Below are 106,567 nucleotides of genomic sequence, written 5' to 3' on the forward strand. Positions count from 1 at the left end.
ACTCTAAACTACAAAATGAGTCCTATAGCACTTGCACTGTATCCCATTTTCCAACACTCATAAAAAATGTTCCTCTATAGGTTAGCTCATTCTTTCACTCCATCTGTATTCACAGTGACCCTGACTATCACTGTAATTATTTTCAAGACATTTTACTGTACAGTTTTGGAGAACATTTGAAACAAAATCACCCTAAACTACAAAATGAGTCCTATAGCACTTGCACTGTATCCCATTTTCCAACACTCATAAAAAATGTTCCTCTATAGGTTAGCTCATTCTTTCACTCCATCTGTATTCAGAGTGACCCTGACTTTCACTGTAGGTATTTTCAAGACATATTACTGTATAGTTTTGGAGAAAAACAATAACAAAATCACCCTAAACAACAAAATGCATCCTGTTATTTGCACTGTTTCCCATTTTCCAACACTCATAAAAAATGTTCCTCTATAGGTTAGCTCATTCTTTCAATTGGTCTGTATTCAGAGTGACCCTGACTATCACTGTAGTTATTTTCAAGACATTTTACTGTATAGTTTTTGAGGAAATTTGAAACAAAATCACCCTAAACTACAAAATGAGTCCCATAGCACTTGCACTGTATCCCATTTTCCAACACTCATGAAAAGTGTTCCTTTATTAGCTCATTCTTTCGATTTGTATTTGTAGAGAGTGACCCTTACTATAATTGTATTCAGTACTGATTACACAATTAAAGGCCCACTCACCACAAAAGGTGCATTCTAACTGTATTTATTAATGAAAAACAATTTTTTTTTTTTTTTGGTAGAAAAAAAAATTGACATTTGGATTTGACCCTGTACTAATATTTACACAATTAACTTTTTTTAATAAAACACACACACACACACACACACACACACACACACACACACACACACACACACACACACACACACACACACACACACACACACACACACACACACAAATAGGAATAAATGCAAGTTTCAAATACAGCAGTGTTGTTTCAATGAAATATTCAAATAACTTACAATTAAATTAACATAAAATAATAATAATATAATAATAATAATAATAATAATAATAAAGCTTTCTTTTTATTGCACTCTCTTGGTGTTCCATCTAATGTAGCATTTCTTAAAATCTGTTTATACAATTCTGAATACAGATGGAGTGAAAGAATAAGCTCACCTATAGAGGAAAAATTTGGACAAGTGTTGGACATTGGTATACAGTGCAAGTGCTATAAGACTTATTTTGTTGTTTAGGGTGATTTTGTTATTGTTTTTCTGCAAAACTTTACAGTAAAATGTCTTGAAAATTTTGTTGTTTAGGGTGATTTTGTTATTGTTTTTCTCCAAAACTATACAGTAATATGTCTTGAAAATAACTACACTGATAGTCAGGGTCACTCTGAATACAGATGGAGTGAAAGAATGAGCTAACCTATAGAGGAACATTTTTTATGAGTGTTGGAAAATGGGATACAGTACAAATAACAGGATGCATTTTGTTGTTTGGGGTGATTTTGTTATTGTTTTTCTCCAAAACTATACAGTAAAATGTCTTGAAAATACCTACAGTGAAAGTCAGGGTCACTCTGAATACAGATGGAGTGAAAGAATGAGCTAACCTATAGAGGAACATTTTTTATGAGTGTTGGAAAATGGGATACAGTGCAAGTGCTATAGGACTCATTTTGTTGTTTAGGGTGATTTTGATTCTAATTTTCTCCAAAACTATACAGTAAAATGTCTTGAAAATAACTACAGTGATAGTCAGGGTCACTGTGAATACAGATGGGGTGAAAGAATGAGCTAACCTATAGAGGAACATTTTTTATGAGTGTTGGGAAATGGGATACAGTGCAAGTGCTATAGGACTCATTTTGTTGTTTAGGGTGATTTTGATTCTAATTTTCTCCAAAACTATACAGTAAAATGTCTTGAAAATAATTACAGTGATAGTCAGGGTCACTCTGAATACAGATCAATTGAAAGAATGAGCTAACCTATAAAGGAATATTTTTTATGAGTGTTGGAAAATGGGATACAGTGCAAGTGCTATAGGACTCATTTTGTAGTTTAGAGTGATTTTGTTTCTAATTTTCTCAAAGTATACAGTAAAATGTCTTGAAAATAACTACAGTGATAGTCAGGGTCACTCTGAGTACAGATGGAGTGAAAGAATGAGCTAACCTATAAAGGAATATTTTTTATGAGTGTTGGAAAATGGGAAACAGTGCAAATAACAGGATGCATTTTGTTGTTTAGGGTGATTTTGTTATTGTTTTTCTCCAAAACTATACAGTAATATGTCTTGAAAATACCTACAGTGAAAGTCAGGGTCACTCTGAATACAGATGGAGTGAAAGAATGAGCTAACCTATAGAGGAACATTTTTTATGAGTGTTGGAAAATGGGATACAGTGCAAGTGCTATAGGACTCATTTTGTTGTTTAGGGTGATTTTGATTCTAATTTTCTCCAAAACTATACAGTAAAATGTCTTGAAAATAACTACAGTGATAGTCAGGGTCACTCCGAATACAGATCAATTGAAAGAATGAGCTAACCTATAAAGGAATATTTTTTATGAGTGTTGGAAAATGGGATACAGTACAAGTGCTATAGGACTCATTTTGTAGTTTAGGGTGATTTTGTTTCTAATTTTCTCCAAAACTATACAGTAAAATGTCTTGAAAATAACTACACTGATAGTCAGGGTCACTCTGAATACAGATCAATTGAAAGAATGAGCTAACCTATAAAGGAATATTTTTTGAGTATTTAAATATATGGAAATAATCCAAGTGCTAGGACACATGTTGTTTTGTATGAGCTAACCTATATAAGGAAATTATACAAGTGCAAGTATGTTTGGGATGATTTTGCTTTTAATTTTCACTGAAACTGTACAGTAAAATGACTTGAAATTAAAACATTGATAGCCAGGATCAAAGTAAAAGTATTTACAAACATTATATATTTGTACACACACACACACACACACACACACACGCACACACACACACACACACACACAAACATTAAAATAAAAAAAATAAAAAAACATTTATATTAACATTAATAAATTATTTTTAATAATGTACAAATACAAACGTTTATACATAAAAGGATTTATACACGTTTATACAGTTTTCTTCTTCTATATAGTCAGTGAGAGAGAGAGAGCCCACACACACACACACACACACACACACACACAAACATCAAAATAAAAAAACGGAATAAAACACATTAATAGTATTATTTTTTTTACATTAATAAATAATTAAGAATAATTAATATACAATGCAAACGTTTATGGACTAATGTAAAGTATTTATAAACATACGAATATAAAGTATATAGGAAACGCCGGTTTGACAGCTTCTTCACATGCATTTTGCCTGCTCTCAGTACCCGTACCGTAAGTGCACGATTACACGCGCAATAAAAAAAAAAGTGCGGCTGGTTTGACCGTGTATTTTTGAAGCGCGGCTGGCTTGACCGCAGGGGAAAACCAAACTTCTGTCAAATTTTACTTATAATAAACACTTGCTGCTGTCAAAAGAACAAACTCTTATTTAGCGTATAAAGTGAATAATATCATGTTAAGCGTTTTCTCCCCTCCCCATAGAAGTCCATTTTAAAGAAACTGCTTAACGTGGTTTACCGTCCGTACCTTAACAACGACCGGGAAAAAACAAACTTCTGTCAAATTTTACTTATAATAAACCATTTATGCTGTCAAATGAACAAGCTCTTATTCGGCATATGATCGTGCCCCATAGAAGTCCATAATGAAACAGCTTAACGTGATATTCTTCACTTTATATGCTGAATGAGATCTCATTCTTTTGACAGCAGAAAGTGTTTATTATAAGTAAAATTTGACTGAAGTTTGGTTTTATCCGGTCGTTGTTAAGGTACGTTAAACCTCATTAAGCTGTTTCTTTACGGGCTCGTTCAGTAGTTAATGTTTGTTACAAGTAAGCTTTGACAGAAATTTTGGGCTTCCTGGTCGTTTTTTACGTACGTTAAGCCACGTTAAGCGTTTTTCACGTTAAGCGTTTTAGAACGTCCCTATGGTTTGTTAGGATAGGATAATACATTTGGCTGAGAAAAAATGGATTCTAGGGTGCAAAAATCTAAATAATAAGAAAAATCGCTTTAAAAAAGTTGTCCAAATTAGGTTCTTAACTACGGTGACGCATTGCTGCCACACACTTATTTTTTTTCCCACTCAGCTATGTCGTTATAACGAGATCTTTTCTCGTAAAAACGACATCTTTTCTCGTTAAAACGAGATTTATGAATGAGACTTATTATGAATTCTATTTATTTATTTCTGCTCGTATTTCGATTTGCTGTTAAATCAATCAAAAAGTCAATTATTCAGAATTAATAGTTTTGATTATCTTAAATAAGATTTTGTAATAAAAATAATAATAATAATAATAAGCATAATAACAATTTGAGTAGCCTATTATTATTATTATTTCATTTTGTTTGAGAAATGGAAAAACGAAAAGCTTGATTCTTCGTATTTTTGTTCGTGGGTAAAACACATGAGCTTATTGCTTGAATATTAATTTAACATGCCTGTGCGGCCTTGATACTTAGTATGATTATATACAAATTACACATTATTTATTATGTATTATTAAATTTTATCTTTAGCTGAATCAGTGTTGCGCTTTATAAATGAGACTTGCAAAGAAAAGTTGTTGTGACTAATTTGCAGAGCGGTACATCAGACGAACATTTATTCTGCATGATGGGACAGACCGTAAAGACAGGCTGAGTTGAAAAGTGGCTTTTCCGGGCCGCTCACGCACAAATATTAAAGCATATAAGCACTCTTTTCATGAAATAAGATCTGGCTGTATTTATTTATTTTCATTTTTTAAACAGAACGAAATCATCATCATCATAACACGATCAAACCGTGTGTCATTTTTCTTTTATTTATTTCTGATACTATTTAAATTTTCTGTAAAATCAAACTTTCATCCAAATAATATTCCAAGCTCAGAGTCAGAAATAACAGTTTTGATCTGATCATCTTAAATCCTCTGGGTCTGAGGGCAGATTAGTATGGAGATTAATCCTAATGAACATGCTGCTACAATTGAAACAATTACATTAAAGTTATTTAAACAGTGTATTTCTATATAACTCCAGCAGCGTGCATCCTCCTTTAGGTCAGGACTGGCGAAGGCAGCGCGGACAAACGCTTAGCTCCCTTAGGCCGCGATCACACCGAACGCGTTTTAGCAGTTGGAGGCGCCTCTTTTGAATGGTTTTCTGTTGGCAGTGAGCGTTCTGCGCGCCGCTTATGCGCACCGGGCGCCTCGCGTTTTCGCCGCCTGCTGCGCCTCGCGTTTTTGCAGAAGCGCTCTGAGCGCCTGAAGTTGAAAAAAAATCAACTCTGAGCGGAAAAACGCCCAACGTCATTCGCGTTCTTTTCCATTGTCCAATCGAATGAATGGAGAGGCGGGCCTTCTGTTGTGGTGATGAAAGTTTACCGTTGCTTAAAAAGTCCGGAGACTGCAAGAAATAGAGGAGAAACCTTTGGTGTCTGTCGTGGGTAACCCGGAGCTGTATTATTTAGGGTTTCTGCTAATATGACAGTTTACTTAACAGCAAAAAAACTAAGATTTTAGAGCGCTCGCGCTATAATCCTTTGATTTGACTGACAGGACAGCTGTTTTGGTCGTTGCTTAGCAACATAAAAAAAAACGCAGCACACTGCTCTTTTATTAAAAGTCACCAAACAAGGCAGTGCTGTGCGCCTCGCGTTTTTAGAACGAAAAGACGCGTTCGGTGTGATCAGGGCCTTAGGCCGCGATCACACCGAACGCGTTTTAGCAGTTGGAGGCGCCTCTTTTGAATGGTTTTCTGTTGGCAGTGAGCGTTCTGCGCGCCGCTTATGCGCACCGGGCGCCTCGCGTTTTCGCCGCCTGCTGCGCCTCGCATTTTTGCAGAAGCGCTCTGAGCGCCTGAAGTTGAAAAAAAATCAACTCTGAGCGGAAAAACGCCCAACGTCATTCGCGTTCTTTTCCATTGACCAATCGAATGAATGGAGAGGCGGGCCTTCTGTTGTGGTGATGAAAGTTTACCGTTGCTTAAAAAGTCCGGAGACTGCAAGAAATAGAGGAGAAACCTTTGGTGTCTATCGTGGGTAACCCGGAGCTGTATTATTTAGGCTTTCTGATAATATGACAGTTTACTTAACAGCAAAAAACTAAGATTTTAGAGCGCTCGCGCTATAATCCTTTGATTTGACTGACAGGACAGCTGTTTTGGTCGTTGCTTAGCAACATTAAAAAACCGCAGCACACTGCTCTTTTATTAAAAGTCACCAAACAAGACAGTGCTGTGCGCCTCGCGTTTTTAGAACTAAAAGACGCGTTCGGTGTGATCGGGGCCTTACATGTCTATAACAGGAACATCAGATCGTATGACATAATATGTCGTTATTACGAGAAAAATATGTCGTTTTAACGAGAAAATTATGTCGTTTTAACGAGAAAAGATCTCGTTTTAACGAGAAAAGATGTCGTTTTAACGAGAAAAGATCTCGTTTTTACGAGAAAAGATGTCGTTTTAACGAGAAAAGATGTCGTTTTTACGAGAAAAGATCTCGTTATAACGACATAGCTGAGTGGGGAAAAAAATAAGTGTGTGGCAGCAATGCGTCACCGTACTTAACAATGCATATTACTAATCAAATATTAAATTTTGATATATTTACAGCAGGAAATTAATAAAGATCTTCATGGGTCATTTGTTACAAATATCCCTGTGCTACTTATGACTGTTTTTTGGTCTAGGGTCACAAATATAATTAATCCCATTTTAATAATGTGTTAAATTGAGTCATAATTTTTATGTTCAGCTTTTAACTGTTCATTCAGATGCATTTTTTGTCCTTCCAACCAAATGTTTCTCATTCAACCGAAATCAGCAAAATGTGCTGTACATTTATAATATATACAATTAGCCGTCAAATGGCATTCATTAATTAAAGAGCGAGCAGCTGGCACTGGTAGAAGGAGAGTACTGTAGGAGGGTCTGGCATGAGATGGACTGCACATTGTGGTCAGAGAGCGTGCCAAATGCCATTCCTGTGCCTCTGCAACAGGGGTTGAAGGTTAAGAAACATTGTGGTTCAGAAGACAGATGTCCATGAGGCCTGGGTGGATATTATCATTCTGCTTGAGAGCTGAAATCACCATTTGTTCAGCAATTTTCATAAGCAACAGCTCTGTATGGAGTTATAATGACCTGCTTTACTGTATTCTTAAATAGTATCAAGCGTGTACCATATGGTGATCTCAATAGGTGATCCACTCTTTTAAATGTGTGGGCTTGCTGCTGCCTACATTGGTGGATTGCATACTGTCCACCTTAATGCTCTCTCTATGAGGCTCGTGGTACTTGGCAGCAGCATCCACTGTATAATGACTGACTGTGGTTTTCATGTTGTCCTTAGAGACTTCGATTTAAGCATTAGATTTACTCTATGTGGAGGACTGGGGGTTACCTTTGCTTATGCTATCTGAAGTGTATGTAGTTAATGTTATCAATAGTTTCATAGTCTGTTATGTATCTTACAGATCTCACTGACAAAACGGTTGTGAAGAATCCACAAGAACAAGGTAGGCTCATGCTAGTCAATTTCTTAGCTGTTCTAGATAGAAAATAAAACCATACAGAATTAGATAGACAGACAGATAAATAGATTGTTAAAAAGAAATGACAGATAAATTTTCAACGGGTCGGGCAATATTTTTTTAAAAACAGTTTTCGATACAAACATTAATGCCTTGATTGCAAAACAAAGCAAAACTGCTTCTCCATATGACAAGACACCTCAGATTCCTGCATCTCCAGCTGTCTGACAGGCGTTGTGATGACACAGGAGGGGACATGTTTCCATTTTTCCAAATGATCCAGACATCTCGCAGTCTCCTCAGAGGAGCATCTATCCTCCATCACTGTCAGTCATTGGTCTCCTGGGGGTATATGGTTTACTGCCACAGACCTTTTCCACTTGAGTCATTAGGGTGCCTTGTAAATGAACTTAGACTTATGGATGAAACTTGCTGAATGACTCATTCCAGCCCAAATGTGATCTTGAGTTACACATTGCTAAAACAGGACACATTCCCGTCCTCGACGTCCGGAAGCTTTACGATGTAATTAATCAAATGTTGATTCCACAAGGGTCAATAGAGTTTCGGGAGAGACGGATGTCGATTTCTCAGCTAAGTGAAAAAACAAGTGGTGTTGAAGGCAGGGCCCAGTGTGGATGCGCTGGATAAATCCATCAGGGGCGCTGACAACCAGCCGTCAGTGGCTGCACATCTGCGCCCATCTGCCCTAGGCTCATGTCTTTTATTGCTTTTCATTGCTTTCTTCAGTTCAGTGCAACTGAGTTGCACATCCCTTGGAAACTGAGGTGATTATTGCACTGCAAAACGTTAGATTAATCATTAAATTAAAGGTGCTTTAGATTGTGCCTGTTGAGTGGACATGATAACAATAAGCTTCTCTGTGAGGTGTCAGAGAGTTTTGTCACTGAGTATTATGTTTAATGATCATATGCATTTTTTTTGGTCAAACCTAAACATTTGGTTTTTCTGTGACGTAGTTTGTTAAAGACTGATGATGCAAATTCAGCTGCTTTAAACATATTACCATGGCAAAGTAGGTTTAGATGAAGGTTAATCAAAATTGTGAGAAGCATCAGTTTTAATGCTTCTTTAAATGATCACTGTAGACCTTCAAAAGTTGTCTCAACAAGGCTGCATTTATTTGATCAAAAATAGTAAAAAATTAAACAAACAAGAACAAACTAAAAATATATTTATACATTTATTTATTTATTTTAAAATGTAATTTCAGCAGCCATCACTCTAGTTGTCAGTGTCATGTGATCCTTCAGAAATCATTCTAATATGCTGATTTGATTTTTTTTTTAATCTTTTGTAACATTATAAATGTCTTTACTGTCTGTTTTTCTGAATTTAATGTATCCTTAAAAAATACACATCATGCATGTACTGGGCCAGTATAAAAAAAAATTGTCCATTTTTACAGTATAAGCAAATGCACTTAGAATCTTTAAAGCAAATAAAGCAAATCTTACAATTCACAGTTGTGACCCTGGACTACAAAAACAGTCTTAAGTAGCACTGGCATATTTAAAGCATTGTATGGGTCAAATTTATAGATATTTCTTTTATGCCAAAAATCATTAAGATATTAAGTAAAGATCATAATCCATGAAGATATTTTGTACGTTTCCTACTGTAAATATATCAAAATATATAACATTTTTGATTAGTAATATGCATTGCTACAAATTTCATTTTGACCGCTTTAAAGGCGATTTTCTCTGTATTTTTATGCACCTTCAGATTCCAGATTTTCAAATAGATGTATCTCGGCCAAAATATTGTCCTATTGTCTATATTTATTCAGATTTCAGACGATGTATAAATCTTTAAAAAATATATATATATTTTTTCATTTGACCTTGGTTTTGTGGTCTAGGGTCACAGTTGTCTCTTATACAAAACTTGAATGACATCTGTCAACTTAAAATTAAAAATTAACTTCATCTTTCAGAAATCTTTCTAAAATGCTGATTTGATCTTTTCAAAAGAACAGTATGTTTTTCAATAAAAATCTTTTGTAGCATTATAAATGTCTTTACTGTCACTTTTGCTGAATTTAATACATCCTTAATGAATAAAAACAATAATTTCTTTAAAAAATTACTCACCTCAAACTTAATTCATTTATTTTTTTGTGGTGAAGCCACATAATATCAGCAGGGCATGTGTAGATCTACTGGGCCAGCATTAAAAAAAATGATTTATCCATATTTATAAGCAAATGCACTTAACATCTTTAGTGCAAATAATCATACAATTCACAATTGTCTCTTGTTCAAAACCTGAATGACATCTGTCAACTTAAAATTGAAAAATTGACATCATGCTTTAGAAATCATTCTAATGTGCTGATTTGATTTAAAAAAAAAAAAAAAAAAGAACAGCATTTTTTCAATACAAATCTTTTGTAACATTATAAATTGTACATTTATAAATATACACTTTTGCGGAATTGAATGCACCCTTAATAAATTAAAGCTTTCATTTCTTTAAAAAATTACTCACCCCAAACTTTAATTATAATTTTTTTTGATATTTTTGATATTATTTATTTTTATTTTTTGTGGTGAAGCCACATAATATCAGCAGGGCATGTATAAATCTACTGGGCCAGCATAAAAATGCTTTGTCCATATTTATAAGCAAATGCACTTAGAATCTTTAGAGCAAGTAATTTTACAATTGACAATTGTCTCTTGTTCAAAAGCTTAATGACATCTGCTTAAAAAAACTGACATGATCCTTTAGAAAGCATTCTAATATGCTGATTTGATTTTTTTCAAAAGAACAGTATTTTTTCAATAAATCTTTTGTAACATTATAAATGTCTTTACTGTCACTTTTGCAGAATTTAATGCATCTTCAATGAATAAAATCATTAAAATACTCACCACCAAACTTACATTATTATTTTTATATTACTTTTATTTATTTTTTTCTGGTGAAACCACATAATATCACCAGGCCATGTATAAATCTACAAGGGCCAGCATAAAAAATTTAAATATAACAAAAAAGAGAGGTTTATCCATATTTATAAGCAAATGCACATAGAATCTTTAGAGCGAATAATCTTACGATTCATAGTTGTCTCTTGTTCAAAACCTGAATGACATCTGTCAACTTAAGATGACAAATGAACATCATTTGATTGTTTTTTGGCAGACAGGTGATAGAAAAGCTCATGTTTACTGCAGCGACAGACCAGGTGATGTGTCAAAAGCACAACATGCATCATCTATCACCTGTCTGCAACCTCACCATCAATATTCGACCTGATGCCTCATGGCAGCGCGTACCTTCAACTCATCACTCAAAAGCAAGCGTTTCCCCAGCTGTTCCAGAGACTGTGCACGTTAGTGTGAAGATGCAGATGTTTGACCACACCTGGCAGCTGTCCCTCTTCTCCCTTGTACACGGTGCTTCCCTCCTGTCCGAGCACATGCGGCTCTACCCGGCTCCCCTGCAACTCATGCGGATATGGGGAATCCTGGTGACTGAGATGAGCTATGTGTTTCTCCCCAGAGTCTCCTGTCCCTCGAGGAGCCACGCTGCCTTCCCATTTTCTCACAGTCGCTTCCTCCCCTGTCAACCTGGGAATGTGCTGGCAACCGCCAAGCCAAGGAGACAAGGAAAACGTTTCCCTCGTGACAGATATAACAACTCAAGGAAACCATTACTGTTCCTGTTTATCATACACTTGCCGTTACCTGGCACAAAGGACGGTGCTGCAAGTCAGATGCACAAGAAAACAAATCAATCATGCTTCTGCCGAGAGTGATTCATAGCATGTAGAACAGGATGAATTACGAAGGGATGCACCTGATTATCAGATGTTAAAACGCTTATCAATAGTTTCGAGAGCGCTCATGTGAGGTGTTTGGGCTTTTCAGAACCCACGTTTAATTGAATGTGGCATACGATCCCCAATCCACGCCGCATTATCTTAACCCGAATGTGGAAAGAAATGTTATTGCTCAGGGACTTTTAATCTCCCACAACCCTCTGTTCATTTCAGAGCAGTTCCCACCTGGTTTCCATGGCATCTGTCCAACTCACAGCAGGAAAGGAAGCAGATCTCGGCAGTGCTGAGTTCGCCCTCTTCTGGACGGAAGTGAGGGCTCCAATAAGCCTTGGTCTAATTAGCCATGCTGTCAAAACATTTCTGCACAAGTCCTTTTAGCAAACTCTGCTGCATGCTCACGCTGAACTATTCAGAGGGGAGATTTGTTAATTTGGGCTTATGTAACACCGCAGCTCACTGCCATTACGGGAAAAACAAATGAAAAGGTCAAATGATAGTAAATTCAACATGAAAGGAACCTCTTAACACAGTTTGGACAATACCCCACATTCACCTTTGCTTAGAAAAAGACCCTTTAAACTCGGATCACATCCACAACACATTTTATCCAATGATTTTGATTCAAGTACAGAGCTGCATGTCTCCAAATATTCAAAACTCAATGCAGTTTTCACCCTTCCTCTAAAACACTTTGAAATAACAGAGTTAAACATATAAAGCAAGCACCTTTATTTGTTTGAACAGATACATAGATTTATATTGTACACATTTTTTGCTATTTCGTGTTCATATACATGTACTAACCGTGGTTAAAAAAGGCAACTGTTAATGGAAACAATGGCAAGTATACAATACATTTAGCAAACATATCAAAATCAGTTTTTACAACATTTTTAGCAACCAATTCTTTCTATTGGTCTGCCATAGTGCAAACTGTGTGGTTTGAAGACAGAGTGTTAGCGTGATATTAACATTCATTCTTACAGTTCCGACGTCTCTGTCTCGAACACATTTCAATGTGTAGACCGCATTCACAGCGCCTCTGCTTCAAGTCTTTCTGTCCCCTAATGCCGACCTCAATAATACTTCAAGTGTGTAGGGCTGTTTGACAGATGAGTAGTGGATGAAAGCTACGATTAACAATTCGATCGGTGTGTTTATTGCAGTGTATGTGGAAGGTAGCGTCAGATAACTGTATTCAAGCTCTGTTCAATGTTCAAGAGTCCCTCTCTGTTTCTCTTGGATACTCTTCTTACAACAAGCTCACCACTTACAGCTGTTACAGCAAAGATCTAAATGATTGTATTTTGGAGTGGTTGTGTAATAATGTTGTCGGCGTATCCTAATGAGAGTATTCTGACAAGGTGAAAACATGAAATAAAGCAGAGAATGTCGTCCATTTCAATAGTGTCCATTCACAAATCCAGTCCCCAGTTCCTTTAGTACATCCGTGTAACACTGGACACCTGTGGCAGAGATACTGATTTAGAGGAAAATGACAATAAACATAGTCAAATGAAGCAGTGCCCAGAGAGTGAGTGAACGTCCTTCTATTGCACAGTGTCTTGCGGAAAGCACTGATAATGGATAGTGGATGGTGTGATCAGATGTCCGGGTCTATGAGACGGATCGAGTCCTGTCTGGGCGCTGGTTCACGAGCAGCCACAGCGGTCTACTACCATTGAGGGGATCTTGCCATAGATGATCTGCTCTTTGCCGTTGAAGTAAAGCATGTTGATGGGGGACATCTTGGTGGGGGTGCAGCAGGGCCCGGCGGTGCCTCGCGGATTGGCCTTGTTAACCAGATGGGTGTGGGGATATTTCTGCAGGTGCATGTAGTCGCATTCTCCTGAACAGTAATTCGCCTTATAGCGCTTTGGAGCAATAATCCAGTCCCAGCCAAAGTCCTCGAAGTCCACAGTGAGAGGGTACCTGCAGCATCTAGACTCTGAAGAATTCTCGTCACAATCCAAGCCAGAGTCCCTCCGGATTCTCTTTGGGCCCTCTGAGATTTTCACCTCCATGAAGGGGAGCTGCAAGTGAAAGAAACCAAAGAGCCAGTGTTTCAGTTTACTTTTGGTACTTTACTATCTGACGCCGCTTTCCATCTCCTGGTCTGACCATGAAGTAGCTTTGTCCAACCATTAATGAATGATGGTTATGATTAGAGAACGGAATGTATTTAATGATTCTGGTTCCAGTTCCACTTAATGATTCTCATTGCTTAATGGTGCCATTAACGATTTTTTTTCATTCATATTGGAGTTACTGCCACCAGCAAATCATAAGATCATTTCTGATATCAGCAGAACATATACTGCAAGTGCTGCAAGTTCTAATTTGTTTTATTAGTGTAAACAAAATGTCCTGCTCATTTCTAGTTAAATAAAGTTAAATAAAGTTTTTGACTCACTAAAACATCAGGGACTACACTAATCACTAAATGTGTAGGTTATTGGGCGTTCTAACACATGCACTTAAGATATGCAAGATATATGCATTTTACATTCTTGCTTCTGGCACTATTTTCTGGGAGACAAAAATAATATGTCAAAGGTGTCATTCACAACAATTACTGCTGGCAAAGCTCTGTCTAAAAGCGGTTATATTTTACGTAAAAACGCGTATTTGTTAACCACAACAGTTCAACTCACCAGTCCATCCTCTCCAGGCTCAGCTGAGGTGACGGCTAAGTCGTTTCCCTTCGCGTCATACGCGTTTATCTCAATGCCCCAGTTGGTCTCCGGTTGTCTTAACCACACCGTGAGCACCTGTTTTACGTCTATACTCTGCCAAGACGTCACTCCTGCGTTCACATCGATCTTCAGGGATCGTATTCGTATGTGCCTGCCTCCGTCCGTAACGGGCATCAGCCGTGATATCTGTAAGAAGACGGTGGTCGCTTCTTCCGCCGGTCTCAAATGAACCCAGAGCTGCGCTCTTACGATCCGGTTCGCTTGGATCTTCGGACTGAAGGAGAAAAAACAACACTTCGGTTTCCGATCTACTTGAACGATGGGGTCAGCTGAAAAAAGAAAAGAGAGAGAGAGAGGGATTATACGGAATCTATTGATTTTTAGTGACAGCTTCAATATTAAAGCGGTTCATGACGCACTGATATGAAATAATAAATTAAGCTCTAAAGAAATAACGTTGACTACGCCCACAAAATAAAATGCATTATAGACATACATTTAAAGGCAAATGTATACAAAAAAGACGCAGAAGGAAACATTTATACATTAAAGAAAGTAATGGATAGGCTACATATGTCTATAAGATAATACACATTTTTATATCTAAAAAAAAAAAAAAAAGATGATGTGACCCAGTTTCAGCGCACAGTTTGTAAATGTCACGTGTGGTAAAGGTGAAAACATTTTCTTCTGACCGACGCTGGTGCGCTTTGCTGCGCTTCGGTGTTCAGCGCGCGTAAAATCGGTTTAGCAAGGCTGATAAAGGATTAACAAAAAGCCCTAAAAGCAGTAAACGAAAACTATCTTTGCATTAACTGTGCATTTAATGCACAATAGGCTTTTTTTTTTGAGTGCAAATGATTCAGACGTAAGGACTGCGTAAAGGGTCTCTCCAAATATCAACCCTATTTTAGTCCATTATAAAGAGAAATAGACGATCCTTACGCTCTGTGGCCATGGTCATGATGGTCTCTGTGGTGGCATGTTCATCATCCTCTTCCACAGCTCCATCCTTGCTGTCATCCCCCAGAACGTCGTACTGATCCAGAAGTTGTTGCAAAGGCGGTGCTTTGGGTAGCAGCTGCTTGACCACGTCCCGGCTGATGTTTGGAGCCTGTTTGAGTCGGAGTTTGCTAAGAATTTGGGACTTAATGGCATGCAGTCTCATCAGCTTGCTGTGTTGTCTGAACTCACAAGTGGAACACTGCTCGCTTTCCTCCGTGGCTGTGGAAGGCTGCTGGTGCGCCGTTATATCTCCATGACCCACTGAACCACATGCAATTAATACGCTTAGAGAAATTAAAACCTGTGTCAAATGCATGTTCCAAAGCGTGCTAAAGGATGTTTGCGATGTTTGAGCTGATTTGCTATAGAAATGAACCTCACCACGCACCGGACAAGTAGATGTCATGCTTAAATTCGGCAAGGCTTTTTATACTGCAACTTTGGCCACTCTATTGTGTCGTAAGATTCAATGATTGGCTGAGCTGGCAACAATAAACCTAATGGACAGAGCTGGACTTCTTTCGCAGTTCTTAAAGAGCCATGACACATCTTAGAGGACTCGTGGAGGAATCAGCCGAACTTGAATACAAATTATGCGCATGGATATGAAAAATACGCACATTTATTAAAACATTTCCATGCGTGCGTTTAGGCTACTCACTATCCAAACGCATAATGTAAAGGCTACATGTGACATTCATGCACATTTATGCATATAAAATCGTAATCAACAGACTATTTATTTTTTATCTTAATAGTACATTGTCATACAAGGGACCTTGATTGACATGAGCAGCATCGTAGGTAAAAGGGTGCTTTAGCAGCTTTGAAATGTGGGTTAATTTATTATTTATATAGTGAGCATCTTGCTACAATAACTCATCTCAAGCCCTGTCTTTGGTGGCATTCATTTTCCCTATGTCATATTTTTATGTGGTAGTATTTTACAAAGAGGTGTTTGGATAAAATTCTCGTAGGCTAGCTTCTGTCCATGCAACGGAATGTAATTTCAGGACGTATATAAAGTTTTAAGAGTAAGATATTGAATAATTACAAATCATATTATTTGTTCAACACTCCCTAATAGCCGCAGCTTCTTCAGTTTTTTTTTAGGCCTGTGGGTAAGATACATAACGCCATCTTGTGGTACATCTTTTGTAACGCAGTTGAGGTATATGTCTGCTTTTTTGCACAGGTTATTAGTAAATGATACATATACACTACCAATCAGAAGTTTTTGAACAGTTAGATTTTTAGTTTTTTTTTTAAAGAATTCTCTTCTGATCACCAAGCCTGCATTTATCTGATCTAAAATATAGCAAATGCAGTAATATTGTTTTTACTATTTAAAATAAATGCTTTTTATTTGAATATATTTTAAAATGTACTTTATTCCTGTGATCAAACTAAATTTTCAGCATCATTCCTCCAGTCTTCAGTGTCACATGATCCTTAAGAAATCATTCTTAATAGGCTAATTAGCTATACAAAATAGCAATAAACATAATAGAAATTATAGAAGTTAATAGGCTTTTTTATTTAGAAAGGATGCTTTAAATTGATCAAAAGTGATTATAAAGACATGTATAATGTTACAAAAGATTTCTATTTCAGATAAATGCTGTTCTTCTGAATTTTCTATTCATCAGAGTAACCTGAGAAATCTACTCAGCTGTTTTTAACATAATAATAATAATAATAATAATAATAATAATAAATGTTTTTGAGCAGTAAATCAGAATATTAGAATGATTTCTGAAGGATCAAGTGACTGGAGTAATGATGCTAAAAAAATTAGCTTTGAAATCACAGGAATAAATTACATTTTAAAATATATTCAAATAGAAAATAGTCATTTTAAATAGTAAAAATATTTCAAAATTGTTACTGTTTTTGCTGTACTTTGGATCAAATAAATGCAGGCTTGGTGAGCAGAAGAGACTTCTTTTAAAATCATTAAAAACCTTACCGTTCAAAAACTTTTGACTGGTAGTGTATAAGGATAATAAACCCGGAAAAATATATAAAGAAAAAAATAATATACAACTTCTACATTAGAAATTATAATTGTGTTAGATAGTGGCAAGAAAATAAGTCATGACTGAAATTACCCTTATTACGGCACTCTATAATAATCGATTCTGATTGCCCAATCGATTATCGCTAAACTGTAGAACTGTTGTGCGCTGCAACCGATTTCCCTCACACTACTCAGCATTTTTCATTCTTACATAATAATATAATTTCAACTCGAATCAATATTTCATGTCCATTTATTTATTTGGCAAGTAGCCGTATAAGCAGGATAATGTGCAGTCATCCGGTCATTACTGCAAAATAAACACTTTTAAGGCCACACAAGAGTTTGCTTGCAGTCTAGAAACATTTTGCAATAATGAGCTGATGACAGGGCATTATCCCTTACTTAATTTCACTTATATCTTCCGTTCAATCTAATAATGTGAAGATAAAAAAGGAAGAATTGAAGATTCGAAGCGGAAGTTCTAATGGATTTAGGATAAAGCCTAACATAATATAAAATGATCTAGCCTGAAATTTTTTTGTTTGCTTGATGGTTTTCAATGTAGTGCAATTCTTAGAGTGTGAAGTGTTTTTTTTTTTTCAAAGGCACCCCTAGGGGGAGGTAAATGTTGTGTTTCCTAAAATCATTGGTTCATTGTGGTAATTATGAAAGGTAAATTTGTAATATAATCTTAAATAATGACAAAAAGCCTAGTGGACTGTATGCACCTTTTTCTTCATGTAAGAGTGGGCGCATGCCATTTGTAAATTTTATGGGTCAAACTTTCAGTCTCATCTGCATCCAGCTATTTTAAGCTGTACAAAACGGCTGGTTTTGCTGCTTGATGTCTTATCATATTTTTTTTTAAGTATTATCCTAATTATGAACACACTGGTTTGTAGTGCTAACAGTTTTAACCATTTACTGCACGTTGTTATTCTTCTCGTTATTTCCCTATAGTGGGGCTAATGAACCGAAGTCTCACCTATAGGCTCAGTCACTATGCAAGCGAACGCACCTTCGCAATTTACTAGTGTCTTTGTAAATTCTGTTTTAACAGTGGTTTTCACTGTAGGTCGTGGAAAAATATAATTTCCCAAATTCAATGCATTTTTGTTGGCAAGCATAAAAACTAATATGCGTTTATTTTCTCATATTTCACTAAAAAGGTTTCTGGTGGGAGATAGATTACACCTCTCTAGGATGTCCTATCGTAAAAATTTGGGAACCCCTCTGTCATAAACATTAGTCTATGAAAACAGTCATTCCACTAGGTGGCGACATTGCATTTAAAAACACATTGAGGCGCAACCTGTGTTTGCGTGTGTTGCAGTAACCTATTTTACCCAGTTTACAAACAAATGTTTAGAAAAGGATTGCATGAACTAAGTGTGCTGTTGAATAAACAGGAGGAATTTCCCAGCTGCAGATTCAGTCATATAGATGGCCATGTTTGAATGGACAGAGAGAAATGCAAAAACAACAGGATTAATGCGCTGTCGAGCTGCATCGCTGTCCTGTCATTGGAATGAAACTGAAATGTTATCATCATTATATGTGGACTCCGGACGCACATGCTGAATTCTGACCCGACTTACCCTACAAGAGCAAGTTCATCACCATGCTTTCTCATTCTCCTGTGGAGTAACCGAGACTGGTGTAGACAAGGAAGCTTCTGCCTGATAATACTGTGGATTAATGTCAGGTTTCTTTTTAAATAAAGCATTCCGATTTGGATTAAATGATTTCTTCGATTTTTATATCCATAATATTGACGCTCACAGCCTGCAGCACGAATAGGTATGTACCCAGACTGATTATATCACTGGAGCCTGCACTTTTAACATTACATTATAAAACAGATCATCGTGCATTTTATAAAATCAGGAATAACATTTGGCCTTGACCTTGAGTTTTTCTTGACACAAATACGACCACGGAATTTACTCGAAAAACGACAGAACTGGATTTTTTTTTTTAATCTCGTTCTCCCCGGATATAACATTGCATTGCAACCATGATATAATCTATCATGATGTTATTACACTGTTGATCACTTCTGATTTCCAGACAGTGACTGTCGGCTGTCTTTGGCTGCTGTGCATGATGTATACAACGGGTTTGCGTATTAGGCGAAGAGAATATATTGCCGAGAGTAATAATATTGTTGTAAAAATATTAACAGAGCTTGTAGGTTTAGAATCCACGCTATCAACACATTTATAATCTTAAATGAGAAATTATCGATGTTTGTATCTGTGCAGCGGAAGGAGTGAACCACCGGCTTTCGTTGTAAGGAAAAGTCTGGTAGTTATTAGATCCTCAGGAGCAGCGTTTTATGAGGCAACAAGACACAAATATTGTAATAGCGATGTCCGAATCGTGAACGAATCGTTCTTTTGAGTCGAATCATTTGAATTATTAGGTTGAACCAACAATCGTTCTTAAAACCGAAACGATGCGTTAGAAAATCGAACTGAATCCGTCTGAGCGGTTCTCGAGTCACACTGAATCCGATTCGGAGTCAGCCGAGAACTGGTGGAAGAGCATTTTAGTGTGAACCAAATGAGCTTTTGTCACTGATGAGGCTAAAAGCAGATTTAAATTGTGCAGAAATCTGACAAATAAAACGTACTGTAAAATGTTATGTACACGCTTTGTTTTTAAATGATTTGATTAACACCAGGGTTTATACAAGGTGCTTAAAGTGTTTTAAGTACTTGCCTGGAAAACCCCTGAAAATAGCAATATTCATGAAGAGATACATGAAGAGTGCTTTAATTATTGAAAGACAATGTATCTATGAAGTGTTGATGTTTTTCAACAAGCATATTTTTTTTCACGCAAAATTGACGCAAGTAAAAAAAATGCCTTTTTATTACTTTTTTAGTTAATATCACAAAACTATCCAACTAAACCAGTAGTAGTACTGACAGTGTCGTGTAAACATGGCTGAAAACGCAAAAAGAGGAACAGATGAATCAGATCAATTGAGTGAGTCATTTACGCTGGAATCGCTCTGGTTGATTTAAAGTTGTGACTTTGATCTTTCATTTTAAGCGATTCACTAGCAAAAACTAGATCAAATTAAAAGAGCCATTCATTTTTGAATTTCAACATTGCTTGTCATTTTAAAAAGCATCTATAGTGATGAGTGAAACAGATCTTTTTTAAACTCTGAATCATTTAAACCATGAAATTATTCATTGTTTCGAAGCGGTCCAATCAGATTGCGTATCGCTAATCATTTGATTCAGATCAGGACTTCAAATCGCATATTGTGAATCATTTGATTTAGATAGGGACTTCAAGTCGCCTATTGCGAATGAGTTGATTTAGATTGGGACTTTGCTTATCGTGTACCATCATTTCAGATCAGGACTCGAAACACGGATCGCAAATAATTCAATTCAATGGAATGATTCACGATCCGTGCTTCGAGTCCTGATCTGAAATGATGGTGCACAAGTCATTATTCAGATCGGGAATTTGTTGCAGGCTTGCAAATCATTTGTCTTAGATCCGGATTTCGTAGTAGTTTCGCAAATCTTTATTTTTTATTTTTTAACAGTGGAAAACGTCAAACCATAAGTGAGATCTCTGATTAAAGTCCTTGAAAATCAAAAAAGTAGTGCTTTAAAGGGTTACTCCACCCCAAAATTAATATTTTGTCATTAATCACTTACCCTCGTGTCGTTCTAAACCCGTAAAAGCTTTGTTCATCTTCAGAACACAATTTAGGATATTTTGGATGAAAACCGGGAGGCTTGTTACTGCCCCATTGACTGCCAGATAAATACCACTGTCAAGACCCAAAAATGTATGAAAGGCATTGTCAAAATAGTCCATCTGTGGTTCAATCTGAATTTTATGAAGTGACGAGAATACTTTTTGTACGCAAAGAAAATAAAAATAACTAATTCATTCAACAATTTGTCTCATCTGCATCACTATAGCCCCATTTTGGAGAAAATCCGAGAATATATCATTGATGGCAGATGGACTATTTTGACAATGCCTTTCATACTTTTTTGGGTCTTGACAGTGGTATTTACCTGGCAGTCAGTGGGACAGTGACAAGCCTCACGGTTTTCATCCAAAATAAATTGTGTTCCGAAGACGAATAAAGCTTTTACGGGTTTAGAACGACACAAGGGTAAGTGATTAATGACAAAATATTCATTTTGGGGTGGAGTAAGTCCTTGAAAATCCTAGAATTTCATATCCGTATGAACCCTGTAACACATATTTTCTGCGAGTAGATTTGTAGTATCGTTTAACGTAAATACAAACTATTTAGCATTCAATTATAATCTGAATCTGCACTGGGATTAAAAAAATAATACACATATAAATAGAAAACCTATAATGAACAGCATTTTGTACCTACATTTGACTTGAATGGAACACTGTCATAGCGTGTCAAGTGCCACGTCGTGACTTTCCGGTCTGTGTAATTACATAATTACGTGTTTGCGTGTTACGTTTCTTTCTTTTCTTTCTTTTTTTTTTTAACTGATTATTTAAAACAAATTGTTTGATGAGCCAGACTTGCAATCCCTAATAAATCCCATAGTCGACTTATAGCCTCCTACTGGCTTTAGCCAATTAAAGCACATGCAGTTATTTTTTTCTTTGTACTGCCTCATAAGGAAATCCTCATTCCTGTGAAGATGTAGTGATTACGGTGTCATGGACAAGGGTGCCAAGACACTGAAAAATAGTCATCATGAAAATATATATTTAGCCAGGCAAAGACAAGCAATAACTCACAATAACCATGCGTCTTCTTCACACAGGGCAAGTGTGAGGTGGCCATGAGAATGCTATACATCATGGCTGACCAACTGGAGTGTCTCAGCTACACTTTGTACAGAAATACGTCCTCGTGTTAGCTTATCCGTACATCACGAAACCCTATAAACTGCCAACCGAGGGAATATAACCTTGGTTATTACACCATCTTTGCATCTCTTCCCCTCACTGCTTTCAAACCAATGCTACATTATTTATATCATGGGATGCATGAAATCCAAGCACTGCGACCCCACTCAGAACTCCAGCTCGTCGGAGAAAGTGGATGGCAAGCCAGGAAAGCAAGGAGAGAAAGCGGTTCTAGTTTTCTCAGAGATCGGCTCCATGGAGGACCCAGTACGGGTCAATCCGGTGCTGCTGGACTATGCCCAGAGACTCTCAGAGGAAATTGTAGCCCGGGCAGTACAACAATGGGCTGAGGTGGACAGCCGGTACAGTGACATCCCCTACATTGAGTGTGATGTGCCATAACGTTTCAGCTGGACGGAATAAGATTGATTTGGTCCACCTCACACCTCTCCTGTATGTCAAGGAGAACTTTCAGGCCAGTGGAAGATCATGTCATTTTGGGAAGCTGTTCTTTTGCTCTGTGAAAACCTCTTTTTATACCCACAAGGATTCACATGAAATATTCAGCCATTTTTTTGTTTTTACACATCAAAAGTCAAATTTAGGGGCCTGTTTTCTTAACAGAGAGCCATGGAGCTGTTAAACCACAAGACTGCATCTTTTTATGTCTCTTGTTTACCCTCAAAGCCCAGTCGTTTAATTAGAGAGTCTGCAATTGTCCAAAGGCCACAATCATCCTGACCATGTTTAGTACTAACTTCATCTTTTTGCCTTTAGTATTTTCATGTTTACGAAACTCAGCACATCAGACAGTACAGTATTTCTATTTTCCATTCATCCATCCATCGGTCTTGGTCACATTAGTGAAATTTCATTGGCAAAAATAATGTCGTAATGACTTTCAAACTAAAAATCCTTGTTGGTCAACACTGAGAATTCAAGTCAAGGGGACTAACTCAAACCCATTACAAAATCTGTAAGGGAATCTTTCTCCCATGTGCAAAATTCAAAAGGCAAAATGGATTTTGCCTGTGAAAATTTATTGAAAAATGGTAAATGTGATCACACATTTAGAGAATGTCGACTCAGAGGTCACAGATTCTATTTAAGGGGCTAGTGCTGGCTTCTAGAGGTCAATAAGTGTACATTACTTCACTGCAAACCTTTTGTTGACATGACAGCTCTGTCGACTGTAATTCCTGGTACAAACAACCTTGTGGTCACTATGGCCAGATGTTGTTTTATCATGATACATGGATTCTCAAAGAGATAGTTCAGCCAAAAATTAAATTTCTGTCATTATTACTAACCCTCATGTGGTTTCAAATCTGTAAGACCTTCGTTCGTCTTTGTGTGTGTGTTTTTTGTGCACAAAAACTTTTCTCATAGATTCACAAAATTACCGTTGAACCACTGATGTCACATGGACTATTATGTCGATGTTCTTGGTATCTTTCTAAACTTTGACTGTGGTAGGACCCTTGCTTCTCTGTGGTGGGACAGAGAGCTGAGCTCTCATATTTCATCAAAAATATCTATATATGAATTAGGGTCTTACGAGTTTGGAACAGCATGAGGGTGGGTAATTAACAACATAATTTTAATTTTTGGCTGAACTAACCCTTTTTTTTATAGATTACAAAAGATCTTAATGATCCTGCATTCTCATGATGCATTCAAAAGAAAAGGATTCTCAAAGGTTGTGTATTAAGCCATTAAACAATTGTGTTAATCGAAGATTTTCTTCAGTGCAGCTCAATTATGCAATTCTAAAAGGCCAAGATGTTATAAAAACAAACTTAGTGCTGCCAGACTGCCGAACCCCTTACTAGGAGACTAAATTCAGACCGGACCAAAAATGCCAATGTCCTTAATGATTGTTAATACAAGCACAATTATTCTTCTGGTAGTGTTTTAACAGCTGCTCACCAATGCTTTTTATTGATGTGATATTGGCACTTCTGGGTGTTGTGCCATGCTGTCAGGTAGCCATATTCCCTTTAATGATCTCCAGATCGATAAAGTGCAGCAGTTTGGTTCCGGAAGTAAAATCACATTGGTTTTCTCCATAAAGAGATTGATTTTTAGTGATAATGTATGAACCTTTTAAGACAGACATACCACATACTTTGAGGTGGTTAAGCAATGATATATGCTTCATCACGAGTCATCACAGCAACAACACTTATGTTATATTTCATTTTTATCTTTTATTTTGGTATTGTATCATTATCAAATTCAGTCATAAAATATTTCACAGTTAGGTTCACTGTGTTATACCTTTGCCTTATTATTCAGATTGTCAATATGTGTTTTTGCTTCAAATCAAAAGTTGATAAAGCTGTTTGTTTTGGTTCATGGCTTCAAACTCTTTACTGAAGAATTTCAATTTCAAATCCCTATGGAGAAAACAAATGAGAAAATTACTTCCGTGACAAAGCCACTGAAGATGTGGGTAGTCACTGTTACGGCCTTTTGCAAAGACAATTAAGCAAGAACTGCACTTTGACCGTTATACTTTTGCGTGGAAAGTCATAAATGCAGAATGAAATCTTAAGATATGAAAGAAGGACTTAAAGTTGTATTTAAGAGGCCTTTCAGCACATATGTTCTCAGAGTAGAACTTCAGAATATCTCAGTATCTAAAAGAACAATCAGTACAGGCTTCATTGGTGTTTGTTAATCTCATTAGATTTCATTCTGATACAAGGCCAAATAGAACTAGATTATATTTTGTTGCTGAAAATGTGTAACCACCTACAACAAAAAAAAGTGCTTCACAACCAGCATCATCCAGCCAAAACCAGGATCTCCAGTCATCTCATAAATGTTTGACAAGGTGCTGATGATTCTGACCAAAATTGTTGTATTTCAGTGTATATTTCAGACAGAAGTGATTTACCTGTAACCTGTGCAATCTCAGTTCTGTAACCTAAAGAAAAGGGAAAAACTGCTACGCCAATAAATAAACCATGGCCTTTGTCGATACCTCAACTGTTGCCTTTTCTCAGTTCCTTCTGTTTCATATTTATCACAACATCGAAAATGCACTTAAAGGATTAGTTCACGCCAGAAATAAAATTTCCTGATAATTTACTCAGACCCTTGTCATCCGAGATGCTCATGTCTTTCTTTCTTTAGCCGAAAAGTAATTAAGGTTTTTGGGGAAAACAGTTTTTTTCTCCATATAGTGGACTTCAATGGGGAAAAAGTCCAAATTGCAGTTTCAGTGCAGCTTCAAAGGGCTCTACACAATCCCAGATGAGGAATAAGGGTCTTATCTAGCTAAACAATTGGTCATTTTCGAAAAAAAAAGGTACATAATTATATGCTTCAACCACAAATGCTCGTAGTCACGTTGGAAAGTTCACGCATGACGTAGGTGGAAGTATCGATCCAGTATCGAAGTTGGAGGAGAAAATGAGGTGAGTTTTTCACCGTACCCTAACCTTTTTTAACTGAAGTACACAGAAGAAGAGCTAACTGTGCGTTCACACCACCACCAGTGAGAGCGTCAAAGTGGCCGGAAGTCATTCATTTTCAATGTGAGCTGGCGGCGAGCTCCAGCGAAAAGCGGCGTGGCGTGTTTTGGACGGTGTGGGGGTCGGGGAGAGTTGAAGCAGGTCAACTTTATGGTAATGAGCTATGGCGTGGCTCGGCGGGAGCCAATCGGAATGTAGAAGTTCACCGCTTGAGAGGTTTCCAAAGAACGCAGTCCTGTAAACTTTGGTTCCCGCCACATTAGTTCCCAAGGAAAATGGAGGAGAAGTTAATTATTGCTGTGGCGGGTTTCCCCATAATCTCATGCACCCATACCAATCTCCGACGTCTTCTCTGCAGGTAGAGCAATGCCACACCAAACGCAACAAATTGATCTTCCATCATGATGTGAATTTAAAAAGGCGCGCAGCACTATTTATAGGCAACATTTTCCTGCTAGAATGCTTGTTTTTCTCAAAACAACACCGTTTTGACCAATTGCAACCAAGACGGTTTGCAATGTAGGCCGCACACAAATTCATGTTAATGTTAATTAAAGACCAAGGCTAGTAAATGTCTCCTATTATGTTGAAATTAGACTAGCACTTAACCATGAACACAAAAGCCACACCACAGAAATGGCTTTTAATTGGTTTATTTTATTAGCAAACATGTAACTACAATTACATTCAATTTCTTATTTTCACATTTAAAATATTTAATGAGGTTAACTTACACCCTACTTGTGGTCAGTCTGCACAAGATCGACATGCTTGTTTGCTTTGCGGCCGCTTTAAATACAAGACCAAGCATTCGGCCAGAGCGAATTTTGACGCTCTCGCCGGCGGCGGTGTGAATGCACAGTAGCCATGCGTGATCTTTCCAATGTGATTACATAATGCAGACGAGCATTTGTGGTTGAAAACTACATCAATTTTTTTTTTTTTAATGAAAATGACCAATCGTTTCGCTAGGTAAGACACTTATTCCTTGGCTAGGATCGTGTAGTCCCCATTGAAGCTGCATTGAAACTGCAATTTGGACATTCAACTCGTTGATCCCCATTGAAGTCCACCATATGGAAAAAAATTCTGGACTGTTTTCCTTAAAAACCTTAATTTCTTTTCGACTGAAAACAGACAGACATCTTGGATGACGCAGGGGTGAGTAAATTATCAGAATTTTAATTCAGGACTCAACTAATCCTTTAAAATGAACTCATTCAATGTAGGTCTATGAGAACTTTAATGTTGTTTTATTACCCACCAAGTGAAAACCATAAGGCTGATTGCTTCAAAAAGTAATAGCGATACTCCCTGCAAAATATTATGATTTGAGGTACCATTAATATCTGTTCTGTAGAACAATATGGAACAACTCGAGTGCCAGACTTTACTACTGCAGTTGGGTGCTTGTTTAAATCCCTAACCCTAAGTATCAGCAATGCTTTAACAAAAAACACTAGTAAGTAGATTAACTGGTCTGCTATTTCATGCTGACTGTGAATTAGCTAATTACTTCAATGAATGCAGAAGATTGTTTAACACTTGTTTTTATTGAGATGCACTGTGGGCACATTGACATTTTAGGCCAAACCTACTATCAAAACCAAAAACAGAGATACAAAACAATCATTTTATGTTTTGTTTTTGCATAAATATAGGTCACACACTATTTATGAACATCCACATAGTTAAATGAACAAAGAGAACCGAATAATTTGAATTCAAAGCATTGCGGTTGTCTTAAAATCATTCAGGTTTATTCTGTCAGGCTTGGTACTCACTAGATTAGGTCAGTGGATCTGCTTGTGTAATAAACAGTGTGGTTAATGGCAGTCATATTATGCATCACATGACAATACTTTAATCCCACTAAACTGAATTGTGTCAGGGTTAATCATGGATTGCAGCATGTGCAAAAAGTGTGTCTGCCATTCTCTTTCCACAGGATTTACACAAATAATTACACAGTATGGATGAAAAAAGTATGCAAGCCCACAAAATTCACCCTAACAGCACTGCTGTAAATTTGTAATGTCATATAGTTCACCCAAAAAAGAAAATTCTGTCATTATTTTCTCAATTTAGTGTAATTTGAACCTGTTTGCTGTCATTTAATTCTGCAGAACTCAAAAGTGTAATATTTATAGAACCTCTTTTAAGTTTAACACAAAAAATAAGCAAATGTAAGTAAATGACAATTTTTATTTATGGATGAACTTTCCCTTTAAAATATGACTAGGCTGCTCTTAATTGTTAGCTTACTCTTAATGCCATTTCCCAGTGGAATGGCACAAAGAAAACTCCCCAAACCTCTGCATTTCCTTAAGAAACAAGCATTGTTCATCAGCAAATCTGTCTCAGTCTCAGAAGAACGTTTGCTTGAGCTGTAAGCAGCAGGATTATTTTTGCATTCGTCAGCTATGCTGACAGAAATAACAATGCAGATTTCTTTGATAAATTTCAGAAGTTTGTGAAAGCAACTTACAGGATTTTAAAGGGGATTTTTTTTATAGTTTAAGATCTCTTTCACCCAGGGAGCTGAAACATTCTTCTATAGCCTGCTCCGAGACCCCAGACAGGGTAGAAGGTTTCCACTTTGGACTCTGGTCTTTATCGATTAACACTGCAAGTAGAGAGGGAAAAATCTGTCAGTTATGGACTGACCTTTCTCTGGGGTTGTTTTGGGAAAAATTACGTGAATGGAGCTGGCTAAGAATACTGCATGATTGCAGAGGCACTTTTATTTTAGGTAAAACCCTACCAGTAACAGACATTATTAGATTATATAATTCTTAACATTAACAATTAATGTACAGACGTGTAATTTAACCTTTACTCATGTTTGTTTGTTTTTTTCATATGCATTCATTCAGAATTTTAAGAATGACTTTAAAATTTCAGTTCCTGAAGGAAGTAAACAGGATGTGGAATTGTCATTTAAATTTAAAATGGAAGTCCAAAGAAACCCATATTCTCAAATGTACAGTAGTTTTAACACAAATATGAATTATCAATAAACATACTGTCATGAACACCTCATATTGGACACTTCCAGAAACATTTCATCAATGTTTTTTTTAAGAAGTCTCTTCTGCTCACCAAGCATGCATTCATTTGAACCAAAGTACATGGATTATAGAAAATGATAGAAATGAATACTTTTATTTAGCAAGGATGCTTTAAATTGATCAAAATTGCTGATCAAGACAATTATGATGTTACAAAACATTTCTATTTCAGATAAATGCTATTCTTCTGAACTTTCTATTAATCAAAGAAACCTGAAGAAATTCTACTTAGCTGTTTTTTAACATAATAAATAATAATAATAATAATGTTTTTTGAGCAGCAAATCAAAACATTAGCATGATTTCGGAAGGATCATGTGACTAAAGTAATGATGCTAAAAATACAGCTTTGAAATCACAGGAATAAATTACATTTTAAAATATATTCAAATAGAAAACTGTTATCAAATGTAGTAAAACGATTTCACAATTTTACTGTTTTTGCTGTACTTTGGATCAAATAAATGCAGGTTTGGTGAGCAGAAGAAACTTTAAATAACATTAAACATCTTACTGTTCAAAAACTTAGTAGATGTAGTGTATGTGTGTAAATGTTACATTTTGTAAATTACAAACATTATTTCATGGATTATTGTGGCAGAACACTAGACTTCCTAGATTTACAAAATTTTGAATGTCTTTGAATTTAAATTCACAAAGAGAAAATGACTCTTCAAGGTTACATATTTAAATTTAATTCAACATCCTATGATTGTGGCCAGTTCCTTAACCCTTATGTGTTGTTAGGGACGTTTTCGTCCACTGAGGGGTGCTGTTGAGTCTTAATTTGGCCACAACTTTTTCTCTGTTAAAGCAAATGGAATGATTTTTGGTGACTAATCTTATTTTGATACATATTTTGGGAAAATGCTTTGAAATTTTTCAAAAACTCAACAGTACACTGTGGGCAAATTTACTACCCTTTCGTTATGTTTCGTGGCTGAAAACAGCCACTACTTTAAACTGCTGTAAAAATGTATCAGATAAATATTTTTTCAATTTTTTTGGCATAAATCTATTAATCAACCTCAGTCCTGCTCAAAAATACTAAATGTTTAAAAAAAATTCAGGATTTTAAGTCTTTAATTGCCAAATTCCTAAATGATGTCACTGATTTGGGGGGAAAAAAAACACAAAATTACTAATTTTAAATATAAAAGGTAATTGTGGCCTGGATTTTTTTTTACCTTTTTAACAGTCTTGGACATGTGAAAGATTAGTAAGAAGATTGGCTTTCATGCATTGTTAGTTTTGGCGCAGCATCAGATTTTCTTTTTTTCTCCCTCATTTATTGTTTTGTGGCTGTTTTTGCCCCATTGACTTCCATTATAACCACTTTTTTTGATTGCAAAGCCATGACACCATATAATGCTGAATTCTTGATTGTTTGTGGTTTTCCCTGTTGGGAAGGGGTCAAATTTGTAAATTGTACTGTTGATTATCAGTTGGCCCCATTAACCCTTTAGATAGGCCTTTGCAAAAAAAAGCTTAGTTTTACATAGAGTTCTATGGAGTATAACGACATATTATAGTGTGCGTGTATGTATGTGTGTGTGAGCGTGTGTGAGTGTGTGAAAGTGAGTGAAAGTGAGTGAAAGTGTGTGAAAGTGTGAGAGAGACCTTTGTGCACCTTGATACCCCTGAGAAAATCTAAATAAGCACCTCAGCTCTCAGAACGACATGGAGTAAACAAAAATAAAGAAAGTATATTTATGTATTTGTTTACCATATGGTTCTGAGAGCTGAGGTGCTTTTTTTGATTTTCTGAGATGTATCAAGGTGCACAGAGGTCTCTCTCACACTCACAGACACTCACACACACTCTCATACACTCGCACACACTTTCACACACTCACACACGCTCACACACACATACATACACGCACACTATAATATGTCGTTATACTCCATAGAACTCTATGTAAAACTAAGCTTTTTTTTGCAAAGGCCTATCTAAAGGGTTAATGGGGCCAACTGATAATCAACAGTACAATTTACAAATTTGACCCCTTCCCAACAGGGAAAACCACAAACAATCAAGAATTCAGCATTATATGGTGTCATGGCTTTGCAATCAAAAAATGTGGTTATAATGGAAGTCAATGGGGCAAAAACAGCCACAAACAATAAATGAGGGAGAAAAAATGAAAATCTGATGCTGCGCCAAAACTAACAATGCATGAAAGCCAATGTTCTCACTAATCTTTCACATGTCCAAGACTGTTAAAAAGGTAAAAAAAAAATCCAGGCCACAATTACCTTTTATATTGAAAATTAGTAATTTTGTGTTTTTTTTTTCCCAAAATCAGTGACATCATTTAGGAATTTGGCAATTAAAGAGTTAAAATCCTGAATTTTTTTTAAACATTTAGTATTTTTGAGCAGGACTGAGATTGATTAATAGATTTATGCAAAAAAATTTGAAAAAAATATTTATCTGATACATTTTTACAGCAGTTTAAAGTAGTGGCTGTTTTCAGCCACGAAACATAACGAAAGGTTGTAAATTGAAACAATGCACAAGGGTTAATTCAAATTTCAAACCATGACTTAAAAGTAATATATATTTTTATATATGTTTATCAATAGGAACTAATATGTGAATTTTTGAAGAAAAGATGAAAATTTTCATCTTACCCGCTCTGACTCCCTCATAAAAATCATGGCCTCTCTGCAAAGCAAGAGTGAAAACTCATGACACGAATAACACAAATACTTTCCTAAATGAACAACTGTCATGTGAAAAATGTGCCAACACGGCTCTGAGATTTCTGATTTGATTTAGGTAATGAAATGATAAAGCACTGCACTTATAGAAAATTGCATTACATACCATACAAGCCTGACAGAGTCTATACTCCATCACCAACACCTCCTGCAAACTCATTCTCGCTCCCTCCTGAATCTGCCTGAAAGTTAACTTCAGTGAGGTTGGGGACATTTTGGCCAGAGTCTGCAAAATCCAATACAAAAACTCAAATTTAATAATGCATAATTAAATAATTGCATTTTAAATATCTGACTGTATCAACAAAGTATCAGATTTTTATTTCACAACATGAAAGCCAACAGAGAGCATTCAGATTTTTTTTTAATCAACAAAAACTGCAAAAATGTGTTGTTTTGGGTAAACAAAATCATTTAAATTTTTTCTGTAAACTGTTGATTATCAATAAATTACTTAAAAAAAACAATAATAAAATAAAATAATAAATAAGTAAAACTGAGTGAGCTGGGGAAGACATAAAACAGTCCACACATATCCAAAAAGTATGAACCAGGAGGTTACACAAGGGCAATGGCCAAGTGTACTGTTGATAAAAAGAGGCCCCACATGAGCAGAGAACCAGTCCATAAACAGCCTTGTGTTTGGAGCGAACCTTACATGACCTGTTTGGTCATAAAACCTCACATTCAATTCAAATGGCATGTTCTGTTTATATCAGTGTCACTTTGTATAATACAGTATAATGAGGTACTGTGGATATTTATATTCTAACTTTGTTTAGATCATGAAAGGACAATAAGAGGAAACAGAATTTCACTCGAATAATAGTCCACACATACACTGAGCAACAGCAAGTGTAAATATTCAACAATAAAACGTCACTGTGTGAAACATCAATTTCCTTTCTACAGCTCACTCTAAACAAAGTGATGCATGGCAAAGTAGTGCTATGGCAGGAACAACAGAATGGCTTTGAAATACTAATGAGGTATAATATGATTCAGGGCACATTACGCAATAGAAGAGAGGGTTTGCATGCAGCAGAGAGCACGCAGACCTCAAATGAGAAGCCATATGCGCTCATTCTGTTTATCTCGCCAAATATCCCAGAAACCATCACAGGTTTTACGCAGCTGCAGGAGCAGGACATGGAAACACACTCCTGTATGAAAAACAATAAACCAAACCTTGCTACGACTTTCTCTATTGCCATGTCATTTTATGAGGTTCATAAAAACATCACTTGCATGTGGGAGTTAGAATGAATAAACATCTCGCCTTATCGCAGGGACAAAGTATGAGATATAATTTTACTTTTTTTATATAAACAATGCAAAATGACATTTGAAATACAACCTGTTTTATATTAATTTGAAATATACAGTGGTTCAGAATCTGCAAAATGTTAGTTATTTTACCAAAATTAGAGGGTTCATACAAAATGCATGTTATTTTTTATTTAGTACTGACCTGAGTAAGACTTTTCACATAAAAGATGTTACATATAGTCCACCAGAGAAAATAATAGTTCAAAAGTTTGCATACACTTGATACTTAATACTGTGTTGTTACCTGTACAATCCACAGCTGTTTTTTTTTGTTTAGTGTTTTGTTTTTGACAACCATCTTAGATTTAGTCTTAGTCTTAGTCTTTTGGACTAAAATGCTTATTAGCTTTAGTCACATTTTAGTCACTTCTATATGTGATAGTTTTAGTCCAATTTTAGTCGACGAAAAGTCATAAAGGTTTTAGTCTAGTTTTAGTCAAAAAAAAGGGGGGAAAGTAGTCTTTTAACAAATTAATGTAGGTCAGTAAGTATTTTGCTGTTGGGTAGTGTCACTTATAAGTTGTGAAAATAGCAGATCTATAGTTCAACACAATGTGGGCTTCCGGATCGACTATTTTCACCAATAATTACAATAATGAAGGAATGGTTTTAGACATAAGACATATATTTGAAATAATGTGCAAACTGCCGCCATCATGGTTAATCGTCTGTCTGTCTGAGTGACAACAATGTGACATGTTGAGCACGTTGTGCGCTGCACGCCAGGTGGTGGGCGTAACCAAACAAGGATAGAATGCTAAAACGGCTTGCCATAGCCTACTATTATGGCAAAGAGTATTTAATGCTAAAATGGCTTGCCATAGCGGCAGATACTTCTTAGGTTTTAATTGGCATGCACAATAAGCAGAAATGTCGTGCATTTTAAATCTGACGGACCACCCACTAACATTTTCGTCTATTCTCGTCTCGCCAACGAAAACTCACACACGTCTCGTCATGTTTTAGTCATCAAAGAGCCATTTTTATCTCGTCATCGTCTCGTTATCGTCATGAAAAAAAGTTGCGTCAACGAAATGATTTCGTCATCGTTGACGAAAACAACACTGGTTTAGTGATAGTTGTTCATAAGTCCCTTGTTTGTCCTGAACAGTTAAACTGCCTACTTTTTTCCAGAAAAATCCTTCACATCCCACAAATTCTTTGGTTTTTCAGCATTTTTGTGTATTTGAACCTTTTCCAACAATGACTTTATGATTTTGAGATCCATCTGTTAACACTGAGGACAACTGAAGGACTCATACGCAACTATTACAGAAGGTTCAAATGCTCACTGAAGCTCCAGAAAAAAACCTGATGCATTACGAGTCAGGGGTGTAAACTTTTGAACAGAACAGTGATGTGTATATTTTTCTTATTTTGCCTAAATATCATGTTTTTTCATTTAGTACTGCCCTTCAGAAGCTACAGAAGATGCTTACATGTTTTCCTAAAGACAAAATAAGTGAAATTTACCCTGATCTTCAGTTTTAAAAGTTTTCACCCCCGGCTATTAAGTATTAAGTCCCTCAGTTGTCCTCAGTGTGAAAAGATGGATCTCATAATCATACAGTCATTGTTGGAAAGGGTTCAAATACACAAAAATGCTGAAAAACCACAGAATTTGTGGGAACAGCATGCAGTTTAACTGTTCAGGACAAACAAGGAACTCATGTACAACTATCGCAAAACAAAAAAAAAACAAAAAAAACAAAACAAAACAAAAAACAGCTGTGGATCATTTAGGTAACAACACAGTATTAAGAATCAAGGGGATGTAAACTTTTGAACAGGCATATTTTTATAAATTCAACAATTATTTTCTACTATATGTAAACGTCTTTCATGAGAAATATCTTATTAAGGTAAGTACTAAATAAAAAATAACATGCATTTTGTATGATCCCTCTTATTTTGGTCAAATAATTAGCATTTTTCAGATTCTGCAAGGTGTATGTAAACTTTTGACTTCAACTGTATACTGTCTAGTCACCATCCCTGAACCCACCTCAGTCTGTTTGAGTGCAAATGCAGAGCCATCTTTCTTAAGGTTCGCCATGATCTCCTCCACACTTCCAGCTGAAAACAGCCTGAAACAGTAGAACAATGACAAATCATACAGGGCCAGTCTTGCAAACGCAAACACAAACACGTATGCAAACCCCATCTGTGAAAGTTTTTCTCCATCACGCTCAAGCAGTCAAGCCAAATTAGTCATAAGATTTAATCCTGGGACAGCAGATTAGTGCAGCATCAACTGACGTTATGTAAGGCTCATATGCAATGCAGAGTCAAATGCCACAAAAACAGGTTAACAAGGGGTGTATATGCCCATGGCAATTTGTTCCACTAAACACTAAAGCCACCCGGAAGGAAAGACGTAAAGACAACATTCAACAAACTCTGGTCAGGGTGGAAACTGAGTTTTGGAGCATATCCAGTGTTTATCAGTCTAATCATTTCAGGCCTTTGATCAACAAACCCAACTTTTTCCCTGCGCATGGAATTATGGGGCTTTCAGAGTGCTATAAATTGCCTGGAAGTACCCACGTTTTACCAGCACCTGAAGGATGGTGTCTAAAGCTTATCCAGTGAAACAGACACAAACCCAGAAGTGTAACTAATCGGTTTTAAAAGTGTGAAGAGTATGATATAAGGCCAGCACTGCTTCTGCAGATGATTTAGACTCACAGTTAGCACACTGTCACCATCACAGTATGCAAACAGTGCAGATACACAATTACTGTGTCGCTGCCATTCATACTTAAATGTTACAGGTTAAAGGGGTCATTGGATGCAAGATTCTCTTTCACATGCTGTTTAAACATAAATGTTGTGTTGGCAGTGTGTGTACACATCCACCCTATAATGAAAAAAAATCCACCCAGTTTTTTTTTTCCAATCTCTATAAATCATAACCTTTCTCAAATCAAGCCATTCCTCAGATTCTTGTGTGATGTCACATTGACTAAGGCCCCTCCCACAATTGTTGATTGACACGACTGTCTTACCTTAGATCCTAAGCTGTAAACCTTCCACCATTGTTTCGACGACAGAGCAGGAGTAGACAAGAATGTCTCTGATTGAGTGATTGAGGTGTTTTGTTTTTGGATGTAATAATGAACATAGCAGTTGTCATTTACTCCCGACATCTGAGCTACTGAAGACGCAGAGAATTACTTTTGTTTTTGAAGGGAATGCGCCCCACCAGCTACCTAAATGCGTCCATGTTTGCGCGAATGATTTGTGATTTAGCTTCACCTACAGAAGAAGTGAGTATAAGGATTTATGAGTCTTTGCATATCACCTTTCCTAATAATGTGCTAGTTAGCAAGTTCCACGACTAAATGCAGCTAAAGTTTACAATCTCTCAGAGAACGGATAAGAGGGGTGGGGTGAGCAGAGCTCATTAGCATTTAAAGGGCAATGCACCAAAATGGCTCGCTGTGAACAGAGCTGTTTTTGACAAGGTAAAAAGGGTGTTGTTTTACACTACCATTAACAGGGATGTGATTTTTCCGGATTAATCCAGAATTCCGGATTTTTCGACCTGAAAATGTGACCTATGTCATGTATTTGCGACCATTCGCAAATGGCAGATGGAGAAGTATGATTGGTCAGATCACCTGTCAATCAAGCTCCCTGCTGCACAGTGTAAGTTACCTCAGTTGCTCTCGCGCTACAGTGGTATCGTGACAAGAACATCGCCGGATCGGATGATCTGGGTATGTATTATTGCTTGTGTCTATATATAACCTATAAGTTACTAATTTGACTTTGTTGTCGATTGATTAGATGATCGATTTTGAGTGATTTTCCACTATGGCAGGATGTTTAAGCTGCATTAATATTAACTTACTTGTATTTGCTAGCTATTAGGGATGCTCATTTCGGTTAATTTTCCCAACCGACAACCGCAAATCATTATCCGATTATTAACCGTTAACTGATAAGATGGTAAGTTAACACTTTTCAATAAGGTTCATTCAGCGCTGCCGCTCCCACCACGCGCATCACGCACTGTGCGTAGGGTACCGAGTGCTGAGGGGGCACCAAAAAATAGTCTAATGAAAAATCAATAATTATATTTTAATTATTAATTTAAATAATTAGCTCACTGAATCTGATGGCCGCAAATAGATTCTCCCGGAATCTAGAGTGAGGGAGTGAGTGCGAGACCGCGTAGCGCGTGCGTGACAGAGGGAGAGAGAGCAAGAGACCGCGCGTGTGTGCCTCATGAAGCACATGTAAGACAAACTCTACATTATCCCGCTTATTACATGGCTACCTACAAAATAAATCAATAATTTGACACAAAATATTAATTTTAAAAGGAGTTTATTGATTTAAAAACGATTTGATCGCGGGGGGGGGGGGGGGGGGTGTATTCTTAGTATATTTTCCTGCTTTTTTGTCCTTAGCCAATCACATGCCTGCATTAAGAAATTTTAACCAAAGTATGTTATAGACTTTTCAAAAACAGGCATCCGATGACCCCTTTAAATACAATGCTGATTTATACAAAGCTCTTGTTCGAAAGTTGGTGGTCATCAAATTTTTTTTTTTATCAAAGATGCATTAAATTGATTAAAAGTAATGGTAAAGACATTTATAATGCTACAAAAAGTTTATATTTAAAATATATTTTTTTTAACTGTTAATTTATTTAAGTGGGGGTGGTATACCGGTAGACAAGATTAACAAGTAGAAATTTGTCGAAATCCAAAGTGATTTTGGACTATTGTTTCTATCGTGGTTTCACGTTCACGTGGCATTGCTGTGCTACTAAAAGTCACAAAAACGTATAGTTTGCACACATTTTTAAGCATTGCGGTTTAAAAACAAGTGATTTAAGCCGTTTAAATGCAATCAGAAGCGAAAGAGAACTCATTTCACTATATGCATGCGCTGTCTGAGAGACTTTTTGTGAGTGCTGTCAGAGTGGTGCATACACAAACTTGTTATTTGTGCCACTTTATAGATCTTGAACAGCTAAATACACACTTGTATCTCAAAATAACCATCTTTGTAAGTATCCTTACAGTATACTGCATCTGGGTAGCTCTTAAAGTGACAGCAGTCTAATATTCCTGCTGTATGTCATTCATGTTAATCAAACAACAAAAGAGAGAAAATCTCTTATGGCTTTTGATTAAACCACTTAACTTTAATAAGAAGAAATATATATTTAGTTTAGACAGTGAAGAATATGCAGTGTTTTTATACATTTGATTGCTTTATACAATGTATGTAGCATTTCTTATTTATTAGTTGTACTGTAGTTTTTTTGTCCAATTGCATGTAATTAGATTCGTATTCTTATTTATTCGCAGACTGTTTGCTTGTCTTTAGTGAGCTTAAGTTTTTTTTTTTTTTAATTTAGGCAAGTATTAGTTTTTTGTGATATTGACACTGGCGACAAGAATTATTACATTTCTATGGTATAAAAAATGTTGATATCATAAAGACCTTATTTAAAGCAAAAATAACTATATTATGATATATATCGTAGGGCTGGGAGATTCTTTCGATTTTTTCGATTAATTCGAATTTACGTTTTAAGACGATTTAATTTTTTATTAAATCGAGGTATCGCGATTTTTTTAACAAAATATATATATATATGTATTCAGAACGGAAAACAACGCGTTCTGGTAAAATAACGCGAGTCACTAAGGGGACATGATTAGCTGTTTGCTAGCAAGTTAGCCTGTTACATTACAGTACATACAATTTCACTTACCACATAAACAGAGTAGAGAGATGATTGAAGACAATGGCAAATTATTTGCATATCAGGGCTCTAGAGTGCGACCTAATTTCTCAATGGTGCGACCCGCCGTTCAAGGGCAAAAAGAAACTACTACGTGCGACTATGAAAAAATATTTAGGAGCACCATGTGCGACTGACCCGACCAGCATATTTGTATTTCTATGTGTTCTATGTGTCTATCTGGTTTCTATGTGTTTTGCATGTTGACTAATGTATCTCAAGTGTAGAGAGAGTTTAAATAAGAGACTGAATGGGCAGTAGCTTCGTTTATTATAATAGAGCTTTGTGAGATTGTGAACTAAGATGAGTGACAGCTTTTAATGATTTTTAAGGGAGTTTGTAAACGAGATATTGATTTATTACAACAGTTAAAATAAACAAGAAGTTATTATAGTGACTTACATTGTCTGACTATAACACTATTGCCTGATTTTGCTCTGTTTCGTCCTCAAAAGTAGTCTGAAACAAGTCACATTTGAGCCGCTGCGCATCTCCACTCAAACACAGCGGTGTTTCATTTATGAATGAACGCGCGTTTTTAAACGAATCTAGTGAAATGATTCAATTTCCCATTCATAAAGAGTCACTTGCTTTATTCTTGAATGAACCATCCGTTCGAACGAATCAAATGAATATGATTCAGTAATTAAATCAGTGTCTTACCACCACCTGCTGGCAGATCGTTTCAGTTATTTAAATCATTTAATATTTCTGTTCAAAATTGTATATTTTTGTATAGGATATAAGTGCAAGAGAAAAGCATGGCAATATCTATTTTCCTCCCATCTCATATTTATTTGTCTTACAAACATTTACTGTGTCTGGTATGATAAGAATGGGGCCTGGTGGAAAGCACTGATGCAGTTGCTATGTATACTGCAAAATATATAGTGCCCATATACACTGTAACCGATTTTTGTAATTTGAACAGTATTTTACTGTAATATCTACAGTAAGATACTGTAAAATGTATATACAGTATTTTACTGTAAACTGCAAAGGATTATGGGAAAATATATGATCACTACTGTAATTCTCCACTACTGTAAATCCGTTTACAGTAGTGAACTTGCCCGCGAAAAATTGACCAATGGCAAGGGAGATTTTTTTTTTCTCCTGTTGAGAGGAAGTGGCGGTAAAAAGGACAAAAGAGAAATGTTGCATCAATAACTCGACAAAAAGGTTAGTATATTATTTCTGTTTTATGAAAAACTGAACAATTTTAATTTGTTTTCACTTGCTAACAGCAAACTAACAATATTCATCGTGTTTTTCATGTCGGTAGCCTTTTTTTTCTGACTGACGGCCGGGGCGCCGCCATAACGGTGAAAACATGGACTGGTGAGTAAATTAAGGTGACCTATATTAGTCGAAATAAACTTTATTTAAACTGAGAAACACGTTTGTATATTCGGCTGCCCTTTAATGCAAGTTAGTTCGTCTGACGAGCCCTTACTCAAGCTTAACAGCAAACTGAGGTGAAATACTGAAATACTGAAATACTGCGTTAAGCAACACCACTGTTTCTGTGGAGATTTTAAACTGTATTTTCAAGCCCTTCTTTTGTTTGTTATTTTCAAGTTTCTGGTCTGGATGTCGTCTGTAACGTCGGAGCGCGGAGGTGTATTTTGGATCTTCTTCTGTGAATGACTGCCATAGTATCGACGATAACATGAACTGGTAAGCTAATAATGTCAGTAAGCCGAAGTTGACAAACTTAACGTTAGTCACAGAGCAGCATAATATCTTTTAAACGCTGCCTCTTTATAGCTAGCAAGGTAATTCTCTTCAAATGATGTTTAAGTAAGAAATGTGTGTATGAATGTCGTATGTAACTTTATAGACGGTCCCTTCAGTGACAGACGTGACATAAACAGCGCGCTAACATGAAACACTGAGGTAAAACTGAACACCGCGGTTAACTGCATCTTTTGTGTTTTATTTTCAAGTTTGTGGTCTCGTGGTCATGTCGTCTGCATCGGCGGTGTATTGGAGTCTTTTCTGGTGATTGCCGTCGTCGCGGTGCAAACAACAGGTGAGCTTCCCCTTTCATCAATTTAACTAAGTTAATGTTAACGTTACTAAATTAGCCAAATTAGCCACAGGCTGCTGTTCTCCACTGACTTGCAGAACAGGTTAACTTTTTAAAGAGAGTAACGAGCTAGCAATATATTAATATAGCAAGTTTTGCTAATAAATATGATAAATGCTTATTTTATTAAAAATGTAAATTTTATTACTGTACAGTAGTTGTTTTTTCTGATCATAAACTATAGTAACACTAAAAGGGTGTTGTGACACTGTCTGTTACAGGAGATTTCTCCAAGCACTAACTGGATGCTGACCATCAGATGCAGAATCATCATACAGCCAGCTGTCCATTTTACAGACATGCAGAATCAGGTAACCCAAAACACATTTTGTTTTACATTGCATTTACATTCATGCATTTTTCAGATGCTTTTATCCTAAGCAAGTTATATTGTATTTAAAGTACACATTTGTAAGGTATTTATTTCCTGGGAATGTTTTTTATTACCATCAAGATTGAGTTTGCATGCGCATTAAAATTATTTCTATTAAACCAGCATTTAAACAGCAAAATGCAGCTGCTTCAGGTATCTTTAACTTACTGTAACCTTTAAATTCATAATAGCAATCTTACTGTCTGTCAATTTAGATTATTGTTACTGTAAAGCAACAAATATAGATTTTTAATCATAGTAGGCCTATTATATGCACAGACTTTCTAGGAAACACACACCTGTTTAGAATGTTTATATGAACAGATTGGTTAGCATTTAGCATGGTCTGTGGCAGACTTTACTAAGTGTCAGGCAACAAAATTCAATAAACAAGAATGTAATATTAAGTGATTTAAATCAAGAAGAAAATATTGTCTTTTTGCTCCATTTAGTAAAAACGGTTCTTAACAAAGCCATGTTGTGCATCTCTGCACACAGCAGTGTTTCATTACTGAATGAATTTACCTTTTTTAAACACCTAGAATCAGTGACTTACTGACCCATTCATAAAATTCTTTATAAAAAATTTCAAGAAAAAGTTTCTTCAGTTTTTTTTCTTACTACTGCGTTCGTATGTAGTATATAATTTTTTTTTAAAATGCATACAGCACCAAGTTTGACAGTTGAGGCAAATTCTTTAAACACTGTTTTTCTTGTGCTTGCAGGTTTGTTCAGACAGTCAACCTTTGTGGCAGCAAATGCATTGACAGTCACAGATCAGATGGACTTCTGGAAAGAGGGTGCAAACAGCAAGCATCAGCCTGAATCCCATTCTGCCGTTTCTCATCAGAGAGCTTGTCAACTTTGACTCAAAACTACTAAAATTTAACACAACACAAACACATTTTTACTGTATGATTTTATTTTATTTACACTACCAGACAAAGCTTTTGAACAGTAAGATTTTAAATGTTTTTAAAGACGGTCTCTTCTGCTCACTAAGCCTGCATTCATTTGATCCAAAGTACAGCAAAAACAATACACTTTTGAACCATTTTTATTATTTAAAATAACTGTTTTCTTTTTGAATATATTTTAAAATGTAATTTATTGCTGTGATCAAAGCTTAATTTTTAGCATCATTACTGCAGTCACATGATCCTTCAGAAATCATTCTAATAATTTGATTTTCTGCTCAAAAACTATTATTATGATGTTGCTGAAATTATTATAATGCTAAAAACAGTGGAGTACATTTTTTTTCAGGTTTCTTTGATGAATAGAAAGTTCAGATAAACAGCATTTATCTGAAATAGAAATAGTTTGTAACATTATGAATGTCTTTATTATCACTTTTGATCATCCTTGCTAAATAATATCTTTCTATTCATCAAAGAATCCTGAAAAATCTAAAAAATTACATTAAAATGTTTATCAGCATACTAGAATGATTTCTGAAGGATCATGTGATACTGAAGACGAGTAATGATGCTGAAAATTCAGCTTTGATCAAAGGAATAAATTAAATTTGGATCAAATTAATGCAGGCTTGGTAAGCAGAAGAGAATTCTCTAAAAAAATCTTAGTGTTCAAAAACTTATGACTGGTAATGTACTTACTTATTTTTGCTTTTCAGTATGTGTATGTTTGCCATGATACAAAGTCTCTGTACTTTTAAAAAGAAAATGTTCAACAATTAAAAAGAATATTATCAGAACTAATGCTTATGAGTTATTGTGATTTTTATGGGGTTGGGGTGGTAAAAATCTTGAATTACAGTGCTGTAGGTTAATTGGATTGTTTTTACAGGTAAAAAATGTTTAAAATAAATGAAAATAAACTCTATAGTACTGATACTGTAATTGAAAATACAGTAAAAATACTGTAATTGAAGATACAGTAAAAACACTGTAAATGAAATTACAGTAAAAATACTGTAAATGAAATTACAGTAAATACCTTTTAGTACTGTAAATGCACTTACAGTAATAATACTGTAAACATTTTTACAGTAACTTACTGGCATCCAGCTGCCAGTAAGTTACTGTAAAATTTACAGCAAACTTTTTACAGTGTATATATTGTGGAAAAGCTGGGGTTTCTTTACATGCTAAAAGAAGTAGGGGGGAAAAAAATCGATTTAAATCGTAAATCGGATTTTTTGTGAAAAAATCGTGGATTTTATTTTTAGGCCATATCGCCCAGCCCTAATATATCGTTACCGTGAAATAAAATGACTCATTTGTGATACGATTTTGGTCATATCGCCTCACTTGACCACTTTTCATCAATTTAATAATTTCTTGTTGAATAAAAGAGATTATCTTCTATCTCCTAAACTTCTAAATGGTAGCGTCTCACGCTTTTCACAAAAATATTAACCAGTACAATGATTTCCAACACTGATAATGATAAAAATGTTTATTAAGCACCAAATCAGTATATTAGAATAATTTCTGAAAGATTGAGTGATGAACAAATGTCTAAAAAAAATGCACAGTATAGACATTAATATGATAGATGGATAATTTGTCTCTACAAAGTTTTGTCCTCTATATGCTTTTTCAGTAAACAGATTTATCAACAGTTAATCTACAATTATGATCATGAATTCTTGTGGATTTAATCATAATTTCCAGAGAAAAAACATGAAAATATTCACACTGATGTCACACAGTTCTAAAAACAGAAGTAAAAAACATGTAGTGCACTTACACTGGAAGGCTATGGGGGAAATTTAACTCATGTTTAATAACACATAAATTCTTGTTCTTTAAAAAGGTGTATTCATCCTAGAAGTCCCTAATTTCAATAGTCAGTTGACTTTAGCAAGCATCACTAATAACCATAAATGGCTTTTTCGAAGACAATATCAGACTGAGAATTGTACTTAACACCTAACCAAAACTTAGTTTTCCATTTCAAGAGACAGCTTTAGTTTCATTCTATTCTGGGTTAGGCATATGACAATAACGCAAGGAGAGAAGAGCGTTTAGGTTTACCTGTCAATGGCCTCTGTTTGGCCTTGCAGCACGAAAGGTTTTTCAGCATCCAGACTGCTCTGAGAAAACATAACAGCAGTTTTTTTTTTGTTTAAACATATATAGAGGCTGTATTTCAATCCAAACAACTGCAATTCTCAACTGTCTGTGTGTGGGATGTGTGACAGGACACCACGGCTGTGTCTGAAGCTGAAGAATAAGCATAAGAAACATCTTTTGACTTGTAGTGCATACACTATACTTGTATAAAAACAGTCAGTCAACACTTTCAGTTCAGTCCATTTATCATTTCATCTTCTGTGTAGGCGTGTACCGCTGGTCGAACTAATTTATGGCCTCCTGGTGCTTAAAAGCTGTGACATGAATCCCAGTGACATTTCATTTTACGCCTGCTCTACAGATACACAGACACGGATATCTCTATTTCAATACACTGTCACAGAATCCATGACATGGAATTACAATTCACTCTGAAAGCAGAATGAAAAGTGTCTGTATTCCTCCCTTATCGGGATACACCCTACCTAATCTTTTGTATCAAACAATCTACAGGCTTTAAAGTGCAACCTTGATGAACAAAGTTGATTTAAGCATATGGTTTTATGGTTTAGTGACTGCTGCTGTAGATAAAACTTTCTTTGAAGCAGGAGCATTGCCAGATGTAAATAACATCCAGTGTGCATTAGTGCTATATCATAATGCAAAGACTGCCTGTAAATAATTCACAATGTTTGGATTTTTAATTATGCTACTGTCATGATTTGTTGAGAATAGAAGAGAATAAAATAAAAGAAAGGCTCAAAAGAGGTCTGGGAAGGGTCAGTGAAAGCCGTGTGTCATCAGTCCCTCCCTTCCAAGGATCTCTGGAAAGCTTTGTGACGTACAAACTCTATGAATCACAATATTCCTCACTAGACACTCCTGTTCGGCACACACAACTTTACAACATTAAACACTGATGGTCATAAACCTATACCATAGTCATAATGATCATAAAGTCATAATGAGTATAATGAATAAAATAAAATGCAGGACTTTCGGACAGTCTTGATAATACTCTTACTGAACGGAACTTCATGTTCGTTATAGCATGCTGAAACCAGGGTCATATAATTACACTGTCCACTACCCAGTCAAAAGTTTTTGAACACTAAGATTTTGGATGCGTTTTAAAGAAGTCTCTTATGCTCACCAAGCCTGCATTTATTTGATCCAAAGTACAGCAAAAACAGTAAAAATTTAAAATATTTTAATATGTAAAATAACTTTTCTATTTGAATACATTTTGAATATATTCTGAATTTTTAGCATCATTACTCCAGTCACATGATCCTTCAGAAAGCATTCTAATATTCTGATTTGCTGCACAAAAACATTTATTATTATTATTATTATTATTATTATTATTATTATTATTATTATTACGTTGAAAAGTAGTGAGTAGGATTCTTTTTTCAGGTTTCTTTGATGAATAGAAAGTTCAGAAGAACAGCATTTATCTGAAATAGAAATCTTTTGTAACATTATAAATGTCTTTATCAGCACTTTTGACCAGTTTAAAGCATCCTTGCTAAACAAAAGTATTAATTTCTAGCGTTTTTTCCCCCAAAAATAAATACATAAATACAAAAAATAAAATAAATAAATACATAAATAAATAAATAAATTATACTGACTCCAAGATTTGAATGGTATAGTGTATAATATTACAAAAGCATTTATTTTTAGATAAAACTTTGGAACTTTCTATTCATCAAAGAATCCTGAAAAAAATGTACTCAACTGTTTTAAATATTGATAATAATAATAAAAAAAATGTTTCTTGAACAGCAAATCAGCATATTAGAATGATTTCTGAATGTTAATGTGACACTGAAGACTGGAGTACTGATGTTAAAAATGTAGCTTTGTTCACAGGAATAAATTCAATTTTAAAAATATCTTCAAATAGAAAATTGTTATTTTAAACAGTAAAAATATTTCAAAATGTTACTGTTTTTGCTGTATTTAGAATCAAATAAAAGCAGGCTTGGTGAGCAGAAAAGACTTAAAAACATTAAAAATCTTACAGTCCAAAACCTTTTGACTGGTAGTGTAGGTTTAAAAAAAAAGTGTTGAAGTGTTCCTTTATTGTAAGGAAATCTTTCACATTTGTGTAAGCACATACATTTAGTGCTTGCCAAACTTTTAAAGATGCAATGAAAGCAAATCCATCTGTGCTGTATACTGTGTTGTATACTGTGTCTATGGTGACAGCTTAAACAAGCCCACCACTGTGTAGTGTAACCGCAGGCACTCAGGTTGTAAAAGTAAAAAAAAAAAAAAAAAAGTCACGTCTGTTACTGCCACATACCTGTTCCTGATAAGAGTCCAGTAGTTGGGCCACATCACTGTTAGATGGAGACTTCAGATCAACGAGATCCTTCTCAAGAGACGCAATCTGATAGGAGAGACAAATGGTACAATTCTCAACATCACAGATAGTGGGTCTTAATCAGATACTGAAGAGCAGAGAAGGGAATGTGTTGTTTACAACAGGAAAGTTTATAAGGAGTTTCCTGATGGTAACTGCAGGAGCACAGTGAAACTCAACATAAAACAATAGCTCTGATCCAAAACATAATGTGCTGCCTACCAAGATAGCCTTTTAGAGACCACATTAGCGAAATTTCAGCAGTTTGTATGCAAAAAAACAGGTCCATTGATAACAGTGTGGAGTTATATGAAGCACTGCTCACTTAGAAGTTACTCAGTTAGTAAACTAAGCTTTTAGCTTTTAGTGACGTCAGCACAGAAAATGTGCAGAAATCAGCATGAGGAACTTTTTCGCCCTCACTTGAAGCTTCTAATTGCGTGGATATTTGCTCACAGGGATTTGTAAGCCACTACTCTGTCTTAAGCTGCTTTGGAACAATATGCATTGTGAAACACATTATACTAACATATTAAATAGAATGCATTACACCAGAATTCTTCCCACACATTGGAAAAAATGAATTTCTTCCACTTGTGAAAAATTATTTTACAGAGATTGGACTCATTTCCATTTCTAGTCGATTAAATACAGTCAAAGTCAAAAGTTTACATACACCTTGCAGAATCTGCAAAATGTTAATTGTTTTGCCAAAGTAAGAGGATCATATTCAGGTCAGTACTAAATAAAAAAAAAAAAAAAAAATTACATGCATTTTATAAGATATTTCACATAAAAGCAATTACATATAGCCCACAAGAGAAAATAATAGTTGAATTTATAAAAAATTACCCCGTTCAAAAGTTTACATACACTTGATTTTCAATACTGTGTTGTTACCTGAATGATCCACAGTTTTTTTTGTGTTTGTTTAGTGATAGTTGTTCATGAGACCCTTGTTTGTCCTGTACAGTTAAACTTTGCGCTGTTCTTCAGACAAATCTTTCAGGTCCCACAAATTCTTTGGGTTTTCAGCGTTCAAATGCTCACTGATGCTCCAAAAGGAAACACAATGCATTAAGTGAAAACTTTTTGAATTTGAAGATCAGGGTAAATTTAACTTATTTTGTCTTCTGGGAAACATGTAAGTATCTTCTGTAGCTTCTGAAGGGCAGTACTAAATGAAAAAAATATATATGATATTTAGGTAAAATAAATGTACACATCTTGATTGTGTTCAAAAGTTTACACCCCTGGCTCTTAATGCATATTAATATCTTATCTTATTTTTTTCTAATATCTTATTTTGGTAAAATTAATGTTTTGCAGATTCTGCAAGGTGTATATAAACTTTAGACTTCAACTGTATTTTATAGAACTAGAAAATATATATTCACTATAGAAATCCCATGTCTTTCCATTATTTAATCTTAAAAGGAAGTTATACCGAAAAATTAAAATTCTGTCATTACTTACCCTTATGTCATTTCAAACTGTTCATCTCAACACAAATTAAGATATTTTTAATGAAATCCAAGAGCTTTCTAACCCTGCATAGACAGCAATGTAACTACAACATTCAAGGCCCAGAAAGGTAGTAAGGACATTGTTACAATAGTCCATGTGACATCAGTGGTTCAACTGTAATTTTATAAAGCTATGAGAATACTTTTTTGTGTGCAAAGAAAACAAAAATAACCCTTTTTTTCCCAACAATTTCTTCAGAAAGTGTCAGAAGAAAATTTAATTGGAAATTGGTCGGATTTAATCAGAAATATCTTAATTTGTGGTCCGAAGATGAATGATGTCTTATGGGTTTGTGCTACTCATGGTGATAATTAATATACAGGCTGACTCAATATATAATAGTCAGGGTTGTTTTACATTGCTCATAAAACAAACTGAATCAGCTCACAACTAGTTCTGCGGTGCTACTTGTGGTTATTTTTATCACAAGTCATTTCTGTGTGTAGCATGTACGCCAGATCCTGCTGGTGGTCTGTCCTTGGCCAGAGGATGTCTGTGTGTGCGTAGGCTTGCATGCCCCTCTCTCCAACAGTGCCAAACCCTGGTCCTCGTTTTCACCTCTGGCACATGAACTGGGCGTAGTGTCAAGGCCTGGTCGCCCCCTGCTGCCGAAAGCTCGCTGACAAGCCTGAGAAACGCTGACTAAGTACTCTCCTTTCAGTAACTTCTCTCATTTTAGCATCAAATGCAAGAACTGGAGCCCAAAATCCCAGGAGGCCAGCACCAGGACAGCTTCCTTCCAGTCATTATTATCCTGGATTTGAGTTTCATCCTTTTGAAACGGTCTTAAAACTGTTCTACAGTCGTAACAGCGTCTACTTAGCACTGTCTTTTAATCAGGAGCTGGATGTGAACCCATTGCAGAACGTGAAACAATCTATATAGCCTATATATCGGATATGTATGTAATGTTTTATATTACACACACAATAATGCAAAGAATTATATAAAGATATTTAATGTTTTTTAAACAAGTCACTTATAGGCTCATAAAGGCTGCATTTATTTGTTCAAAAATACACAGAAACAGCAATATTGTGAAATTGTATTAAAATTTTAAATAATGGTTTCTATTTTAATATACTTTAAAATATAATTTATTCCTGTGATGCAAAGCTGAATTTTCATCAGCCATTACTCCAGTCTTCAGTGTCATGATCCTTCAGAAATCATTCTAATATGCTGATTTATTATTATTATTATTATCAATGTTTTAAGCAGTTGTGGCGCTTAATATTTTTTGGGAACTTTTTTCAGGATTCTTTGATGAATAAAAAGTTAAAAAGAACAGTATTTATTCAAAATAGAAATCTTTCCTAGCAATATAAGTCTTTACTATCACTTTTTATTAATTTAACACATCCTTGCTAAATGTAAGTATTAATTTCTTAAAAAAAAAAAAATGTACTAACCCCAAATTGTTAAACTGTAGTTTATATTGTTGCAAAAAATAAGTATTTTAAATAAATGTTTTTCTTTTTTTTTCTTTTTTTTACTTTTATTCATCAAAGAATCCTGAAAAAATATCACAGGTTCCAAAAAAATAAAAAAATAAAGCAGCACAACTGTTTCCAACACTGATTTATATATCAGCATATTAGATTGATTTCTGAGGGATCATTTGACACTAAAGACTGGAGTAATGATGCTGAAAATTCAGCTTAGCATCACAGGAATAAATTATATTTAATGTATATATTTATTATTATTATTATATAATGTATATTAAAAAATATAAAACTGTTATTTTACACTGTAATAATATTTTTTTTGTCAATGACTTTTTTTTCAGCATTTTTTAATCAAATAAATGCAGCCGTAATGAGCATAAGAAACCTATTTAAAAAAACCTACTATTACAAATCTTACTGATCCCAAACTTTTATGCTTTTTTTTAACTATTTATGTTTTGTTTATAAAATATTTTATATAAAATTAATAAAAGCTAAAAATGAAAATAACACTGATATTTTACAATAATTACTAAATTAACAAAACTCAAGAAAAATGTGCAATATCTATTCTCAAGGCCATCAGTAGACTAAAACAAAATGACAAACTGACGCAAGAAAAACCGCCATTTATTTGGCCAATTGAACATCTATGTAACCTCAAAATGGCCACATATTGACCATGTACACACTGCAGCTAAATTCGGTTATCAGGTCACCTTTTACTTCTTATTCGTGTTCTGTACAGACATAATTCACTAAAATACGGAAGTTACAACCGCATTAACTCACGAAAAATACAGGTAGTGACTGTGTTCCCAGATCCTCATAGAAAAAACACCCAACAAATAAGGACAAGCACTAAAACACCCAAATGCTTTGGGGAAAAAACTCCATAAAGTGCCTGGCTTTATGAGCTAAGACCAAACAGCATGCCTAAAAGCACTTATAAATATGAGGACACGGCAACAATGCAAGAGAGCACTCTCTAAAGCAGCCTCCCGAGCATGAACAAACACAGCACGTCTATCAGTGGTAGTTTACTTAAAATCGATGGACAAAAAGAGTCTTTAGCCAAAAAGAGGCAGATACCAAATGGCTAAATTCATATTCACTCCAATAAGACGCCAACATGGTGCTATGCGGGACAAATGCGACAGTGACTGCTGTTCCGTACACACATGGAACGATAATTTACGGGACTCACTCCCGCATTTAAATGCGGTTGTCACTCCTGCAGTGTGTATGGGGCCATTTTCTGATAAATTAGCCAATATACAGTATATTGGTCAATTGTTAGTCTATATACATTACCTTGTCAGACTGCACAAAGTGAGTAGCCACCCCGACTCTCTGAACATCTCTCCCTTTGAGGCGAAATCCAGTCAGGGCGAGAAAGAGGCCCAGTTTGCCTTGAAGTCTAGGCAGGAAGTAGCCACCACCAACATCAGGGAACAGACCTATAGAAACAAAACACACAAAACAAAAGCCATTTAGATGACATGACGTGAAGTAAAAATCTGGACACAAAAATCCTAATACCTACCACAAATTTTATATATTATATTGTCCACCTTTTTTTATAAAAGTGGGCACGGCCATTTGTAAATTTTATGGGTCAGGCTTCTTTTATCTGTACAAAACAGCTGGTTTTGTGGCTTGATATTGCAAATTGGTGTGCCTTATTTTAATGTGTTATCTTAATTATGAACACTGGTTTGTAGTGCAAAAAGTTTTACCGTTTACTGAACATTGTTATTCTTCTCGTTATTTTCCAATAGCGGATAATAAACCAAAAGTCTCACCCATAGGCTTACTTCCACATTGAAGAAAACGATGAATATTAAATAATCAATTGCAATGCTTCATGGGATGACTAATTGATTTACTTTTAGTAAAGTCTGTACTTTTCATATTTTCAAACACTGTTTTGCATTGAATCAAATGTACTGTAATTCAGAGTTGAGTGGTTTGGTTCAAGGCCTCTTTATTGAAGATTTTCTTTATTCCTTATTGAGAAAATGAATGCAGAAAAAATACTTATGAACACAAGGTCACTAAACAAATGGTTTGATGATGTATTTCAATCCGTAACGATCAGTTTTTGCCTCTCTTAAATAAGATTTATTCACTGTTTAAGACACATAGTGACACTACATCTGCTGCGTGTTCATGCTATGCTGTCGTCCTTCAACTTAAGATTGTACAGGACCAATGAGACATAACTAAATGCTCGTTACAAAAGAAAAAAAGATTCTTTTCTGACCACAGGAATAAAAATCAGCTATTTTTTAAGGGAATTATTATAATCGTTCAAGTGATTATAATTGCTGAGACTAACGAAATGCTTGAATAAACAAAAAGACCTTGATTATTTGAGCTATTTCATAGTTACATAAAGCAGGGGCATTACAATTGTTTTATGCCAATGACCCGACAAATATTATAATCTCAAAGAACCCCGTTCCTAAAGTATAGCTGGGAGCTGTATATTTTTATGCATACAGACAATTTATGCTATGTAGGAAAAATAGTAAACAAGATATTATAAAGAAAAATGTATACGTTTAAAAAAAATCAAGTAATTGGATAAATTATATATGATGTTATGAATGAATGAATGAATGAATGAATGATGCATTTATATAGCGCTTTCATTGTGTATTGCCGTACACCCAAAGCGCTTTACAGTCATATGGGGGATCTCTCCTCAACCACCACCAGTGTGCAGCATCCACTTGGATGATGCGTCGGCAGCCACAGTACAACGGCGCCGGTGCGCTCACCACACACCAGCTACAGGTGGAGAGGAGAGAGTTATGGAGCCAATTCAATAAACTGTATGTTATATTAAAAATAACATGAAAATATTTACTTATATTAAGAATTAAGCTGAAATATAACTTTCTACCCATCATTGGAGTAAACTTGAGAAACATAATAAAATAAAAAGTCAATAGTTAATAGTTAAAAAGTCAACAGTTAAATTCTTCTAATATTACAATTTTCTACAAATATGTGACCCTGGACCACAAGACCAGTCAAAAGTGTCAATTTTTCAAAATTGAGATTTACACATCATCTGAAAGCCGAATAAATAAGCTTTCTATTATGGTTTGTTAGGATAGAACAATATTTGGCGAAGAAATAGCCATTTGAAAATCTGGAATCTGAGGGTGCAAAAAAATCAAAATAGTGGGAAAATTACCTTGTAAATGTACAAAATATCTTTATGGAACATGATCTTTACGTAATATCTTAATGATTTTTTGCATAAAAGAAAAATCGACCATTTTGACCCACACAGTGTATTTTTGGCTATTGCTACAAACATACCCATGCTACTTAAGACTTGTTTTGTGGTCAAGGGTCACATATTTTTAACACTATTTATTTCCAGGCACCAGCAAGGGGTGTCCTTGGCCCCTACTTTGTAAACCCTAGCATAAACCATTACCAATTGCATTGGTCAGTCTGCACTGCATGCATATGTTATGAAATGGCATAGTGTGGTGCTACAATCTTATTAACCTGATGTGCTTTTTTTAGTAGCAAGGGCTCAGACAAATAACATCACTTCCCTCACACGCACCCAGCATGAGGTACAATTTTGAATAAGGGGGGACAGCATTAGGTCCCCTGACCTGATTCCAGGAGGCATGTAATATCATAAATGCAGATTGCCATTCATTCAGTCGCTTTGTCTCGTGACCGGCATAGTTTTAAGACTCAAATAGCAAATAATCCATCAGCAGTAGGGGGTGAAGAGGGGGAACCAGGTTGCAGGGATGAGGGGGGTTGCATTTTCAGCGCACAGATGGCTGGCGCATAGTCAGAGAAGGTGCCACCATGGGCGAATGCCACAGATCAGCACAAATTGCTCAAAGCTAATGCTACCATGCTGTTAGTGGTGCTTTCCTTCTGGAATCCCACTTAGCCTGGAGCATTTAAAGTATACATGAAAAAAAACTGTTTAGCACTGCACAAGAGTTCCCAGAAATGTGTAAACACTATTAAAACACTGTTTGAGAGACCCCACGTAGTAACAGCGGCTTTACCAATGGTGTGAGTTGGTTTTTTCAATCAATGCCAAATGAACAAACTTGTTTAAAACATTTCTTAATAAATCATTATTTCACAGAAACTTTTATGATGCTCCAGAGTCCAGTAGATCTGTTTTTTGACACAAATTTCACTATCCGATTTGATTCTGATTCACAAGCTAACAATTCAATTAGGTTCGGTTTCCGATTCGACTCGATACGATTATTTTATGTATATATACGGTATCTCACAAAAGTAAGTACACCCCTCACATTTCAGCAACCATTTTAGTAAATCCTCTCAAAGGACAATACTACAGAAATGAAACTTGGATATATTTTAGAGTAGTCAATGCGCAGCTTGTATAGCAGTATAGATTTACTGTCCTCTGAAAATAACTCAACATACAGCCATTATTCTCAAAATAGCTGGCAACAAAAGTGAGTACAACTTAAGTGATAACAGCAGTATGTTGTTTACCCATGTAAAGCCACATGTCCTATTCATCATGTTTGTTTTTGTCTGCTTAACAGGATCCTACAAACTTGTGTATCTTGTATTAGAGCAGTTAAAATTTGGTGCTTTAAGTACAATTCTCTCATACTGACCACTGGATGTTCAACATGGCATCTCATGGCAAAGAACTCTCTGAGGATTTAAGAATTAGAATTGTTGCTCTCAGATGGCCAAGGCTATTAAAGGTTCAGTAACACCCTGAAACAGTTACACTACAGTGGTCAGGGTCATACAGAGGTTTTCCAAAATGGGTTCCATTCGGAACAGGCTTTGCAAGGGTTGATCGACAAAGTTCAGTACTCGTTCTGTGCGTCAGGAGCAGAACCTGGCTTCAAAAAAACAGATGCATGAGTGCTGCCAGCATTGCTTTAAAGGTTGCAGAAGTAGAAGGTCAGCTTGTCAGCGCACACTGCAACATGTCGGTTTGCATAGGCGTCGTCATAAAAGGAAGCCTCATCTGAAGCTGGCTTACAAGAAAGCCCGCAAACAGTTTGCTGAAGACAACCTGTCCAAGAGCATGAATAATTGGAACCATGTCCTGTGGTCTAAGATAAGACTGAGATAAACTTGTTTGGCTCAGATGGTGTCCAGCATGTGTGGCCATGCCCTGGTAAGGAGTATCAAGAAAATTGTGTCTTGCCTACAGTCAAGCATGGTGGTGGTAGCATCATGGTCTGGGGCTGCATGAGTGCTGCTGGTACTGGAGCTGTAATTCATAGAGGGAAACATGGATTCCATTGTGTACTGTACATTCTGAAGCGGCACATGATGCCTTCCCTCCAGAAACTAGGCAGAACGGCAGTTTTCCAACATGATAACGAGCCCAAACACACCACCAAGATGACAACTGCCTTGCTGAGGAAGCTGAAGGTGATGGAGCACCTATTAAGCACCTGTGGGGCATCCTCAAGGGTGGAAGGTGGAAAAGCACCATGTGTTTAACATCCAGCCGCTCTGTGATGTCATTGTAGAGGAGTGGAAGAGGATCCCAGCAACAACATGTGCAGCTCTGGTCAATTTCATGCCCAGGGTGATTAAGGCAGTGCCAGATAACAATGGTGCTAACACAAAATATTGACACTTTGGACAAGTTCATTTGGTTGTACTCATTTTTGCTGCCAGCTATTTTGACAATAATGGCTGTATGTTGAGTCATTTTCAGGGGACACTGACTACTTTAAAATATATCCAAGTTTCATTTCTATAGTATTGTCCCTTGAGAAGATATACTAAAATGGTTGCTGAAAAGTGAGGGGTGTACTCACTTTTGTAATATACTGTGCATATATATATATATATATATATATATATATATATATATATATATATACATATATATACATATATATACATATATACACACACACACACACACACACACACACACACACACACACACACATTTTTTTAATTTAAATTAAAAACAAAAACTAATGTGGTGGGATGTCAGCATTTAAACCGGTTGGGTAAACCTGTTTAAAATAATTATTTCCGTAATTATGCTGGTTATATGACCAGAGTCTTGTATGAAATAAATAATACGAAAAAAAATGTATTACTGTAGCATTTTCTAATCAATAGCTGAACTGAAAATCCACACAAATTGCTTGCACACATGATGATGTAGTACTTGTTTAATCACCTCATGTCAAGGAAGAAGAACTAGAAGGAAGTACCCAACTATGAGACAGATGAGTCTGGCCACCTTACCACAGAATAAACCATTAAGACAAGTGCAAACCCAAAGAGGATTATTCATTCAGCAGGGGTTGAAAGACACAGGCTCTTAATGGAATTAGCGGGTGATGGCACAATGACACTGTGCATTCACTCAATCAAATACACACACACATACATGCACGTGCACAGACGCTCAACAGATGTGTCACAGACCGTGATTAGCACTACTTCTTGCCACTCTAACAGTTCCGTAGGGAGCCTTTGCCCAAGGCTTGCGAGAATGAAGGACGCTGTACAACTCAGGAGGAAATGCTGTAAAGTGCTCTCATTAAGAGTCCAGAAAGAATTACAATAGCCGAGGCAGACTTCTGACTACATGTGTAGGAGCATGTGATAGGGACAAGGGCGAAGTATTCATCACAGACAATCTGATTTAAGGCTCCAGACATACCATTCACAGGGTGTGATTAGAACATGGAATGAAAAGAAGCACGAAAAATCTAAAGCATGTGCAATAAAAGCGAAATGCAGCACACATGGATGTATTCGGAGAGGACTGTTATGTAAGATGGATGTGGAAACATTCACTTTGGACTCAAAAATGAACATTTTATCTTCATTTTCTCACCTTCATGTCTACCATGTATTTTCTGGGTGAGTAAGTGATGACAGAGTTTAAAATTATTATATTATAGTTCAAAAGTTTGGAAACAGGAAGATTTTTTTCTCCTTTTTTGCATTAATTCTGCATTAATATGCATTACATTGGTCAAAAGTGAAAAAAATTACAAATAAGTTTTTTTTTTTTCAAATAGGCCTAAAAAGTGTTATTTTGAACTTTCTATTTGTTAGAGAATCATGGAAAAAAATCCAATTATCACTGTTTTCCCAAAAATATTATATAATAATATAATAATAAAGTATTGCTGGAGTATTACTCCAGTCTTCAGTATCACATAGTCTTTCAGAAACCATTCTAATATGCTGATTTGCTCTTCAAGAAACATTTTTAATGTTTTATTATTATCATTACTATTATTAAAAATTAAAATTTAAAACAGTTGAGTAAAAACATTTTCAGGATTCTTTGATAAATAGAAAGATCCAAAGAAATAAAAAGCTTTTGTAACATTATACACTATACCATTCAAAAGCTTCGAGTCAGTATAATGTTTTTTTTGGGGGGCTGGGGGGGGGCAATGGGAAATGAGTCATAAATAATTAATACTTTTATTTAGCAAGGGTGTTTCAAATTGATTTAAAGTAATGATAAAGACATTTATAATGTCTATTATAATGTTCTATTTCAAATAAATGCAGTTCTTCTGAACCTTTTATTCATCAAAAACCTGAAAAAATTCTACTCAGCTGTTTTTAACATACTAACAATAATAAATGTTTTTTGAGTAAATCAGAATGAGATTATTATAATGAATTCTTTAGGATGTGGCTGGAACAATGATGTAAAAATTCAACTTTGAAATCACAGGAATAAATTACATTTTAAAATATATTCAAATAAAAGACAAATATTTTAAATAGTAAAAACTAATTAAAAATTTTCTTTGCTGTACTTCAGATGAAATAAATGCAGGCTTGGTGAGCAGAGCCATCTTTAAAAAACATTTTAAAATCTTACTGTTCAAAAACTTTTGACTGGTAGTAAATGCAGTCTTGGTGAGCATACAGTATATGTTAAAAAATATTACAAAATCTTACGGATCCCAAACATTCGGTAGTGTTAATAAAAGTCATGCTTAAAAAATTTCTAAAAACGATTCAGACAACACATTACCAAAGCAAGTTTCTTTCCAGTCACAATGGTCTGAAGGTGATTTGTAGTTCTAAAAATGTCAAAACTTCGTCTTCATTTTTTCTATTTACAACCTTGCAAATTTGGCAATTTGTACTCTGTTTTTATACTTTGTTCTCTAACATAAAATGAATGTCACTATGAAATGAGCTGTCCACCTACACAAGATGAGAGGTTAGGAAATTAAATCTACATACTGCAGTGCAAGAATCATCTGTTGGCTCCACGGTTGGAACAAGACCCACCCACTTACATATCAGCGGCGGATTGATCGGATGCCGTCCACATCGCCAGAATTCCTTCCATGAGCAAAAGCGAGATTCACGCTGCCTGTGGAGCGTTTTAACATGCCGCTCATTCAGAGACCACAAGCATCAGACAGGTGCTTCAATCTAAACCATCTCTCAACACTGTTTCCACATAAAACTGACCTAAACGATCTGCTGTGAAGGATTGCTTGAAGAGGTCTTTGGGCCAGGCAGCGATTTGAGAAGAAAACAGATCACATGGGTTTTTTTAGCTACAAAAAATGTGTGCTTTGTCATCTCACGCTGCTTGTACTTTGGCTGGTCATGAGTTGAAAGATTGGACATATCTAAGAAGCAAAGTAATATTTGTGTATTTTTATAAGAACAAAAAACACAAAACCTGTCTGTAATTATAAGTGCACGCCATGAAAAAAATAGATTGCTACTGTGATTGTGATGTTTTTATCTGTTAGAACTCTCATTCTGACAGCACCCATCCACTACAGAGGATCCATTTATAAGCAAGTAATGTAATGCTTAATTTCTTCAAATCTGTTTCGATGAAGAAACAAACTCATCTACATCTTGGATGTCCTGAGGGTGAGTGAATTTTCATTTTGGGTGAACTATTCAACTTCAGTTTCTTTTTTGTCAAATGGTATGCTTTACATGCACTTTTCACATCCATATTTTTGGATAAAGTACTATTGATTTCCTTGAAACCAAAACCATTTTGCATTATTAATGAAAACTCAGATTATAGCCCAGTTACAGCCCACTGGGAAAGAGAGAAACACAGGCTGCCTCTTACCAATGCCCGTCTCTGGCATGGCAAACAGTGTCTTCTCAGTGGCCACACGAAACCGTCCATGGACTGAAAGACCCACACCCTGCAAAGAGAGAGAGAGAAACAACAGTACAGATCAATAATTGGGTACAATGTTCACAGACCAGATGGAGAGAGCCGTAGAATGAAGGTTTAAGTCTCCACACCCATCCATTGGAACAGTTCACCCAAAAATGAAAATTCATTATTCATCCTCATGTTTTAAATCTGTATGTATGGTCCATATGACTCCCAAGTCTTCTAAAGCCATTCTATAGCTTTTTTAAAACAAAAGTTTGGGGTTTGCATGATTTTAAATGTTTTTGAAACATACTTACCAAGGCTGCACTTGATCAGAAATACTGATAAAATTAAATGTGAAACATTATTACCATTTAAAATAATAGTTTTTTTATCTGTATATATTTAAAAATGTAATTTATTCCTGGATTGGCAAAGCTGAATTTTTTTAGCAGCCATTACTCTTTTCTTCAGTGTCACATGATCCTTCAGATCTAATATGGTGCTGAAAAAAATATCGTTATGATTATCATTGTTGAAAACAGCTGTGCTGCCTAAAAAAATAGTTCACTAATGTCTTTCTTCAGCTGAAAAGAAATTAATGTTTTTTGAGGAAAACATTCCGGCATTTTTCTCCATATACTGGGGATTCAATGGGGATCAATGGGTTGAAGGTCCAAATTGCAGTTTCAATGCAGCTTGAAAGGGCTCTACACGATCCCAGCCGAGGAATGTGTCTTATCTAGCAAAACAATCTGCCATTTTCTAAAAATTTTTTTTAAATAAATGCTCATCTTGCAGTAGCTCTGCGTCCACGACTTCATGCTTTACGTAGTCACATTGGAAAGGTCATGTGTGACGTAGGTGGAAATACCAACTCGGTGTTCACAAAGCGAACGTGCAAAGTCAAACGCCCTTTAAGGTATGTTTTTAAGGCAAAAAAAAGATACAGTGTGTGTCTGTGTGTGTATATAGGTATACATATTTATTGCGTAAAAAGATCACTTGATTTTCTCATTGGTCAGAAATAAAAATGAATGCAAATTCATTCTCTGCCAGCAGGAGGCACTTTTGGAGCAGCAGAAACTGCAGAGACGGTCAGGCCTTAGCCTGGCCATTGTCTGACAGCTAATCAGAATTCTCGACCAGAGTCCAACTGGAGCCTGTGTCTTCTTTCTCTCTCTCTTTTCCTGCTGTTGTTTTTAATGGCTTTGTGTTTCTTTATGAAGTGAATTTAGAAATATGTTTGGAATATTTTTTATTAGTTAAATTCAAGTTTTTATTTTATTAAAGTAATGACTGGCCAGCGGCACACAGTGAGTTGATCAGTTTGATCAATAGCCTTCTTAAATGTGACCCTGGACCACAAAACCAGTCATAAGGGTCAATTTTTTGAAATTGAGATTTAAACATCATCTGAAAGCTGAATAAATAAGCGTGTTTTTTTTTTTTTTTTTTGGATAGGACAATATTTGGTCGAGATAAAACTATTTGAAAATCTGGAATCTGAGGGTGCAAAAAAAAAAAAATTATATATATATCAAAATACAGAGAAAATCGCCTTTAAAGTTGTCTAAATGAAGTTCTTAGCAATGCAAATTACTAATCAAAAATTAAGTTTTGATATATTTAAAGTGGGAAATTTACTAAATATCTTTATGGAACATGATCTTTATTTAATATACAAATTATTTTTGGCATAAAAGAAAAAAATGATACTTTTGACCCATACAATGTATTTTTGGCTATTGCTACAAATATGCCAGTGCTACTTAAGACTGGTTTTGTGGTTCAGGGTCACAAATTATCACAACATCATTGCAGGATCACTGACAAACAACTTAAAATACGGCGTCATTTTTTCTCATAAAGGTAAGAGTCATTCAGAACTGTAAAGGGTCTAATTTTATTTGTGCACACTTTCAATATCAACAAAAAGTGGTTTTGTAAAATAAAAACAAACAGGATGCACTTTCTGCCGTCCCGGTCTTGAACAGAAGTGCTTCACAAAAATAAATCAAAACTCAGCGAACTCAGCGTGATTACGCAATAATAGTAATAGATGCGCATTTCAGAGCTAGTGCAAGACGAGCATTTGCGTTTAAAAAGTATATAATTATTTTTTTTTTTTTTAAAGATTGATCGTTTTGTTAGATAAGACCCTTATTCCTTGTCTGGGGTCGTGTAGATGCCTTTGAACCTGCATTAAAACTGTAATTTGGACCTTCAACCCATTGATCCCTATTGAAGTTCTCTATATGGAGAAAAATCCTTGAATGTTTTCTTTAAAAACCCTAATTTCTTTTCAGCTAAAGAAAGAAAGACATGAACATCTCGGATAACATGGGGGGTGAGTAAATTTTCAGGAAATTTTAATTCAGAAGTGTACTAATTCTTTAAGATTGTAGTGGAAACCGTGATGATTTAAAAATGACGGCTTACGGTTACTATAAATAGTAATGTTAGGTAATAGATCTATGTGAAGATGTCAAGATTCTCCTATTGTTTGAAAAGAAAAAGTGCAGTGGAAAAATAGAGGACAAATTTAATTTGGATTGTTGTGAACCATATGCACAGTGTCAGAACTTAATCGTCTCCCTAAGCACTGTTGCCATAGTGAAGCACCAACACCACGTTTGATTATTTAGTTGTGTTTGAGACCCTAAATCACGACAGCATCGCCTAAGCAGCAGACGCAGGAATGGAATAACAAACAGTCACTGATGTACAGCACACAGTATTTTGAGGTGCTCTGAAACTCCACAGCTTGTTCACAAACCGTGTAGGATTGGAAACAAATGGTGCACATGGCACAACACAGCAACCCTAGCAGACGGCTGATACTCTTGATGCATTACAGACACAGCTGAATGGTTACCAGGTCTTCCAGTACTAATAACTGATTGATTCATTCTGAAATTAACAATATTGGCCAAATACCATCCAGAAATCAAACTAATATGCTGATATGCTTAAAGGAGTAGTTCACTTTCAGAACAAAAATGTACAGATAATGTACTCACCCCCTTGTCATCCAAGATGTTCATGTCTTTCTTTCTTCAGTCGTAAGGATATTATGTTTTTTTAATAAAACATTTCAGGATTTCTCTCCATATAATGGACGTCTATGGTGCCCCCGAGTTTGAACTTCCAAAATGCAGCTTCAAATGGCTCTAAACGATCACAGCCGAGGAAAGAAGGGTCTTATCTAGCTAAATGATTGGTTATTTTCTAAAATAAAATACAATTTATATACTTTTTAACCTCAAATGCCCGTCTTTTCTAGCTCGGCTAGACGAGCGTTTGAGATGAAAAAGTATATAAATTGTAAATGTTTTTAGAAAATAACCAATCGTTTTGCTAGATAAGACGCTTCTTCCTCAGCTGGGATCATTTAGAACCCTTTAAAGCTGCATTTAAACTGCATTTTGGAAGTTCAAAATGCTCGGGGCACCGGGGGCACCATAGACGTCCATTATATTGAGGGAAATCCTGAAATGTTTTCAACAAAAAAAAACACCATTTTTTTTATGACTGAAGAAAGACAGACATGAACATCTCGGATGACAAGGGGGTGAGTACATTATCTGTAAATTTTTGTTCTGAAATTGAACTACTCCTTTAAGAAACATTTCTTATTATCAATGTTGAAAACAGCTGGGCTGCTTAATATTTTTGTGGAAACTGATCCGATTTTTTTTTCCAGGATCATTTGATGAATAGAAAGTTCAAAAGAACAGCAATTATTTGAAATCGAAATCTTTTTATAATATTTGAAATGTCTTTACTGTGACTTTTGGTCACTTTAATGCACCCTTCCTGAATAAAAGTGTTACTTTTTTCCAAAAAATGAATGACCTCAAACATTTGAATGATCAACCATTAGTCACCTTGCTCTTTAGATAAATTATCCTTTAAAAAGAGAATTAAACATCCTGGACTGTCAGGAAGTGCAAAATCATGACCAAATGTATCCAGCTTATTCATTGTCGCCACTGCAAAACTCGACCTGATTCTGTCATAAAAAAAGAGTCACAAATGAGTCTAACACAGCATTGTCGTCTTAATCACTCCAATATATTTAGCTGATGTGACTCATCAGATCATGGAGCATGACTGACATGGACTCATCTAGTTAAACTAAATACACATCATAAAAACAGTTATCACAAAACCAAATGGGGGGCTGCGTTCTCAGCGGGCTGCTCATTTAAAGACAATAATCATCATCTCCTGGGGGATTTGGGAAGCATGTTGTGATCAGAGCAGCACAAGTGTCCCCTACATGACAACTCATTAGGGTGATTGCCACAAAGTGAGAACAACCATCCAAACTATTAGAGAGTCAGAGCCAAAGCAGCAGTTGGAATAAACTGGCTGAATAGTTTAGTAACATTTTCATATGGCAACTTTAGTATTCTGAGTCCAACGGGAAGCACATGGAGCTGGAGGCATCAAATCGTTCACCTAGAAGTGGTGGAAACTCATCCATCCGAAATGTTTGGCTGGAATCAGACAGAAAACTTGCGGACAATGTAGCCAGCTTCTAAATTTAAGAATCAGCCCCTGGATGGAAAACAGTGCCTATCAAAAACACAAGCATCTCCTCTTTAGGAGACTAATATGGAACATAAATTCAGCCAAAAATGTTTAAAGGCTATTTTTAATCTGGTGGTTTTCTAATATTAAATTAATCACAGATATCCCAAAGAAGGCAAACAGCTTTATCAGGTTCTTGGCAAACCACTGAATCGAAAAATGCCAGAGGTGGAAATTTCTAAAAGGTTCCTGTTAACTTAAAAGAGAAAAAGTCATGCTTAAACATACACAGCGACAGGTGTGATTTACATCCAGTTCAAAAGTTCATACACCACTGTTTATAGTTTTTTTTTATCAACATTGATAAGAATTTCTTGAGCAGCAAATCAGCATATTAGAATGATTTCTGAAAGATGTGACACTGAAGACTGGAGTAATGGCTGCTGAAAATTCAGATTTGATAACTATACATTTCATAATATATTTACATAGAAAACAGCAATTGTAAATTATAATAATATTTCACAATAGAAAACATTTTACTGCAACCCCACATTTTTAAATGCAAATGTAACTTTTATGCACAATAAAGTCAAAATCATTCTCAACAAGTCAAAAGTTTTTGAACGGTAAGATTAAGTTTTTTTTTTAAAGAACCATGCAATTATTTCATCCAAAGTACAGCAAATGCAGTAAAAAATTGAAATATTTGTACTATTTAAAATAACAGTTTTCTATTTGAATTTATTTTAAAATGCAATTTATTCCTGTGATTTCAAAGCTGAATTTTTAGCATCGTTACTCCAGTCACACGATCCTTCAGAAATCATTATCTTCTTCTTCTTTCGTGTGTCGTCATCAAATGTCCAGCTCAGTAGAACTCAGCCACGTTCTCATGTCAGGTCCCACGTCGAAGAGGCCGGCCTCCGAGGGTGGTTTATACAGTGGACAGGTGGTGATTATGTGCTCAGCGGTCTGCTCTGGCTCCCCACACTCACACACTGCTCTGTCCTCCAGGCCCCACTTCCTCATTGATGCTTTGTAACGTCCAACCCCAGTTCGCAGGCGGTTTAGCAGAGTCCATTGCCGGCGTGGCAGATCCTCTCCTTCAAGACCGCCTCCAGGGTCATAGATGTAACGGTGGATTCTTGAGGGCCCTGCTGACTCCCACTCCTGCTTCCAGGCTGCCGCGAGCCATGCCTCTGTAGACAGGTCCTCAGGGATGGACCTGAGCAGGTCTTGTGCCGCCTTGTTGTACGGGCGGCGGGTCTTCAGTCTATGAGGAGGCAGTGCTGTTGTGGTGGTATTGTGCAGGATATGCCAGTTGTATCTTTGGGCTTTCCTTGCAAGAGCGAGGGTAGCAGCCTCTCGTCGGAGGCCGGCCGGGGCAATTCCCGCTAGTGTTGGCAGATGGTAGACAGGGGTAGATTTCAGACAGCCAGTTATAGTCCGAAGGGCGGTGTTTATGGCAGTGTCGACTTTCCTGGCGTGTGGGCTTCTGCACCAGGCTGGGGCACAGTATTCAGCTGTGGAGAAGACAAGAGCTACTGTTGATATTCGAAGCACCTTGGCAGTTGCACCCCAGCTAGTACCAGCGAGACGTCGAATTATTGCGACCCTTGATGACACTTTGGCCGTCACTTCTTCAAGGTGTTGTTTGAATGTTAGAGATCTATCCAGGCGTACGCCATGGTACCGTGGGGCTTGCTGGAACTCAAGGCGCTAGTTATTAACGAATATGTCCAGTTCCCGTCTGGCTTCACTGTTGTTCAAGTGGTAAGCTGCTGCAACTGTCTTGCCGATGCTGAGTTGTAAACGCCACTCACGCAGGTAGGCTGCCAAGGTGTCCATGTCCTGGTTTAGGCCGGCCTGCATCTGCTCCCATGTTTGTCGTCTCATCATAATGGCCAGGTCGTCAGCGTAGCCATATTTCCGGGATGTTGTTTCCGGTAAGTCGTGGATGTAGATATTAAATAACATCGGTGCAAGGACAGAACCCTGCGGAACACCATTCCTCAGCCTTCTAAGCCTGCTACATTGACCGTCACTGGTCTTTAAGGTGAAGCTGCGGTTCGTCACCATCTCAATGATGAACTTCACCATGTGCCGGTCGGGAATGATCTTTAGTAGCTTTAGGTGGAGTCCGCGGTGCCAGACGGTATCGTAAGCGGCTGTGAGATCAAGCAACACTACTCCAGCCTTCTGTTTTCCCTGAAAGCTGTCCTCAATGTCTTGGGTGAGCAGTGTCACCTGGTCAACCGTTGACCGACCTCGCCGGAAGCCAGCTTGCTCCCGTGGGAGTTGAGGGTCCACTATTGGCTCGATACGATTATAGATCAGCCTCTCCAGGATTTTGAATGGGACGCAGAGCAGTGAGATGGGTCGGTAGGATTTGGGGTCTTCAGCAGGCTTGTTTGGTTTTGGAAGGGCTATGACAGCAGCGCGGCGCCATATCTTCGGGAGCTTGGACCTCCGAAGGCATGTCGAGTAGAATGAGCTGAGCCATGCAGATGTTCTTACGCTCTGGTGAGTCACAAACTCAGGGTGGATGTAATCATGGCCTGGTGCTTTCCCTTGTTTGGTCTTACTCAAGGCAGTCTGGAGTTCAGCTGATGTGAATTCCCCTGACAAGTTGGCGTCCACACTAGCTGCTCTACACAGGGAAGTCACCTGGTGTGATGTTGTGCGGGCAAAGTTCTTATCAGCATCAGGGAAACAGCTGTTCTTAAGGAGCTGGGATGCGATGGCATTTGCTGTTATTGGGCACCGGGAGGTCGATGGTGTTCTACCTGTCAGCTGGTTTATTGTCCGCCACGCCTTACGGCTGGAGTGGGTGAAGTCAATTGACTGAACTACTTCTGTCCACCTTGACCTTCGGGTGGCATCTAGCTTCTGCAGAAGTACCGTTGCAGATTCTTCAACTTCCTCCCTGGAGCTTGCCTGCTGGTGGACATGCAGGAGGTGGCTGCATTCTCCATCCCAGCCCGGGATGTAGTTTGTGTTAAAGCCATGGGGGATGGTTTTCCTTGCTGCCCCAAGGAGTACTCTGCAGTAGGCTGCGTACCCAGCGTCCACGTCGGCGTTGTCTGGATCTGGGAGACAGGATGATGTCCTTTCTGTCTCCTCAGTTAATGACTGCCAATTTGCCTTACGAAAGTTCCATCTCTTGACGGGTTTCCCTGCAACTGGCTGCACCAGGGATGGGACCTTTATGATGGACGGTCGGTGGTGTGAGCGGGGGAACCTATCCAGGACACGTCTCTCAGGCTTTTGAGCCGTGTGCCACACTGCGAAAGCCAAGTCCGGGTTGGTGTGGGTGTTCCAGCGTGCTGAAAAGAAGCTTGGAGGTTCTTTGGGGTCGAACAGCAGCAATGCATTGGCACTGGAGGCCCATTGGCTTAATATCTCTCCATTTGGTGTAGTATGACTGTAACCCCAGTCTATGTGTTGGCAGTTAAAGTCCCCTGCATAGATGGCGGGTGCAGGTGCCAGTGGAATTGATGCCATGGTCAGCATTGATGGTGGGGGCTTGTAGACATTGACAACCGTTGTGGTCTGCACCTTAGTGGTTTGCACCTTAGTGGACAGCCATTCGATACTCGAGCCTGGTGGAGATTGGCCAGTGGCTGTCCAACTAAGGTTATTCCTTACAAAGGTTGCAAGTCCATGCTGTTTGCTGTGGGTAGACCCAGCAAGCTGGAAACCGGGCAGTTTGAGGATGTTATCTCTGTCACTGTGTGTCTCCTGGAGGAGGACGGCTGCTACTTTGTGGGAGTCAGCGAGATGGTAGATGACTTCCATTTTGGCGGTGGTAAGGCCCTCTACATTAAGTTGGAACACCGACAGACCTTGGTACTCGATGGTCGGGATGGTCACTCGTCCTGACATGGACGCACCATGTCCCTTCGGTCTCTTGCGCCTCGGTCTGCCAGCTAGATGATGACTGGTTGGCGACATTAGTTTCGCAAGTTGGTCTTGCACCATTTCTTGCTACTCACGGAGGAGGCCGCGTGAAGGCTGTCGTCGTCTCCTCATTATGATATTCTGATTTGCTGCTCAAAAAACATTTTTTATTATGCTAAAAACAGCTGAGTAGACTTTTTCAGGTTTCTTTGATGAATATAAAGGCCAAAAGAACAGCATTTATCTGAAATCTAAATCTTTTGTAACATTATAAATGTCATTATCATATATCTTTTGATCAGTTTGAAAACCTCTTGCTAGTATTAATTTCTATAGTCTTTTTATTTCAGATAAATGCTGATCTTTGGATCTTTCTAGAATCCTGAAAAAAAATGTACTCAGCTTTTTTAAATACTGATAATAATAATAATAAAATATGTTTCTTAAACAGAAAATCAGCATATTAGAATGATTTCTGAAGGATCGTTTTATTAAAATAGAAAACAGTAATTTAAAACAGTAAAAATATTTCAAAATTGTACTGTTTTTACTGTACTTTGGATTAAATAAATGCAGGCTTGGTGAGAAGAAGAGAATTCTTTAAAACATAAAAAAAAAACTTACTGTTCAAAAACTTTTGACTGGTAGCGTACATAAGTAGAAGACAGCTGTCTATACTCATGTCCACTATATAGAAAACAAAGTTTTATTATGAATTATTGTTTGCATATTTCAGAATGCAACAATGCTAGAAGCATTCAAGCTATCTTTTTATATAACAGATGTCCTTCTCTTTCTGGTCCTCTGTATTACTGCATCTGTCCTGTGGCTCTGTTTAATTATGATTTACCATATGCTGAGCATCAAGCCACTGAAGCACTAAAGGCGTGATTTCATTACATAAATGAGATGGTCAAAATTAACTTAGCAGAGGTCATATGAAAGATGTTTTGTGTGTGCGTTTAAGGATGGAGTTGATCTGGCCTACTTCTAACTGCTCTTCCAACATCTGTAACACTGAATTTATTATTATTTGTCATTTATAATTTATCATTTATTCATAACAGATGCCCAAGTGTGTGGCATCACATCCTGCTGCCTATATTCGTTACAAGGTCCAAAGTAGATTTGCATGCTGTGACTGCAAATTAACACGCTCCCAAAAGACTAAACACAGACGCACAAGCAATAGAGTCCAAAAGACCACTGTTACAGTGAACAGACCAAACAGTGAGCGTTCTTACAAATGCTGGAAATATGCAGAAGAAAGTAAAAGCCAGGAATAGCTGATAAGGAGCAGGAAGGTATTAAAGGTGCGGCGCAGCCACCCTCTGACAGGCCAGTGTGAGGGATCAAAGAGATGCTCATAGATCACACCGAGCCACCGACTGATACACTGCAGGTGTGAGATATGATGTTACGCCTCTCATGAGTGATTGCATATTTCTTCCATTACTAAATGTGTTCCATAAACAGATTCAGCTGGACCACTGGAGAAAATCATTCTGATGTTCATGGTGATTTATTGGATAATACTACCATTTATATTGACAGGACTATTATGTCTTCCTAACATCTCTAAATAGGGATTCTGGAAAGCTGCTTTAGACTAAGTATGAGAGAAACTCAGAGACACTTCAGGGTGTTAAAACTAGATTGAATCTTTACGGTCACTTTTGATCATTTTTAATGGGTCCTTGCTGAATCTAAGTATACATTTTTTTAAAGAAAATGACCCCAAGATATACTCACTCTCTAAGGCATTTTAGGTGTATATAACTTCCTTCTTTCAGATAATCAGTTATATTAAAAATTCCTGGCTCTTCTAAGCTTTATAATGGCGGTGAATGGCTGTTGAGAATTTAAAGTCCATCATTTTTCTTTCAAGAGTCCTCGTTTTCGTAACCAGTGGTTTTCTCTCTCCTCTGTGCTTCCATGTTCATTACTTCTCACCGGAGCTTATGCAGAAGTCCTTTATTAAATCCTCAGAGCCGTGTGGAGTATGGTTTATGATGGATGGATGCACTTTATAGGACTTTAAAATCTCAACGCCTATTCACTGCCATTATAAAGCTTTGAAGAGCCCAAGACATTTATTAATATAAGTCTGATTTTATTTGTCTGATCAGGGAAGATGAAAGTCATATACACCTAGCATGGGTTGAGGGTGAGTAAATCATGGGGTGAACTATAAAAGTGAAATTAAGCATTTATCTTGTTTAACACGTTCATTTTGTCATTCGCTATATCCAGCAAAGTAAACCAACAGATTGAAGAGTGATTCTTACAAAACTGTATTTTCTGCAAGTTTGCAGTATCTGCAAAATATTAATTATTTTACCAAAATTATGTGGAACATACAAATTGCATGTTATTTTTTATTTAGCACTGACCTGAATAAGAGATTTCACATAAAAGACATTTACATATAGTAAAAAATAGAGAAAATGATAGTTGAATTTATAAAAATGACCCCATTCAAAAGTTTACACACACTTGATTCCTAATACTGTCTTGTTACCTGAATGATCCACAGCTGTTTTTTTCCCAATGAGTCCTTTGTTTGTCCTGAACAGTTAAACTACCTGCTGTTCTTCAGAAAAATCATTCAGGTCCCACAAATTCTGTGTTTTTTTAGCATTTTTGTGTATTTGAATCCTTTCCGACAATGGCTGTATGATTTTGAGATCTATCTTTTCACACAGAGGACAACCGAGGCATTTTTCTTATTTTGCCTAAAAAGTACTGCCCTTCAAAAGCTAAAGAAAATACTTACAGAAATACTTCCCAGAAGACAAAATAGGTGGAGTTTACCCTGATCCTCATCGTAATGCATTGTGTTTCCTTCTGAAGCATCAGTGAGCATTTGAACCTTCTGTAATAGTTGCATCTGAGTCCCACAGTTGTCCTCAGTGTGAAAAGATGGATCTCAAAATCTTACAGTCATTGCTGGAGAGGGTTCAAATACATAAAAATGCTGAAAAACCACAGAATTCGTGTGACGATTTTTCTGAAGAACAGCAGGCAGTTTAACTGTTGAGGACATACAAAGGACTCATGAACAACTGTCACTAAACAAAAAAAAGCAAAGCTGTGGATCATTCAGGTAACAACAGTATTAAGAATCAAGTGTATGTAAACTTTTGTACAGGGTCATTTTTATAAATTCAACTATTTCTCTTGTGGTCTGTATGTAAATGCCTTTTATGTGAAATATCTTATTCAGTTCAGTACTAAATAAAAAATAACATGCATTTTGTATGACCCTTTTTATTTTGTTAAGATAATTAACATATTTTTGAGTAAACTATCTCTTTATTGCAGAAAAAAGATGAGGAGGATGAAGAAAACAACAATAGTTGTGGAATAATACAGTGTTGCCTTGCAAGCGCTCTAATAAAATTATCTGTGATTCGGCAGCTACTGCCCATTTCTTTTTCTCAAATATCTGAGTAAATGGAAAAATCCATTTCTAAACCTTAGAGACATCTGAGGACAGCACGTGCTCAGTGAACTTGCATGGTCATTCCATTCTTAAATAACAGATCAAGAGTCCTCAGCTGAAACATATCACGCAGCAGTGATGCATCAAACAGCTCAGACCAAAGGATGCACACCACGGAGGTTGAACCTGTGTACCTCAACCTTGACAGAATCCCTGATCAATTAAACACCAGGAGCTGACAGATTCCACAGCTTTGACATTGCTCTCCTACTGCCAGAACCCCACGAAACTATGAAGACGGTAATATTTCAACTGCTCAGTTGTCAGCGTTTATAATATATTTACAGTTCAGCACTAAAGTTAGCACAGAATAATATGTTCATGTTGTAAACGTTTCACAAAACAAACGAACGACATCTAAATATGCTGCTTATAAATAAACATCTGTTTTAAAAGAATAGTTTCACCCAAAAAATGAGTTTGATCATCCGAACAGATTTGGAGAATTTAGCAATAAATCACTTGCACACCAGTGGATGCTCTGCAGTAGTGAATTGGTGCAGTCAGAATGAGAGTCCAAACAGCTGATAAAAACATCACAATAATCCACACCACTCCAGTTCATTAATTAATGTTTTATGAAGTGAAAAGCTGCATGTTTGTAATGAACAAATCCATCAGTAAGATGATTTTTTTTAATGCAAACCATTGTTTCCAGCTAAAAGGAGTGAATGGTACATGTGATGTATCTCGTAAATTGCACCACTAAACGTGCAAGTAATCTTACCAAACTTGTACAGTAGTGTAAATAGGTTATGTACTCACAAAACGCTGCATCGGAACATTTGTAAGTCCACCATGAGTGTTTTAAAAACACGTTTTAGCCGATCCCTACTAGTCTCAAAAACTACAAATGGCGACACGTCGACGTCACTTCCCTGGTTTGAAAAAAGCACGTAAAAGTCCTCCTACAAGTTGACATGCAGACAGATGTAGTAGGAGGACTTTTACGTGCTTTTTTCAAACCAGGGAAGTGATGTCGACTTGTAGTTTCTGAGACTAGTAGTTCTCGGGTAAAACGTGTTTTTAAAACACTCATGGTGGACTTACAAATGTTCTGATGCAGCGTTTTGTGAGTACATAACCTATTTACACTACTGTACAAGTTTGGTAAGATTACTTGCACGTTTAGTGGTGGAATTTACGAGATACATCACATGTACCATTCACTCCTGTAACAAGCAATTCGAAAAACTCTAATATCTCCATAAATGTTTGACTAAGGTAAAAAAAACTTTGGATGGGGTATTTAGATGGGCTTCGGAGTGCATAGCAATGAAGTCAATTCTACTCCGAACCATCCCTTTAATGGTGGATTTGTTTCTTACAATCATGCAGGTTTTCATTTCACAGGATGTTAACTGATGGACTGGAGTTGTGTGGATTACTGCAATGTTTTTATCAGCTGTTTGGACTCTCATTCTGACGGCACCCATTCACTTCAGAGGATCTATTGGTGAGTAAGAGAAGTAATGCTAAATTTCCAAAGAAGAAACAAACTCATCTACATTTTGAAAGGCCTGAGGGTAAACACTTTGATTTTTAGGTGACCTATTCCTTTAAGCATTAGAAGGAATTTTAGGCACCTCTAGAGTTTTTGAGTGTATTTTTTGAACCCAGAATCATTTGTGTTCTATATCTCTAATTGCAACTGTAATTATCAAATGAATGACTTTTAAGCCTACGTGTAGTGGAAAGTAAATATAAATATAAAAAGTTACTCAAACACAAATCCATAGCCTACCAATGGGAGGACACTTGTGAACTGATTCATAAGAAACCCATAGACTGTGTGCAAGATCAGATCATTGCTGACACCTACTGGCTAAAATACACAGTGTAGGACAGAAATTAACGCGGGATTAAAAGAGGGGTTTATGACTCATAGTGCGTCACAACTCCCTTGCAGCTCATATGGTCAAACATGACTGCAAGATACTGAGAATTGCACTTAGAATACATATAATAATAGCTCATGGATCCTTATGCATATGTTTACAAATGGGAACACCTAGGCCGTGTATTATACATGAAATAATGGCACGGTTATATGTATCATTTTATATAAAGCAGGACGCTTTGTCCTTCATTTATTTTTATATTTTGTAAACACAAGACAATCTGGCCCACATTGCCTCTCGCCCTCTGGTTCCTTTAACGCCATATTCTGCTAAATTAGGACATACAGCACCATCTGCTGATGAACATGTGCAGCAAGATGACTATTAGAGATAAATACTTACTCCTCCCATTGTAATTCCATCAATTAGAGCCACATACGGTTTCTGATATGTACCTAAAAAGAGTATAAATCAATCAATCAATCTGTTTACCAAACCTCAAAAACAGCAACAGAAGTGTGAAAACATACCAATAGTGTTGTTAAGAATATATTCCTCACGGAAGAAGTCTTGAGCGAGAGAATCGCCTGCTTTTCCAGCTTCTGTGACAGCTGGAAAATATTTGTTGTATTATCTCTGCGTAGATCCATTTAAGAGTGATTGAAACTCCAAACTGCATAATTAGCTTAAATAATTACCTCTGATATCCCCACCAGCACAGAAAGCCTTCTCCCCTGCTCCTTTAATGATCACTAGATCTGTTTCTGAGTCTTTGTCCCATTTCTACAAAGGCACAACAATTAAAGTAAGTTAACAATCAGAGATTGTCATAAAAAGTTGGACTGGGTGAGCAAAAACAACACAGGGCTGATGTTGTAAAGTTTCCAGTCTCCACTAACCTTGAGCTGAGGGTAGATGTGTCTGATCATGGTAAGATTCAGAGCATTGAGAGCTTTGGGTCTGTTTAGTGTGATGACTCCAGCATTCCCAACATTCTCAAACAGAACTTCAGACCCAGCTTTACTGGACATCTGAAATGAGACACAGGAATAAAATAATATTTAATGGGAGAAACATTTAGAATCAATACAATGTTATTACACTGAAACTTGTGCATCACAAGAACGGTTTAGACATATTCTTTTCATGTGTTTTTTTTTATATAAATGCACTGTTTTAATCATTTCAAGCATTTAAGCATAAGACATCATTTTTTTATTAATTATTTCAAGTATTATACAGTGCCTTGCGAAATTATTCATACTCCTTCATTTGTTTCACATTTCGTTATGTTGCTGCCTTATGTTAAACTACTTTAAATTGCTTTTTTCCCACAACAATATACACTCCCTACTCCATAATGGCAAAGCAAAAAATAGGTTTTTATCATTTGTGCAAATTTATTAAAAATAAAAAACTGAAAAGAGCCCGTTGCATAAGTATTCATACCCTTTTCTGGGACACTCGAAATTTAGCTCAGGAGCATTCATATTGCTTCTAGATGTTACTACACTTCGAGTGGAGTTAAACTGTGGCCAATTCATTTGAATGAGTATGATTTAGAAAGGCACACCCCTCTAAGAAAAGGTCTAACAGCTGAAAATGCATATCAGAGCAAAAACCAAGTCCTGAGGTCAAGATAACTGCCTGTAGAGCTCAGTGACAGACTTGCGTAAGGCAATGATCTAGGGAAGAGTTCAGAAAAAAACCTGCTGCATTGAAGGTTCACAGAAGCATGTAGCCTCCATTATCCATAATGGAAGACGATTGGAACAACAAGGACTCTAGAAAATGTCTGCCAGCCTCCATCCAAGCTGACAGAGCTTGAGAGGTGAAAAGGTGAAGCAAAGAATGGCAGATAACTGCCAGATGCAGATGTGCAAAGCTTGTCACATTATATCGAAAAAAAAAGACTTGAGGCTGTAAAGGTGCTTCAACTATGTACTGAGTTAAGGGTATGAATACTTATGCAATGTACTTATTTCAGTGTTTTATTTTTAATAAATTTGTAAAATTTGCAAATCTGGTTTTTGCTTTGTCATTATTATGGTGTATGGAGTGTAAATTGATGTGGGGAAAAACTAATTTAAAGCAGTTTAACATAATGCTGCAACAAAACGTGAAAAAAATGAAGGGGTATGAATACTTTTGCAAGGCACTGTATATAAGACAACAGACCAAAAGGTTTTTAGGGTCATAGAAAAATCAATGAAAAGGATCATACATATGATTAAGTGTGTCCATACTTTTGACTGGCTGAAAAAAAAAATATGAATACTGATCCCCTTAAAACTCAAACTTACCATGTGTCTTTGTATTCTCTGCAATCTGCAGACTGACTGTAATCTATATAGGATAAAGCCAAACATGGTGTCATTTTTTGTTGAACTTAACATCACATTTTTATACATGTTGTTGGGTAATGCTATTAAAATGAAATTCTTAAAATAAAGGCAACAGAACATTTTGAAACTGAAACCTCAAATACACTGTATGTTATGTTTATTTATTCATGTTTATGCCTTTTATTATTTACAAGAATGCAATATACAACATTTTTTAATTTATACACTACCAGTGAAAAGTTTTTGAACAGTAGGATTTTTCATGTTTTTTAAAGAAGTCTCTTCTGCTCACCAAGCCTGCATTTATTTGATCCAAAGTACAACAAAAACAGTAAAATTTAAAAATAGTTTTACTATTTGAAATAACCATTTTCTATTTAAATATATTTTGAAATGTAATTTATTCCTGTGATCAAAGCTACATTTTCAGCGTCATTACTCCAGTCTTCAGTGTCACATGATCCTTCAGAGATCATTCTAATATGCTGATTTGCGGTTTAAGAAACAGTCAGTATTATTATTTTCAATATTTAAAACAGTTGAGTGCATTTTTTCAGGATTCTTCGATGAATAGAAAGATCCAACCTTCGGCATTTATCTGAAATAAAAAGCTTTTGAAACATAAACTATACCATTCAAAAACTTGAAGTCAGTATAATTTATTTTTTGGGAAAGAAATTATATAAATTAATACTTTTATTTAGCAAGGATGCTTTAAATGGATCAAAAATGATGATAAAGACATTTATAATGTTACAAAAGATTTCTACTTTAGATAAAATCTGTTCTTCTGAACGTTCTATTCATCAAAGAAACCTGAAAAAAATTCTACTCGGCGGTTTACAACATCATCATAATAATAATAATAGTTTTTTGAGCAGCGAATCAGAATATTAGAATGATTTCTAATGTAATGGTGCAAAAAAAAATCAGCTTTAAAATCACAGGAATAAATTATAATTTTAAAATATATTCAAATAGAAAAGTTATTTTAAAAAGTACAAATATTTCAAAATAGTACTGTTTTTGTTGTACTTTGGAAAGAATAATACAGGCTTGGTGAGCAGAAGAGACTTATTTACAAAACATGGAAGTGTATATATACATAATGCATTAGAGTGTAGTTTTGCTTTTATATGTTTTCTAAAACCCTTTAAAATATGTTTTGCTGATTTCAATCCATGCAAACATTTAAACGACACAATAGCTATTGTGTATTCATGAGACAGCGTCCAAACTTTATCGCATTCATTCTTTTTATAAAAAAGACCTCTATTGCACTGCACTGCAAATCTCCTACTGCACACATCAAATAGCAAGCAATAATTCAATTCTGGAGTGTGTATGCAGAACGACTCGACGATGACAGCAAACCTGTGGCACTTGAGGAACACTCACCTGTGCGCAGATGTTAAGATTATTGATGACATGGTTAAAAACTCGTTCAGCTGATGTTCTTGATCACTGTACACACAGAGGTTTCACCCTGTCGCCACTGTTCATTGGCCCTGCTTCATGCTGTCATGGTGGCGCGACACCATCGAGGAAATCTCGCGATGTGCCACAGCAGTCTCAACACTGCCCACTACAGTTTCATCCGCGTTTTGCCATTGAACAATAACAGAGATTATGCTTCTTATCCTTTGACAAGAGTCGTCAGTTAATTATCTTGTGTATAAGGCCATATTTAACTAAAAAACTAGATTTTGCTAACTACAAAAGGAATAAAGACCGATATAAACTGGTGGCTCTGTAAAGAGGTTTCTGAGTTGCTAGGCAACTGTACCGACGCCGGAAGTGCGTGGCTACGAAAGACATGGCGAACAAGAGGGGAACAGCTGTGTCTGCTGCTTTTCATGATATTTTACGATGTTATTCAGTATTAATCCTTACTGTTTTATCTTCGGCTGCAGAGGACGATGCATTTCGTGCCGGACAGTCGATATTGTCTCCGGTGGCCGCAGCATCACGGGATGTTCGGTAGGAATCATATTCTGGAAAAGATGCTCAATACTTTTACATAACGAATGTCCACAGCTGTTAAAGCCTGTTGTGTTGTTTTATTTCTGTTATTCAGTGCCATATGAAGACCGCGATTTAAAAAGAAATGGAAGAGTATTGTTTCGAGGTTATAAGAGACTTTCAGAAGTAAAAAGCTTGACTTCCCCTTTTTGTTTTATGGACATCTAGCATATTATTCAGCATTATAATAAGTATTTTTAAAATAGCCAAACTAAAATCAATACTTTAAGAAAGTGAAAAAAATGTATGTATAAATGTAGTTTACATAGATTTAGTATATTATAAATTACCGGTCAAAGATTTTAAACAGTACGATTTTAAATGTTTTTAAAGAAGCCTCTTCTGCACACCAAGCCTGGATTTATTTGATCCAAAGTACAGCAAAAACAGTAAAATTCTGAAGTATTTTTACTATCTGAATATATTTTAAAATGTAATTTATTCCTGTGATTTCAAAGCTGAATTTTTAGCTTCATTACTCCAGTTACATGATCTTTCAGAACTCACTGTAATGTTCTGATATGCTGCTCAAAAAACATTTATTATTATTATATTAAGATGAAAACAGCAGTGTAGAGATTTTTTTAGGTTCCTTTGGTGAATAGAAAGCTCAGAAGAACAGCATTTATCTGAAATAAATTTTTTTGTAACATTATAAATGTCTTTATCATTATGTTTAACTGACTCCAAGCTTTTAAATGGTATAGTGTATAATATTAAAAAGCTTTTTATTTCAGATAAATGCTGATCTTTGGATCTTTCCATTCATCAAAGAATCCTGAAAAATGTACTCTGTTTTAAATATTAATAATAATAATCATATTAAATGTTTCTTAAACAGCAAATCAGCATATTAGAATGATTTCTGAAGGATCATGTGACACTGAAGACTGAAGTAATGATGCTGAAAATGTAGCTTTGATCACAGGAATAAGTTACATTTTAAAATATGTTTAAATAGAAAACAGTTATTTTAAAGAGTAAAAAATATTTCAGAATTGTACTGTTTTTGCTATGCTTTGGATCAAATTAAGCAGAAGAGAATTATTTAAAAAAAACTTTTGACTGGTAGCATATATACAGTAGTCAACATTCGAAGTGGATCAAAACCTTTCATCAAATTTGTCCTAAAACCAAAAAGAATACCACTTCTTATCTTAGGACAACTTTTGATGAACTTTTTTGATCCACTTCGAATGTTGACTACTGTAGTTTTGCACATAATTTTATAATAACAACGTTTTGCTTGTAACTTTGATTAGAGAAAAGACACATCAGCAGAATCATGTGTTGTTTCAAATATTTTAGTTGTAAACAAATAAATAAAATTACCTTAACATTTCTAATGTTCAAATTTATGGGAAAAATTTAATTGGTCAAAAATGCTAACTAAATTATTACAATTAAGTTTTGTTTAGTTTTTTTATTAATATTTTTGTGATAGCAGTCTGAAAAATCTATGTTATGAATGCATTTTAGATAAAACTAAAGGAAAATGACTAATTGAAACATTTTGTTTAAAGAAAAAAACTTAAATGAAGAATCACAATGAAACAATAATACAACAAAATGTTTAAACCAAGGTATTAAAAGTTGGATTGATTAAACTTATTTGCATACATACACACACACAGATAAACAGTTATATGACCTAAATTGTACTGCACAGCACAATAGGAATGATCCTGTTTTATGCAATGCTCAGGTACCTCCTATATGATGTCAATCCACCCGAGGGTTTCAATCTTCGTCGAGATGTGTACATTCGCATGGCCTCTTTGCTGAAGACGTTGAGGAAAGAGGGCGACTGGGTGCTAGTGCTACCTCCATGGGGTCGTCTGTATCATTGGCAGAGCCCTGATATACATCAGGTTCGCATCCCTTGGGGGGAATTCTTCAGCATAACCAGCCTACAGGCTAACATACCAGTCATTGAGTATGAGGAATTCATTGCTGGTGAGCCACACTGTTTTTGTTTATTTGTTTGAAAGCAAGAGATTACAATTAAATGATTATTTAGCTTCATTTAACTGTTATTAATTTATTCAGACTGGGGGAATGTTGGGGAAACAGATTTAAAAAAAAAAACATTGTTTTTGCAATTACATTTGGTAACACTAGTGGCACAGAAAATATACACTTTATGCAAGACTGTCTAGTTACTCATATACAATTTCCTGTGAATAATGCAGTGCTCACATACCTCCTATGATGTAAATGCACCAGAGGGCTTCAATTTTTCGGCTAAACTGTACTTTTTTCCTTACAATGTAGACTCAATTATGATTCACATATTTTGTGTCTGTATTATTGATCTTAGAGTCTGGAGGTCCCTTCATTGACCAGATCCTTGTCCTGCAGAGCTATGCAGAGGGTTGGACAGATGGGAAATGGGAGGAGAAGGTGCATGAGCGACCGTGCATCGAAAAGCTTATGTACTCAAAAGACAAACAGGGTTATTACAGGTACTGCTTTAAAATCACAGGTTGGGCCAGTTCAGGTGCTCTTGACAGACATACTTATGGAAGGGTGCAAGACATGAATAGTTGTTAAAGGAACAGTTCACTCAAAAATTAAATACACTACCAGTCAAAAGATTTTGAACAGCAAAATTTTTTATGTTTTAAAAGACGTCTCTTCTGCTCATCAAGCCTGCATTTATTTTATCCAAAGTACAGCAAAAACAGTAACATTTTGAAACATTTTTACTATTTAAATAACTGCTTTCTGTTTGAATATATTTTAAAATATAATTTATTCCATTATTTCAAAGCTATATTTTTAGCATCATTACTTCTGTCAATTGATCCTTCAGAAATCATTTTAAAATTCTAATTTGCTGCTCAAAAACATTTATTTGTATAATGTTTAAAACAGCTGAGTAGAATTTCCAGGTTTCTTTAATCAATAGAAAGTTAAAAAGAACAACAATGATCTCAAATAGAAATCTTTTGATCAATTTAAAACATCCTTGCTAAATCAAAATTTCTTTCCCCAGAAACATACCGACTCCAAGCTTTTGATTGGTATAGTGTATAATTTTACAAATGCTTTTTGTTTCTAATAAATGCTGATCTTTGGATCATTCTGTTCATCTTTTTAAATATTAATAAAAATAATAAAAATGTTTTTTTAAACAGCAAATCAGCATGTTAGAATTCTGACACTAAAGACTAGAGTAATGATGCTAAAAAGTTCGCTTTGATCACAGAATGGATTACATCTTAAAATATATTTAAACAGAAAAAAGTTATTTTAAATAGTACAAATATTTAACAATTTTACTGGTTTTGCTGTACTTTGGATCAAATAAATGCAGGCTTGGTGAGCAGAAGAAAAAAATATTAAAAATCTTACAGTTCAAAAACTTTTGACTGGTAGTGTATAGTTTATTTCCACTCATGTCATTTCAAACTGATAACACTGTTTTTTTTTTCTTTTTCTTGGAAAAAATGTGACATGTTTAAGCATGTCTTTTACATATAACTACATTTCACCATATTTGTCAAGGTACAGTAGCCTACCGTTTAAAGGTTTGGGGTTGGAAGAATTGTTTAAAAATGTTTCTCACACTTAAGAATTCAGCAGTGTCACATGATCCTTCAGAAACACTCCTTATATCCTGCATGTGTGGTTAAGAAACATTTCCGTAGTATTATTAAATGGTGAAAACAGTTGTGCTGATTAAAATATTTCTTTATTATTTATTTATTTACAGTAATTGATGAATAGAACAGCATTTATTGAAATACCTTTTTTTTTGTAAATTTCTAGGTCTTTTACTCTTTTACTTTTAATGAAATGAATGCATCCTTGCTCAAAATTTCTTAAACAAATATTATATATTATACATATTATGAATCTTACTGACCCCAACCCTTTAAATGGTAAAGTATGTCCATACATTATATGTCTTCCGAAGCCAAACAATGGCTTTGTGTGAGAAACAAACTAAAAAGGATGTTTCATGTTCTTTCAGTGTATGATTTTCTTTGTTCTTTTGAATATATTTTGAACTTTTGTCCATACAAAAAGGTCCAAACAAAACAACATTCCATTAAATATCTTCTTTTGTACTTCACAGAAAAATAAATTCAATCCATTTCTTTAATGAAATCTTATCTCTTTTTTCTCCAGAGGTTGGCTTTGGGGTTATGAGGAGACGAGAGCATTGAATGTCACCTGTTTATCTGCTCAGGGACATGCCTCTATCTTGGCTCCTCTCTTACAAAATAACGTAACTGCCACGTGAGTCACTTTGGAAAAATGTTTAAATTAAAATAACTTTGAAATGCAAATGGATTCTTGTACACAAGTTGTTACTTAACTACAGGTCAGTAATGCTGGACAGAGCTGAGACTGTTCTTCATGATCACTATGCTGGGAAGGACTACTGGGATGTAAGTCCATAAATTCATGATTTAATTTGGCTAAAAGTGTTGTATTAATTATGCGTTTTGATATATTTTTCGTCTGATGGTTTGAAATTAAAACAAACATTTTACTGCCCCTCAGACACGGCGAAGTATGGTGTTTGCTAAACACTTGCGTATCATAGGAGACGAGTTTAGGGCCAAGTATCTCAACTCCACAGATAAACAGGACCAAACGCCGTACAACGAAGACTGGACCAGAATGAAAGTATGTTCACTTACATTAATTCTCCTCTCTCATTGTTCAAATACAAAAAAGTACTGGTGTCACTGCTGCCAGCATAATAGATACAGTCACGCTGGTGTTTGTGCAACAAGATGAAGGATTTGAGCTTCATCAGAGCTTTTGTTCACCTGTCATTACAACGCATTTCTGGAATGTTTGTCATGTGTTTTACACCCACGCTCATTTCAAATATGCAAAGCGGTCATATTTGTTGCCTGACCTTTTGTAAACTCTTGGACCCAGAACAGACTGGGCAGTGCTAAGGGAGGTCCTTACCTGGGAGTTCACTTACGTAGGAAGGACTTCATCTGGGGGCACAGAGAAGATGTGCCCAGCCTCAAAGGAGCAGTGAAGAAGATCCGTAGTCTCATGAAGAAGCACAAGCTTCAACAAGTCTTTGTTGCCACCGATGCCGACGATGAAGGTATACAGATGCTATTATTAGGCATCATAAAAGAGACAGTAGTTCATATGATTTTTGTGCTATATTAGGCAGAAGACTTATTATATGAGTCATCTGAAGCCATCCAACAGCTTTGTATAAGGAAATGTTTTTTTTTATTCACTTTTTTTCTTCTTCTATACACTACTTTTGAAGTGTTTGGGCGCAGTAAACTTCTTTTAAAGAAATAACTAGTTTTATTCAGCAAGGACACAATAAATTGCTCAAAAGTAACAGTAGAGACATATAGGCCCGGTTTCACAGACAGGGCTTAGACTAAGCCAGGATTAGGTCATGGTTAGGACATTTAAGTAGTTTTTATAAATGTGCTTAGAAAAAATATCACTGATGTGCATTTTGAGACAAAACAAAGGCACTGATATATTTGAAGACGAGTCAGTGTAAGTCTCTTTCAGTGGAAACAGCTCAGACTTACATTTTAGTCTAGGACTAGGCTTAAGCCTTGTCTGTGAAACCGGGGGATAATGTTACAAATGAAAAAAAATGTAAAAATGTTTTAATGGTTTCCACATAAATATTAACAAGTACAACTGTTTTTAACATTGATAATAAAAACATTTCTTTATGGTTTCTGAAGGGTCATGTGACACTGAAGACCGTAGTAACGAATGCTGAAAATTCAGCTTTGCATTATAAAATATATTAAAGTAGAAAACAGGGTAACACTTTATAATAACTATCCGTTATAACTAGTTAATAGACCATTAATAAACTGTTAGTTAATGAGTAATAAATGACTTGTTAAATAACAGTTAATAGTTTGTTAATTATTTATAACTGTGCCTTATAGATAGCCAATAGATAGCTTACAAGCTGTTAGTTAACAAGTTATAAATGACTTGTTAACGGTATTTTAATGATTTATAACTATACCTTATAAATTAGTAATAGATCATGAACAAGCTGTTAGTAAATTACTTACTAAAGACTTGTTAAGTATCATTTAATAGTTTATATGTTATTGGGACGTTATTCTAAAGTTGCAACTATTCTTCATTTATTAACTGTTAGTAAATGAGGAATAGTTGCAACTTTACAATAACGTCCCAATAACATACATAAGCTAATAACTAACACTTAACTAACACATTAACTCACACTTTACAGATCAGTTGTTCATAGTTAACCATCTACTAATACCAGTGACTTTGTACTTTGTAGAACAGCCAATGGATGGAACAAGTTCAAGCTACAGAAATTTGATGTGATATTTAAAATACACAATTTTTGTACCTCAACCTTGTTCCACCCATAGGCTTTTCTGAGGTTTGGGCACTTTTTGTGCTAAATATGAAAACAAAATGCCATTGGCATTATTGATATGAACATGTTTTATCACACCTTGGACCCTCTATACTGAGTGAACCAGCGGCGATCCATTTGCTGTTCTACCATGTTTCACTTTTATTAGTAGATGGTTAACAAACTATGAACAACTGATCTGTAAAGTGTGAGTTAATGTATTAGTTAAGTGTTAGTTATTAGCTTATGTATGTTATTGGGACGTTATTCTAAAGTTGCAACTATTCCTCATTTACTAACAGTTAATAAATGAAGAATAGTTGCAACTTTAGAATAACGTCCCAATAACATATAAACTATTAAATGATACTTAACAAGTCTTTAGTAACCCATTAACTAACAGTTTATTAATGATCTATTAACTAGTTATAACGGATAGTTATTATAAAGTGTTACCAGTTTTAAAGCACATTTCAATACAACCAATGTTGCCCAAGCTGTACATCAAAAGAAAATAAAGTAATGAGAATGGGCGTAAACATAAATCAAACATGACATAACACTAATACATACCTAAGCTATAGTTAATAAATGAGCTGTTAACAAATATTTAAAACTAGAAATGGTCTAAATGGATCTGATACAAAGCCGCAATGTGTATATATAATATATATATATATAATATATATATATATATATAATATTATATATATATATATATATAATATATAATGTATAATAATAATATATAAATAATAATATATATATATATAATATATAATATATATATATATAATGTATAATAATAATATAATATAATATATGTGTATATATTTTTTTACTATTTAAAAAAACTTTCTATTTGATTATATCTTAAAATTGAATTTATTCCTGTGATCAAATCTAAATTTTTAGCATTATTACTCCAGTCTTCAATGTCACATGATCTTTCAGAAATCATTCTAATATGCTGATTTGCTCTTCAAGAAACATTTAGTTTATTATTATTAGCAATATTTAAAACCAGTGAGTACTTTTTTACAGGATTCTTTGAATAGAAAGATCCAAAGATCAGCATTTATTCGAAATAAAAACCTTTTGTAACATTTATACACTATACTATTCAAAAGCTTGAAGTCAATATAATTGGTTTTAATTTAGCAAGGATGCTTTAAATTGATTAAAAATGGTGATGAAGACATTTATAATGTTACAAAAGGTTTCTATTTCAGATAAATGCTGTTCTTGTGAACTTTCTATTCATCAAAGAAACCTAAATGCATTCTACTTAGCTGTTTTCAACACAATAAAATGTTTTATGAGACGCAAATCAGAATATTAGAATGATTTCTGAAGGATTATGTGACTCTGAAAATCTTTGAAATCACAGGAATAAATTACATTGTAAAATATATTCAAATAGAAAATGGTTATGAAATTTTCAATAGTAAAAATATTTTAAGAAGAAGAGACTTCTTTAAAAAAACAAAAAATGTTTAAAAAAACATTTAATATATATTTGGGATCATATTTTTCTACTTTCAGAGCTAGCTAAACTAAAAAGGATGCTACCTGAGATGGTACGATATGAGCCCACCTGGGAGGACCTGGAGCTCTTGAAGGATGGAGGGGTGGCCATCATAGACCAGTGGATCTGCGCTCACGCAAGGTATTGGATCACACCCTCTGCTGTCCTTTTTTGTCACAACAATGCAGTTACTGAATGACATTGCAGTTTTTTTTCTGTAGGTGGACAAAAGCTGCTTTTCAACTGTGTGTAAAAAGATGAATCACCTACTTTAAGTTTAGTCAGAGTTAGTTGTGTATTAAGCCAGCTGAGATTTAGTATTTAGTTTTTATTACTATATCTCTTTCTTTGACTTTCTTAAATTTTTCTTTGTCATTACTGTCCCTCAAAGATTAAGTTGATAGAGTGTCAGTGTTAGAGGAAATCCTACAAATTGGTAGGATTGGTTGCAAAATTGGAAGTTGGATATAATAGAATTACAAAATGTATTGTTTTTTCATTTAGCAAAATAATAATTTGATTCTTTGCTGTTTTATTGAACTGGGTGTGACTCGAAAGATTCTTTCCAGTAAAGACAAGAAAAGTATAAACCCATGATGTAATGGCTTAATCATTCCAATCAACTCAGGCACTGGTTTTACTGGAAAAAAGTGCCCTTTGTTTGATATGACTACCTTTGATCCTACCTATTAAATGCTGTTGTGTGACATTCTACTGTAAATTCATCTTGCAGTCTTTTTGTTTGAAATGGCTTATCTCTTTTGTGAAACAACACTCACTCACCCACTCACTCACTCACATTTGTCTTGTCTTTGTCAGGTATTTCATTGGGACATCAGTTTCAACGTTCTCTTTCAGAATACATGAGGAAAGGGAGATCCTAGGTTTCGATCCTAAAAGCACCTATAACCGATTCTGTGGTGACGATGAGAACGAATGTGAACAACCAACACACTGGAAAATTGTCTACTGATCACAGAAAACTTGATCCTGGTTATACAGACTGCAATTGATTTCTCAGATTTAAGAGTATTCTCTATATTTTTTTAATGTTTTTGCCAAAAATATAATCTTTTAAAGGAATAGCTCAGCCAGAAATTAAACTTCCTGAACATGTACTCCCCTTCAAACCACCCAAGATGTAGATGAGTTTGTTTCTCCAATGGAACAGATGTAGGTAAATTTAGCATTACCGCACTTTCTCACCAATGGATCCACTGCAGTGAATGGGTGCCGTCGGAATGAGAGTCCAAACTGCTGATAAAAACATCACAGTAATCCACAAGCAATCATCACATTTCACAATCAGTTAATGTTTTGTGAAGCAAAAAGTGGTCACATGTTTTTTAATTTCACAGTCTTCTATCAACAATATTGCTTTCTTCAGTTGTCTAAATTAGGAAAGAGATTTTAAGTTCAAAACAGTTCTAAACAAATATATTGGTGTATTTTGCAATTAAAAAAATGTAAAAGTTTAAACAGCTTTATAATGAATTTGTTTCTTATAAACATGTAGCTTAAGGTGTTATTTACACTATTTAAAATAAAGGTTATTTAAAATAAAGGTGCTTCACTATGCCATAGAAGAACTTTGTCTAAATGGTTGCATAAAGAACCTTCAGCATCGGAAGAACCTTTCTGTTTCACAAAAGGTTCTTTGTAGTTCTTCAGATTATAAAAAGGTTATTTAAAGAACCTTTGACTGAATGGTTCTTTGTGGAACCAAAAATGGTGGTTCTGTGGCATCGCTTGAAGAACCTTTCATGTGACCTTTATTTTTAAGAGTGTAGGCTATTTTTTTTTTTCAGTGTATTTTATTCCTATTCCGATGGCACCCTTTCACTACAGAGGATCCAAATTTCTTCAAGTCTGTTCCGATAAAGAAACAAACTCATCTACAGTTTGGATGGCCTGAGAGTGGGTCATTTTTCAGTGAATTTAATTTTTTGTGGTGAACTATTTGTTTAATGCCAAAGCCAATGGTTTTTGATTTGCGTAACAAGTTAGGCCTTTGTACGTTAAGGAAGATAAGGTGAGTCACAAATGGAAAATATCAAATGGCTTTTATCTCATATCTTGTGTCAGATATGGAATTTGTGAATGCTGCTGCTCTGTTCTCACAGTTCTTTGACTCGGATTGTTGACACTCAAGATGAACTGTGTATAACACTGTGATCAAACTTTTTTGAAAATAGTCAACGTGATTTCACCCCTGCTCCAGCCTTTGAAGTCTTGCTTTTTGTGTAATGTGATACTTGCCAATTATTTTTTTTGTCTCAGCACATTTTATGCCTTTGACAAATAACAGTGTTTATTTAATATTTCTGTCAGTATTGTGCCTGTAAAGTGTTTCACACACTTTGCCATATGGTATTTTAGTTTTTTCCTTTCATAAGATGCGGTAAAAGATTCCGAGAGGTGGAACAAAAGTCGTTCTAAAATCACAGTCGGCAAAGATAAGCATCTGGAATGAAAGCATTAAGCTTTGTTTTCATAACTTGACGACAGGCAAGATCTTTTGTTGTTTGGAAATGTACATTTATATCCATTATTACCATTCAAGATGTACTGTATATTCATCTGTGTAGTTTTTCTATAAATGTTTTCTAATGAAGTTTTAATGATCACTTGATGTGAACGTTGTCATGCGTTTTTTTTTTTTTTTTTATCTTATTTTTATGAGAAGAACTTCCTCATAAGGATTTGAACTGAAAAGTTCAGTTGTGTCATAAATCTGTTGTAGGTTTTCATGACTCTTTTTTGCAATCTCTCTCTCCTGGGGCATGAATCTGGTTTCATATGATGCCAATCTGTCCAGCTCAAAGCTATACTGATCATTTTACCTCAACTTGTGGGTGGAGACAATGCTTTGTGACTTATTCTCACAGAAAAGAGGGCAGCATGAGATGTTTTTCAGTCTTTTGTTCTGTCGACACCACTGGAAAACATTCTAAGCTAGTTTCCATAGTTCCAGTCTCTTATTTTAACAATAGCATGCTATGTGGATCTTAATTTTGACTGTTTATTATGATCAGCTTTAGAACTGATTAACATATGTTATGTGATATATTTCAGAATAATATGTGTACCTTTATTGTCTTTTCCCTTTTCGAATGTAATCTGAAGACAAAGAGATTTATGAAAATTCTTCACAACCACGATGACTTAACAAAACACTGAATGTGATCTCTATGTGTCACGGAAAACCTGATAGTCTGATCAAGACAAACTGAACAATAGAATTTGAACTGGTTGATTGATTTAGTGTAGAATAGAGAACATTTTTTCAACCAGTCCTTTACCACAGTTTAAAGTAAGCACAAAAAGGCTGAGAAAAAAACAAAACATATATAATGACTCATAATATCTCAGTAATGAATAACCTATGCTCAAACACTTTATTTTTGAGGATATGTTATTTTGGTAAACAACTGTACAGGCACATATACCTACTTAAAGCGCCAATTGGTAACATACAAAACTGCTTTTATCATGAGAACATAGTTCGACCTTTCTGTAAAAATCTTGTTTGCTCAGTTTTAGCATAAATATAATAGTGGAATTTTAGATTTCACTCTTTTTACAAAACCTTCCCAACCTGACATAACTATGTATTTCCTCAATAACAATAGCTGTGTGAATAGCACTTGAGTAATATATGACAGAAATGTGTATTTGAGACTGACACTTGTCAGTTATTGGTATTGTTTTCAGTGTTAAACTAGGCACTAGTTAAGCACAAAGCTGAACTCTACCCTAGTAGCAAGTTAAACTACATGGTGCTTTACTGTGTTGTGTTGATACCTTTCTTTTTGGAAAAAGTCTTGACCCGGAGCACACAATTGTTGAACTTTGAATAAAGAGTTTCTTAACTGCTAGCAAATGATAGATGTGACCTGTGCCTGTAAGTAATTTTCCCCATCATCCAGCAATGTTTTTGTTCTCTGCTCTTAGATGTACATATCCTGTTACAATTGAAGTCAGAGGAGAAACTAGCATTTGGGACAGACATGTTGATTAAATGAAAGAGCTTTGATGCAGCAAAAAAAAAAAAAAAATACACACAAACAAGTACAAGTTAAACAGATGTTACAGTATGCCGTTTCGCACCCATTGGGTTGTATGTTAGTGGTAGTAATCTATCGGAAGGTAATCCACTCTGCAGGCACATGTGAATGCAATGCCACACTTTGCACTGGTGAAGGTCTCACAATCTTCACAATTGTTACAGATAATCAGTACAATGTACACCATCCTTACAGTGTAAAACAAAGCATAAGTAACTACACAGAAATAGCCAGAATATGGGGGTGGGGGGGGGGGGTCAAGACAATAGACATGAGAGCACATGGCACAAGAAACCAATCAAGACAAAAACCATGTGCTCACACAAAACAAAAACACAAGCACATGGCCAGCAATACAAAATCACAAGCTATGTGCTTGAACAAAACAAGACACGAACACACAGCTAATGAGAAAACTCATAAGCTGCGTGTTCACACAAAACATGACATGAAAGCACGCAGCTGAAAACAAGCCGCGTGCAACACCACAAGACAAGAAAATACAAAAGACAAATCCACATGACAGGAGAGCATACCGCCCAAGAAAACTCGAGACCGCACACTCCCACAGCAGGACAGAACATGGAGTGTGAGTGTCCGAACCCCGGCACGATACCACAACTCAACTAGACATGAGTGCCGGGATCCAAACACCACACTCCAACAAGAAACAAGGCACGCAGACATGAAAACAAGACATGGCAGGAGTGTCAGGGCTCTGTCACAAAACCCACAAGAAAACTAGACCGAAGTGACAGAACCCTGACAAATTCATCGTGCTAATTCCGGACTTGCAGCCAGGGCAGTCTTTGAAAGCAGAATGTTCTAAATTAAAACAATATGTTTATTTGCTTTTACACAATATCCATTTCAGCCTACATCTTTCAGGCTTACCTTTGCTTCGGGTCATAGTGCCCAGAATTTGCCTCTGAGATATGTAGCCAAAGGACAAAATATTTTGTGAACAAACTTGCGTTGATTCTGATAAAACACAGCCATACTGGCCATTTCATTAGGGGAATTTATTCTTACCACAATTTGGGGGTTATGAAATAATTTCTCTTGTTGATTTCTCTAAACTCCTGGGAGACATTGGCAGCAAACTTGCTCATCTGATGAGCTGAAGTGTATGCATCACTCAACCAATGTCCCTGCTGAGCAGTCTCGGGGTTCTGAAGGTGAAGCTGGTCAGGGAGTTGGTCCCCCCACTACCCTCATTTGCGTTTGTATAGATAACAGTATAGTCATTTACATACTGTATGAAAGCCTCACCTAGGACAAGGGGCTGGGAAGCATGGAGGGGTGTCAAATGCCAAACCAATGCAACATCAGTTATCAGCAGTTATCGACAATTTGATGTGCTGCCTGAACATTCCCGTAAACCAGGGGTCCTCAAACTAAGGCCGAATTTGGACCGGCCCTCTGAACAATGCCAGAGCCATATTTTGAAAATGTAATTTTAAATATATGTTTTACTTATATCATGTCGGTATTTGATAATAAAGGTTGGCTTTCAAACTAAAATTTCCCTTTGTTATTAACATAGCCTAATTATTTCTTAAATTCACCAACTGAATGGTACATTCAACGTAATGTGTCATCGCGATCGAACAGGTATTAACACGAGCCAGCTAGAAAATTCAGAGCAATGACAAAATGACTCAATAGCATTTGAGGTGAAACTAGCACTGCTGTGGGACAAGTGCAAAAGCAAGACTTCATTCATCTCCCAGTTACCCCATTACCCCATAAGTTTGGCCCCATTCCCAGTTGAAAAGCTGTGGAGGTGGAGTTTGATGTGTGATTCAAAAAACACAGTGGACCAACACCAGCAGATGACATTGCACCCCAAATCATCACAGACTGTGGAAACTTAACACTGGACTTCAAGCCACTTGGGCTATGAGCTCCTCCACCCTTCCACCAGACTCTAGGACCTTGGTTTCCAAATAAAATACAAAACTTGCTCTCATCTGAAAAGAAGACTTTGGACCACTGGGCAGCAGTCCATTTCTTCTTCTCCTTAGCCCAGGTATGATGCCTCTGATGTTGTCTGTGGTTCAGGAGTGGCTTAACAAGAGGAATACGAAAAACTGTAGCCAAATTCCTTGTTGACATGTCTGTGTGTGGTGGCTCTTGATGCCTTGACCCCAGCCTCAGTCCATTCCTTGTGAAGTTCACCCAAATTCTTGAATCGATTTTGCTTGACAAGCCTCTGAAGGCTGCAGTTCTCTCAGTTGGTTGTGCATCTTTTTCTTCAACACTTTTTCCTTCCATTCAACTTTCTGTTAACATGCTTGGATACAGCACTCTATGAACAGCCAGCTTCTTTGGCAGTGAATGTTTGTGGCTTACCCTCCTTGTGAAGGGTGTCAATAGCCGCTTTTCCACCATCGTGCCGAACCGTTCTTAGAACGGTCGGGTACAGTTCCAGTTGTGTTTCCACCTGAGCCTGGTACGGCACGGAACGATTACAAACCGTTCTCGGCCCGGAATTCTCGGCACGGTTAGACAACCGTGCTGAACCGGGCTGATAAAATGCGTTTGCATGGCGTCGCCACTCTGTTGCCTGGCTACCAGTTTCTCTATGGCAAAGCGGGAGCGCAGTAAACAGATACGGTAAATATAAATACAAATGGCTGAGACACTTTGGTCTGTGGATGAAACATTTGCTCTAATATTGATATTTGGCAAGAAAGAAAAATTCAACAACAGCTGGAGGGTGCAAAGAGAAACGAAAAAGTTTTTTTTTTATTATAGTGCAGTGTCTTGCAGAGAAGGGCATTAAGAAAAGTTTCAAAACAGTGCCGGGAAAAAATAAAAAAAACTCAAACATACATATCAAGTCCAAAAGGAAAATAACAGTAGAAGCGGGGCTTGCATTACCAAGGCAACGACTGACGCATTTGTATTTACATTCCAAATAGTTCCGTTATCTGCACCGCAGTGGAAAATCAAACCGTATCCGTGCCGACTGGCCCGAATCGGCACGGAACAGAACGGTTACGCATTGAGAACGGTTCGGCCCGATAGTGGAAAAGCGGCTAATGATTGTCTTCTGGACAACTGCCAGATCAGCAGTCTTCCCCATGATGTGTATCCTAGTGAACCAAACTGAGAGACCATTTTGAAGGCTCAGGAAAACTTTGCAGGTGTTTTTAGTTTATTAGCTGATTGGCATATCACCATTATCTAATTTGTTGAGATAGCGAATTGGTTTTTTTTGTGAAATGTGAGCCAAATCATCATAATTAAAAGAACCAACGACTTAAACTACTTTAGTCTGTGTGCATTAAATTGATTTAATACACAAGTTTCACAATTTGAGTGTAATTACTGAAATAAATGAACTTTTCCATGACATTCTAATTTATTGAGATGCACCAGTATATCTTTTGAAAAGAAATGATCATTTGTCAGTGTGGCGCATAACAAAATAACAACTATTCTATCATTAAAAGATATAATAAATACAGGTAAAATCATAATAAAATAATAATAATACTAGTAGTCAGTCCGGCCAATGGAATTTTCTTTTATACACTGACCCGGCCCCCCATTAAAGAAAAGAAAATGATGTGGCCCTCTCAGAAAAAAGTTTGGGGACCCCTGCCGTAAACAGTCGTTAACCTAAAACTTCCACGACAGTGTACAGTTCCGTTAACTGACAAAAATCCTCCTTTTCATGTGCTGCATTCCAATTCACATACTTATACTATGCCCTAAAAGTATGTACTCTTTTTGTGAAGAAAAAGTACATACTTTTGAGTATGTAGCAGAATAGTAGGTAAGCTTTGGGACATACTACTTCGTCTTTAACAGACGCTCTGTTGCTTAGTTACCTGAATCCTGTCACTGTTTAAACTGCCCTGTCAGTTAACATCATCTACATTTCGTTTAATTTTATTTCCTACAGTATTAAAGAGAAATGAAGAGGAACTTTCTTTTACGAGTCTTTCGTGCCTAATGATGCATTTAAAAGTTAATGACCAAACCTATCATTATAAAAGTTCATAATGTTGTTGCACATTAAATATACCCTGGATAACATTAATGCTGCGTCCCAATTCGCATACTATCCGTCCTAAATAGTATTAGAAAATAGAATTAATATGTCCTAAATCGTAGTATGTTTAAAAAAGTATTCCAAAGTTTCCCGGATGGTCTACTACTTAAAGGTCCCATATTGTCAAAATCGAAATTTCCTGGCTTTTTTCATGATAACTGAGGTCTAGGGGCTATGTAACTACCATATGAGTTTCAAAGCAGTCAATCCACAGTAAACTGCACACAGCCTGCTTAAAGTAGCTGTTCATTTTCACGAGCCGCTGTGACTTCCGTACAGATGTGATGTCCGATCTACTCAGTCACCGCCTTCAGTCACCACCCCGAGCACCAATCACGTCCCACCCTCCTTTTGTCAAACCCAGACAATATCGTGTGTCCATAACATTGTTAAGCAACAACAACACGAAAACAAGTCGAGAAAACCCTGTTCAGTCGATAGATGTCGAAACTACATCATTGCACAGGCTTCCAAACAACGTGAATATAAGAGACCAGTGGCACATCAACTTCAGCCTCTTTCACACAGCGATTCCGGTAAATACAGGGATAATGTGTCCTATGATTTGGTTCATTCACAGTTGTTTTCCGGAATCTGTGCGTGCTTTACACACAACCCATAAAGACATGTGACGTTTGGATGTGAGATGTAATGCAACGCGTACGTTTCACTAAACTGAAACTAACCTGAACAAACTGCTTCAGTGCTGATAGTGCGGAGCTGGCTCTGCCCGATCGCTGCTTCATTCCACTTTGCACGTATTTTTCCGTCGTGAAGAGTCGCATGATAACGTGCATTATTTTTACATTTTTACATTTTTATGACTATGATTTTTATGCTATTGTGATTTTAACTCCTCTTATGTACAGCACTTTGAATTGCCATTGTGTATGAAATGTGCTATATAAATAAACTTGCCTTGCCTTGCCTTGCCTTGCATCATCACTACAACACTGCCTTTATGGTTCTGGCTTTTGTTCACACAGCGCTCGTTCCCGTAATTTTCCAGAATCATCGCGCATTGTGAAAGGGGCTTTACTAAAGCAACAGTTATGTAGCTTACTGCATTTGGTGTTTGAAAAAGAAAAAACATTAATGATCATTCTGAAATATCCTGTTGAGTATCAGCAAGCTACGCTCTCTCTATGGCTCTGGGCTCGGCTAAAGCATACATGTCCGTAGTTACCTGTGGTTGGCCTGGCTGTGCGTCACTCAGAAGACAACAGGCCAATCAGAAGAGAGGCTCATGAATATTAATTAGATGGGCCATAATCGACCTGTTTTTGACAGAGCTCCTAAAAAAGGAGCTGTAAAAATATATTGAGATGGATTTTGGCACTTATACCGCAAATATATATTCTTAAGGACATCAACAACTAAAATAAACCTTCAGAAATGTGTACAATATGGGACCTTTAACTTCAGAATTCGAAGTGCGGATCAATGCGCACAACAGATTGCGCGGTGAAGGAGGATTCGATTAGAACTACAAACACGCATAAAAAGTGATAAAAAAACTACAAACATGGCGGATATGCGCGACCAACAGACATTGATGCTGAGTAAACTGGTAAATCACCACTTCAAACCATGACTCACGACTTTGTAGCGTTCCAGGCAAGTCACGCCAAACTGCCTGGGCACATTTATGAATTACTGTTATTTTTATATTATTATTAATTTGATTGCAACGTTATATTGTCCTAAGCTCTATTTTTCCACCGTGTGCCACTTGCATAAACACCGCAGGCATTAGGGCTGACATTTGTTGTTTCACGGGCTTACGTCAGAACTCCTAACTGGGTCTGGGAGTACATCGATCTAGTACGAGTTCACGAGTGGGAAGTCACGGATTTGACTGCCGTTCCAGTGCACTTTCACTGGTAGAAGGTCGGAAAAACATGGGTAATGGGTTGCCTGGAACGCGGCATAAGTGATAAATAATCAATGTGTAACCTAATAGAAAATATGTATTTGAAGAAAAGAAAATTTCGTTTCTGGTTAAAAGTAGGCTACAGAAAACTTAAAAACGTTACAGTGAAACTAAACGATATAACTACTGGAAAATTACATAAACTAAAACTAGATAACTAACGTTAGATTTTTAAATATTTATATTAATTTATTTTGAATCCCTTACGAAAATTAACCATGGTTTTATTGCGGTAAAAGTGTACTCGGTTTTTAGTTTTTTAATTAACATATGTATAACTACAGTTTTACTACAGATACTCTGGTTAAACTGGTTAGTGTAAAACCATGGTTAATTTGTGGTTACCATTGTTTATAGCCATGTTTTTTATTTCTAGTAAAAAAAAAAAAACATGGTTAAAATGATCTATCAAATATGAACAACATTAATCATTTCTGGAGATTTCATATTTGATCGCTTACTCACACTTACTGGAGACGAAGGAATCCTCAAACCGGTCGTGCAACCTGTGTGTGAAACACCCGCCTCTCACCTGTATAGTCAATGAGGAGACAGAACAGAGAAAAGTGTAAAGCTACTGGATATCACTGACACCGTTGCGAACACCTGACGAGAGAAAAAAAATCTGTTTTTCTCCTCCGCGTTATAAACTTTACATACTTGATTTTCGCTGTTTTTGTTATTTATTTGTCGTCAGTTGGTGGAATATCACATGGAAAGAGCTTTTTGCTAGGAATATCCTGGCAAAATGTTTTCATTATATCAAACGCATCGGACCTCATAACAATTCACTAAATCCAATCCACACTAAACAAGGTAAATATAAACCTCATCTATTTATATTCTTTTAGTAGTATAATAGGTTTAAAGTATTTAATTCTGCATATTTATTAGCCTACTTAATATAGTGCGATAATAAAGTGAATATTTAAGATTCAGTTATGTCAATAATGAAATACAGGTGTATATGACGTTAAAAAGGCAATTTAGTGAGGAAAAACTTGGAATGATTTTGCACAGTTTTAATTATTTTAAATTAACAGCATTTTTATTCATTTTTGTGTATATTTTAGTTTTTTTTAACTTTATTAAAACCATTATTATTATTTTAATAATACTAAATTAAACAGAATTTACGTTATATACATGACAAATTACATTATAATAAAAATATATAAAGTTAGAATTTGTTTGCGCAATAAAACATATATATCATAAAATGCTTTAAGGTGGTCAAATTGTTTTTGTAAATCAGCAACTGGTCATAAATGACCATCAAAAGTGTAACACTAACCTCATTTCTGCAATAGCACAACTGCCATTATTCCATCAGCAAATATTCAGATTTTAAACCAAAGCTTTTAATAGTACAATGATTCATTATCAAAATGTGTGCCCTACTTTACTTACTGTAAAAGCTACTGTCCTAAATTGTCTAAAATGTTAAGTGACTAAAAGAGACCATCACAAGTAATTATATTTTGCAAGATTGCATGCTTACATGTTTACGGCTGTTGTTAATTAACAGCAATGTCAATTGACGGTGCATGTAAGATATACTAAGTCCAATTGTAAGTCGCTTTGGATAAAAGCGTCTGCTAAATGAATAAATGTAAATGTAAATGTACATTTATTCATTATTCAAATGAATATATTCATATATTCATTTGACATATCAAGAAGCAATCAAACACAATTCATTAATATAATTTTTTTTAGGGAAATCTTCATAGTGAATGTTTGATTGCTTCTTGATATGTCAAATGTTTCCTAACTATAATATAATAAGTAACACTGGACTACAAAAACAGTCTTTAGTAGCAGGGGTATATTTGTAGCAGTAGCCAAAAATACATTGTATGGTTCAAAATTATGCTAAAAAACATTAGGATATTAAGATCAAGTTTCATGTAAATTTCCTACTGTAAATATATCAAAACTTAATTTTTGATTAGTAATATGCATTTCTAAGAACTTAGTTTGGACAGATTTAAAGGCCATTTTCTTAATATTTAGATTTTTTTGCACCCTCAGATTCCAGTTTTTCAAACAGTTGTATTTTGGCCAAGCATTGTCCTATCCTAACAAACCATACATCCCTGGAAAGTTTATATATTCAGATAATAAGGATGTAGAAATCTCAGTTTCAAGAAATAGACCCTTATAATTGGTTTTGTGGTCCAGGGCCACATACAATAAAATGTAATAGTTTTACTCTCCAGTAATTTTGCCAAATAAACTTCTGTGCTCGATTTTACTTTTTTTTTTATTTAACATAAATTTTACTCTTGTCTTTTATTCCTATCAGCACCTCTCCTGTGATGGCCTCCTTTTTAAAACAGTTAAGACTACTCCTCTGGAAAAATGGCCTGGGTGTCATCCGGCAGCCAGTAAGTAAACCAGTACCTGTACACTTGAACACCAACAACAAAAATCTGATGCCTAGATTCAAATTATAATTTTAGCACTGATTCTGTGGAACTCAGTAGGTTCAGGTTACCGGCCTAAACATAACCACGCAGGCTCTGCATTAAATATGTTTTCATTCTGAATGTTAAAATGTAAAAGCTTTATCATTAGATGAGCTGTACTTTATTGCTTTAATATTCTTTCTATAGTGTCTTTAAAACCTTATTTAGCGTGGTATTCTCTTAGTATATGGTTGGTTTTGCATTAAAAAACATACACAGACAAAATTAAATTTGATGTGATCTACACTGAGATTAATAACCATGTACAACAGTAAAATCTGACAGCACATTTTTTTTTTTTTTTCAGGCCTGGTCGCTGGCTCTCATTGTCTGGCCACTTGTGATCTTTATTATCTTGGCGATCACCCGTTCACAGTTTCCTCCAAAAATCAAAGACACATGTAAGTACCTCTATTACATGTCATTCTATATTTAGACTGCAAACGGAAGTCATTTAAGTATCTAAGTTTGCTGGCGTGACAGTGACTGAGGGCATTCAGCATTGGTTAGAGGTAAACATAAGGGTTGCGGATTCAATCCTCAGAAGGTGTGAGTCAGAAGCTGTGGAGCTTCTGAGGTCATAATCCTGCTTTATTGCTATTATGCCCTTGAGCAAAACACTTATTCTCAGGTTATCCTTTTGGGACTGTCATTGCACTTAGAGTGTTGTAACTTCCATACAATGAAGTGTGGCTGGAAGGAACTGTAACAGTGTTGAAATGATGGATTGATTCATGACTCGATGTAGCTGAACATATATTGATTGTCCTGGCTTTATTTAATTGCATGTTAACATGGTGGAGATCTTTAGATGGCTGATGCCATAGATCAGAGAACATTTGACGTTATCCACCATGTTGTGCTTGGGAATGTTCTAGACTTATATTTTAGTTCTGAAGTACAAAATGGACAGCCAGTTGCTATTCTCTTAATCTACATTATTCTTGTTTAAAGTTATTCAACATTTTTCATATGCCCACAGTTTTGGGAGTTATGATGGGATTAACTGGTTAAAAGACATGTTCTATGATTTTTATGTAATCTTTCCTCTAAACCTGGATGTCCATTGGGAGTTTTCTGTTATTTCACATCTTTCTCCTGAGGATTGGGTTGTTAGGCCTGGTTTTTCCCATAAGTAGCTCCCTTATGCTTTGCCCCGTTCTGTACAGGCAGACTCACTGTTTGTCTAATTGTATACCCATCCATAGAAACTCGAAACTCATTTGATAATGTGAGAAAACAAGTGCTAATGCTTCCTAGCTAACAAGGAACATTCTCAGAACTTTAGCTTTATACTTAGTAGTGTAAGAAAAAGTGATGAGGACGTCGAAGATCTCGAAGAAGATGTTTATTGCAGCATAGTAGTGACATTTTGTACCTTGGGTCGGAATGAACCTAGAACATCCCTAGCTCAAGTTTTTTATTACTACCCTTAATATAAGTGAAGTAGTCTGTATGTTAATTAAGATCTGACACCCCTTTGTCTGAGATGGTTCTCAGTGTCTGACATCGGCTCGGCTCCCATTCTACAATTGGCCAGCTTATGCTCAGGATTTGATTATCCCAAATGGTCTAAACTGTTGACAAATTTTGTATGTATGCAAATTGTATAATATGCAAGATACACATTTAATTGTGCAGTTAATTCTTATATTGCATTTTCGGAAAGTTTTGAAATTTTTGTCCTCTCCCCAAATTTGTCACCACTGAAACAGTAATATATAATTTAATAAGAAAGGGTATATCGACCTATTAAGATTTTGCTTACATATACATTTGTAATTTTTTTTTTCAATATTATGAAAAAGTTTTCAGAGGTAAATCAATAACATTACAATTTAACAATATTTCAAATGAGATTTGTTATATTTTGAATCCAATTTTTTTTTTTTGTAAAAGGCAAAAAGTTGATCAGACTGATTTCAAACTTAAGGATTCATTAGTTTGAAAATACATTGAACCAAACACTGTCATAACATCTTAGTTGATAATTCAATATACTATATTTTTGATAAAACATCCCAAAACAACCCATGACAGCACATTTTTGGTAGTGACAGTAATGTTTTAGTAGTGACCACTTCACATTACAGAATATTAACCCACATAAACACTAATAAAACATACTAAAATACTAAAATTTGCATAACTGTACTAAAATTTAGTTTATTTTCCCAAAAAGAAGGATTAGGTTTTACCTTTTGTCACTAACGAAACGATGAAATGTTACAGAAGTGACAATTTTAGATACTTTTAAACCAAGCTCAAAGATGTTAATCAGCACATGGTTAGCACAGTTCTGAACAGTTGTACACATATAAAACTAACTGTTATTGAATAAATAAAAAAGTGTGCTTAATTGCAAAAAAAAAAAAAAAAAAAAATGTGTTTGGTAGTGACGTTTCTTAAAGTTACACACATATTTTCAGACTTTTGAACACCTTTACCTCAAAATGATGGGGCCTATCTACTCACCATGTAGCTATGAGAGAGAGGGACATAGGAATATTTTCTGATCATAAATGTACGCTCTTGCTTCATGATACCATAGAAGAACTTTTTTTGTCTAAATGGTTCCATAAAGAACCTTTAACATCTGAAGAACCTTTCTGTTTCACAAAAGGTTCTTTGTGGCAAAAGAAGGTTCTTCAGATTATAAAAAGGTAAGAAAGAGATGATTCTTTAAAGAACCTTTGACAGAATGGTTCTTTGTGGAACCAAAAATGGTTCTTCTATAGCAACAACCTTTTGAAGCACCTTTATTTTTAAGAGTGAAGGGGGAAAGGGAAAGGAAAGGTATGGTGACCCATACTAGGAATTTTTGCTCTGCATTTAACCCATCCAAGTGCACACACACGGTAGTGAACACACACACCGTGAACACACCCGGAGCAGTGGGCAGCCATTGCTGCAGCACCCGGGGAGCAGTTGGGGGATCGGTGCCTTGTTCAAGGGACTCACCTCAGTCGTGGTATTGACTGGAGAGAGTGGAGAGAATGCTGTACATTCAGTCATTCACTCCCCCCACCTACAATCCCTGCCGGACCTGAGACTCGAACCTGCAACCTTTGGGTTACAAGTCCGACTCTCTAACCATTAGGCCACGGCTAGGGGTGTAGTTTAAATCAGTCTCAGCCAATGAACTAAAACATACACTTTCTCTGTGTATTTCAGGAATATATTTCTAGCCTTGTCACACCCTACACGTACGTAGCTAATGTAATGATCATTTTATATCTTTCTATATAGTTCCTTTATGGTTTTGACTCATTCAGCCACTATTTGCTTGACAAACATTGCATAAGGTCAATGATTCCACATTATGAAACCTTTCAAGTGTTCACTCTTAGTCCATAGTAATCTACCTTTTGACTCAAAGCATTGTGTTTGCTTCTATGAACTGATGAAGTCAAACATGGTGCATTGGCATTGAAAGTCCTATACCATAAAACCAGACCGGAAAATCAAACACTCTCCCTCTCCAGGAAGAGAAAAACCTACCCAAGTTGAGAAACATGATTGAGATCTCAATTGTTTTTTCCCAGACAGCAATGCAATTTAGTGGAGAACAAACATAGACATCTGATTCTCACATTTATCTGCTGAGAAAAAGCATCTACAGTATTAATGTGTTTCTGCTTAGAGTTTCATAGGACTTCAAGGCATAATCATGTGGGATTTTCTAAACAAGGCTACTGCTTTTTAAGTCATGTGTGTCACTGCAGCAAATCATTTCAGTTGTATTTACTGGAATGTTTTTTGAAGCAGAGAAATACAATATTTGTTATCTGTCAAAATGAAGGAAAGCACTTTGAAATTTTAACAGTGTTCTAGTTGATATATTCTCGCATGCAGAGAAAATTGGATTTGAATGCTTCTTCCAAAAGACAAAAAATAATATTTTCACATTTGATAATTAACCATTTGAATTGTACGTTCACAAGAGTGATTAGAACTTTTAGGAGAGACATTTTATCACAAATTTATAGCCTTTGTGAAAGCTACTTTTATGATTAACCATACTCATCATAGTTTACACTATAGGTAATAAAGGAAACTACGTTTGAAGAACAGCCTCTGATTCACAAAAATGTCACATTTTGAGATATAGTGCAGTTTGCCTTGAGGTGTCAGTGCTTACATGCTTTAAATTTGTTTGCTTCTTTAAACTACAAAATATGTAGAACACTGAAATGAAGGATTTATAGGTCTAACATTCTTAATAATGACACTGCAGCAGTTATTACAGAAAAGGCTCAAGTTATAGTATAAATAATTATAGTTATTTTTATTTAGTGTTTGTTTTTATTTGTTAATACTTTTACAGTTTTTTATTTCCTTTTGATGTTGGATGGCTGAGGAGTGAGGAGAATAATGGCACCTCATTGCACACAGTTTTTGCAAATGTTTATTTTATAGAGCAAACCTTTGAACAAGTTTATTGCCAATAGCTGATTGTTTATATTGTTTACATGGTGGACACTGTCTGCTTTTGTTTTATATTTTCTCTATATTCATACAAATGTCAATGTCATATTTTGATATTTTCTAAGGATTTTTAAGAGTAACATTGATAGCTTTTAGTCCATGACTTCCGGATTTGAGGTCACTTGTATTCTAGTGTACTCAAACAAGTTGACTATATAAACTTTTAGTCCATACATATGCATTTAAAATGTGCAGTCAGTCTCTTCCGAGAAAGCAGAGCTAAATATTGATGACTCACTAGTTTACTCACCCTCAGGCCATTGAAAGATTTAGATAAGTTTGTTTCTCCAATGGAACAGATTTGGGGAAAAATTTGCATTACATCACTTGCTCATCAATAGATCCTCTGCAGTCAATGGGTGCCATCAGAATGAGAGTCCAAACATTCCCACGTGTAGTTGAGCCCCGGAGGCCAGCTGTGTGCCAGCGCGTCTCTGCCGAGGGAAGCCTCGGTCAGGGAGTAAAAGAGCTGGCAGTGGGAGGATTCGGGCAAACAGATCTATCTGAGCCTGGCCGAAATTACTCCAAATCAGCTGGACTGTCTCGGGGTGGAGTCGCCATTCTCCAGGGTGGGTGGACTGCCGTGAGAGCTGATTCGCTGCACGGTTGAGTTCCCCTGGTATGTGAATGCCACGTAGCGATTTCAGCCACGTTTGACTCCAAAGGAGCAGACGGCGGGCGAGTTGTGACATGCGAGGAGAGTGGAGACCACCCTGGCGATTGATATACGCCACAGTCGCTGTGCTGTTGGTTCGAACAAGCACGTGTTTCTGACGCAACGTCGATCGGAAGCAACGAAGGGCCAGAAGCACAGCCAACAATTGATGTGCCACTGCAGTCGAGGTCCTGTCCAAGAGCCTGATGCTGCTTGCCCGTTGCATACAGCACCCCAACCCGTGGTGGAGGCATCCGTGTAAACCACGATATGCCTGGACACCTGCCCCAGAGGCACCCCGGCCCAAAGGAAGGCAGGGTCTGACCACGGGCTGAATAGGCGGCGACACTGCGGGGAAATGCAAATCCGGAGTGTGCCACGGTGCCATGCCCGTCTCGGGACTCGATCGTGTAACCAGCGCTGAAGTGGTCTCACATGAAGCAAGCCCAGCGGCATAACCGGCTGGAGGGACAGGCTCGATTGCATCCTTCGCCAGTAGGACTGCGAACTCCGCACGCAGGACAGCGGCATACGTGTCCGAATGGACAGTAGTGAACAGCTCTGCGCCGAGCCGCCAGCCTGGCATCATGGGCCTCAGCAGGTGTAAGAGCTGGTTTCTTGGGGGCCGCGGGGAGGAGATGTGTTTGATGGCCTCCGTCTGCTTCTGGACTGCCGAGAACTGCTGGGCAAAGTCCTCGACAGTGACGCCGAAAAGGCCGCTCTGGGAGATGGGAGCGTCGAGAAAGCGAGCTTTGTCGGCGTCTGCCATCTGCGCCAGATTGAGCCATAGATGTCGCTCCTGGACCACGGCCGTGGACATCACCTGACCAAGAGACCGTGCCGTGACCTTCGTCGCATAAATGCACCGCGACAGCGTGCTCAACCTGGGGAACCGACTCGTATCCCCAGGCTGCCCCGCCATCGAGGGTGGCGAGGGAAGAGGAGCCGGAGCGTGGGCGAGATGAAATAGGTGCCCGCCATGTTTTAATCAGCTCCTCATGCACCTCCGGAAAGAATGGAACGGGGGGTGCTGCAGGCGCCCTCCCCAGGAACCAATCATCCAGCCTAGAGGGATCGCCCGGCGGCGTGTGAGGCACCTCCAGGCCAATCCCCCTGGCTGCTCGGAGGAGCATAGCTGAGAGTTCAGCGTCCATGTCAGACGGGGCAGCGACCACAGTGGGGCGCTGGCCCGCCGAGATGTCTGCTTCAACGTCAGACTCTCCCTCTGATGCTGCGACAGACATCTCTTCCTCTTGTGCAGCGCCAAAAGAGACGCTCAGCCCAGGCTGTGGGGAAGCGTACTGCTCTGACCACTCGACAGGGCCACGCTGGGGTGGAGAAGGTTGAGGGGCTTTGGGAGCCGGCGGCAAGTTCTGCACGGTGACTCATAAGTCCCCCTCGTGCCTCGCCACGGCGGCCGAAAAGCATTGGCGGCTTAACGACGAGCCGCGGGGCAACGAGGGGAGCCGCCTAGCAAAGGATCGGCGGTTCTTCAGCGTGACGATGGTCATGCGTTCACAGTGAACGCACAAACCAATCCGTGAATGCTGCCTCAGCATGCTCTCGGCCTAGGCATGTGAGGCAGTGTTCATGTCCATCCTCAGAGGTGAGGAAACTGCCACATCCAGCAGCGCACGGCCGGAAAAAAAACACTCTTTTAGGTATTTGCTCTTTTCGAACGGCAGCAAGCCAGCGGGAGAGCAAACTCGCAGGAACGTCTTCTTTTTTTTGTAGCGGCTCAAGCATGAAGGCTCTGAAGCAAAAATATGAATGACTGGCTGCATGCCACCATCTTATATACCCGTATGTACGGGGGAGTGGCTTGGCATGCAAATACCACTCGCCAATTTTCATTGGCCTTTTGAATAAGGCTCAGAGATGATTGGACTCTCAAGCGAGTTCCCAAATGTAACGTCGTAGTGAAACGACTGAAGGGGAACTGTATGTTTGTGATGTTTTTAACTTCAAGCTGTTGCTTTCGGCTGAAATGTGTGTTCTCTACTGATAATATTGCTTTATATAGTAGAAAATATTGTTTTGTCTTAATCAAGAGAGAAATATTTAAAGATCAAGCACTGGAGGAAGCATTATTATGGATTATGGATGCATATTTTGGCCAAAAGTGACAGTTTAACATTAAAATGCCTTAAAGGAATAGTACACTTTCCGAACAAAAATTTACAGATAATGTACTCACCCAGTTGTCATCCAAAATGTTCATGTCTTTCTTTCTACAGTCGTAAAGAAATTATGTTTTTTGAGGATTTCTCTCCATATTCTCTCCAAGGTGAGCATTTGAGGTTAAAAAAGGATAGAAGTGTCACGAATTGAGTCGTCCTGTCATTAACTTTTGCACTACACATCTTGGACTTCATTCCCCACAAGCCACTGCACTAATCACTGCATTCACCTGCTCCCTGTTTCTCACTGCACTGATCACTGCTCACACCTGCAGCTCATTCACACACACACACACACACCTGCAGCTCATCACACGGACAGCTTATATGCCACTCACACACACAGCTTCCTTGCAAAGTCTTATCGTTCCTCATGGTCATAATTCCGAGCGTTTCTTCCCGTGTTTGTTTTTCTGTCACAAGGAGGGTCTGAGACGTGCGGATCCATTCGCAGCATTTATTAGAGACAAAACAAACACACAGGGGCAGGCAGAAATCGTAGTCAAAAAAACATGCAGAAAGGTCGGGGCTGGCAGCGAGAATCAAACACGGGAGGGAGTCCAGGAATCAAACACGGGAAAACAAACACGGGAAGAAACGCTCGGAATTATGACCATGAGGAACGATAAGACTTCGCAAGGAAGCTGTGTGTGTGAGTGGCATATAAGCTGTCCGTGTGATGAGCTGCAGGTGTGTGTGTGTGTGTGTGTGAATGAGCTGCAGGTGTGAGCAGTGATCAGTGCAGTGAGAAACAGGGAGCAGGTGAATGCAGTGATTAGTGCAGTGGCTTGTGGGGAATGAAGTCCAAGATGTGTAGTGCAAAAGTTAATGACAGGACGACTCAATTCGTGACAAGAAGTTTTAATTCTTTTTAGAAAATAACCGATTGTTTTGCTAGATAAGACCCTTCTTTCTTTCCTCGGCTGTGATCGTTTAGAGCCTTTGAAGCTGCATATTGGAAGTTCAAACTCAGTGGCACCATAGAAAGCAACTTTGACGAATTAGTGGTCTGGCACTTGTAATAATCATTTTATACAAGTTCAGTAAAGCAATAAGTGACTTACATTTTAAACATAATATTGCTTGTTTTTGCTCAATTTTGGTTCCAAACAAAGATAACAGCACTGTTTCGCATCTCTGAGTAATGCATGGTGTTTACTTATTGAATGAATCAGTGAACGAAGCAGTTGATAATGATGATTCAGTGATTCACTCATTAACACAGTCAAATGCTTTGTTCCTGAATGGTTGAATCTCAGTCACTAATTAACAGTCACTTTCTTTTAATTCTATTTAATTTAATTTCGTATTTCAACTATTTTTTCATGTCTTAAATTATTTCAATTATCAGTAAAATACATCTAAATGCTATTTCAGATGCAGATTCCAGAAATGTTTTCTTATGTTGGAATAAAAGACACTAAGTACCGGATAAAGTGCTTCTTATTCTTACCAAAAAATACAAAATGGAAGAAAGAGTTAAAACTGAGCACAATCTTGCTACTCAAGCTGTGTTTGAACAATTTATATATATTTATTAGCTTCTTTTCCATTTTGCATTTACTTGTACTTTTTACTTTCAATACTTCAGTATGTTTCAGATTTAAGTACAATAAATATCAAATACTTTCAAACTTTTACTCAAGTAATATTCTATGTGTGACTTCAACTTCAAGTCTGGTAAGATATCTGTACTTTTACACTCCTAAAAATAAAGGTGCTTTAAAAGGTTTTTCACAGCGATCCCACAGAAGAACCATTTTTGGCTCCACAAAGAAACATTGAGTCAAAGGTTCTTTAAAGAACCATCTCTTTCTTACCTTTTTATAATCTAAAGTACCTTCTTTCGCCACAAAGAACCTTTTGTGAAACAGAAAGGTTCTTCAGGTGTTAAATACGGTGGCCGAGAGAGGCCACCGTAGGGTGCAAAGGTTCTTAATGAAAACACATTTAGACAGAAAAAAGGTTCTTCTATGGCATCGTGAAGCACCTTTATTTTTAAGAGTGTGACTTAAGTACAGGCTTTGCAGATACTCGCAATGCAAACACAAATACGGAAACGCGCTGCAAATTCTCACAACACAACCAAACTCAGAAACGCGCTGCGAACACACGGAGGCGCTGCGAACACACGAACGCGCGAACGCGCTGCATATAGCACGGTCCACAACGGAAATGTTTC

The 106,567-nt window shown here is 36.4% G+C and overlaps 4 protein-coding genes and 1 long non-coding RNA gene across 5 annotated transcripts; 3 read left to right on the top strand and 2 right to left on the bottom strand.

Annotated features, from left to right (window-relative positions):
• Positions 1–12,199: 12,199 nt before the first annotated feature.
• Positions 12,200–15,690, bottom strand: mstnb (myostatin b). The gene is made up of 3 exons (XM_073845211.1): positions 15,127–15,690; positions 14,140–14,510; positions 12,200–13,518 (listed from the first exon to the last, which is right to left on the bottom strand). Exons 1-3 carry the CDS (start codon positions 15,590–15,592, stop codon positions 13,138–13,140), a joined length of 1,218 nt encoding a protein of 405 aa, XP_073701312.1. The 5' UTR covers positions 15,593–15,690; the 3' UTR covers positions 12,200–13,137.
• Positions 15,691–18,578: 2,888 nt separating this feature from the next.
• Positions 18,579–25,087, top strand: c8h2orf88 (chromosome 8 C2orf88 homolog). The gene is made up of 2 exons (XM_073845212.1): positions 18,579–19,009; positions 22,009–25,087. Exon 2 carries the CDS (start codon positions 22,226–22,228, stop codon positions 22,493–22,495), a length of 270 nt encoding a protein of 89 aa, XP_073701313.1. The 5' UTR covers positions 18,579–19,009; positions 22,009–22,225; the 3' UTR covers positions 22,496–25,087.
• A 2,013-nt stretch (positions 25,088–27,100) lies between these two features.
• On the bottom strand, positions 27,101–76,148 carry hibch (3-hydroxyisobutyryl-CoA hydrolase). The gene is made up of 14 exons (XM_073846007.1): positions 76,010–76,148; positions 74,570–74,612; positions 73,166–73,297; positions 72,965–73,049; positions 72,797–72,877; positions 72,669–72,721; positions 58,443–58,521; positions 50,645–50,790; positions 46,293–46,379; positions 43,940–43,998; positions 34,708–34,789; positions 31,480–31,599; positions 31,284–31,317; positions 27,101–28,201 (listed from the first exon to the last, which is right to left on the bottom strand). Exons 1-14 carry the CDS (start codon positions 76,039–76,041, stop codon positions 28,086–28,088), a joined length of 1,149 nt encoding a protein of 382 aa, XP_073702108.1. The 5' UTR covers positions 76,042–76,148; the 3' UTR covers positions 27,101–28,085.
• LOC141340472 (uncharacterized) lies at positions 40,372–41,906 on the top strand. Its single transcript, XR_012356579.1, has 3 exons — positions 40,372–40,507; positions 40,786–40,875; positions 41,663–41,906. It is a non-coding gene; the product is annotated as an uncharacterized lncRNA (long non-coding RNA).
• A 279-nt stretch (positions 76,149–76,427) lies between the features above and the next one.
• pofut2 (protein O-fucosyltransferase 2) lies at positions 76,428–87,157 on the top strand. The gene is made up of 9 exons (XM_073846033.1): positions 76,428–76,591; positions 78,339–78,589; positions 78,954–79,098; positions 80,771–80,881; positions 80,967–81,033; positions 81,149–81,274; positions 81,536–81,716; positions 84,543–84,666; positions 85,345–87,157. Exons 1-9 carry the CDS (start codon positions 76,428–76,430, stop codon positions 85,496–85,498), a joined length of 1,323 nt encoding a protein of 440 aa, XP_073702134.1. The 3' UTR covers positions 85,499–87,157.
• The last annotated feature ends 19,410 nt before the right edge of the window (positions 87,158–106,567 follow it).

This window comes from Garra rufa, chromosome 8 (assembly GCF_049309525.1).
Source record: "Garra rufa chromosome 8, GarRuf1.0, whole genome shotgun sequence".
NCBI classification, from domain to species: domain Eukaryota; kingdom Metazoa; phylum Chordata; class Actinopteri; order Cypriniformes; family Cyprinidae; genus Garra; species Garra rufa.

Bases quoted from the DNA above. Each gene is read 5' to 3' on its own strand.
- pofut2 (XM_073846033.1), top strand. From the start codon at position 76,428: ATGGCGAACAAGAGGGGAACAGCTGTGTCTGCTGCTTTTCATGATATT. The intron at 81,034-81,148 runs GTAAGTCCATAA...ACTGCCCCTCAG, and splicing joins CTGGGAAGGACTACTGGGAT to ACACGGCGAAGTATGGTGTT. The intron at 81,275-81,535 runs GTATGTTCACTT...TCTTGGACCCAG, and splicing joins AAGACTGGACCAGAATGAAA to AACAGACTGGGCAGTGCTAA.
- mstnb (XM_073845211.1), bottom strand. From the start codon at position 15,592: ATGACATCTACTTGTCCGGTGCGTGGTGAGGTTCATTTCTATAGCAAA. The intron at 14,511-15,126 runs GTAAGGATCGTC...TTCTTTTTTCAG, and splicing joins CATGACCATGGCCACAGAGC to CTGACCCCATCGTTCAAGTA. The intron at 13,519-14,139 runs GTGAGTTGAACT...TTTCACTTGCAG, and splicing joins AGCCTGGAGAGGATGGACTG to CTCCCCTTCATGGAGGTGAA.
- c8h2orf88 (XM_073845212.1), top strand. From the start codon at position 22,226: ATGGGATGCATGAAATCCAAGCACTGCGACCCCACTCAGAACTCCAGC.
- hibch (XM_073846007.1), bottom strand. From the start codon at position 76,041: ATGTCATCAATAATCTTAACATCTGCGCACAG. The intron at 73,298-74,569 runs GTAAGTTTGAGT...GTCTCATTTCAG, and splicing joins AGAGAATACAAAGACACATG to ATGTCCAGTAAAGCTGGGTC. The intron at 43,999-46,292 runs GTATGTGGCAGT...ATGTTTTCTCAG, and splicing joins TGGACTCTTATCAGGAACAG to AGCAGTCTGGATGCTGAAAA.